The sequence below is a fragment of the Falco biarmicus genome, chromosome 11 (genome assembly GCF_023638135.1).
Source record: "Falco biarmicus isolate bFalBia1 chromosome 11, bFalBia1.pri, whole genome shotgun sequence".
Lineage (NCBI taxonomy): Eukaryota > Metazoa > Chordata > Aves > Falconiformes > Falconidae > Falco > Falco biarmicus.
The window spans coordinates 19,541,374-19,657,906 of record NC_079298.1 but is presented as its reverse complement, the minus strand read 5'-3'; the positions used below and the strand labels follow the sequence as shown (position 1 = coordinate 19,657,906).

General features: G+C 43.0%; 1 protein-coding gene and 2 long non-coding RNA genes across 6 annotated transcripts in view; 1 reads left to right on the top strand and 2 right to left on the bottom strand.

Annotated features, from left to right (window-relative positions):
* LOC130156777 (uncharacterized) overlaps nt 1-7,129 on the top strand; it is a 520,457-nt gene extending 513,328 nt beyond the window's left edge. For all 4 annotated transcript variants that reach the window (XR_008824606.1, XR_008824605.1, XR_008824603.1 and 1 more), the window contains 4 exons: nt 1,295-1,377; nt 4,418-4,571; nt 6,760-6,863; nt 6,998-7,129. This is a non-coding gene — a long non-coding RNA (uncharacterized LOC130156777). The remainder of the gene's footprint in view (nt 1-1,294; nt 1,378-4,417; nt 4,572-6,759; nt 6,864-6,997) is intronic.
* Nucleotides 7,130-8,144: 1,015 nt separating this feature from the next.
* Nucleotides 8,145-24,589, bottom strand: LMO4 (LIM domain only 4). The gene is made up of 6 exons (XM_056355558.1): nt 24,410-24,589; nt 23,038-23,191; nt 20,536-20,774; nt 13,569-13,665; nt 13,057-13,212; nt 8,145-8,911 (listed from the first exon to the last, which is right to left on the bottom strand). The coding sequence occupies exons 3-6, from the start codon at nt 20,769-20,771 to the stop codon at nt 8,903-8,905; spliced, it is 498 nt and encodes a 165-aa protein (XP_056211533.1). The 5' UTR covers nt 20,772-20,774; nt 23,038-23,191; nt 24,410-24,589; the 3' UTR covers nt 8,145-8,902.
* Nucleotides 24,590-42,917: 18,328 nt separating this feature from the next.
* LOC130156778 (uncharacterized) lies at nt 42,918-116,029 on the bottom strand. Its single transcript, XR_008824607.1, has 15 exons — nt 115,495-116,029; nt 113,023-113,150; nt 105,839-105,940; nt 105,072-105,162; nt 104,710-104,990; nt 100,597-100,796; nt 96,113-96,154; nt 94,872-94,927; nt 93,380-93,546; nt 91,554-91,701; nt 89,868-89,987; nt 88,734-88,974; nt 82,546-82,703; nt 50,461-50,596; nt 42,918-49,698 (listed from the first exon to the last, which is right to left on the bottom strand). It is a non-coding gene; the product is annotated as an uncharacterized LOC130156778 (long non-coding RNA).
* Nucleotides 116,030-116,533: the final 504 nt, after the last annotated feature.

The following is a 116,533-nucleotide window of genomic DNA, read 5'->3' as shown; positions in this document are numbered from 1 at the left end:
AGCACCAACACTGCCTAGCTTTTAAGTTCACAAAATCCAGCCAGAATCTCCCCTAGCACATTATAACACATTTTACTAGCTTGAGCAAGGTAAAACACAGCCGGCTCCTCAAATGGATGGCTGCTGAGCTCCAGCAGCCTCTGCGCGAGGACGGGCGCACCATCTGCGTGCCTCCCAACGTCCGAAGCCCGTTCACAACTGCCAGCCCTTTGAAAAGCCAGCCTGTTTCTCTGATTGATTCACTTTTTAATGAACTGGGAAAGCCTGTGAACTTAAACCCTGACACCTCCACCTCCCTCCCTCCCTAGCCATCCCTGCAGCAATATACTGATTATATTTCAAGTTATTATGGGATTAATACAGCTGCCCTCAGTGCCTCTTTCCCCTGAACTTCATCAATAAAAGTTGTGTACTACTCTTACTCCAGCTAGTTCAGTTTCTCCCTGAATCTCTCCATGTAACCTGTGACGTATCAGCAAGGCTGTATCAGCCCTTCAAAGCTGCCAACACTGCTAGCGTTTAAAACCTACTTGTGTCACAGCCTTGCATAAGCTTTGTGTATTTAAGAGGACATCTTGAGCTTTGCTATGCACTGCATCAGCTCTCTAAGTGGGTAGCACATACTTAGCACTATTGAAAATAATGAAATAAGATAATCCACCAAAAAAAAATTAAAAGATTGTGCCAGTGTCATCTTTCTTTGAATTCACAGTAGAGCTATAAAAAAAAAAATACTCTACACAGGCAAGTTCAGTAGAAGGAAAAAAAGATGGTGGGGGGAGCAAAAGAGCTAGGCCCAGCACAATTCAGTTTTTCACGCATGGCATTTCTTTATACAGTACAGGCTTTAGGTTTACTTTTTTTGTTAGTGTTGTAGGGTCCATCCGTCCCCTCCAAGAATGCTATTTTCTAAAAAACATCATTAAAAATCTAATTAACTGGCTTATTCTTTGGAAAGTCTGCAATTGTTTACAAAAGAATTGCCACACAAGCTGCCACCTTTGACTGTGTTGAAGCGGGAAGTTATGCTCTTGTTTACAACTGTGCATCAATTCCTCAATATATTTAGTTTTGGTACAAGTTACATATAAAATTCTTACTGAGCTTAATGTTGCAGCAAATAACACATATAGTAAGCGAGTAGGATTTATCACTGGCTGTAATGTCATAGTACATATTCTAAATATATACGGTGAATGATATATACACACTCGTATGCAAACAAAATGGAAATATATTTAGTTTAAGAAGTGATGAATTGTGTTTTCTTTCATTATTCTCATTTTGTACGTAGGAGAACAGAGATCAAGCACATCCACGAAAAGGGTAGCTGGTTGGAGTTGCATCCGTGAAGCAAAGGCGCTCACCAGTGAGCAGGTTAGAGAAAAAATAGCACTTTGCTACCCACGGCATGGGGCAGGATGGGGGGCGTCCCAGTGTGGTTGTTGGGATACAAACAAATCCCATGGAGTCCCAAGATACTCCCAGAAAGCATAAAACATCTATCCAGCTAAAACATCTCCCCCAAGATGTAAGGAAGTGGCAATTTTCCCCTTTAAATTTTTTCTTACAAACTCACCACCACCCCGCCCCTTTGGTCTCTTTCGTAAACACAGAGGCCAGAAGGCTATGCTTAAATAATTCATCTACAAATTTGCAATATCTTTTTGAACTATAGCAATTAAACGGAAAATAGAAAAATCAGCTCAGCATCCTGTTTGGATGTAATTAAAGGTATAATCTGTTCCATTTGAATACTTCAGTGCTTACCCTTCTTAAAACAACAAATAAGAATAGTAGCTCATTTGCAATATGGTTTTTTTTTTTCAAGGCAGCTAAAAAGACTAACTGATGAAGCAAGAATAATAATTTTTAAATGTGGTGTAAGCACAAAAATATCAACTACAGTTTCGGAATGATTGCTGCAGATCCCGAGTCTGATGATGAGTGTGCAGTAACTAGGGATATAAGCTTTATGGCAAAACACTGAAGTCTTCCACTATTTGGTATCAGCATCTTGATATGGCTGATATAATTACCTATCAAATACATCAGTAGAATGAATATGAGAGGATATCCAAAAATATGTACGTGGGATGCATATCAGCTCAGTCTTTTAGGGGCTGTTTGATCTTAAGGGTTTTTTTTCTAAGAATAAAAGACAAATACTGCATTCATTGCCCCTTTGTTTTCTATAAGCAGCTGATGATTTTACAGTACAATAAAATTAGCCTGTTAATGGCTGGCTTATGAGTTTTAGCTGGATTGGTTTTCCTCCTACTGGACATTTCTCCACTGCTCAAGAAATTGAAGTCAGGTGTAAAGTTAATATCTGCCTTGTTCATTTATTCATATTGTAAGCAATCAAGATTTCCCCAAATCACAGGGCAATCTCTTGCCTTTCGAGAATTAATATAGGCCCTGTTCTTTCAATTTAGTTTAACAAAACAACTGGCATAAGTTCAATGGAACCGATGATTATTCCGAGAGGTTATGGCGAACCACAGAAGTTGTTAGCGAAAAGCTTGCTTGTAAGATCCCCTAAGAGGAAAAGTATATGGATATTTCAAAATGTAATTAACAGCATATTCCAACAATGCGAGAAAGAACCATCAGCTGGTTTAGCTGCAGAGGAACCTGGCTGCGCACGGAAAGCTTCAGCTTGCCCAACAGCCATCACTCCCTTAAGAGCAAAGGACGCAATGAGCACCAGAGGGGAGAAAGGCACCGGGGCAGGCGGTGTCTGCGCGGGCTGCTTTCATGCTGCCAACCTCGCACAGCTCCCTCCTCGTGGGCATGTTCACTGGGTCTGGGACCCAACCAGAAGGAGTAAGTCTTTTCAGAATGTCCATTTTCTCTCCGTTATAGCTCTCTTGCACCAAAAAAATAAAATCCTTTGGGGCAAGAATGTCTAAAGCTTAGTTTTGGGCTTAATGCTATTGTTTGTAGGGCTGTTTCAACAAGAATTATTGAGATTTTTTGTTTTGGTTTGGGTTTTTTGAAGCTAAATACATAGCAGTGAATAAAAGATCCTAAAAAGCAAAATATTTTTTTTAAAACATTTCTAATAATTATAAAACCCCTTACTTTCATGCTCAGTGTTCGTAAGCTGAGGTGAACATCCAATGTAGCCAGGAACCGACTTAAATAGATAAAATGATTACAAAAATGTGAGAGTGATGTTACACATGCGAAGAAAATGGCACAATGGTCTATGAGACCTGTATTAGAATGGTGAATATGAAAGAAGTTTAAGCTCAAATTTTTCAAAAGTTACTCAGCACCTATTAACATTTCCAGCCTTCCTGCATACGAGTGCTTCACTGTTGGAAAGCCCAGGACTTTTCAGGACTGGTCTTTCAGGGGCCTGAGCCCCCGCATAGCTTTCCTAAAGCATCACCCTGTTACAGGGACAGCTCTTGTTTCAGCCACTGGACTTTATATCTTTTCTGACCCGGCTAAACACTTCACGCTATGGCCTGCACATGCCTTTCCAGTCACTAAAATGCTGCAATTTATTACTTTTAATACAGTAGCACTGAGAGGCCTTGTTAAAAAAAAAAAGACCACCACAGCTCCAGCCTTTGTGGTGCCAAGCCCTTGCTTGCCCTTCAGTGGACAAGCAGGAGGTGAGCAGGGGCAGAAAGACAACGTGAGCCACCGGGCAGGACGGAGGCAGGCGTACATCACTGGCTGCCGTCTTAGAGCCTATCGTCTCCCCCTTGAACTGTGTAGCCTCCTGCATGCCAAAAACTGTGAACTTAATGCTAGAACTACTGCTGAAGGAAGAAACACAACAGACCCTGACTTGTTAAGGAATATCCGCAGAGGAGGGGAAAAAAAAACCCAAAATCCTCAACACAGTCACGTCTGTCTCCAGTAAACAGGACTTTTTTCAGGCCTTGGGTGCAGACATATGACCAGTCCCCGCCAGTGAATGAATTACTGGCTGTCAGCGGGGCCGTTTGCACGACGGGTTCAGGGCCGGCGGGTCACCCGCTCCTCGCCGGGGCACAGGGCCCACACTCACTGGCACCTACGGCCACCCCTGGCACCCATCTGCCATCTGACACAGCGGTTTGCTCGGCGGCACTCAGCCATGCCGGTGGGTCACACTGCAGGACTAGGACCGAAGCCATCTCCCCCCCCAGGAACATCTCCAAGAGGCAGGAAGCCGTTCCTAAATGAAGCAACACTTATCTCATGCATGCCACAGGTGTGATGTCATCCCCTCTGGCGAAGGAATGAGGATGTCTACAGCCTCGGCTGTGCAAAAATGCAGGAACTACAGTCAACATGTCTCAGACTTTGTCAAAATATGGCGATAATTAAGAAATATAATTACCACTACAAAGTTAATTCCTCTTTGAATTCTTACAAACAAGTTTTTAATTTGCACCAAAAATTTACATTTCAGATTTCAAGTCAACCACGAATGGCTACAAGCTTGGCAGGGGGCTCAAGGCAGAAGCTGGCGGGTGCTGCTGGCTTTGGGGGCAGGAGCACCGTGGCTTCCCAAGAACTTCACGGTCACGGGCCAGTGGTTGCCAGCAAAGCCCGGGCACGCACAGGTAAGCCAGCTCGATTGCTTTAAAATGGTTCATCTGTTCCACGAGTGTGAAAATAATAGCCATGTCAGATGAACTTCTGCTTTTTATTAAAAATACCACAACCAACAACTTACAAGGTAATTGATTGCTTCTTCTAGTCTTTTATTAGTTGTGATTAAAGAGATATAGTAGCCCTGTTTACATAGCTCTAACAAGTCAGGACCTGCAGTACGTTATTGGCTTGCAGCCCACAACTTGCAGCCCATTCTCAACAGAATCAATCTGAAGTTGAAAACATCCCCTGTAGGAAGCGTGTACATCCCTGCTCACACAGGAACAGAAAACAGTAATAACTTCAGGTCCTGTAAGTTGCAAGTTCAACTTACAGAGATCAGCCCTGACTTGTCATTGCTCTCAGCGTGTTCGTGATGAGATCAGAGTGCTTTACGGAGGACTCATACTTTCAACTTGACAAGGGACATAGGTGAGCATGTTACACTTCACTGTTACTCGCAGCTCAGACTGCAAAAAGAAATGGAGAGCTCCTCACTGTTTAACATGCAGTCAAAGCGCTGCCAATCTAAAATGGCTGATCAGTAATACTTTAATTGCAGTTTCATAGAAACAAATTGCTATTTAATTGCAGTAAGCTCTTCTGTGGCTTAACTGGACTGACAATAGGCATACACCTGGTACTGAAAGTAACAAGCAGCAACAATGGTGACCTGGTACTTCGTGTACAGGAGGCTCAAGCCGTGAAATCAGACTTGGAACACGTAATTTCACACTGAAGAAATATATTTAAAATACATATATATACACATATATGCTCCAATCTCAATTTTGTTATTTTAATAGAGCTGTTCAGAATGTAGATCCTTGCAAAAAGCCTCACACTTGACATGTAACTACCAGCCAAAGAATTTGATTTAAAAAAAAAATAAATAATAAAATGATCTTTTGAAATTCTTGACGGTACCTGATAGCAAGTCATACTATGACCATATGTGATTTTTAAATTTTTTAAGTATTTACCCTAAAATTAGATTATGCAAATTTTATCGGTGTTAACTAACAGGGCAAAAGGGAGAGAAACTCAGTATGGTTAATATTCTAAGGACGTGACTTAATTTCATAGGCTTCATTTTGGTAAGACATTCTTATTTTATATTTCATAAGATACTGCATAACCTGTTAAAATATTTAAAGATAAATCATGTAGGACTGAAAAGACAGTATCTTGTTGCAAACAGAATTTGGTTTGGAAACGCTTAATGTCCCACTGCCTGCCAGGATGCGTAAATCTCATAACTAGACAGCTGGATAGGTAAAAACATTAAACCCATTTAGAGGGCAATCTTTTTACAAAATTGTTTCATTAATAAGAGTGACAATTTATATGATTGAGACGTTTAGATGCAGTATAGACAGAGCATTTTATCCAGGTTCATGGGGATGATTTCAGATTAGTAATATTTCCTTTGATTTTTTTTTAACAGCATTCATTTTTGAAAGTGAGGGAAGCTTTTACTGAATGATTATTTGTATGACTTTTCAGTGGCGCTAAATGCAGAGGGTGTATTTCAGCCACAGTGTAGCAAATGCATGTGATAAAAGGTGAACAAATACATGTTTTTCTTTACTGATCTCCTAAAAAAATGATTTTCACATAAGGAAGTGTTTCCAGTAGCCTTCTATCCACACCTACCGTCCCCATTAAAGCCTGTTTTATTGTCTGAAACGCCTCTGGTTTCAAGGAAGTGTTTTACCTAAAGCAAGAATACTACTTAAATATGTTCTATTGTATATTCATAGCTCCATTAGTCCTCCTCCAATTTAGCACATCAAAGCAAAGGCTTCATCACTTGCATGTGGATTATGCTAACATGAGTGACATTTGTAATCTTATAGGTCTGCAACTTTAAGAAATGCTTTTAAAGTAAGCTATTAAATAGGTAGCAGTGCTTTACAAACGAGTCATATAATAGTTTATTTAAAGCCGTTAATGAACTTCAACCTCTACATCACTAAATGCTATACTACATTACTTACTAGAAGTTATTAGCTATCTTCTTAGCACTTCTAGGTTATATTGGACAACCAAAGATCTGTACATGTTAGATTTAAACGCTGTACCTTGAATGCTTATACTGAAAGAATATAAAAAGATGCCTACAGTCTCACTAATACTTGAATTCTGTATTCATAGGACTTCAAGTCTTTGCAAAGATATTGAAGCAGCACAATTTGCACAACTCTACCTAAAGACTTTAATGCCAGATCAAAAAGCTTAGAAACTTACTTAAAAAACAGGTAAGTGCATTTAATTAAAAAATCATGTATAGCTTCAGTAATTTTATTGCTTTATGTTATGCAAGTATTCTTTTGTCTTTACTGTACATTTGTCCGATACTGTACATTACGACGTTTTCTTTTCTCTGCAACAGTCCTATTTTTCCTCAAGCATTGAAGTGTTAAGAGAAGAAATTCAGCAGACCTCCAATATACTAGAGGTCACGAAGTAGAATCTGAAGGAAAAAAAATCTGCTTTTGGTTGTTTAGACAGACAAATCTATAAATCAGCTTTTTGTGTATCGGCATCACAACAAAAGTCAGTCAAGCTCATTCCATAACTGAGCACGCTGAACAGTGAACACCTTTTCAAAAACAGAATTAAAAAAGAAAACGTAATCATCATGTATTTCAGATGTATTACTCTCCAACAGAGTAGTTAATATTGATTTGTTATTAATTGCAGCAGAGGCACATTCTAGGTGCTTGCAGTTTCCTGACGGAAGGCATAGCATAGCCACGCAAAGCCACAGATTTGAGTTAGTATTCTTGCTGCAAACAAGAAAAGTCAGAATTTTTTCTTGAAATTATTCTGCACAGCTCTACCACTGAGCAGCTGATGGGAAAAACCCACTAAATGAAGTTGCTCCCTTCTTCCAGAGAACAGATCATATTTGAGATCAGTTAGTTCTTGGAAATAGCCCGGGAAACGCATTTTTCTTTCCCTAGGATTATCAGCATTGAAAAGTTAGTCTCTTACCACAGCAAACACAACTTTATGCTGGAATAGCTTTTGTGTTCCTTTTTACGAATACTCAATTCTAGTGCTCAGCATGGGGTACAGACTTTTTTTTATTTTATTATTCTTTGACCTTTCATGGTATATACATACACTCTCATGCTTGCACACTCACAGACACATGCACACCCTTAACACAGATGATTCTGCAGAAAGGAACTGGATAGAAAAAGACCACGATACCTACACGCGTACCATAATTCACTGCAATATGAATTATAATGTACTTGCTGTTACCAGAATTAAGATTCTCAATGAAAAATAAAGATCATTTTGAAGTAGTGCTCTGTATCCTTGCCAAAAGTAGCATGGTTAAGTAGTTTAACAGATTCTTTACTGGCGTAAGAAAAAAAACCTGTCCAAACCAAAAAGCTACTTCTAAAGGTAATTGACAATTAAGGTAATGACTGCATAAGTTACAGTTTCAGAATAATGTTTTGAACGTAGGGTTTTAAAAAAAAATAATAAAAGCAAAGCTTCTAAAACCCATACTCAGTTCAGAGTTGTTTGTTTTACTTTTTTATTATTTAAATACACCATACTAGAGCAAATGTCTCTGAAAATATCACAAATAAAAGATTTTTCTTCATTCAGCAAATTAGAAGTAGGTGAAAATTTCTACACAGTAGCTGCTATGAGCCTGACTTTTTTTTTTCCTTTTTCTTTTTTTTTTTTTGCCATGGGAAGTAGCAACATTAGGACAAAAACACTTACATGCATACATACATTGTATTTTACAGAGATACAATAAAAGTGTTTGTGATAGAATATCACAAAAGCCACATCTTTATCTCATGTTCAGTTTGATTGAAACACATTTCCTTACAACACTTAAATATACAAAGAGCAAATAGAATGTTGTTAAGGTAAAACACAGGGTACAAACTGGCCAGTGCCCTGCTAATTGTTAATGAGGGTAGAAAGCAGATTTCAATGCTTCTTTTAATTAGCTTCATTAGTCATCTTCCCCCCCCCACCCCCCACCCTCCCGCCCCCCCCCAGATGTCCTCCGGTGGATCTTTTTTCATTTTCTCTACAGTCTCCCATTAGCCCAGGTTCATGGAGTCCTTAATGTTCATATTCAGTCATTTTAATACACCAATAAATGTGGGAAGGGCAATCAAGAATAAAGAAGGTGCAATGGTATGGAGCTGGCATTGATGCTAGCTACAAAGGTGACTTGTCTACTTGGAGACATGGGATCCATCTGTGATGAACAAAATTTGAGATGAAGGCACGCATTCTGCATTACTCTGACCTTTTAGCAGACCTGTAAGAAATAAAAATGGGTATCTTAGCTAGAATACTAAATTTGAGATAGGAAACTACAACATGACTGCTTTTGTCTTTTCCTTATTCACTAATCTCTTTTTTATTAGATTACTTTCCAACTGTGACTTGATTAAGGCATTCTACACTATCCATTCACACTGCTAATGTTTCAACTTCAAATAGCAAAAAGCAAACATTTTCCGTGGTTTCACTACTAAAAGGGGCGGGGGGGGTGGGGGTGGGGGGGGTGGGGAGAGACGACGACGACAACAATAAGTAAGTGTACTTTCTGGTAACAAATTGTACAGTGAATAAGGTGGTTTTTCTGGGCCCCTTTTAAAAGGGAAGAAACATTATGCCATGCCTTTGAAGAAGCCAGTAATATGATCTTATAATTGGAAGAAATAGTGTGTAAAGCAAATAAGAAGTACAGCCAATATCCTCCCAAGGCAACTTTGGTTAATATGCTGCATTGCACAAGAGCTAAATATAGATATTTCAGGATTCCCCCCCTCCCCATTTAAAATTCCTCATCTGGTGTGTTAGTTAATGTTACATAAACATTTTAATATATGAAGTCAAACGTGCTTTCACACTGGTGTTAATGAATTGTGATAATTAAAAGTGTCTAACTCAATAAAAATCTAAACCTTCACGGATAAAATAGAAGTGATCATCCAAAGTCTTCAAATACAATCTGTTTGCAATTACCAAAATGAAATAATATATATTAGATTTTTATGGGTTTTAAATGACATTTTGTGCTTCCCAGGAAGTTCTTTTTTCACCCTTTCTCTAAGTTACTAAAAGCCTGAGGTCTATTAGTAACTGCAACCCCCCACTTTCAAGCTAATTAAAGTAGTAGAAGCTTGGAGGTTTAATTCCCCAGAGCTGAAGCTCAGTGTGAGAAAGGTAATTTGTCTGTCCAGAACAAAGATTAGGGAGCAGCCAGCAAGCATATTTAATAAATGAGCATCAAATATCTTCTACTATGGACACAGACAACACCAATTATGTAACTACAAGGGAATTGTTGAGTGATATGTAAACTAGAAGATTTTTCAGATCTTCTCTGAGATACGTAATCTAACTCATACTTTATTTAAAAGTATAGAAGCTGAAGACAACTGTTTGCTACAAACATTGCCAACTGGTGGAAAATTGAATTTTAGTAGGTGGTAATACCATTGCAAATAAGAAATACTACAGGAATACTACCGCTACCAAAAAAGCATAGAGAATTCTCGACAATACAGCCCCTCCAAATGAAACAGCACACAGGACGTCACAAACTAAGAGTTTGCGTTCTGCAGGCAAGCAGTACCAAGCTTGGAGAAAACGGGGTTTTTTTAAACTACACAGCAAGCCATGGGAAGTTACAATTGACATGCATTAATTGCCTCAGGGAAGCAAAAGGCAGGAATAGCCAATGTCACTGCATTTGCTTCCTTAAAAAGAAAAGCAAGTTTTTAAACAAAGTTAGGTCATGCAACCCTTTCTGCCTGCACCGATCACCCATAGGTATTAACCTGTGAACCATATTAAGACAATAGTGAGTTCGTAACTGCCACCTTCACATACACAACAAAAATGTGTTTTAATGCTGGCAGTATGTCTCAATCTCTTCAGTTTAATAAAAAACCCTGTGAATGTTCTACGTCTATGATCTCCAGTAGCAGAATAACCTGGAGACTGATTATCTTTAACATTTAACAAAAAGTATCTGTTACAGCCAACTCTGTCATAGTGGAAGAACATTTTTAATTAGCGGCCCTAAAATACACAGCTTTCTGGAAAACATCTCTGATGTAAACATCTTTAGACTACTAAAAAGCCAACATCAAAACCCCGACTCGTTTGGCAATTGCCCCTGTAGCTTCTAAAACTCCAGAAACCTGACAAATCTATGAATTATGAACTTGTCTCCTCAATTACATTCCAGTTTTCTGGGGTTCAGGTGGGGTTCTCCTCTCAGTAGGAAAGCTTACACCATTTCCTAGAGAGATTACGTTACAAAAAAAAAACCACAAAAAAAATTCTCCCCCCAGCCATCTCCCTAATTAATACCTCTTCAATGCCTCATCATGGACTGTAGCAATGCATTTAATAGTCGGTGACAGGAACTAATAAAAGCCTGTTCTCACCATTTTCTCTGCATTTAGCTTCTACCAGGTGTCTACAGTTGTGAGCTCTGCAAGCCTGGTCCAATTTTACTTCTCTTTTCCATGTTCTATGTTCCTCATCATGTCTACTGCTTTTATTGCAACTAAATCATTTTTATGTTTTGCTAAGGCATAGTAAGAAACTGATAAAACTAAATGACAATTTAGACACCTATTTGAAGTTACATTAAACTTTACATTCGTAGAAGACAAGTGGATAAACCACTCTCTCAGAATGGTAAACCTTTTACTGCAGTGTATAAAGATGAATGGTTTTACCTATATTTTGAAATGGGATACCTATAAATATTCATTTAACAGATTCACTGCTAGCTAGTCTATATTACAGATTTGTTTCATTAAAATTCACAACAGCATAAATCTATGAATCTTTAACTGTATTTGTACTTCCTTGAGAAGAAGCTGCACATTCTCCTCCAATCTTAATTATCTTTGTTCTGCCTAACTATATAGGACTTTTGTACTCAACTCCCTCATCACCTCGATTGACAAATTAAGTAAATAAAAAAGGTCCATGCTTTATTTTGATGTAATTACATTCACTGTATAAGACCTGAAATAATACTTAAAATTAATCAGCAAATTTATGCAGAGAAAAAAAAAGCAAACACAGATATTGAAATGTAGCAACACAACAAAAAAATCATGGAAATGAAAAAAACAGGTTGTGTTTTCTTGGACGTATTTCTCTGCTAACTAAAAGCACTAAAAAATACTCTGTACATTACAGAATAGATCAGCCTAGCATTTTGTCCCAGATTTTTTTAATCTTCCGAATTCCTATTTGCAGATAAATGTTATTTTTTGTGATCCTTACAGACATTAATGAAGTTCCTATTGTAAATCTATAAAGAATTACCAACTGAAGTGTGCACTTTTTGTTTCATTGCAATAACTCAGTGCTGTGTGATTGCCTGGGTTAATGATGAAAAAGTCAAATATACTATCAGAGCTGATGGAAAAATCTATCACCAATCTGAAATTAAAATTCATCTGTGGTCAATAAGATTTAATATCCATGCAAGTGGCGCTGTAAAGAGTAAATGAATCAATGTCATCAATACATAATCAGTATGAAATATGATGTGAATAAAATTATGTGCAAGAGTCATACATTCACTCTTTTCTGGACCAGGGTGGAATGAACAGTCTCTTAACTCAAGGTTGACAGTAATTGTTACAAATTAGGCACAGCAGTTATCAAAATGCACTCACTTGCATAGCTTTAGGACTTATTAAGGAGATTAAAATAGATCTAAAACTATCTAGTTTCAGAGTTACAGGACAACTGTTGATCTGAATTTTTTTCCCCTCCTTTTTCTCTATATGATTTGTACAGTCATTATTTACTCATTTAGCTAGAAACCAAGAGCTATCAACCACAGAGATACACAATCTCTAGTTGAGCTATTAGTGTTATGGAGCGATAAGAAAATAGCACTTTTGGTTTTTAAATCTGAGTTATGACATACAAAACAGACAAGAAAATACTTCTGAAAGAGTACCCCAGCATGCCTCCTCAACTAAAACCTTAATATTAAAGTGAAATGCATTGGTTTAGTTCAGGAACCTTCTCTTCACAAGACATTTATTTCCATATTAAAGGATCTAATTTTTCTCCCACAGAAACCTGCTCTCTTGGAGCCCTTAATTTCAAGATTATGAAATAAAATACTTCTCTTTGTTAAGAGTTTATATTAACGCATGCTCTCCATTTCGCTTTGTACATAAGGAGTTCAACAGCTTTACAGATACACATGCCCAAACCAAAATAAACTGACCCACCCTATATGTCGTATTTAAGGGGTTAATATTTTCTCCCCATGCCTAAGTTATGTAGGGTAAGTTCAGTTACTTAAGGGTCTCCTTGCAGGGGTGGGGAATGTCCGCTATTAGAACGAAAAGAAATTGATCTTCATTTAGCTCTAATAAAGCTTATTAGTAATTGTTGAGTATTCACCTTCTGGTCTGGCAGTAGTGGATTACTCTGAAGTGAATTCAAATGGCCATTGATGAGAGCTGTAGGTCTATCATGTTCACAAAATAAACTGCCATTGATGTAGTGAAACCGATCTCCGGGGACCAGGCGATTCCGGCAGGTAGAGCATGTAAAACACTGAAAAAGGAAAGAGACAGCAAGTGAAACTACAGCACAAATTAAGTATGCTGCAGGTTTGAAAATTACACTTCAGAGACTGCAAGTACAGTTGAGATATGGAGCTGCTTGGTTTCTAGCATCTCCAAATATGGCATTAGTCTTACCTGTTGGGACTATGCAGTACATAACTCAAGTATAGTTTTACCGATTACGAGGGAACAAAGCTACACACTGAGGGAAGCTTTATAATATATACTCATATTTCTAGTTATTGCTTTGCATTTCATTCATAAGCAAATGCAGATTTTTATACTAAAGAAGCACGGCAGTACTAATCGGCTACTAAAAAGAAATACACAGGAAAACCCCCTCACCTTAAGATGATAGACGTTGCCCTGTGCTCTCATGACCAGCTCACTAGCAGGAATGGACTGTCCACAGGCACTGCAAGCACCACTATTTCCAAATAACCTGAAACAGAGGTGATGATCATGAATAATTTAATACACAGGAGGCTCTGAGCATTTTTGCGCATCACTGCAATGGTTTATTACACAACTATTTCAGACTTCTGACCCCTGTCTTCCAACTTGCTTACGTGTCATAATATGAAAAAGTATGGTTTTGTGTAACAACTGGTGCCTTCACCCTACCTTGGATGTGGCTACACAGGATTTAATCAGAAATATTGACTTACACCTCTAGAAACACAAACAATTCTGTACTACACACATTTTATCAGATTACTGGGTTCATCATAAAAAAAAAAAGATACAATTCATGACTGGAGTTTAAATGCATTGTGTCCTTGAAATTATATGAAGAACTCTTTTGTACTTTAATCATATCTTGAGATATGAGTCATCAAAAGGGTTAAGAGGATTTGATTGTATATCTAAGAAGACATCATGCTCAGTGTATTGAAACTCCAGTAAACCTCCATCAGCGCAGAGTTTCCATTAGAAACTCTCTGCTATCCAGGTTGATATATAATGTGTATGGGTTAACCTTTTCAATCATGGTGTCAACACTTTAGATTTGCCTCTGCTCATCTCTTTCATCCTAACCTTCTCTCTCTCTTGATAATGAAATGCTTGCTCCAACTTCCCCCTATCTGCTCCTGAGTCCACAATTTAGATTACTTCATCTCTGCTAGCAACAAACTGAATGAAATTTCGATTTGAGCAGAAAGTAATTTACCGGGATCTGGACCCATTTGTCATCATATCTCTCTGGGTGTTTGCTGTATCACTGCAGTTTTCCTATGCAATCAAATGAGACCACAACATCTGCCATTGGGGGGGCACACGCAGTGGGGGGAGGGGGGAAATAGGCAGAAGAGTGGTGAAGAAAAATATATACATAATTCTTCAAATCCATTTAAAGGCACAACGCATCGATTCAAAATATAATACAATAATGATTATTGAGTTCTACTTTTACAGGCTGCGTTAGCTAGAATTAGAAAACCTTTATTTGCTTTTGCGCGTGTCTCTAATATACACAAATATTTATAAAGACTACTACAATCATTTTGCAGCAAAAAAGGAAACTGAACTAGCTGGCAGGGTCACAGACCCACTTTTCTGCACGATGTAAAACATAGTAATAGGATTTACAAATTAGCGTATTGGTGTCATAATAAATATTAATATTTGCATCTCCTTCCTGTCCAAATAAAGTCATAAAATTCTGTTTGTGTCAACCTAGGAGACGCATTACAACAGAATACCCGTAATCTGAATGATTGCAGCGTGCCTCTGTATAAAAATAATTGCTTTGAATTTTCAGAATCTGAGCTTGCAGAGGAGGCTTGTCATGTTCAAAGTACTAATTTGCTGTCGCCACTTTATTGAAAATAGCCTGTAAGTTGTTATTAAATGTATCGACTGAACGACAAAGAGAGTAGTAAAACTGCCCCTTAAGATGGCTTTTAATAGGAAGCTGAGAAACAAATTTTGCAGCAGCATCGATTTGAAGAGTTCAATCAAAACTCCATTTCAAAACTAATTAGTCTGAGATCCACGACACATTGACACGTTCTTGCAGAATCACAGTGGTTACAAAGGGAAAGCTGAACTAATACATTGTCAGGACCTCCAGCCAAAGGGACTAAACTGTCTGGAAACTATGGGTCCATTATTAGGGCATCTTCTAAATCAGGACCAGTTCCGAGTAGTTACGTGATGTATTGAGGTTACTTCCAAAGCTTTACGATACGCATTTTTCTTCCTCCATTGTTACTAGCAATGAAGTTGGCACACAGAAAAGGTGCACAGGAAGCACTGCAAGAGGAGGCAGCAAGGCACTGTTACATTTCTAGAGCAAAGATCCGAAAACCTAGGGCAAGGGGGTAGCTTCAAGGGTATTGCTGGGTAGGGTGGAGGAAGGAAGGAAAAGACGAACAGACACTGTCACTTGTCCAGGAGAATCTGAACGTAGCGAGTGGTTTCTTTTCCTGCAATCCCCATACAATTGCACCACCCAATTGAAAGCACAGCTTTCAGAACAGTGATCTCATTGCACTACTTGTCTTCATCAAGCATTCATTTGTTATACAATTCTCTCTGATGAGAAGTGGTCGTGCACCCTGAATGACTGTGAATCCTAATAAATGAAGTCAAACTCATCCAGAGGCTTTCCACACATCTTAGGTTTTCCCTAAGCATGTTCCCAGAACAATTCTGGTTTGGAAAGTCACTTCAGCCGAATCTTCTGCTAAAATTCCTAAAAGTTACATGCCAAGTCAGAACACGTTTCCACAGCTTTCTATTATGTACCAGGAAAATGAAGCTTATTCTTCCTTCTCTAGTTTTACGGCTTTGTTCTGTAAAAACCTTTTTCCTGTTAATGGTCTATCTTTTAAAAAAATGTTATTCCTCCTTACCAGTAAAGGAAGTCTTCCACAGTAACTATTCGTTACTGAAAAAGTTGTTTCACATGGTTTCTGAGAGGCTGGAGAGCTAATTATCTAACCGGGGGGACTGTCCAGGACAGTATTTGATTTAAAAGGCTTGAGGCTTTAGGTGCTCAATTAAGTAGCTATCGGTCTCAGACTGGACTTTAATGGGCTCTTTTCTCTTTAACTGCAGCAATGGGTAGAGATACCCCAGGTCAGGCTAATTAAAGCCAGGGGACTCTTTAATTGTGATGACAGAATTGGTTTTAGTTTCCTCTTTGGGTCCTCAGTCCAAGAAGGTCATTAATATTTCAACATTTGGGCAATGCAATCAATCACAAACATCAAGAGGTTCCCTATACGGACAAGGCAGCTCTTCTACACTCAGCAGCATTTTACTGAGCCACCTTAAATTAACTACTGTGTGGTTCCAACACAGCATTCCCCACACCCCCAAACACTCCTGGTGTTTTGGTTTGGGGGTTTTTTGTTTGTTTTTGGTTTGGGGTTTTTTGTTTTTTAGAACTTCCACAAGAGTGGGAACGAAGGCAGCAAGAAATCTTTTCAGCCCAATTTCTCATCTTGCTGCTCAAAATTCAGTATCGGTAGAAACACATCTCTAGCAACTTACAGAAACAAAATAAGGTTCCAGTTGTTTCCAAAATTGTGGAGACAGATTTAAGTGCTCTGATTCTTTCACAACAGGGTGCACATTTGTGCCCACATATATATGTAACTCCAAGCCCTAGCAAAGAGAAATGCACATCCAGACCTACTGATCCAGAAGCGATTGGTGTTTCTGTACATTCCCTATATTGAATCTAAATTCTGCACCAGCTATATTAAATGTAACAAAGAAAGGCAACACAGAAATTATGCCTGGAGCCAAGTCCATTAAAGGTACTTCAGAATAACTAGAGACCAAGCACCTTAAAAGCACCAGAAGCTATTGATACTTAAAAGGGGGGCTGTGCATAATGGCAAGTGCTGCATTAGAGAAGGGGAAGGAGAAAAAAAAAAAAAAAAAAAAAAACAGCCAAATTACGCTTGGTTAATTCAGAGTAACAGATCTGCCCCCAAGTGAATTGGAGGCCTTGAATTAATTCTGTTATGACAAATCAAGATAAACGTTCCCCCTAAATTGCATGCGATTTAATTAATTTTTGAGATCCTGGTTTTTTTTTTTTTCCTAGCTAATAGTTCACATGCTCCTGTGCTGTCATTGTGCTTGAGTGGGCAGACTTCAAAGTGATATTAAATAACCAACTATTAGATTTACCTAGCACGTCCTATTGGAAAAGTGCCATTTAATTACCTAGCCTGTTCAATTAAAGGGACAGCATTCCCTGAATATAGCAGCTTGCCGCTGATTACCAGGGAAATGAACTCGCAGCCCGGCGGCCCCCTCCCCGGCGCGGCGCGGCCCCTCTGCGGCTGCGGGCGGGCGGCCGGGGCGCCCCGCCGCCGGGTCCGGCTCCCCCCGCCCACGGGGCCGGCCGGGCTGCGCCCCCGCCGCTGCCAGGAGCGGGCGCCTGGGGAGGGGCCGGGCCGCGGGCGCTGCCCCTTTAAGACGCGCCTGGGCAGCCTCCCCCCTTCCCCTTCCCCACCACTCCCTGCTCGCTCTTAGAGGCCAATTTTGTTAATTAAATGTTTTGTTTGCGACGCGGCTCTCATTCATTTCGGACACGTCATTCCGAGCAGATCTAAGCCAGGGACCAGATCTCATTAGATAAAACCTATCAGAACTAAGAGAAAATGGAGGAGACACTAATTAAAGCTTTTAATTGTGCGGATTCGCTGCCACGCTGCTGCTTTATCTGGCATCTTAAGGTTGGGAGGGCTGCGCTCCGCTCCCCTCCCTGCAAGCGCTGCTCGCCGTGGGGAGGGAGGGGAAGGGACCGGGGTTTTCGCCTCCCTCTCTTTTCCCAGGAACCTTGGCTTTCAACGAAAGCTGCGGCCGTAGCTACACGGCTAATTTGTTGCCGGGGGGGTGGGGAAGGGAAGGGGAGTGTTGTGTTGTTTAAACAACAACCAAAAAACCCCATGTACAACCTCAGGCGGCTAAAAAGCTCATTAATAAATAGCCCCGTGGTCCTGGCCCGAAGCAGGCAGGTCCCTTTCACCTGGCGCCTGCCGGGCCCATCAATCCCCTTTCTCATTTTGTTGGCAGAGTCTCACCTGCCCCCCCCCCCCCCCCATTAAGAGCCGTGCCCGTGGCTCTGGCCTGGGGAGGGGAATGTGCCACCCCAGAAGCCCTACAGGAAATTAAGAGGGGGGAGGATGGCGGAGGGGAACTGGAGAGTCAATGCCAAAGGGGTGGCATCGCCTCCACAACCAAACAGGCCATTAAACACAAGAGAAGGGCAGGGGCCTCGCTCATGCCACCAGGACCCACGTGGAAACCTGCGAAGTCCATTTCTAGCAGGAAAGCTCCAAGTTAGCTCGGCCCTGGCAGGGCCAGGCCGTCCTACCCCATCTTGAGTGTACGGTGTCCAGTTCAAGTTTCAGCAAGCATCTGTCAGAGTTATTTTTGCAAGTCAAATTACACAGATCTAAAGAGAAGTCAGGCGATAGAACAAGGAGATCAATTCAAAACCCTCATCTGATAAAGCATCCTATTCATAATCGCCTACATTAAAATAAACGAGTATTAATTTTTGGCAACACAAAACCAGAGGACTGTGATAAGCTTGCCTGAACTTGCCTCTGGGATACAGTGGACGTATCTTCTCTTTTTAATTAGTAGTAATCAGACATGAGGGTTTGTTTGATGGTGTTGGTCGAGTGATGAATCTGTACTATTCAGTGCATCTTAACAGTAGTGTCAATTTTTCCACTTCAAACGAGACTTTCCCTAACACCGTTCTGCTCTATTTAATTACAATTCTGCCAGGCTTAGGCTTGTTGCTTAGGATGATGACCGAAAAGCGCCATTAAACAACCCCCACCCCCACCCCACCATGTGCTGATTTTCTAGCATTTCTCTCTAAAAATATCTCTCAAACTAGCAAAGCTAAGGTTCTCATTCCTCAAAGATAGTGAGGGCTGTCTTTGATCTATTTAACTGACTGGAGATGCAGCCACGTACCAGGACAGAGGCTGCACTATCAGAGTAATCAAGCCTTAACTCTGTCCTTTTAGACCAAGGAGGTCTCCAAACATACGCACACATCAGTACAGTCACAGATCTGTGAAACAGAAGTTTTACAACATAAGCAAACTTGTAACCTTTGATGGCTGATTTTTCTTTTTTCCCCCAGAAAGAAGTGGAACTTGTTTGCCATCAAGGAGAAGGAAAAACCTGGGTCAAACTCTTGACATTTACTGTAAATGAGAAGCCAGAAGCATTTAAACAAAACACAATTTGTTTTAACTGTTTTGGTTATGCTGGGAAGGTATGGGGCTTTTTTGTTGTTTTTTTTAATTACCGAATGTTGAAATAAAACACCTCCTTGAAGCATTCATGTGCATCAGTCTATCAAACCATTTACTCAAATTAAATGTGTAATCCTTCAAAATGCCTCCTTTTAAATTAATGAGTTTAAGTAGCTTGAGTTCACCTGAAAAGATCGTACGGGCACCTGACCTCATGAATTCTTTCTATTAATTATATTGGAAACTTGTTGGAAGGGATACTCTGCATAATCTCACTGTACCCCAACAGATGCGAGATTAATAAGGCCTAGTTCCCCTTACCCAAATCTGTGGCATTTAAAGCAAACAGCTTCAAAAAAGAAAGAGGTAAGAAATAGAGGGCAAAAGTGTAACCCTCCTATCCTCTCCTCTGCATTTTCTGTTCTGGAAGTTAAGAAGAACGTCAGTTCAAAGGCTCGCTGTAACAATGCGAGGACACACGTTATACTACTGGTTTTGGCTATAAGAATCGGTGGCCCTCCAACTGACGGTTAATCAGCTCTTTCACAAGGAGAACAGAGAATGAGTCATTCTGTTTCCACTCAAAGGAGTTTAAAGGTGCTTATGTAAATATCATAATTAATCAGATACTAAAGGCAGGCATTTCATTATTTAGCACCTCTGCCACAGCCTTATTTAAGCCCTACTATTTTAACATTTACCGTTCAGATATGCACACTTCTCCTTCAACACTACAACAAAGCAGATTAATTTAGCCTCTCTGATTGCTGTTTATTTTTAGTTAGGACTTGTTTTGTGCTGACAAACCACTTTAAAGTTACAAGTCGTGGTTCCACACACACACACCCCCCCCCCTCAACTCTTCCCTCCACTTGGCAGTCGCAACTGCGCCCTGGGCTAGGCGCTAACATCCGCACCCGCACGTCTCTCCGCTCCTAATGAAGGCGCGATCCTGAGCCAGCCCACCCCACCGCCAGAAATAAAGGGGGGCAACAAGGGGGGAAAGGCAGGGTGCAGGGGGGAAGTAGCCCCTCGAGGCTGGCCGCTGCGCGCCGCTGGCGCCTCACCTGATGTAGTCGTTTCTGCAGAGGATCATGCCGCTCTTGGTGTAGCAGGAGGTGCCGATGTCCCCCAGCTGCGCCTGGCAGCAGGAGCACTTGAGGCAGCGGCTGTGCCAGTAGCTGTCCATGGCGTACAGCAGGAAGCGGTCGGCGATCTTCCCCCCGCAGCCGGCGCACCTCTTCCACGAGAGGGAGCCCGCCGTCACCGGGGGCGGCTGCGAGCTGCCGCCGGGGTTCACCATGGCCTGCGCGGAGAGAGGGGCGGAGGCGGGTCAGCCACGGCCGGCGGCGACCCCGCACCCCGCGGGGGCCCCGCCGCGCCGGGGGACACGGGGCAGGCCCGCGGCCGCGCAGCTGGCGGGGCACCGGCGGGCGTGGGGGGCACAGCGCGCCCCGCCGCCCCCCCGCTCCGGGCTTGTGCAGCTGCAGCTCACAAGTCAGGAACAGTCCCGGGGTTTGTTTTGCTTATAAAAAAAAAAAAAAAAAAAAAGTGTGTGAAGAGTGAAAAAAAAAAAAAAAAGTAAAGTTGTGAAACTGGTTTTTCAGTCTAGGAGAGACTCTGCAGGCTCGGGGCGGTAACGAGGGGCTCGGGACCGGCCGTCCCGACATCGGGATTTTATATTTTTGGTGGTTTGTTGTTTCATTTTGGAGACTTCAAAACACCAAGAGAAAACACTCCAGACTGAGGACACTGGCCTGAATAATAGATCATTGAACTTTAGGACGCCTGTTAACTTCCTACACAAACATACTCAACTTTTGTCTCCCTAATCTGCCCTTGATCAGCAGTTTAAATGCTAAAGCTTTGTTATCCCAAAAAAAAAAAAAAAGTTTACCGACCATAGGAAAGCAGCAGAATAATGAAGTGCACCGCTCCGGCTGGAGTTACTCTGGCCGCCCCAAAACTGCTACTAAGGGCATTTTTCACTTTCTAATAAATGCTTTATGCAAGCAGGACAACCGAGAGATAATATAGGAATCAATTCATAAAGCTTACTCTAAACCGATTAATTTGTTGCCTTCAATCCAGAGTCCAATAAACTCCCGGTGTTCCTCCAGTCACTTATACTATAAAAAGATCAAGTTATTTACTGCCAATTAAGCAGCATGTTTTGTCTTTGTCCTTTGTAAGCCGTATGTGCTCATGCCGAGGCATCTGGCTATCTGCTAAGGACCTTCAGACCGATACCTCCAGAGCAGCGAGGACGAACTTTTCCTGCCACTGGCCCAACTCGGCTGCAGCAGCAAGAGAACTGAGACCGATTTTAAACACACATTTCCTCAGAAAGAGTACCTGGAGGTAAGTCCAGTGACCGCACAATAAACCAGAACTGCACCAATTAAGCTGTAACAAAAACCCCGAGACTTTGGAAAGAAAACCACTCTAAAAGCCATTAGCATTGCATTTATCCGAACGCATCATATACCTTTATGTAAATTGATTTCTGATGCATTTGTTCAAGGAATTGCCTTTTGTTACAGTTTCCAGCTACAGCCTAAATGAATCTGCATTTCCTGCTTCGAGTCTTTAAACCGTTTCCCTACGCTTTAAATCACTCCGGATTTCTTAGAAGAAAGACTCCATGCCACCACCTTAGCCCGTCTTTGTCGAAGGCAAATATATATAAATATAAACCGGGAAACGTTACACTGAGAAAACCATCCAGTAACCCCATTAAGCTAAAGCTCTTAAGGACAAGCAATACCTTAATGCTGATTAAATCTAAAAAGATGAATCAAGAGGACTGACCAGAAAGTGACTCCCTTGATAACTAAGGACGGGCCCTCATCAAGTTTCATTTAGAGTTGGGGGGGGAAAAGCTTTTAAGTTAAATAGGCTTACTCTAGTAATTACACAGCCAAGCAATTTAGGTCCTGGGATAGGAATCAGTGAAATAGAAAGCAGAGCTGGAAGCTAAAGGCAAAATACCGCCCCCCCCCCCCCCCCCCCTTTTAACAGCGTCTCTGGTGTTTTTTTAATGGAGACCAAGGGAGGGACAAGCGGAGAGCTGGCAATTTGTAGTGCAAAAATGGATGCTTAATTCATGTCTTGGTTTTAATTAGGTGATTCACCGGATTTCTCCTGGATTGAAACAAAAGACCGTGTGGGGGGCAGGAAGGGAATTGGAGAGAAGAGAAATAGAGAGCTCACTTTGATCTTTTCTGCCACTGTTTCAGAATAGTGTTTACTACGGGGGAAGCGGGTGCCCCAGCCCCCCCGCCCGGCCCCCCCCCCGGCCCCTCCATTCACAGCCGAGGCGGGCAGAGCCCTTTCCCGGCGGCAGCTGGAAGGGGGGAAGGAAAGCCGCCCTGAGCGGCGGCCGCCGCCAGGCTTTGTACGCGGGGGCCGCGACAATGCCCGGGGCCCGAGGCTCCCCCGGCGCCCGGGGCGCCCCGCTCGGCCCCTCCGCCGCGGCGGCAGCGCGGGACGGCGGCGGGCAGGGGGCGCGGGCATGCGACCGCGCACACGTACGGGGGAGATAAGGGGTAATTACCGGCACTTCTTACCTGCTTCCCCTCTATATTGCAAAAGGCCGGGGAGCAACGTCGCTCGGGGTGCCTGAGGAGGTCTCCTTGCAAAGAAACAAACACAGCGCTCGCCCTCTCTCTGGCTTTCGGGAGCGCTGGAGGGAGCCCCCCGCCCGGTAAGGGGCAGCCCAGGCTGGAAAAATATAGATATTTCTATGAGAGGCGTCTGCCTGGGTCCTTCCTCCAGCTCCCGCTTCCCGGGAGGGGAGCTGCAGAGCTCAGTCCCTGCCGCTGAGCTGCACACGCAGGGCGCCGCCGCCGCTCGCTGCTGCAATCGCCGGGTAAGTTTGGCAATGTGGCTTCACTTTGTACCGCTTCCCCCCCCGCCCCCCCCCACCACCTCCGCCCCCTTCTCTGGGCTGTGGCGGCTGCCGAGCCTCCCGCGGCGCGGAGCCGGCCGGCCGCGGCCCGCCGAGGCGCCTCAGAGGAGAGGGCGAGAGCCGGCGAGTTTGAGAAGGGCCAGGCGGGAGCTGCTGCCGGGGATCCTGCGGCGGCGGCGCGGGCAGGACGCGGGAGGCGGCCCCTCCGCCCGCCCGAGCGCGTGTGAGGGAGCGAGGGAGTGAGTGCGTGTGTCCCTGCGCGCGCCCGCGCGCGTGTGCGTGTGTGTGTGCGCGTGTGTCCGTGTGCGTGTGCTCCCGCTGCCCCTCACACATGTGTTACTGACAGAGCAGAATCCCAACTACACTCCGGCTCGGCTCCGCCGTCAGCCCGCCGCAGCCAATCCGCCCCCGGCTTGTTCAGGCGGAATAATAAAACCTGCCAATCCCCGAGAAGACAAAGGAATGAGTGAAAGGGGAGGGGAAAAAAAAAAAAAAGGGGGGGGGGAGAGAAAGGGAGGGGGCGAGGAGGAGGAGGAGGGGAATGGAGAGGAAGGACGGAGTCAGGTGGGCAGCGGTGGCCGCGCCGCCCGCCCGCCCGCCCGCCCGGGCGCTGAGGAGAGGCGCGCGCGCGGCCGTTGGGGCGCCGCCGGGGCCCCGCCCGCCCCGCCCCGCTCCGCGCCGCTCCCGGCCACCAGTTGAGAAACTTGGCGGCGCGGGGCCGTCCCGGCCGCCCCGGGGCTCGGCCGCCGCCGGGGGCAGGCCCACTCCGCCCGGGCGGCGTCGTCCGCCGGAGCTCTGCCCGCGGGCTGGGCGCTCCCCCCGCGGCGGGGCCGGGGGCGCTGAGGGGAGGTGCGGCCCGCGCCGCCCTGCCGGTGCCCCCCGGTGCTGCGGCCGCGTCCTGCCCCCGGGGCCGCGCAGCCCCGTTCGGGGCGGGCTGGCAGCGGGTCCCGCGGCGGGGCGCGGAGGAGGCCGTGAGGGACGTGCCCGGCGCGCCCCGCGGGTGGCGGCGGCCGTGTCGGGCACCGGCTTACAGAAATCCCCCGGTGAAACCGACGGGGCGCTTCGCTGAGGAAGCCGCGTCCGGATCAGGCCCGCTATCATTAGCGCCCTGTAAAGGTTTAGAAGGGTTAAACTGCCGCAATTGGCCGGCAGCGGCGCGGCTCGTCACTTGGGAAGACCGCTGCGCTCCTGAGGCAGAGGCCCGGGGCTGACAGCCGGTCAGAGGCAGTAACGCTCAGCAGGGCACTTAGAACTGCAAAACCCCACGTACCGATCGCACGGCTTTGAGGCCTAAGGCAGCACGCCTGATAAGCGGAAGTACGGCAGTACCGTGCGGCTAAGAAAGACCCTCGAAATGATAAAAATACCCGTAAATGCAACACAAGTAGCGGGCGTTACCCCCGCGGGCAGCTCCTCCCTGGGCGCTGTCGGGAGGGCTCGCGGCTGGCGCGGGGCACGCGCGCCCCTGCCGCACCGCGCGCCCCCCGGGGCGGGCAGAGCACGCGCCGCCCGCAGCTGTGCAACAACAGCGAAACTTCCCCGGGCAGTTCGGCGGCTCCAGCCCGCTGACGTCAGCAGCGGCCACCGCAGCGCGCGCGGGGGGGGGGGGCGCCGCGGTGCTGCAGCGGCCCGGACCGCGCAGAGGCCGGCGCTGACCGCGGCGCGGCGGGGGCAGGGCACCCCGGCACCGCGCGGGGCCGCCGCTGCACGGCTGCTGTCAAATACGCGGTGATGGCAGCGTGGCTGAAGCACGAGTTCGCCGGCTCCCCCTTGTCCGAGCCAACCAAGTACTGCAAACCCGCTCCCGCCGGCGGCTCGCACAGGGCGGTGCACCCGCGGCGGCGGACGGCACCCCGGCCGGCAGCGCTTATTTACAAATACGCGCTGGCACGAGCGCGCGGAGCGGCTTCCCTCTGACGGGCCGGCTGGTAACTCGGGTCTGGGAAGCACGGCCCAGGTGTACGTTAACCACATCGCCACCTGTGGGCCTCCTCCGCTTCTGCATCCCTGGCCTCGGCTGGACCACGGAGGCGGGCGCCCAGTAACCATTTAATCCTTAAGGAAAAAAATGCCTAGCTAGGAAAAACGCACTTGGGGAAAACATAGGATACCGTAGATGTGTTTTGTTTCCAATTATATAGCAAGTAAAACGCTGACATTTGAATGGCAGCACAGGTACGATTGAAATGCAGGAGAAAAGTCTGTTTCTGTCTCTCTCTGCAGCCCCCATGCATAAAGCGGGCTGGGAGCTCGCGGACAGCTTCCACGAGGTAAGGCAGAAGAGCACTGGTGGTGTGGTTAAAAATAATACAATTTTTTTTTAGCATAGGTCTATGAAATATATCATCTGGATGTAATCTCCATGTACGTATTACATTTAAACATACTCAGCAGTTTTACATTTGTTATTTAGGATCTGGTACAATTTGAAATATATAAAGTAACAAGCCATGCTACAGATAATCAACAGTCACTGTTATTCTAGCTCTCTGACAGCTAAGAGCACAAGAATAGAGCAAATGCCAAGCTATAATAAAATCTAAGTTGTCTAATTATCTAAGCCTGTAATGGCTGGAAGCTACCAAACTCAGACTCTGGAAGAGCCATCAGGACCTCTCCTTGCTGGAAAAGATATTCTACCAAGAAACTCTGCCATAGGTACTAAAATGTTTACTAGTCTTAAAACTGATAGTGATACGAAAAATGGGAATTACCTTCTCAAGGAGCAGAGTTTTAAATGGCTTAATGACGTCTTCCAAATACCATTACAATGTTCATATCTTTTTCTGAAATTTGATCTTCACTAATTTTTGTGATTAATTTTAACAGAGGAAACCTTAACTGAGAGCATTTTGCAGAGCAATATTTTTCTAATTTTTCTTTTGTGCAGCATCTGCTGTTGCTGTGCTGTCATCTTCGTTATGTTTTTCATTGTCTATGTGCCATAATGTAATTAGTTAGTTCAACATCATCTGTGCTATTAGATGAGATGTTTCTATGGTAAGTTAACATAGTTCTGTATAATTGGTAGATTTCAGCAGTAGGCATGAATGTATCCATCAACTTTAGGTCGATTTGAGTCCGCAAGATTTAAATTCACTTGGCATACGTTTTCCTCAAAGACTGTTAATTTTGGCTGAATGGATAAAAAACACAATGCATAAGAAAATCTGGCTGCTTATATCGCGGTACCGTTGGAGTCAGGGAACGGAAAGCATAAAATTGCTGGCTTAGTAGTTGCAATCTGAATGTCTGGAAAATGTTACAGCCTGTGATCCAAATCATTCTTAAACCTAGACATGCCCCTAAGATAGCAGGTAGTCCAGTATTCATCAGGGTTATCTCTCCATTCATGAAAGGAGTCTTGATTCTCTCCCCAAATACTGCATTCCTATGGGTCCTTGACTGTCCTCTTTTCTCATTAGAGAGAAATGTTGAGGCTGCTGCTTTGTCTTGAGATCTTCCATGCTGCACTTTGCTGGTCCTGGTGTCTTGCAAGCTACACATATTGAACCAACAGTTAGGCTTTTAAAACAAACCCTCTGATCCCAGTCTCTTTGGAAATGGTGATGGAAAATCAACAGCCGTTTGTTACTTTAAAGTGATGCATCCTTGTACTCGCATAGGATCTTCTGGTTTAGGGCTTCAAACAGTTTAAAAATGTGACTGGGTTAAGTATTTAGTGTTTAAATTGGATATCCAGTGAAACAGGAGAGTACGTGTCCTTGCAGGAGCTGGGAAGAATCCTGGATGGCTTTAATCTCAGTGTTCTTTTCCAAGCAGTAGACTGTACTGTTTGCCCCAAAGAGCAAGATAATTCACTTTTGGAAATATGTGTACAGATTTTGACTTGCTTATAAATACATGAGTAACTTTATTTACAGGAACCCAGAAACATGGAAGGTAATCAGTAAGCATGGTTCGCTTAGGTAAGGGCTTGCAAGACCCTTTTATGATCACTGCATCTGTAACTTAGGACAGGAGCCAAATAATATAAATGTCAGTAATTATAGATATATATTTATATTAACAATGAAGTCCACTTTAGGAAGAGCTAAGGCTATATTTGTGATGACCTCATATGGCTAAAATTACATTCACTAATTTGTCCTGTACACATTCCTGTTGGGAGGACTGATATATTGCCACAAGCCAGCAGCAGCAGAAAGTCCTGGAAGTGAGTTCTGTGACTGAAGTCAAAGACATCGGAGTTTGAAATGATATGTAATTTATGTTTTAAATTAAAAGTCTATAGAGGCCACTAGAATATGCATATGTAATAATAAGTTCACTACATAAAACAATCTTACAATTGGAAATGCTATATGAATTTTGAAAGGGGGATTTACATTCCACAGTCTAATAAAATAAGGCACTTTTTAAGCAAATCAATTATTTTGATATTCTTAAATATATACTGACTGAGTTGATTTTTGTGATGTCATATCTGTAGAGCGATATTTTGTCACAAATACAAACATGAATATTTTTACCATTCAGATGTCGCCATCTTTAAAAAGAAAAAAAAAAACCCTTTGATAAAAAATTAGAACTTACCCTTTCAAGTAAAAAAATGTTTTCTTCACTGACACTTTTATAGAATTTGCATTAACATGTTGCCCCTCTTCACCAGTCACCATAACAAATGGTCAGATCAGAGGATGGAGCAGCACAAAATGGGACAGGCCCAAGTTACAGATAAAAGTAGCCACTGAGCTACTTTATGTTTACAGAACAAGAAAGATCAACTGGAAAGGATTTAAAAAAAAAACCCACCTACTAATTTAACTGACCAAAATGCTCTTACCTAATGTAGAGGTACATGTTTATAACACCATCATTTGTGCTTCTGAACATCAGATTTTATAACAGTATGTTTTTGTTAAATTGCTGCCACTTCTTTTCGGTCAGAATTAACTTCAAAAAATTTCGGCAGAGAAAGTAAACTTGTCTTCTTTTCCCTCTGAGATAGGAAATCATTGAAACATTTAATGTTTTCTACTTAGAGCTGTGTATTTTTTTTCTTGTAGCCATTTTTAAAATTTCCTTTGTCAAAGGAACATTTTTTGAAGACTGTAACTGCAGTTTGGTATGATTGCTGAAAACAGTCCTGAATTCAGTAAAAACAATGTTCTGAAATAATGTGTTACAATGGAACATGAATACTGAACTCTTGCCTGTATTATTTAATTAATTAGCCAAGCAAATTTAAATATGCAGAATAAATCAGTATTAGGCCTGAGTGAATAAACAGCATGTTTAATATTTTTTGATGGTGTTGTCCACACATAATACCTTTATAATTGCACTGAAATTATTTTCAAAGATGTGTGTCCAGTAGCAAATCCTATGTCCTTAGAATGTCTGCCTGTTATGAGTGTATCCAGGAAATTAGTTATTTACTGTAACGTGTCATTGTGGAGCAGTAGGGCCGATATTCTTGTGAAGTTCCCGTAGCCTCTGAACGATGCTGGAATTTACAGAAAGGTCCAGACTACTCTTTTCCACCTATTTTGCAGCTATCCAGAGAAGACCCATGTGATAACTGACTTGAGCTATAGTAAAGCAATGGAGAAACATTTGCTCAAGCTGTTTTCTTTGTAGGTCTTCAGGGGAAGTCCACGACCTAGAGTTTCAGAGGATTTTGTTGTATGATACATCATCGATGGGAAGGCACAGTTTTAGCTAATACATCTAGACATTTGTGGTGTTTAGCTAATACATTGAGATGTTTGTGGTGACTGTTTCTGATGGAAAACTGACATTAGCCGTTGTTTCAAAGAGCTGAGAGAAAGCAAGGTACAGACAGAACTGAAACACAAGCGTTACAGGAATCCCCTGCTGAAGTTGTCTTTTTAATTTAAAGGCTACCAGCACAGTATGAGAAAATGGAGGGTTACAAAAATAAAGAGCAAGAGCAGCCTGGTGACTTGTGTCTGGCAGAAATGCCTCTATCGTGTTTGATTTGAATTTTACATAGATGCTAGTAGTTATGACACGACTGTCACTCTTAAGTTCACTTAACTGGACATGAAACAATAATGACAAACACTCAGAACGACAGTTCTCCTTCTATTCTGCAGTGAGGTTCTTCATATCTCAATTTTGCAACATTCCTTCTGTTCACTCCGCCAGACAAATGTGCTTCTGTTATTATGATTTCTCTGTTTGACTGGGCGCTTTCAAGAAGAGTTTCTAAGCTTTCTATTCAGTATTTTAGTCATACCATTTATCAAAGCAAAAGTTTCTTAGTAACAGTTTTTAACATTAACTCTTTAATACTTTAATAGTTAGCTGATGTAATCCATTATTTAAAAACATACCCTTGCATGAGAATATTACATTATTTTTCATATAAAAAATATAGCCCTCTACTTTTCTTAAGTTGTTTTTCAGAACTGAAGCGACTGCTATACTCCATGACCATAACTCTTTTTATCATTCCAGTATGATTCAGTAGCTTTTGCCGTCTTATAAACAATCTTACAATTAAGAGCTAATGTTAATGGAATAGATTGTTGTCATAGGATAATGGTTTCCTGCTGCTAGATAAATGCTGTGGCAATGCTAGGACATTTATTGAAAGTAATAGTGAAGACAAAGCTAAGAGATTTATTTTTAAAGCAGGTGCCACAGATCCAGTGACACCATTCTGTTACAATTGTTTTATTTCTATTTCACTAAAAGACTGATGAAGACGGAAGCATTTTGCCTGATGTATGCAAGTGCAGCAAAGTGACAGTGGCTCATTTCACTGTAACTGAATAAGCTACATTGCACTTGGCTCAGGAAGAGATTTATTGTGTGGCTCATCCAATCAGAAAACAGTTTATCCATTAACTACAGCTTTAAAATATGTTGTATTTCTATGAGCAAGATGGGGCTTGACACTTTCTTTCACAGAAGCAGTTAGTTCACAGAAAAGGAGGAAAACGAGGCCCTACAGTGCTTGTTCCACCGGTCCATCCAGAAGCCCCCCTTCCCTTTGTGCCACTGGGACGGCAGGCTGGGGAGGGTGAACCTGTCCACAGCGTGTTCCCCTCCCCCCAAATCAATGGTTCCTTGTCTCCCTTCTTCTGCACTGGAGGGTGTTGCCTCAGCATTAGCAGAGCAGAAATGTCAGCATTGTTCTTACCAGCACTGCTGTGCAGGGGGCGGAGAGGAAAGGTTTTGGCTAGTTTAGTGTTTCCTCTGTCTTTGGGTTCACAGGATCTTGACGTTTTGGGAAACATGCCTTCTTCCTTTTCTATAGCTTTTGAAATTGCTTACCCATGAACCCTCCAACAGAGATCTGTGAAAAGCAGGGCTTGTACAGCTTCCTAGGTTCTCTGTCTGCTGTCGTGGAATTGCAATAAAACACCTTGATTACCCCAGGTTTCCAGCTCCTGCAAAATTTGAGCTGATTGTCAGGAAGCGCATGGGAGCCGTTCAATTCAAGAAGCGTTCTCCGGACAGGTATGCCCCCGTTGCCTGCCTTAGACCTCAACAGATCTTTTGTCTTCTCTTTTGAACTGTAGAGCAGCTATTCCAAGTGGCAGTGTTATAGCTATGACAGCTTAAGGATATCCCACAAATAATAAAAAATATGATCCCTTCCCAGAAACTCTGATCATTCCAAAGCATCTTTAAAGTTATGTTGTAAAACAGCATAATGACTTTATATGACCATAAAGGCCTTGCTAGGATTTCCTTAAGAAACAAGCTCATTTCTTTATTAAGGCCCAAGGACCTTGACATCAAACCCGCAGTTCACTGTTACAAGGACTTACTCTTCTGTAGCTGCTCACAGCAAAGCTCTGAATTAACTTCTAAGACCAGAGCTTGAAGGCAGTAAACAACTTTAACCTTCTCTTGACCCCAGACACATCTCACAAACAGGAGTTACAGGAGTTCAGTAAATGCATAAATTTCACTTTAACCCATGTGCAGACATTCTAAAAACTAATTCATTCTTCATTTTATGAGTTTCAAGAAAATCTTTATACTAATAAACGGGCAAGTATTGCAGCACTTGTGCCAAAGAGCCATTGGATAAGGTCAGTCCTCTGCTGAGCCCAGCTCTTTATGAAAGGCGAGCACCAGAGAGAGCATCATAGAGAAAAGTAGAAATGGGAGAGACCTGTAATCCTGACAGAATGAATCCTGGCAGCTCCGAGGTTCATCAGGTCATTTGAAGAGCGCACTAGCTACAGAGCTCCAGCAAATACATACTCTTCCAACTAGATCTCCGTAGCGGCAGTGTATCAGACTTGGTCTTCTAATGCTTGTGCCTTCCAATATCAGTCTCCTATCTGAAGTTTAGGATTCACAAGAAAGTTCTAGGAAATGGAGAATTTCCACGTTTTTAAAACATTGGAGTCACTTACCTAAGTACCTTTAAAGATGTGACTGTAAGTAAATTTTATCCCGTCATTTTATCAAAATATTTGGTGTATTGCTTTAAAGTCTCAACTCTGGAATCATGGTCTTTATACAAATCTGCTTTCAACATTTTTGATAGGAATTTTGAGTCTTCTTTGTTAGGTAAAAATATTAATTCTTAAAGATCAACCAGGAACAAAAATAATTTCTTCCCATTTAGTATTTTATTTTAAAAATTACTTTTCATTTTAGCTAATAAATAGTGAGGAATCATGAGTTCTGAATTTTTGGGATTGCCGGTACAGTAACCAAATGTCCTATCACCATATATCAAATCTGCTCAGAGTCCTCCTCAATTCAAGGAATTACTAAACCCATTTTGTCAATAGGCTTCTCCGGATCACATAGGACTGCACGCAATCAATATTTAACTTCCATACCGCATATTGCTCCCACAGAGGGCCAGAATTCCCCATGTCAGTTGTCCTATCTTAGAGCAAATCCCCAGACTCTTGCAGCTGTTTTGACTAAGGTGGCTATGTATATCCCACCTGGATCCAGCCCAGATGCTTTATTTCTATTGCATGAGATGATTAATTATGTGGTTTCTTTCTGTTTGTCTGATAGACACTGAGGTAAGAGAGTGATGGTTGCTTAGTGCACTGTTATTAAAAAGCTGCTTTTGATAGCCCTGAACAGGCTTGAGTTGTGTGCTACAGCTAATCATAAAGCTGCTTACTTGGAAATGTAATTCTTGCTAATACTATACTGTACTTTTATAAGTAAACTCCTTTTTGATTGGCTAGTATTTAACTATAATCAGTAATTAAGGGTCAGCCATCCAGTAAACTCATTAGTTTACACCAATTACATTTGGTATAGTAACTAATGATTTCCAGGATCAAGCCATTTATTTCTAAGCTTTCAAAGTATAATTATTGTGTAAATCAGATAAAGTGTAAATCTTTTCCATACGTTTTGGTTGGTAATTGAGAAATAAAATGGTTTCCAAATGTATTCTCTGTCCAGTTTTTGTTCTGCAGTAGATGTCTCTGGGGACTCTTTAAAGTATATGGAAAAGGTGATGTCAACAGAAGTGTACGCTGGGCAAACTGAGACAGGATTAATTAATAGAGATGAAAGAGAAAAGCCAGCCCTTGCAAGTCATGGTCTCGGCCACAACGTGGACATCACACCTTCAATGACAGTTTACAATCCTAAGCATGAGTCACGCAGATTGACAAGTATTCAAAATAGAAGAGAATTTAAAATCCTTTATGTTTAATGTATAAAGGCCTTTCCAATATGCAGTCTTTAAGATGGTGTAATCTCTGGAGCATTTTGCTTTGAAGTTTAATATGTAGTTCCTCACATCCACATAACATTTTCAACACGTTAAACAAATTAGTCTCTGGTTACAGAAGTTTTTAGACATTTACAAGTTGCCGTTTAACTAAATTTAATATGTGCCAGCGAAGTTGCTCATGCACTTGTTCATTTAGAAAAATGCACTTTTGGAATGATTAATAAATAAACCAGCCTTTCCTATCCCTTCAACTTTGGTGTTTATTTGAAAGCAATCTACTTTAAAAGGACATTAATATCCCTAGAATTATTATTAGAATAATTGCTTTTACTCTTCTTGGAACACACATTTTTTCTCATTTCCCTTCAGCACAGACAGCTTTCGACTCAGATATAAAATTCCTATTATTATTCCCCACTCCCCACCCCAAAAATGAAGAATAGGAATTATATACTTTTCACTAAGGAATAATTAATTTGTCTCAAGTATTAGAACAGAGAATTGTAGAATGACTTTGAATGGTAGTCTCTAAGGAGTAGCATTGTTTGTTCTCTTCGGTCTTTAATGAGCTTTAGTAAATGGCCAGGAAAAATTACCTTCTTTCTGTAATATGAGAGAAGCGAAGAATGAAGGAAGCTATAGAATCCCTAGGAGAAAAGGGAGCAGCCACACACACACACACACACACACGCAGAGCCCCTCGTACCACATCGCTTCCAATGGCTAGTGTTCTCGTTTGGAACCCAGAACTACAGCTCTAGTTTTTCCATTACACTTAAAATATATAATGTCTCTAATATTGTTGTAGGAGAGAAAATTACTGGATGTCTCCCACATACTGACAGTGTCTGGCTTATGTTGGGGGACAACTGCCTATAGCCGAGCTCTGGAAGTCATTCTGGCTTCCTCTGCTTTGGCATTGATTTTTGTCTTTTAAGATTATTTTTGTTGTATTTCCACCTTTAAAAGCAATCTCCCTTATAGTGCCCCAGCCTGCTGCCCTGTCTTTTAACAGGCTTCTTTGTCCTCCACTGCAAATCCATTGTCACCCCTGTCCAGAATGGTAACCGAGGCAGCTGTGGCAGGTGCCTGTTTCAGCTGTGGGTACAGACCTGTTGCCATGGATAACAGAGGATGTTCAGGAGCACCTTTTCCTTCTCTTCCCTCCCCTCCGGCCTCCACATATGCTGTCACTACCCAGCCCCATCACGCGCCAGTGGTGGTGAGGCAGCTGCCATCGCTGCTCTGGGGAATGAGGGGAGCTGACCCACAGCAGCCAAGTGAGAACAGCACAGACTAAAAAGATCTTGTGGAACAGGGTCTCTCTCCAATCCATCCCGTTGGAGTTGTTCCAGTTTGTATGGAATAATTAAATATTAACTGGATTGCCATATGTGCTTGCTCTCAAAGCATTACTGAGAGCAAGAAACCTGCATTCTGTTACCCTCTTCCAGGGAATACTTACATACTTTGTATTAAGTATTTACGGGGGCAGGCCCTGGCAGATGTGGTTTCCCCACCCAGGTGAGTGTCTCCACTACAAGGCCGACAAGCCAAGCACAAGTTTTCCCACTCGAAGAAAGGACGTGGGTCACGCTCCTTACAAAACAGCTGATAATCTCTTGGGTAGGGTGCTAATTCAGGGGGCCAGAGATTCAAGTTCAAATTGCCTCGGGCAGAGGCTAAATACAAGTCTCCTGTATCTTGGCTAAATTGCAGCAGCCAGGAGACTGAACCACAGAAGCTTGGGAGAGGAAGGGCACAGGAGTGAGGAGGAGAGATGTGCAGAAGGCTGCAGTGCTATCTGTCATTATTCTGCGAGAAAAACCTGGTGCTGGTGTCCAGTTCCTAGAAAGTGGCAGAGCAAGCACGGTAAGTAGGTAAAGTACCGCACAGTGTTACGACACCTTGGGCTGATGGTGGCTCTGTATCATGGGAGGTGCTCTCATGGCAGACAACAGATTGCTGACTGGAGTTCAGGGTCATGAGGTATGTGAGAGAGATGATGAAAGTGGGGAGAGCTGCCTGGACCCATCCAAGACATTTAGGGAAAAGATAAAAGTTAAAAGCTCCTGCCAAAGTAAAAATCATTTCCTTCTATCATGGGCCCTTCTCAGTGCAATTGTTAGAGAAGAATAAATGGAGAAAGATGGCTGAAAGACAGATAGGAGACAGTGAGAACAGGACGAGTGAGCAAGGGAGGAATGTTAGGAAGAAGACAAAGGGGAAGGAACCTAAGAAAGCAACAGGAGGATTGGAAAAAGAAAAAGGAAAAACCATGACTGACCAAGACACTTCACCTCTCATTGCCTCAGTCTTCTGGCAATAAAATAATAACCGTAAGAGAATCACAGAGCATTTCAGTGACTCTCAAGTCCATAAATATCTAGGAGGCATTGAAGTGTCCTGTTGATCGGGATTGTGTTAAAAAGAAAGCAGAAACAATTAAGAGAATGTTCTGACCAGTCTGAAGCACTGTTATCAGGAACAAAAAAGGAAGAGGACTTATATGCTTAATTTCATATGTGTAACTGAGCATTAAAATCCACACCCAAGCGCACTTAACGCTTTTTAATACTAGAAAAGGTTGGGCCTATTTCAGACCAGTAAGAACACATGGTTTAAGGCATGCAGCCGCTCTTTCTTCAGTAACAACCTACTGTGACTCCTATAATTTATTCCTCCCAAGATTCATTTGAACATCTGCAGTATCATTATTTGAGTTTGTTATACTATTAGCTTTAAAATTTTATAAGCCATACAGTAGGATAGGTGACAAGTTGAAAAGTTAAGGAGGGTTAATTTAGAAGTTTAAAAGCAAAGCTATTTTTGAGTTATACAAGTGCAAAAAAGCATCTGAATCCAAACCTCCATGGTTACATTTAAATAACTCAGAAACTGCTGAAAGGATTTTCTTCAAACTTCACTCAAGACAAATCCCTCTGGGCTAAGACCAAGCATGAGAATTTAACTCAAAAGGTGATTGTTGTCTGAAGGGAGTTTTCTTTTTTCCTGGTGTTTTTTTCTTTCCACTCCCTCCTTTTGCTTGTTTTGTTTTCAATGTTTTGAAAAAAAAATAAATAGCACTGAAAAATAAGGGTCTGGAGTGTAACTGTTCCATATCCATTTTATCATTATAATAAGAAAAATGGTGTTCATAAACTATGTTTTTATTAAAACCAGACCCCCTGCTTTGCCTTTAGCTGTTACCAGCAGTCTCAGTACCCGCATCTAGCAGGCATTTGATAATGCTGTAACTGGGTGGCTCAACAGAGAAGTATCAAGCTGTACTCTCAGCCCCATCTGCAGCTTCCTTGCATGCCTCCGCAGCTCAGTGCGGCTATAATACTACCCTAAATGGACAACTGAGGATTCCCCTTAACGGGAAGCCTTTGGAGAGCAGGCAATCAGCAGCTCTGCAGCACTCTTTCCTTGGCTTCCCATCACCGGTTCATGGGAGGTGAAGCATACTCTATACCTGTAGGCTGACCTAAACTACGTTTTGATTTCTCACTGATCCAGGATTTGGAAAGCAGAAAGGTAGCTGGTAGTCCTGCTTTTTTCAGCTCACTGACTATTAACTCAGTGCATCTGGCAACCACATTTATTCTTCCCCCTTACAGCTGAGACTGAGGGGGACTCACCTACTCATGTAGCTGTAGGAATCCCTGTAAAGGAAGAACCTGAATAATAGAAGTGGGAATTTCTATTTTCTTTCTTGAAGTCCTTGAAACCCGTCCTGTTTAATAGCACCATCATGAGTTCTGGTAGCCTGATTGTCTGCATTGAGAGGGAGAGAGAGAGACAGAGACAGAATTTTTTTCATTCCCTGTTAATTTAAACTCTCTCCTACATTTTGTTTTCTACAAATTGTCCCAGTGCGGACAACAGCCTTTCCCTCCTCCTTCTATCCAGGCTTGTTTCTGATTCTCTGGCAGCACCTCCCACAGTTACTCACTCATTTGTTTGTTTGTTTTTCCATTTGCAACTTTTGCCCCCTCCAAAGAGCTGGCTTGCCCAGGAAAATTACAGAAACTTATTTCATTTCAAATGTATTCAGAAAGGCATTTTAATTGTTCCTTTTCATTTAGAGCAGCATCCAAATTTGGAACTTGTGAAAAATTGAAGGGGAAGGTTTGGAATATATTTGCTGAAATAATTCACCACATTTAACCCAGGCAACTCAGATATATGCGGAAGCAGCTTCCCTTGCCTATCTTCCATATACATGACCTGGATTAAAAGCTGCTTTGGGCAAGGGCCAACTCATTGTTTGTGGCCCTAACACAATGTGGCTTGCAAGCTGTGGCAGTACTCTAATACCTAGGGATTTGTTTCAGAAGACCCTGATTTTGGAAACAAAATACATGTTTCCTGATGACTGCTAACACTGAACAGTTGGGAAGTATAGCTGAAATGGGCATAGAGAGGAGCATCAGGAATCCAAAGTCTTGGGTTCAGTTCTTACTGTTTTAATTTTGGGCAAGTTACTGTGGCAAAACAGAGAGGCCTTGAAGTTGGTGTCAAGATGTGGTAGCTCACAAAGACATAAGCAGCTCCTGGAAGCTCCCTACAGGAGCAGGCAAATTCTGGCAAGCATTGAAAAAATTGGGAAAATTAAAAAAAAATATATCACAATATTTAAATAATGAGAAAGCTTTTCCATTCATAAATGTCCCATCTGCTCTCCACCACCAAACTTCTGGGGTATCATTTTTCAGTCAGCACTTGGCACTCAGCGCTTTAAGCTGTCTGCTGCTATCTCATTCATACAGCTTTTTCATTGCAGGTCAATATTATCTGACTAGGTTCAGATTAAATCTTAATACACCGCTCATCTGGAAAACCCCAACTCCAAGCACATTGAAAAACTGCAAACATAAACAGTGCAGTTACCATGGATGATGACGTATTAAAATGTATCCCAAAGGGAAGAGTAGCAGGAAAAAGAAGATCGTGCAGTTGCAATCACAGGAGAGAATGCCCTTTTTCAGCTGAGATTTTATGTAAGAGTGAGAATGAATACAGCAAAGAGAAGAAATACCTGTCTCCTCACTGCTGGTTCCGTAGCAAAGACAAATTTCACATCAGCCATAGTAAAATTAGGCAGAGAAATACCAAATCCGAATATTGTACAGGAAGATGTGAAACGAGGAAGAGTTCAGTGCAGTTCAAGGATGGCAGAGTATAAGGAAGGCAAATGGAAAAGTAAGAGCTGAAGCTGGAAGAGATGCACTGAAGAAACTTAATATGAAGACAGAAGTTTAATTAATAAAGACAGGCTAAGCAAGCTGAACTGAGAACACTCACTTAAAACGTCAAAATATATGTTTAGTTGTGGCCACTAAAGTAAAAAATAATGGCAAAGTATGCAGAAAAAGCATGAAAGCTGACAGGTGCAAGACTGGGTTCAAGGATAGGAGCGCTGAGAAAACCTGAGACTGCAGAGAAGCTCTTCTGGGAAGATGACAACACTGTCTTGCTGTTTCTTTCCAAGCACACAACATACTGCTCCATTAGCAAAAGGGATCGCAAATTAACTCCTAATCTGTTTAAGCTAAGTCAGCCAGATTCATTTCACCTGGTGATGAACATGGATATGAGCTAACCAGGCTGGCTTTACTTGTAGTGTGTTGGGGAGTGCTTGATTGGTTTCTTCTGATGGCAGAGCTATGGGGAAGGACCAGGGGCAAGAAGCAAAATGTGATGTTGTTTTTATCTAGTAAATGGTGGCTAGGTACTGGGGAGGAAATGTGTTTGGTCTAGGAGAGCACATGAACATTTAAGACTGGAACCAATCCAGACATATGGAAAGATGCAAATTTCTTAAGTTTGAGAAAGACTCATAGAAAAAGTTATCATCAGCAATATAGAGTGCAAGAAAAGTTCATCTCTCTACATCTCACTGATGTGAGTAAGGAACATTTTTAATATCTTTGTTACTGGTGCAAGGATAATCTCTGCAGAGGTGTATCTATGTGCTTGGGAGAAATAACAGTTCCTGGTTGGTTAGTAACTAGCAGGAACCATAACAGAAAAGACTCATGATTTTACTGTCTCTGGTCCAATGGAAAACTCTAATCTATGCTACTTAAGCTTCATATACTCAGCATTTGCAAATGCCAAGTAATCAAAAATTTTACCAACATAAAAGTGAGTGAAGTTGAAGAGCAACTGCACACAAGTGAACACTAGGACAATATACAGTGGCTTTCACTTCAGGGTAATAGCTTAATACCCATGTTCCTTTAGGGACCTGCATCAAGCGAATTGGTACAGTTAGGAAGCACATCAAAAACTGAGCTTGCATACCATTAATTTACTTCTATTATCCAGAGTGGTTCTGTTCTCCAAGGTAGGTAGATCATGGGAAGTTTGTTTTGCTTCAGCTATTGCTATAACAATTCAAAGAGAGTAAACAAGAATTTTGGTTCTAAAAGTGGATAAATCTTAAAAACATTAAAATAACACCTTAAACGTGGAGATATTCTTGGTAACCCCCTTTGTGGTGCTCCCTGTAATTATAGCTGGGAATATTCACGAATCAACTTTTTGTAAGAGAGAGGCCACGCCTTCTGCGTTTTTAGAGGGACTACAGCTCTAAAACCTTTGCAATTACTTTTATATCTACCTTCTATGTTATCATTTAGATTGAGGCTTTTAATAGCTGACTCAGTAGGCCTTATGTTGTTTAGTTCTCCACTTTATCTCCTTATTTTGGGTGCCTGTCATTCACATTTCTGCAAAGTTCAGCTGAAACCAGTAGTGCCCTGTTCATGTTACTGGTACTTTGCATTGCAAATATTGAGAAGTAGAATTCGCAATCCAAGTCATTCACAGAACATACTTATACAGCACATAATTTGCCAACAGCTAAATTAATCTTGCTTCACAATGTGAGGCTGTGTACATGTGGTTTCTGATACAAAAGGCTCCAGCGAAATCAATGGTATAGGCATCATATTAACTCAGACCCAGCTTTTTCAGGTCCATGAAGCTTAGTCATGTGCCTGCTAATTTAGAACTCAGATGTAAGCAAGAATCTCAGCTCTCCTTTTTAAACAGTGTGAAGTTTCAATCCAATTTACCTTGCATAGATGAAAACATAAATCAGTAGCTGGTCTCCACTGCACATACTAATTTAATGAGTGGGGGATTTGACCACATGTGTATATACACTCTGGGAACCTGAAGACCTTTCCCTCTATTCTGCATTAGGTTTGGATGCATGCCAAAGAACTATCTACAAGCTAAAGGGAGGAAGGAAGGGCAGTCTGGCCCACCAGTTAGCACCAGGGTCTAGAACAAGGGTGTGAGACACAGGTCAGGGGTCAAGGGCCATCCATACCCTCCAACTGATGATCAGTCAAAGAAATGCATGTGCTGCTGCAAGCAGCATCACAGCCCAGACAGCAGCCCCAAAAAAATGCCTCAGGACAATGTCTGGGGTCACCACTGCTCAGCTGGAAGGGACTTTTGCACCCCTTCCCTCAGGAGGGAATCCAGTACAACACAGATGATCTGGAAGAAAGCTCCAAGAAGGTGGTGACATAAAAGCTTCCTCAGACTTATGTTTTGGCTCATTGCCTGGTGTACTATAAAACAAAGCACATTTGGGGGGGTTGTCTAGTAGGTCTTCAAAGAAGGTGTGTAATGATAAGTCTGTCAGAATGCAAAATTAAGTTGATAATAAAAAGACAGAGGATAAATATTCATGCACAATCATCAAGTGTGCTTTGGCACCAGTCACGTTGTATGACTTTTGTTGACCTGACAAGACTGTGACCTGAAATAACAGACTCCGAAACAGCAGTGTCTCCTCAACTTCTGTCTCCTCTTTGCCTTGTCCCAAAGACCATTGACCCAGAGGGTTGAAGCCTTGAACTTAACATTCTCAGTCCCCCGTGCGTCTCAGTCCATTCATAAACAGCTCCCTTCCGCTGAACTGGCCCAAACCAATTCTCTTCATGCATCTGTCCAGGCAACAGCACACCACATCCCAAGTTGTTGTTGTTGTTTCAGTTGTGAGAAACAGTGAAAACAGACTTCTTCTTTGGGCAGATGTTCCTAAACAGGTGATCTCACAATCATGACTGCTAATGCCATGTGTCTTTGGCTTCACAGAGGGGGTTGAAGTAAAGCTGGGAAAAAGAAGAATAAAGCTAACAAATAGGGGTAGGGTATAGAAAAACAAAGTGCTTCTGGAATATTAATTCATCATTCACTACAAAAGCAGAGACTGCAAGACACATTCAGATAGCACTACTACTGGTCACCTCCGGTTAGACTACTCCCTCTCTACTACCAGAAGAATTAAGTCTAGGCCACATTTTGCTTCAGTGCCAAAGGAAAAAGGAAATAATATTAACCATCTCTGTGAATCTGAATAGAATTAAAGATCTTTACACTTGAAATTTATTTTAGAAGCGTGTTTAGCTTAGCTTATCAGATCAAGCCACTTCTGGATATTGATGACTGTCTCTTTTGATATAGCTATTATTGCTTTTTTAACAGATAGAGAGATCAGCTTTCTGGAATGACTAAGAGACTTTCCTAAGGTCAAACAGTAAGTCAGGGGCAAAGGCAGAAACAGTCCAGCTCTCCCCAATTTTATTCTCAGTCTCTTCATTAACAGATCGTACAGCCGTGAAAAACAACGATCTCTTCCCTGTGAAAAGGTAGGCTTTGCAGGGAGAATAACAAGTTCCACCTGTTTCTCCAGCTGATATTAGCAATAGCGAAAATTTCCTTCTGCAGAAAAACTGCCAATGCAGCACTTGTAAAAAACCTCCAAATTCATGTGCACATCAGAAATTGCCGGAGCGCTTTCAACAGCTGCAACTGCCTCACACTTCCAGAGTCATTTGAACTCATCAGATCTGACTCTGGTGTAGCCGGCCAAGCCCAGATGGCCGGGTTGTACGTACAGACCTGATGCCTCACAACACGAGGTGCCCACAGGCTGATGCAGGCCCTGGGCTGAGATGGGGCACAGCAGTGCCGCGGCCACCCCGGCCCTCTGCAGGGCCCGTACACGGGGGATGCTAATAGGATGTACGCACGTGCAAGCGTTTAGCACGTTGTTGGGGTCTACAGGAAAGCCTACAATAGACATTTTGCCTTGGGATGTTTGTTCTACTCTGTTGCAAAAAACCAATAAAAATATGTGCTGCTTCCAGGTTTTTTTCTCTGCTTAACCAGCCCCTTTACTATTACCCAGCTTCTCCCAAAACGCACCCTTCCTGGCACCAGGCCTGTATGGCTCCCAGGGGCCAGGCTCAGGCCCCAGGCAGGTTGGTTTCGCTGCCCTCGGTACTGGTCATGGCGGGATGGGTTTGAGGGTGCCCACCCACCGCAGGCCGGGGTGCAGCTGCTCCCTGGGCTGCGGGGGTGGCCCCTGCACACACCGGCTGCCCGGGGGTGCCAGCCACACCATGGCCACTGGCAGCCCCACGGCACAGCCCGTGCGCTGGGCAAAAGGGTTTTCAGGAGCGCTGGCCCGTCTGCCTCCCCAGCAGAAACCAGCCGGAGGGCGCTCGGAAAGCCCGTCCTTTTTATTCTCCAGAATTAAGACTTTGATTAGCTGCTGGCGCAAGACCAAAACTCCATCTGAAACGCCTCAGACAACCCATCTGCGCTCGGTTCGGGAGCCTGAGGGGCGCACGCTGCGGGCCCCCCCTCAGCGCGCCGGGCGAGCCCAGGGGGCGGGCGCGGGACAAGGCGCGGGGCGGGCGCGCTCCCGGGCCCGCGTTCGCAGGAGGCGCGCGCTCACTCCCCTCCGCGCCCACGCCCTCACACGGACGCCTCACACGGGGCCTCAGGCCGCCCCAGACCCGCCCGCCCGCCGTCCCGTCCCGTCCCGTCCCGTCGGTCACCGGCCGCCCGGGGTCGCAGGCTGGGTCCTGGCAGCTCCTGCGCCGGGGCTGGCGCCTGGGCTCCGCTCCTCGGGCGGCCGCTGGGGCAGGGCCTGCGCCCGGTGCCGCCCCGAACCCCCGCGGTCCTTCGTGAGTCCCCGCACCTCGTGATAAATTCCCTAATTATTCAGCCCTTACTACCAACACCGAAATTCATCACTCAAAGCAAATTAGCCGAGATTCATTAGAATAAGACATCTAGTAGGCACATGTACTTTATTAGCCTCTTACACCAATAGTTTTAATTAGGTACATATTTCACAGCTCTAGAGCTACTCGAGTGAAGGGCTGCTTTTATCTCTTTTATTTACAGTAACAAGCTATCAAACAAATACCACTATAATTAAACTCAGATGCAAAAAAAAAAAGAAAAAAAATCCGAATCTTTATTAATGGCGACCTGCTCACACCTCAGGTACGGTACAGGGGAGATGGCAGCGCTGCGCGCAACGCCGCAGCCGGGCAGGGGCAGGCGCAGCCGCTCACCCCGCAGGCCCCGGCCCCGGCGCTTCCCCTGTGTCACCTTCAGGCAGGGGAGGAGAGCGCTGCCGCGGGCGGGGGCCGCCGTGATGAGAAAAGTGATTAAAATCCAGAACATTTCTAAATTATTAATGAGGAATTTAAATGATGTTATAAAAGAGGGAAATACAGGCGAAAATGTTACACATTCATGGAATTTTTACTCATGCATAATAATAAGTTGAAAACACTCTAGTTATAATGCTTCCTAAATTAAAGGGGGGGGGCACGCCATGCGTTTCTCGGGCCCGCCCGCCCGCCCGCCACTCGGCGATCAAGGGCGCCACCTGCCGGGCGCTGCGGCGCACCGCGCCCACCGACGCCGCCTGGCTCAGGGCGAGCGGGGCCGCTGCCCGCCCGGCCGCGCCAGCCCTGCCGGGACCGGGGGCGCCGCCCGAGCCCGAGCGGCCGTGCGTCGCCGTCGCTTGGGAACAGCGGAGGCAGCTGCCGCACTCCCACTACAGGGCGGTGCTGCCCCGGCTGCCCCGCGCGGCGTTACTTGCTTCCTCAAGCACGGCGCAGCGACAGGTTTCTAACTTTACAGGCGCTAACAAAGCCTGCTTGCTTGGCGCGAGCGGCTTGTCTGCATGCATTTAACCGCCGTATCAGCCTGCTGGGGCTAGTACTGCTCTATGCTGTATACTCTTTTAAAAAAAACTACAGTATTTCAGGGAATATGCACGAGAAGAGCCCCTCCTTGCCCCCGCAGGCGCCGTGCCCAGCCCGCTGCCCGCACAGCAGAGCTGCCGCCGCCGGTGCTGGTGCTCCCCGAAGCCCACCGAGCCGCCTGGTGCTGCATCCTTATGAGTAACAGGGGCGGCTGCTACCAGGAGCACCAAAGGTTTCCCCAGGTCAAAGCCGCAAGTGGCATGCACCTCACTTAACTACATTTTTGCCTAAATGTCTCTGCAGACTTTTCTGTAAAGACTTCCCAGGCCATCTCTCCAGACTCTCCATACCCAAGTCCTGTTTGGGTGATCCACAGCATCACACAACACTTAAGGGCCTCATCTTTAAAGACCTATTTAAGGGTTTACACAATCAGGCAGTCAGTTGTATCATCTACTGCAAATTCCACTCATCGTTTTCTTCTCCTATGGCAGGGGAAGAAACCTGCAAGCCCACAACAGTAGTGGTCACTGGAGCCACAAAGTCTCTCGGACCTGCGTGTCCCTCTGGCTGAATTCCTTGGGGACATCCTGTACTTCCAGGTGCCTTTCAGTCCAATAAATCTGGTTTTGGTAGTTTTGCAAAGCAGAGAGCCACCGGCTGATTATACTGACAGCAAATGAGGCAAGAACAATCCCAGGCCATTCTGGACTGCAAGGTCTATACAAATGCTGCAAGTCCTCCTGAATGCTAACTGGCAGCTAGCACCAATTACTGAGTAACGGGCTCTCCACGTGCCCTTTTACTTAATAAGTAGACACGGTCTGCACTCACTTTTGGAGCTCAGTTGCCTCTGGTTGTAACCCCAGCTGAATGCTTTGCAGCGGGCTAGCCTCACAGCGACTAAAGTTCAGATCGTTATAACGAAGTCTCAACCAAAAGAAACTGCCACACTCTTCCCAATTGGAGCAGAGGAAATAAAGGCTTTTGGACACAGTTCCTACTTAGGAGCCTGCCAGAGCCTAATAACTGCAACACGCTGTGATTCTAAACCAAATGGGTCATGGAGAGATACCCAGGCTAATTCCGAGGGAAGTAACTTTGCCTGGACGGAACTCTTCATTAGAGCTCAGTGTTATTTCTTGCACTGCTTCTGCTCCCTTTCGCCATGCCACTGCACAGAGACCATTTGCTATCATGAGCCGTGGATGGCAGCCATGATCCCTCTGGACAATGCAGTGACATTCAGATCAGAAACAAAAATTTGTGCTTTTTGTCCTCCTTTGCTTCCTGTGAAATCTTCACTGATCATATTCTCACTATTCCTTTGCCTGAACAGCACTACCTAAAACTTTCGCTGAAGTTTGGGAACTACGGGTTCCTCCACATTTTCTGTCATAGGGGAACTCATTGCCGGTCTTTAGGCAGATGGAGATGCAAACAGGGTTTCACTGAATGCTCTTGAGTTCCACATTTTCTCCCTGGGTCTTCAAAGGAATATACTGAACAGAAGATAACAGAGAAGATCCCTGTGAAATCATGGTGCAAAAAGTGGTTACTGCCAAATAATCCCAAAGCATCTGAGATAGTTTCCACAAAGAAAGCAGCAGGGACTCCTAAAACCCACTTCCCATACATCCTTATTAGGAATGTGACACCATTACTTTCACAGCTAACACTATGAAAGGCTGCTGAAATGTTCAAAGGAACTTTGGTAGGTTTATTTTTCTCTTTGGACAACAAAAGTTATCACTAAAGGCCTTATAAAATGTAAGAAACTTTCACAACCTTGAGCCTCTACGGGTAGCAATTGCATGCAAAATGTGGTGCCCAGTTTATATAGTTAGCTGTTTTACATTTCTGGCACTGGGAGAAGGGCATTTGCAGCCAGGTAGTTAGCATCAGGTTGCTGTTTAATGCAGCCATTCACATGATTGCAATGCTGTGACTGAGACTTTCATATGCATGCAAGCCAGTGGATTCAAAGTCATGGTTTCTGCAGCAGCCATGGTTTGCACCCCATGTATGATGCACTATCTGACAATACCATAGACAAGTAGCCATCTCTGTGTGTGCCAGAAGTGAGAAACCAGCCACTGCACTGAAGGCCAACTGAAGTTTTAGGTGCCCCAAAAGGCACATTAAATTCAAGTTTCATGGATTTATTACCATACACTAAACTGATGGGCCATCTTTACGTGGAGTTAGTTTCTTCCTGATTTTCTATATACATGTGCAATACAGTGAAGTAATGATGGCTGTTCCATACTCCTTCCCCATCACGTATTTTGGTTCTATGACTTGACATCCTGTTAAATGTAGTTACCAGGATGGAATTTCCTTCGGTGTTAGTTCTAAAGTGTGTGTCGGAGGTGGAAAGAGAACCCACTGACAGCGCTAGTTCATTGTGTGAACCAGGCAGTAAATACAGATGTGGAACTCCATATTCATGCCTCAGCATGGGTATCTCTTCAGTGTCGCACCTGCAGCTATTTATATGATCACACACTGAAATAAATGCAGCGTGTGGGGGTGTGTAGAGCTGCACCTGTACATATAATGAGATATTCAAAGAAATACACTAAGTTTTGTTGCAAAACTACTTCACAGCGCTCTTGTACATTTTGTCCTGCATGTTCAGTAACCTTACGCCTGCTGCTGAATCTTCCTCTGGACTGGGTTGGAGTGCCCAATGTACCCATATCCCTCCCTCATCCCAGAAGAAAAAACCCTCCTACTTTGTCACTTCCTCACTGCTTACATTCTAAAGACCAAATCCTGTGAACCATCTGCCTGCTCTGCTGAGCTTGAAGTTGCTGGAACTGAAACTGGGCATAGAAGGCAATTTGCACACCCTTTGGGTGCGCTTATTTGCCTGCTTCATAAAGATCATATGGGCTTTCCCTATAAGGCAGCTGGCACAGAAATAATATACATCCCGGGATTGGTTTTGAGAGCCCTCTTTCAGCGAGTGAACGGACACAAACCTAAAACCTCGTAGACTATGTGCAGTGTAGAGCCTAGTACTTAGTATATTAAAAATACTATCACATCAGTCAAAATGCACAAGGAACACAGGCATTGTTCTCCCCATTTGTCAGAGGAGGAAACTGAGCCAAGGTATCCAAGTAAACTCCCCAAGTAAGCATTAAACATTAGGCTAAATTTCAGAACATGCCTACCGACCTGGAATTTCAAGTTGTGAAGTAATTTAAAGCTCCTTAAGAGTGAACAATTGCCTGCCAGGATGGGTAGGCATCTCATCATCGATGGTAACGTCGAGTACAAGAGAAAACAGAGAAAATGAAACCATTCTTGCTATGCAGAAGTGCTGTAACCACTTGACTAAGAAATATTTGGACTTTGTGTTGTAATTCAGCCCCACCATAAAAACATGAAGTCTGTGTATCTGTACACATTTTAAGGAAACAGGAATAATAAGAAATGTAAATGACTCTTTCACACTTTACAAACAGACTTGGCATTTCCTAATGGCAACTGTAGAAGAAGAAGGTACTGCCTAGTCTTTAGGCTAGGGAACTGTGAGCAGAGAAACAAATTCCATTCTGATTTTCTCTTAACTGACTAAATCAATCATTCCATGCCTTAGTTAACACATTTATACCACAGATGTTATAATATCTCAAAATATTTCCTTCTACCAAAAAAGAGGTCCCCGCTTTGCCTAGCTACGGATTCTGTTTCCCCTTCCCTTCTGACAGATGCTTTGGTGAAAGAGAGATTTGTTTTATGACATTTGCTGCATTTGTTGTGCTGACATCACAGAGTCAACGAGAGCAAGTATTTATACTTCTATTATGCCTTCATTGAACTGAACAAGGTGTTCAACAGGACATTTTAATTATAATCCCACTTCTAACAGCGTGAGTAAAGGTGTTTAAAAAACACAATCAAGCATGAAATAGAACAGTAAACATGCCATTTCAATTACAAAATTATGTATAAGCACATCCTTGCACAGCATAGCATTTGAAGACTGCAAGAAAAGCTAAAATCCTGTCTGAAACCCTGAGAGGTTTTGTGCATGAAGTTGAAGGAGCCAAATGCTCTCTCCTCACACTCTTTTGTGCACTCACGCTGAATTTTTGACTCCAGAGGAAAACTCATGAAGTCCCAAACTGACAATTTTTGCACAGATTTCCATGGAGAAAAAGTAGCCATGAGCTTTGTTTTTTGCATTGCAGTGTCGTGTCAGATGTCTGCTCTGCTTGGGGATCTCTTTTTTACTTCCCAGTCCAACGGTGCTGAAATTGGAAAGCAAATGCACTGCTAGATCCTTGCATTGTTATCCACCACCATCTACCTGTACCAGTACAAAGTCTCTCTACCAGGAATGCAATGGAACAAATACTCTGTGTGACCCACCAGAAACTCCTGGACAACTGTGGACCCTCTGGGGCACAGCAGGATACTGGGCTGCCCTGCATAGTGCTGTATATCCCCCAGGCTGCCAGGAGGGAGGATTTCATCCCTCGCTCAACACCACTATACTGTGGACTTGATGAAGTCCCTAGTTCAGGGAAGTGATGCAATACATTGTTTTACAGCAGACGCTCAGGGGGCTGTACTGAACTCCAAAGCTGCACCCTCAGAACAGCAGGGGAGCTGCCTTCCCATTGCAGAGACACTCCAGGAGCTTCTGAGAAAGTAAATGATGCCCCATTTTGGCAAAGTGCACCCTCTCTCCGGTGAATCAACATATGTTGCTTAGAATAATACAAGAAGGTTGTCACAGAAGCCTAACAGTTGACAGGCTGCTGTAACTCACGGCGCTGTGACACTGGAAGCATAAAGGAACATTGGTGTGCTGGGGACAGGACAGTGTGGCCTGTTCTCTCCAAGTGTGCAGGGAAAGGGCAGCTGAGATGGGAAGCTGATGGTCACGGGCAGACTCATCAGCTTTCTGCAGCCAGATGGGAATATGGACACTGCTAGGTGGGACTTTCCCCAGTCCTTCAGGTAAACTCCTCCCTCCAAAGCAGCAGGACAATGCCCAGTCTGCTTCTCCAGCACTCTGGATACACAGATGAAGCAAGCGGTGAGGCCACAGTCACTTTGCTGCCCTAAATAATTGCCTGCTTGGCCAATTTGGAGAGCCAGCTCTGATGGCACGTATCAGAAAGACCTGGGCACAGCGTTGTCCCACTAAGCAAAGATGAAACCTTTCCTTTCCTGCATGTGACACCACTGGGCACTCTGGGAGCAGCTGGCAATGTGGTGAATATTCTTACCAAAGCATGGCCAAACTCCCCTGGTCTGTCCTCTGCAGTCCTTGGGGAGACAGTTTCTTCACACAGTCCCAGAAAGGAGAAAATTGGAACAAATTACATTTCTGCCATGCAGATTAGACTTGAACCAATGCTGGATGCATTAAGTTCCCAAAGACATCTGGAGATCATAATGTAAAATCTGGTGCTATCTCGTGACCTGGACTATTATCTTTCCCACAAACCGTACTGTTCTGTTTAATAGACTATGCAATTGTTGTGGTATTGAGTGGTCTTCCAGAAAATTTGACCTGGAAATGACTCTGTTGTTGTAATTTGAAATTAATAACTTTCTCAAGAATTTTATCGTCACTTAGATGAACCTGTAAATACAGCAGATAATTAGGTGAAGTATATAAGAATCAGTATTTAATAATCTGCCAAACATACATGTAAAAGCATTTAATTGACAAGAAACTATACTGGCATCTGTAGGTATTTAATAGCACAGACAGAACTAAAAGTTTGACTGCTAACCCTTTTTTGAAATACAATTTGCTACTCTTTCACTAGCCTTTTAGAGCTGAAGGAAAAACCCGGCATATTTTTTCCGTTTCTGGAAGAACCTGTCTTTCTCAAAATGCCAGAGCACCTCATTAGTGGAAGCCTTGGTTAGTTTGTAGAAAGCTGGCAGAGATGTTTTGTTGTGCTTGTTTCCACTTCGTTTTCCCCTGCTATTATGAGTAAGTAGAAGTAAAAGCATAGTTTTCATTGCCTTTAATGGGAGCAGAACCTGCTTTTACTTCATAGCTATTTTCCATTCTTCTCGTGGCACAACATAAAAATGCACGTGAGGTGAGACATGGCAGTGAGGTGACTTGGTGGTGAGGGTTCCAAAAGCCAACACTAAATGCAGATAACATACTTTTGACTCGTTATGCACATTTACAGGCCCTGACAGAAATTTAAGAGAAGCACTATATGGAGAAGTCATTAACTGAGATTTAAATTTGGGAAATACAGAAAATATGGGGAAACCTAAAATTTAAGGCCCACATTTAACATTTCTCTACTTAAAGCAGATCAGCAAATGGGGCAAGGCTGTGCAGTTCATTTATACTAGAAGAGATGAACATGAGACCTACCTGATTCCTGCATCTTCTCCTTGAACTATCACTTTTGTCAGAGGAAAGCCGTGCTGCTTTTGCTGTCTTTCAGAACTGCTGGAGCCAGTTCAGGTCCTCCCCAGCTTCTGGACAGATCAGGTTCCAACCTCTACAACTGAACAGATCCACAGGAAGTTCTCCATGGGTTTCTCACCACCAGATATAACTCAGGGCATAACTGGAAATTTGGATCATAACTAGTTAGTCCAGAATAGATATGGGAGGTAATAATGCATGGGAAAGAAACATCTAATCCAGGGAAAAGAACATCATTTTCAGGGTCAGTTTTAGAAAGCCATATGTTTTTATCTGTACATTCAACACAGAAGTAAGCATGGAGCTTGGCATTTGAAAGGTCAGATTTTAAATTGAAGCCATTGTTCAAACATCTTCCTTCGCAACGAGAAGCAGAAACAGCCTAGGTGAAGACAACATTAGCCCGACTCTCAGCTCCCTGCCTGGCTCCCCTGTGCACCTCGAGCAGTCTCAGGGCTGGTCTGCTTGTGCCTGCTCCAGCAGGTGTGTGTGTGATCCCTTCCCAGGCATGGGCATGCCCGGGGGATGAAGCCTGTGCAGGAGGGCTTCCCGGCCACAGCTGCTGGGCATTGCTGAGCCTCGGAGCTCGCACCGTGGCCTCTGCAGCCACCAGTCATGCATGGGCACCTGGAACACCAGCCAAGCTTACAGATGGAGAGGGAGCAGAGAGCAGCGGCAGCAGCTCATCAGCAGGCCCAGCAGTTGTCAAGACCTTGAAGTAACGAAGGCAAAGGAGAGTGCAAAGGAGGTAGCTTTGCAGAGTTCAGCCACAACGGGAGCTGTAATCACAGAGAAAACAGAGTGTCTGTCTGAAACACTATTTCTGCTTTATTGTGTAAAAACAGGAACTATGACTTCACGTCTCACACTTCAAGAGACATACTTGCAGGCTTGTTTTCTTCCATATCAGAGGTCTAAGAAATCCAAAATGTGTCTCTCTATTTCAGTTCTAGCTCGAGGTTAATCTCTAGAAACAAGCAATGTAACATTTCCATCTATCTTTTCTGCTCTTCTGGCAGTTTTAATTATACTAATATGCTATGACAATTTAAACAAGACACATCACAGCTTCTGGCCTGCTCTGTAATGGTTCAGCTGCTACATGTGCTCCAGCATATTTTGCTCAGACAGGCTGCTGCTGGAGGCAGGAGGGAGGCAGAATAGTGCCCTTCTGTCTTGAGAGGTTTCATTGCACTGATCATTGTATGTTTGACAGATTCTTTGTCAATGTCAAGCGTCTTTTGTGGTTAAGCCCAGTAAGGCTAAAACAAAAGGTCTCCTAGATATTAGATATATAGTGACATTACTGAATTCACTTGGAGGCAGTAATTTTTTGTCAGCCTATGGAAAGAAAAATGGAGCTAATGGGAAAACAAAAGGAAGATACTGGCGTGCCTTTTTAGCTATTTTTGTTTATGTCAGACATTGTGATTGACATCTGGCCCAGAACACCCCTTCAACCATTGAGGCTGGTGTCATGAAACAGAACAAAGAGAAATTGCCAGCCAAGAAAACACCGCTGGCTCAGAAAGGACTGCTTTTTGTTTATTTTCTTTTAAGTGTTTCATTTTCAGTAATCAGTATTACTACACAAAAGTAGTTTGCTCACATGCACTCTCCACTTACTAATTGGACTTCCAAGTTTCCTTCATGTTTGCTTTCTTCCTGCCTGCTTGAATGGCAATGGAGTGCTGGTTTGGTTGGATGACAGTCTGTCATAACAGTGATGTTTGAGGTTAGTGAAAACTGACATGAAAAATACAATACACTGGCCTTTAACTGAAATCGCAGATCTGGTTTTTGTGGAGTTGGCAGGCAGCATTTTTAAACGCCTTTCACGGTGAAGGCAGTTACAACATGTTTTTCTCTGTATCAGGCAGTTCCATCATGAAGTACATTATCTAAGTCTGTTGTCATATCAGGATATTGCCTTTGAAGAACAGTTTGCTGTTTCTTGTGTGGGCATTTCTCTTGTTGAAGTGGCTTAAAAGGGTTAAGGGAATTTTGTGGTCATTCTCCAGGGCCAGGCCAATTACAAAGCTTTAAAATTTGTTTAAGAGTGATTTTTTGGAAATACCGGTCACCAGAGTAGGTCCCGCAGACACATAGCACCAAAGAGTCTTTGTCACCAGTGTACTGCAGTGCTGTAGCCTTTCAGAGACTTGGTCAAAATTGTGTATCAGCAGGAGGAAATTATTACTTAAATGTCTAACTTCATCTTGAAAGTATGATGCTGAACATAACAAAAGAAGACTTTTCTCAAGACAAGAGCAAGACAGTCCATCAGCCACTTCCCTCCGTACCGTTATATGCTGAAATCATATCAGAACTTTTACCTTACCAAAAAAGAACTTAATCACATTAAAAAAAATCTAAGGAATTTGGCCCTTGAATGCATCACACGTGCTGGAGCTAAACATGCTTGCACCTTTTTAATAGGGTACTTTTCAGTATTGAACACTGGAGTGTATTTTCCTACAGAAGGAGACACTTAACTTCCCTCAGCATTAATAGCAGATATGCCCACACATTGAGTGGGGAATTTCTCTCTGTCTCTTTGCACAGTGCTTTAAAAAGAACTTTGAAGAAATTGAGAAAAAACAGAGAGCAGTATATTAATTTTAAGGAGATGAAAGCAGTACGTGTCATTCCTAAATTTCATGGAAAATGTACTGTTAGTAACAAAGATGAGTAGAAAATTTCAAAATAATTTTGAGTAGCATTAAAATCAGTCTTCCCTGATTTTCTGTTTTCCTCTTCTTTTCAAAGCACATACATTAAACTCATTTTATGTTTATAATGTATATAATGGTTCTAGACAACATAAGAAGGACACTGGGATTCTTCCTATTTCAACGTATAAAGTGGCAAGCCAATTTATGCAGCTTAAACCATTGCTAAAGAAGATGTATCAAAAATTGCCTGTGATCATTACAAATAACAGCCTGAAATGTTCACAAGAAGCTGTTTGCTTATCATATTTTCATTAAAACATCTTTTCACCTGCTTTGCTTTTCCCATGCCTGTAACCTGCATTGTAATCAGTCTTATTAACTGAGAACATAAATATGATTTATTATGGTCTGATAATGGAAGCTGCATGGACCAAGAGAAGGGATATATTGTCCTTTGATAAAATGGCTCTTTTCTCTCAAATAGAGCTCTATCATGAGAGCATGCAGAATGTAGTGAGTGATTATTTCCTGAGGGTGAATGATGGCAGAACCCTACAGAAAATCTTCTTGTTGGCCATGACAGCCTTCGAGTGTCCCCAAATCTCACGGAGTTTGACAACCTGCAGACACTTTTGATGAACTGTATTCTTCTGTCAGAGACAGCCTGTCTGGGAGGAGAAAAGGGAACCTTTATCGTCTGATCTGCTATTATTGTCTTGATCTTTTATAAGCAATCTCTAATGCACATGAATATAATATCCTTTCACACAAGTGCCAAACATAATAGAAATGTAGTTAAAGGACCCTTTTCCCGGTTATGTAAATGTCCTAATACCATAATTAGAAAAGATGGTTTGTGAATGATAGCAGTAAGGAAAGGGTAATCAAAATGTTTTAACATTCTCTCTCTGTTTTAAAGACAAAAATCTGTGATAAACAGCATTTATGGTAGATATAGGGAACCAGCTTGTGCTAAAGCTTTTACCTACAGAAGAATAGTTTTGAGTGTAAAACTGGTGTTATATTTTCATAACATAAGAAATGGCAGCTGGTCTTAAGCCAGGAATGATTACTGGCAGATATGACTTAAAGAAAATGAGTATTCCACTCAAAATCCCTCCATGGCTGTTATAGAAAGAACAAAGCGTTATTATTAAGTAGTGTATTTGGACAAAAGGGTGTTCAAGACCAACTAAAGTTCGCCAACAAATCTCTCTTTCATCTATGTCCAGAAGAACAAGCATAACAATTTTTTTTTTTCAATTAACAGCTGTACACATTAGCAAAACACCCGTCTTTCTCAGCTTAAGCAGTCTGGCTTATTTATCACAAAAAACGAAATGTTTTTGGGGAAGGTTTCCAAGTTGCCCAGCAAAAGCAAGATACTTGATTTTTCATTAACCTTTTGACATCTGGAGCTGGGATGTCCCAATATTAACTACTAATGGTCTTTTCCATTACCAGTTGGTGTTGAGAGAAGTCCCATTTGTCAGAGTCAAAAGGTTAATCAGCAATTTCACACCGGTATGTGGTCAGAGTTCACATGTTACTGCCTGAACAGGAGGAAGGCAAAAATAAAGTCATTAGCAGAAAACTACATCCCAACATTACTAAATCCCTCTTGCATTTTTTTGTTAGAAAATATTTCATTATCTATTTACTAAATAATCTGACTTTTTAGAGGACTTCTTTAGAGGATAAAACTTTGCTGAGAAGTCCAGGTCCAAATATGTGACCAACTTGTTTGGTTTACTCTGCTTTTTGCAAGAGAAAAAGAAAACTGAAAACCACTTGCCCACTGTGTGCTTAGCCCAGGCCAGTGTGAGGGAAAAGTTTTCCAGGTCTGTTACCCATGGAGCTTTTAAAAAAACCCACCCAGCTGGGGCTAATTTAGCCTGAGAGTTCTCTCCTGTCTCCTGGAGGTGAAGACACCTGGATGCCCATTCATTCAGGGTGAATTTCATAGTGCAGATGCCCTATCATGGATGAAATCCATCCAATACCAAAAACCTGAGTGTAGATTTTTCCCTCCAGCCCCCTTCTGTCTTGATTGTAGAAAGTAAGTCATCAGCGGCATTCCCTTAACAAATATGGACAGCAGTATTATTTAATGTGAAAGTACTCACATAAACAGCCATGCCAGTACCTCAGCTGGTATCATTTGACCAGAAAGATCCATAGTATACTTTGACCCGTGGCCCAAGAGATCTCCTAGCCATAGCAAAACCAGATTTATTTTCCAAAAGTAAATGTAAAATATTTGTGAAAACATTACAGCTTGGCTTTTGCTACCAATAGCAATGTTCACACAAAATGACTTCTCATTTGCCCTGGCAGTATCTGAAATTGTTAACCATTGTTTATGTTGTGTTTAGCCCTGATCAAAAGCCTTCTGATGTCACCATATGGATCAGGCCAGTTGTTCTGTGCTTTTAATTCATTCTATCTTTTTCCAATGGTGAAGACAAATAAGTAGTGAATTTTGCCCAAACCAAGATCCTTTATTCTGAATATTTTCTGCGTCGCATAGTTCCTCTCATGTCTTTCTCCAGTTCCAGCAAAATCTATGACTAAAATCTTTCCTCTCTTGATTGCTTCAGTTTTAACGGGGACAGGATTTTACCCTGAAATGTTCTGAAAAAAATTATCACTTTTTCCAAGTGCCCTATTACTTAGTCCACCAATTAGCTGACTGTGGAGCCTGAGTGTCCTTGTACATCTTCCCAGTCCCCATCTGTATACTTGGCTGCATATGTTTATGCAATTAGAAATGGCGAAAATCTAATAAAATTAGGACAAACCTGAGTGAGCCATAATTCTGTTTAATCTCTCAAACTGGATTGTTGAAAGCTTGCTGAATTCCCCAAACCTCTCTCAGGTGCCAATGAATGAGTCATTACCATACCAAAGATCTCACAGCTTAGCAGACGTAAATTGTACTTCCAGAATTTCATACACACCCTCATATAATGAATCTAACATCTCTAAAGTAATGTCAGGGGAAAAAAAGTTTCCTCTGGTTACCAGCATCATACTTGGTGGCCCAGAGTAGAAAAAAGGAGAATACACGGCAGGTTTGCATGGGGAAGGAGCGGTCACTTTAAAGTCCTGTGCCCTCCTATGGCAGTACTGGAGCCATCCAGGCATCCTGCCTTCAGCGGGGGACCATCACACTGCACTTTGCTAGATCCCCTTGGAAAACCCTGCAAAACTCAACAAGAAGGGAGAATGAAGCTTGCTTTCATCTCAATGTGATCCCTCTCCAGACTTCTCTTTCAAAAGCCTGTTTTACACTTTGTTTTGGGCTGCAATGGTAACTGGTGCTTTGCATAGAAATAATCATCAGTCTGGAATAATCCCAGACCACTTCATACCTGTGTCCTCTCGTCACTCACCATTTGAGACAAGCCAGGAAAGGAAGCGAGGAATGATTTTGGCTGAAATTAGGGGGAATTTTCTTTGAAAGGGAGAATAGAATTATCTGGAGTTAAAGCGCCGTAGAGCAATTAATCACTCTGTTCTTGGAAGAAATACCCCAGGATCTTTTATCTCAAGTTGTGAGGGATTTGGATTCATATCTAAGCCAAACTGTGTATTGCAGATTGGGGCTCCTCCCTATGAGGAGGAAAATGTAAGTGTTGTGGCATTGGGTCCATAACTCTGTAGAAACTGTTGTCTGCCAATCAACCGGTTCTTTTTCTTTTTTTCCCCCTGTGTGTTTATCTTCCTCATGGATATAATCTCCAGGTACGTGCCTTGTTTACTCTGTGAGATCTTACAGAATTTCAGCAAGGAGATGACCGGGCCAGAAGCAGGTTTCCCATACCCAGCTGAGGTACTGCTCCCACTCATACACTTCGGGGCTCTGAGGTCATAGAAAATAGGCCTGGAAAGGATCGTCCAATACCTGACAGTAGTCCCCAGATTTTTGACTGCTCTGTCATAGAAATCCTCCAGTGACGGCAACTTCATCACCGCTCCAGTCAATTATCCCAACAGATAACTGTCCTTTCCTAAGTGACAAATACAGTCTAACAGTGAGAGAAACTGATTGCTTTCTTAGACATACGTTTTGCTCAAATACAACCTAAATGTATTTATGCCTTTCACTTTGTTTCTTCTCCATTTATTTCTGTCTGTTACCTCTCCTTCACCATTTTTTTTACTTCATATCTCTCTCTTACTGCCTTACCATTGCTACATTAAGCCACTCCCTTTCTTTTTTGCCTTTTGTTCTATGTGCTCTTCAGCACCCCTGTATTTCTTCTCTCCTTTGTGTCTTTCCAAACACATGAAAAACATACTCACATGTGCCAGTGGCCTCGCTACAGAGACCTGTCTCTTGTCATCTCCCCAGAGGGGAGCCAAAATGCCACATTTTCATTCATTGCAACAAAACCACTTTTCTTAAACAATGAGAAATTATACAGATATATTCATACTCAGTTCTAAAGGTGATGCTCTTGAGGTGTGACTGAAGAACATAGCTAGCTATGGAAAGGACATGATCTGGTCTGAACACGTGTATGCAAGGTGGGCATTACATAGCTTCTAAAAAAGGAAATTCAAACTCCAGATGCCTGCTCTCTGCTGACTGTTAGGGTATTTCATGTACAAAATTAGTTACAACACAGGTTTGGACCTACAGGTTAAAGAACACCAGATTAAGTGACTTTGTCTTTAATTTGCGCCAGGGCAAGTGCCATCAAAAAGAGTTAAGGTGGAACATCACCATAGGCAGAGTTGTTTTACTTTTGTCCCCTCAGGTCAGGCCCGTTGCATTACTTTAGTGTACATATAATATTTAAGTACAGAAGTGTTCCTGTGCACTACAGGCTGCTTGGCTGAACAGGTATTTGGGATGTCAAGATAATCTCCAAAACTCAGTGCAGCTCAAACACCAGTGTTTCTTAAAAAACAACTGTTCCAATTTACTCTGTCAATTTTTGACAGAAACTTATCAGAGGTGACCCCCCCCGCCACAGCATGAAGCAGTACGATAAATAAAGGGGAGGGCTAAGGAAAGCTTACTCCACACTTAAGAGTAGAACACAAGTTTGTTTTCCAGCACAGCTGTTTCATGGCACGTTGCTGCTGCAGTATACATTTTTTTGAACTGCAGTATTTCCTATCTGCTTTGACCAGGGTCTGTGCTTGAAAGGCCTGAGTGCAGTGGTCTGAAGCAAGACTATTGCAGGCATCTGATAAAGGAGCCATTTGCATTAGCACTGAGGATCCACAGCAACGAGGTCTCAGACTGTGTCTTTCCATAGAAGGTCCAAATATAAAGCAGGGAAACTAATCTTGGTCTTGGGAGACAGAGGTTCTTTGTCCCCTGCATGATCTCAGGCACCGTATTTCCTCTCTTCAAGCCTCAATTTTTCCCTGAAATAGGGACTGACAGCTTCCTGTCTTCTCTCTCTGGACTTAAGGCTTTTTTGGCTAGTGGCTGTTCCTGATTATGGGTAGGTCTGATGACTGTGAGTCTGACCTCCAGGAGGCCTCTGGACACTTCTATATTATATTTGATAATGAAGCCTCCTGTCTTATCCAATCAAGACAAAAAAAGTAAGTCAGAGGAAACTGGCTCAGCACAAAATGGCAGCCTCAGTAGAGTAAAGTCAGAGCCATTAGCTATTGACTACTATAGAAATACTGAAACTGCATCAAGGATTTATTTTTTAATTGCTATTTAGGGATTTAAATGAGATTTTTAAAAAGAAAGAAAGACAGAATGTTTAGTCTACAATCACTCTTTGCTGCCAATACAGGCTATCATATAAATTACTTAGACACTTTTAAAAATACATTATTTACTCAATAACCCATAATGGGTCCAGAGCTCCTTTTACACGCTATTATAGAAGTACATAATTGCTGAATTTTCAAATGGATATTTCTTCTAGGCAATAGTCTGTAATGGCTCCTTCAAAGCTCTTAGGCTTTTATCGTATGAAGGCCTAAGTAGAAAATGTTTAGTTCACTGATCATTGACCTAATAGAGAGCAACAGCTGCTCTGGAACAACTATTGTCTGCTAGGGCAGATGATGTATGAATGACATTTTAAAAAATTCTTGGAAGTATGTGCTAGGGAAAAATTACTGTTCATGTACAAAGCAAATACTGCTGATGAGATCCACAGAGTTCTTTTGTTTGGTTCTGCTTGGTTTAGTTTTTTAGTTTCTGCATGAGCCCAAGAACCAAAAGAAACAGTGGGGTTTGGGTATGAAATGAAAACTCAGTCTAGGACCCATTCGGGTCAATGAGAGACATTTCCATGTTCTCAGAGGTCATACAGCTCGATTAAAAGCTGTCTTAAATGAAAATGCAGGTATTTGGTACACATCACAACATATGAAACTGAGTTCTGAAATCAGAGAAGTAACGGATGCTGCAGTGGGGCAAATCACATTTCTTAAAGTCATACCGAAGAGAGAAAACCCCACAGGCCTATCCTGAACTTGATCCAGAAAGGAAATAGGCAGCTTGACATGTTTTCAGCACTATTGCTATGAATCTCACAATTACTGAGCTGCTGTTCTCTACTTACATTTATCTTTGAAGTCTGCTGCTTCCATTTCAGACACAAAGAAAGGTTCAGGTTCCTAAAAGCCTGGTGTAAGAAAACACATTTTCTCTCCCGGCAAACTTTGTGCAGTAAAGCCCAAGGAGGCACTACTGGCAAATAAATGTCAACCGGGTCTAAGCGAAGGACCAGAGAGTGTGGATGTGAGCTGGGGACAGTCAGGCAGAGAGCTTCCAAAAGGCTGAAGGACACCACCAGCTAGGAGCCTGATAGGCCAGGGGAGAGGACCTTGCTGTGTGGCACAGCTCCCTCATGGGCTCAGCGCTGGTGGCAACGGGAGGTGCAGCTCACCAAAGGAGGCTACTGAAGAGCCAGCTCAGGAGCTGGATGTGATCCTAACATGTTGTGCCATCAAAGCAGACCAACTATCCCCAGCACAGCGATGGTTTGTATGTGACCTGACATGAGAAGCTCTCCCATGCCTTTTATCAGTGGACTTCTCCAGTCTAGTAAAGCTCCCTGGGACTTCTAGTATTCTGGCATGATTAACAGGAAAAAATACTGTTTCTGGCAATTCTAATAGTTCCTTCTGTTTGATGCATCTGATCGAAGAGAAACCGAAATCACAGACCAATATGCAACCAGGCTGTACCAGTTAGCCTCATCATGCAAATAAGGCACACTTGCAGGTGAACTTATTAGACATCAAATAGTTTTAGGCACTGTGGATAATGAAGGCAGAACGCTTATGTTGCAACAGTCAGAGCTGAAATTTAATCATGTTGTTGATACCTATTGCAGCAGTGAACAAACACAGAAACAGCCACAAAAATTAAACTGTTAGAATGAAAGAAAGGTATACACCAGACAATAATAATAATAAAGGACACAAACCAAGAAACATAGTGGTTTCAAGAAGGCATAATCTTGCAAGTTAGATCTGGAAAGATTTTGAGCCCTGCTTCTTTTGGCTGAGCAGCTGCAAAAGTGGGGGTTGCAAGGAGAAGTTGATGGGGTGTCACTGCCTGTTCCAAGAGAAATGGCTCCTATGTAGCTGTGGGGGTGGCCCTGCAAGGGGAGAGGGGAATGCCCTGTAGGATGATGCTTGGAAATTCAGCGCGAGGTGAAACATAGCCCATGCTGGGAAGCAGCATCTCCTAGGAAAGAATTCAGAAAGAAACAGAGGAACAGCCTCCTGGGGTGGAAGTTACAACAGAAGTTACACAACTGACAGGCTGGGTTAGCAATCTGGTAGACATTAAGAATAAATAGTCTGCAGAAGCATTAGCCCCTTCTGTCTCAATAAACCCCTCACACGCTCCCACCAACCTTTACACAAACACCTGGGGAGACCCCGAGCAGACCCACAAAGGTTTGCTTGTTTTAAGAAGCAAAGATGAGATCCAGCAGGTGAAAGCTGCAAAATGGAAACATTTGGATTCCTTTTGGCAGACAGAAATGGCTAAAAATACCGTTTGGCATTTCTTCTAATACCAGTTGGTAGTAGAAGAGCTCCAAAGATGTCAACAGGAAGCCCTAGAGGTTAGAGGGAATGATGTAACTGCATGTGACATAATGCTTAGTGTAGAGATTTCCTGGAATTGATTAGTGCCATTCATGATAACAGCAGCCAGCGAGAGTGTGAGGACTGGGTGACGGCCCAGGCAGCATTCAGGCATTGGATATTTTTCTTTCTCTTCTAATGCGATGTCTGGTCTCATTGTTTCAGATGCATAACACAGTGACGGCGTGATATTCCCATGCAGCTTTGCTGGGAAGGCTTCGAAGCAGTGCACTCCCCAGCAATGCGCAGCTACTCCCACGCTAAGGGTCACAGAGAGACAACTGCAGAGGTGGAAGGACAATGAAGACTCCTGGGTCCTCCTTTCTCTAGACTATCCTCCCCTCCATTCCTCTCTTATTCCTTGAAGTATAAGATGCAGTCAGGTCATCCTCATCAGTATATTGTGTTATGCCTAGTCTATATAAAAAAGCTATGAACTGCCATCTATATTTAACAGGAGGCTCTGATCTATGTGAGTGGGTGGAAACTGATAGTGACAATGGATGCTGACAATGGCACACAAACTTCACGGCACACTTAAAACTTTTAATTGCATTTTAAAGTAATGTAACAAGGCAATGTTTAATGAGTACTTTGTTGAAGAAATTCTGACTTTATAAGCTAATTAAAGAGAAGGAAGGGTTACTGCACTAGGGCAACAAACCCAGGCTGCTGAATGTCTATACTACGGCAACGTGTAGTACAGATTCAATTGGCAGCCTTGCAAATCTCCAGCTAGCCAGCATGAATGATTACTTTTTTTTTGACTGGCAAATAAATTATCATTATCATCATGATTATGTTAATAGAAAGAAGTAAAGGATAGGCAAGTAGGTTTTTTTGCCAGGGCTGGTAAATTTTCATGACACTTTTTGCAGAGCTGTCATATGGCTGGGTTAGATGAAACTGGAAGGCTTTATGTGCATAGCATTTAACTTTAAACATTCTTCATGGAAACTTACATGGCATATAATTTACATATTCAATACCAGTGACAATTTACTTCTCCCATCTGAGCAGGGCTTTCAACTATGCCACTTGAACTAAATTAATAAACAGTAATTAGAGAATGTTGTGCGAGCGAGCTGTTGATGTTGAGAAGATTCTAATCAACACCTTCTTTTAAGGGCCAATTAAAGCTGAATGTATGCAATATAAACATCTTCTTGTATTTAGACATGAACTGGCGAACAAGGTAAAAAATAAAAGTCAGAACAATTACAGCAGGTTAGAGATGATCCAATGGAATGATGAATCTTCATTAATCATAAAAGCAGCAGTAATTTCTAAAAACCACTGGCCACCTTCCATGGTGAAGCACTAACAACTTGTGCAAGGTAATTCTGACTAGGATAAACCCTTCATGCTTCCATTGACAGGCTTTTATCTGAAAGCAGCTCTGCATCTGCCTCCAATTTCCACTGCAGTATTCACCTGTCTGTAAGACAACCCTGCATCTAAAGTGAGTCCAGAGCTGCAGTAGAACGAAGGCGTCCCTGGGGGGGGAGGCAGTAAAGGCGAATGTACTCGTGCCATTAACACTGCCTCGTAGCAGAGCTGGAGGCTCCCCAGCAGGTGATCTGGGGAAGGATTTGCACAGCACAGCCCCCACCAGCACCACTGGTGGGAATACAAATGCAAGGATGAGCCTGAGCAAGATGTAAAGCTGCCCCAAATTGTCTCACATCTATTACTGGGGAAGAGCAGCACAGGGGCAGTTATGCCAGAGCAGCTAATGAACTCGTACCTGTTGCCTGTGTGTACTCCTTCAGTCCACTGGTAACAGAAGTGGTTTATTCCTGAAAGGTGGATTTAAGACAACCCTTGTTTCCCAAATTCCTGAAGGACAGAGGAAAGGCCATCTTTGATTTAAACAGACATGATACTTAGTGTACCAAAGGGAGCCTGCAGTAGCAACACAGACTTGTGTATCACTATTATGAACTGTCAGCAAGTTAAAAATAAGTGTAACTTCATCCAAACCACAGCTCACTGCTTCCTAAAGCACATCCAAAAAAAAAAAAAAAAAAAAAAAGTCATCTAAGCTGGTGCAATGAGGCACATGCAAAATTTGTCCTCCAAGTTAGAAGATACAACAGGCTAATAAAGGTAAGGGAAACATCTGTTCCAATACTGCACCAGTATCATTTGGAGAAAATGACTGCATCACTTACGGCCGTTTGGTATCCAGAAATACTACTACAGTAATAAGATGTTGTCAACTCAGCCTCTACTGAAATCTACAGGAATTTTACTTGTTTAAGAATTACAGGATTAGGCACATGATCAGTGTTTCTTCCCTTTGAAAATAAACATTTCCACTTACTATTTCTACAGCGGTGCAAGATCATTATCTTGTGACAGTATTTGGTTCCACTGGCATTATCTCCTAATTAGCTATTTAAAAATATATGTAAGAGGGTGGAGGTGGTGAGTGGACTTGCAAACTTGACAGGTCTGATATGTTCTTACAAGCTCTGCTAATCCCAACCATTGAAAATATATTAGTAAGGCACAGCTAGCACTTTAAAGAACCACACAGCAAAAGCCTCATGTCTTGAACTCCGGGAGCTCAGCATGCTGCAAAGGGTTCTTGCTCCTGGAACAAAGCCTTTGGGCAGGGGAAGGGAGCAGGAGCAGGGGGGAGTGGGAAGCAGGACATTAAATAGGAAACCAGCCCTGGGAAGGGGGCACCATTGAAAGGCTGATGACCTCTACAGTGCTGCAGCCCTACATTAGAGTAATATCATCATCTAAGGTGCTTGGTGTAGGACTTCGGGGGACTTCTGAAAAGCCAAGCACAGAGAAGTTTACTAGGGATGAGAAGATGCAACTAATACAAAGGGAAAAGATCTAACAGACTAACTATTTGATAACCCCTGCATTGTCTCTATAACCTGAGAAATTACTGCATTTATAGGCACAAAACGATAAAAGCTTTCTCCAAGATGCTTTGTAATATATGAGCAGGTCTGGGATTTCAGTCTGTGGCATGATAAGAATTAGGAAGATGGGTATTCTTGTGTGCTGGACTTTGTTTTTTCTCCCAAGAAGTAGGTTTAATTCCTAACAAACTCTCTTTATAAAAAAGAAACTAGGACACATGTATACACAACAGGTCATTTTGATGGTACTCAGATGCACACAGCAAGCACCCCCTCAGCAACAGTATTCTTCTAACCTTCAGCAGAGCTAAGAACTATGATTTGTTTGTGTTTCTGAGTTGCTTTTAAACCTCAATTCAGTAAATGTGTCGGTGATTTTCAGGGTGTTCCGAACAGTGGAAGGCAGCAAAGTAAATGTCTGAAGAATACTGATAATATGAGACAGGCTTTAAACTGCCATTTACTCCAATATCTGCAGTTCGATTCAATATGCAGCAGGCAATATGATTTTTATTCTGATCAGATGGAATTTCTAGGCCGGAATCCGCTTGCAATAACCATGGTCCATCAGTAACTTCACAGCAAACAGGGAGGTGCGGAGGAAAAAACTGATGTAAGCAGGAAGGGAATGAGTCTACATTAATGTCCTCTATAGATTTTTGTTTTCCATTGAACGTTTTCTCTTGCCTGAAGTCACTTCTGTCTTTTTTTCACACCTCTTCAAGTCACTTGGTGAATAAATTAAATGAAATTCCTCGCTTGCTCTTAATACTTTTTAAATGCAAGCCAAGCCTCTTGGCTTTTCATACCTGGACATCTACTTTTTTTTTTTTTTTTTTTTTTTAATGCTATTGGATAATTTCTCTCTCTTTCATAGGCTGGTGCTTTGGCCCATATGCACCCTGTGCGCTCTGTAAGGCTCATGCATAACTGCAATGGACGATTAGTCCAACTAAGTCTCCAGCAATTTCAATGGCTTATGCAAGAGTAGATGGGGCACAATATGTAATTTCAGCTTTTTTTGTGAGGGTTTTCAATCCTTCCATGAACTAAATAATTTTATCAGTTTCTCTCTCTTTCTTTCTTTCTTCCTTTTTTTTTTAAATTTGTCCCATTAAACTACAGAACTGGAACATATTCATGAATAGTTTCTTTCTGCTTTAACTCAAGGAGTTCCTGACATAACAAAAACCGGTAATTAACTGGCTTGAAGACTTTTACAATAGCCTCTTTAAATAAGTCCTAGTATGCGGTACTTGCAGCACTGACTCCACCACTGCAATGCACCCTCTATTAAACAAGGTTTGCTAGTCTGCCTCAGCATTCTTGGCTGTTTTCTCCACTGCTCTCCTGCTCAGAAACACCAAAGTCCTCCCACGTTTCTTTGTGTGGCAAAAGCTAACCAGCTCTTCCACGATGGGTCCCTGCTCTCAATCCACTTGGCTTTGTGCCACTTCCTTAAATGCTCCAGCATCAGAGGGCCACTTGCCACCAGCATTAGGACGGAGTGGCAGGTCTCCAGCAGCTGCGCATGGCTCAGCCTCTCCTCCTAGCCAGTGTCACAGGCTGCTCCATCTTTCAGCGCAGATGCATTTTGGCACACTTTGGTAGTCCCCACTACCTGCCCTCTGCTCCGCACCTACTCAGAGCAGGGAGGGGCTCTTCCTGGTGGAAGAATCAGGCTTCGATTTTTCAGATTTTACTCAGCAGTGTGTGATTTATAGCTGGTGCATGTTGGCTCCAAGCATAGTTGGTTTTGCCTACCCGTGCTTATCTCCCCCGGTTACAAGACATTCTGTTTCTGATGAAAATATTACTCTGATGAGTATTTCTCTGGCTCCACCATACCTTTATGCTTCCTGCTAACTAGCGCAAACCTTATTGTTGCTGTTCCTAATATTTTGCATCATTTTTAGATCTAGCAATTTAGTTTGTAAATAGCATGAAAGAAAGTATTAACACATCTCTTCCCCCAGTGCTCCAGACAGATTGGTTCACTGTGGAACAATTGCATACATATGTGCTAGTCTATATTTCTTGTAAAATCAAATCATGTAAGGATGCCTCAGCCAGAACAAGCCATAAAGCTAGGCAAGGCATGGAAAAAAAATTCCCAAATATGTACTGCTAAAGTTACAAAACTATAAAAAAATAATGCAGAATTGAAAAGGGCAAAGGAGACAAAACGTAAACACAAGCTTTTATACGCTCTGTGTAATATAGAGTGAACGTCATTTTGACATGCTGGTATCATGAGCTGCCAATGTAGTTCAGAAAAGAAAGGGATATCTCCAGAATTATGGCAATGCTGCTCTCTTGCATCAAAGCCAGTTACAAGATCTATGTCTGTGGCTGCCAGGTCTAACTGCCTACTTGGAAACTAAAAGCAGGAGAAATAATTTCCTAAATAATTGTATTTAAAGTGTCCAGAAAGATCATGGATCTTCAGAAGCCGCTTTGGAAACACAGCCCATTTTAGTGGGGGCTCACATGCACCCCCCTCAGTGCAATGAGTGCCTCGCTGCGGCTGAAAGCCCCCAAATCTGCTGCACTCAGGCCTTCTGTAGGACATCAATGAGGCAATTGTAACACACGGCTAAGTTGATTTTGCGCCTTTGAAAAATCTCCTCCTTAACAGAAATACTTCATCACTGTCAGCTGAACACGTTTAACTTTTGAATTAATGTTATTTTCAAGAGGTCAGACATGTGACAGTAACAACAGTCTTTTGCCAAGCCATGTATTTCAGGTCTGCATCTGGATTTCCCCAGAGCCTGGTATTGTTTAAATACAAGTAACTGACTCTCGCTCATCACTAATGCAAAACTTCTGTTCTCCGGACTCCTTCAGGGCCCTGCTCATGGCCTCCTTCCCCACGCAGGCATGGGGAGGCAGATCCACTCGGTGCCTTCTCCCACGGTACACACTGCTTAGCAGGTCAGAGGGACCTAACAGCCAGCAGCTGGGAATAATGGCAGTCATTTTCCCTCCCATTTTGTCCCCATCCCAAAGACCACCAGGTGTTTCAGCAAAAGTTTAGATGATAGCCACATGGTTTGCGAAAATTCACGCCTCCACCAAGGGCCACAGCTGCCAGGCTGCCCCAGTTGCAGGGACGGGAGCCCTTCCAGCACAGCTGCCAGTCTGTCTGGCACTCGCAGGGTGGTGGAAAGGAGCGAAAGCCTCTGGGAAGAGGGATGGTGGCTGCCTGCTCTCATGGCTGGGCTCTCACAGAGGAAGAGGAAGCCGGTCTCCACTCTAAGGGTGGTCTGTTTTATATGACATTGCATTTGTATGAAATACCAAATCAGTGCTCTGTACAGTGTCTTTTGGTGGTTATACAGACCTAGGACATTCAGAAGTATTTCAGGAAGAGCTATTTGTGGAGGCACATGTAGCTGGAAGGTGCCTGGGTTCTAGCTTTGGTGGAAACAAGTAATGTGTCTGCCCCACGGCACCAACCCCTGCGACTCCAGAAGCCATCGGCTAGTCATAGCGGGCTTTGGGACAGGTCTGGTGTGTGCGTGGTGCTGCAGCCCAGTCCCCATAAGTGAAGTCGCAGTTTTCTGCAGTACAGTTGCACAGTGAGCCTGCTCTCACTGAATTAACTATTAACAATACCAAGTAATACTGCATAAACACTGACATTAGTTTTCCCCACACAGTAATGTTATAAAACCCGCTCTGCTGCTGTGAGCTGCTGAGAGGATTTTGGGAGGCACAGCCCCCCTCTCCAGACCTATCTCCAGGGAGCTGTACACGGCCAGTTCTTGGGACTCCTTTTCTCTCTGCCTCTCAGCATGGGGTGTGTGGGGGGGTGTCCAGATCTTCTATCAGTTAAATTTTGTTTTCCAGCCTGCTTTGTAATTCAGATAGTGTTTTTGTTCACTTGGCTGGCACAGAGTATTTTCACCACACCCTTGTCTCTTCAGACAAACAACCTCTTTTCTAACCTCTGGCAGGGCTAAACCTAGTGAGTAAGAAGAAACAGTAGTTAAGGCATATTAATAAATAAAGCCACCCTGAAGAAATACCTGCACAAAGCAAGATGAATGGGCATCATCTACCTGGACAGTGTTTCTGCTAAACATGGGAGGAATAAATCAGACATGTCAGGTACCCTAGGACACCTGACAAACAGGGAACAACGTTTCTTGAAACCGTAGTTTTATCTCTGCTTGTTTGGATCAAACACTTGTAATAGTTGTGGATTAATTTCCTTCCCATAGTCAAAACAATAAAAGCCAGGCACCATTTTATTAATTTCCAAACCAGTGTCAGATAAGCAGAATTGCATTTAAAAAAGTAAACACCCTGCTGTAGAATTGGAGGATATGTAAGCGTTTGGGGCTTTTTTTCCTGTGTCTATAAAAGGGGGAGGCGTTTAGCATTATGAATAGATTTCATTTTGTAAGTTGTGCTACAAAGCACTGATAAGGCAACGGGAAAGCAGCAGAGAATGAGGCAGAGCAGGAAGAAATACCACCCATATTAGGACACAGCCACTTATTTAGTCGCTCCCATTTGAATAAAGATGCCATTGTTCAGCCAGAAGAATGTACATATTCACAGGCCGGGCACAGAATAGCTCAGTGTATCTAGAACTCCAGAAGTGTCCAAATTACAGCCCCAGGGCCAAAACTGCCCTTGAGTCTTTCTGAAGAATGACCCTCTGCTTAATTAATCAGTGCTTTAACTGTGAGTGATCCCAGGACACACTTTTCTCAGGCCTTTTTCTTAGCCCTGCTTGTTCAGAACAAACCTTTAAATGTTCTCTGGCTGATTTTTGACCATTTTTTTCCCCTTTCAAGATTATTATTTCCTGTTTTCCTGTGAAAGCTCATTAGAAATGAAGACCAGCATCTAGATGATCTCAGTTCAGTTTACTTGGATAGGAATGATTGACTTGGGATGGAGAGACACTGGCTCCTTTTCAAGGCCTACCAAAAAAGATTAAGTCTACAGACTCCCGGAATATTGCTACTGCAATTTTCCTTCCATATACTAAGGAAGAATTATAGCAGGGCTGATGAGTTTGTACATGCCATTCTGTTAGTCATATTTGATCCCATCGCCATAACTCCAGCTGTTGTGCATGGGATCCTTACCAAGATCTCTTTCCCATTTACCCTGCATAAGACAAGTTTGAATTTACAGCACTGAGAACTCCTTCTTGCTGTCACAGTCCAGGTTGTCTGAATTCTCATAAAGCTTTTTTCCTGCCTGGAACTGAACTGAGTTTCAACGGCAATAGAAATGCATCAAGACAATGAAAAACATTGTGCAAAATTTCTCTCCAAATTGGACTCCACCTTTTCTAGCCAGCTTTGACGATAAAATTCATCCTATTCTAATTGAAGTTAAACAGGGAATGTCAAAGGTTTTGCTTAAAAGGAAAACAGCAGTGTCTTTTTTTTTTTTAATAGTGATCTTTAGAGTGAAAACCAAATGAATTTTGACCATCCTTACAAACTTGTAACAAAATATACAAACTAAAAAATGTCAAGGTTTTTAAAAAGTCAGCATGAATGTTTTGAAAGGCTATAATGATAATATAATCTGCAGCTGGGGAAGCTGGAGCCATACTGTTTGATAGGCCCTATCTTATGATATCCAATATTAAGCTAAGTAAAATGATATGACCGGATGGCCTAACTAAATTTAGTAGTCTGGTGAATTGCCACTCTACTAAATTTAGTCAGCCCGTAATGGGCATTAGATATCTACAGTCCAAACGATAAAATCTGTCTTGCTTTTTTAGACTCCCAGCGAATGCACAATATACTATGTTGCACTATTAAGAAATAAGCAAATCTGCAGGGGAAACCAGGGGAAGGGAGGAACCAGGACTTTAAGGTATGCAGAAGGAGTCAGAGTATGCAAATCCACAGCCTCATGCTCAATGCTACTCCAGCAGCAGGCAAAGGTGCATGGGTGCTCCCCAGATAGGTGACCCAAAGGGGGCAGAAGAGAAGGGCTCTGTAGGTGCAGTAATGCTCCCCACTATAAAGCTGCCACTCCAAATGTAGTTTTGTGTTAGAGCCATGGGAAGAAGAGTGGTTACAAGTGGGAGCTGGGCTTTCTGAGCCTTGATGCTCTTACAAAACATACGCTGGCTGCATTTTCATACCATTCCTTCTACATTTTCTAATTCTGGGCTTTGTAATCTTGATGGTAAACAGGGCAGTATTATTTCTATGTAGATTTCCATGCACCTGTGAGACAGCTTTACAGCTACGAAAACTGCTAAGTTACTTTTATCAAAACCATATCTGAAGTGTTACTTGCATAGTTCCTGCTGTTTAAGGGGATTTCTGCTTCTCAGTCCAAGCGTGCTGTGACCTCTCTACTGATGTGAAACCATACAGGCCACCATCTATCTTTTTCAAATGTGAAATCTAATAGGGTCAAAAGCTTTTAAAAATTGTGATATTAATGAGCAGAGAAGAACAGTAATTGAACATGAAAAGCAAGCCCCATAATATCATTCTCATGTCCTTAAAAAGAGTTGCATCTTTCTGTCGTATAAGCAGCTACTGGATGCCCCATGTAACCCAGTGATAACTGATTACAGACAAGAAATAGTGCCCTTGTCCTCACTTCAGTTCCTAGTACAGCAATGGAGACATAGCCTTGATATTCAGCAGGTTCTGCAGAGCTAGCTTTATACTGAAGGCTGACTATCACAAACCACAAGTTAGCATTGATCCCATCCCTACAACAGGCACATTTAACCTGTCTGAAGTTCTGTATGCACATTCTCTGCAAGAAGCAATTTTATTGATCATAGCTGGGTGTACATGTTCGACAGTCAAACTCAGAACAGTGGTTTTAAAAAATAATATGTCTCAAAATGATCAGTATAGAAACTCCCCATTTCCTTAATCCTTTACACTAAAAGGGAACAAATAGCTCTTTTTGGCAGGGGGTAGGGGTGGGGGAGGGGAAGCTTCTAAAACAGTAGCTAAGAAAAAAGTATGAAAATAAGATCAGTATGGCTATTATCTGTATGCAGTCCCTCCACGTAGGCAGTGTTTTGGAAACAAGAGACAGGAGAGGGACAGCTTCAAAGTTCAGAGCATTTTGTTCATTTTTGACATTCCAATTTTCACTCTGAATTTACCCTTTTGCGAGATTTTAAAATCTGTGTTCTCAATAAATGGATGTGGAAATTGTGATCACCCTCTTTGAGTCCTCTCCTTGTAACTTTTGGAAGGGTTGGCCATTTTGACCCCAGTTGCATTTGGAGGTTGTGTAGGTCTCAAACACACAGGGCTATCACAGATATCACAAAGCGCACCCCTACCAATGTCCCTGCAGAGATGCCAGACCCACCCCCACCTCAGAGGGGCTGTCACAGGAAAATCCTACTAGACACCAGAGAATCCAACTACAGCATCTCAACACACTAGGAACCAGGGTGCCCTAGTTCTGCTGCTCACACAGTAACTTGTTTTTCTTTTTATAATTATGTCTTAATCATTCTTTATACTGAAATAATCATAACATATTTACAACCAGACTCTATTTTAATTTTTGTCTTCAGATCACTTTCTGTGTGGCCTCATACTGCCATTTCCAGCCCAAATGACACCCTTCCTATCAAAGCCGATTTGGATTTCTTTTTTCAGACACAAGTTTGCAAGGTATTTTTGTCAAATGATTTACTCAAGTTCAGATGTTACAAATAGACCTGATGGTGTAATGAGGCACAGCAGCAACTCTGGATCTGACCCAACATGTATTTGGTGTCTCCCTGCTGTATTTTCTAACTCTGTAACAAAACCTTATTTGTGTTGCACGGCTTCATAACCCAACAGACATGATGCTTGCCTGCTCACTCTAGTTGTGCTTCTTACTTTTAGTACAGATGAATATTACTGGCCAGTAACCACTAGCATCATTTTTCCAACATCATTAGCATTTTTTTGTGGCTGTTGTTGCTTTTTCTTTTCTGATATGACTTTTCCCCATCTGCCATGTTTTTTCCAAACTGCTTGTAAATATTTGGAAAAAAGCATTAGTTTTGCATTGGTCTTAAGGCAAGCTTCATCTAGATTTCCTCACTTACATACATTAATGTTTTACAAGTTTTCTCCCCCTTGCTTTTTAATCAAACACCTGTTTTCACAAGGCCTTCACTTCTTTCTAATTGTCAGTCCTTATTTTTGTTAAAAAACTTTTTTCTTTTTAAAAAAGTAGTTCTATTGCTCACCCATTTAAAAATCATAATTAACTTCATCTCCTTCCTCATTTGCTAATGTGTCTATTTTCTCTCCAGTATTTCCTTTTCCCCTGATGCACTCATGAAGTCTCTCTTGTTTCTTTTATCCCCTTTGGCTAGCTTTAACTCGTTCTGCCTTAAGCTGGGGAAAAGGAGACCTTCAAAACACAGTGCCTAGAACTTCCATGATGTTTTATATTTTTAAAGTCTTTTGCAGACTCATTAACTTTCATAACAGGCCAGTGAGGCAGAGAAGTATTATCAACAGCTTTATTTTGATGAGGAAAGTGAAGGGGTGGTCCTTAATAATTGATGCTGACTGCAGAGGGAATGCTCCAAGGGCCAAAACTCCTGTCCATGTGCTCAGGCAGGTAGACAGCTGAGCTTGCTAGTGGGCACAAAGCAGCAGCAGTGAAGTTGGAAAGCTGAGCTCAGGGAAGTGAGTGCAAAATCTCTCTTTCAGCTGCCTTTTTTTCAGTTTATTTTTCAGGTGAAGACTCTACAGAGGTTACCCACCCAGCTCTGTTCAGCTCTGCCAGTCAGATGTTCCTTCATAATATTGGTACACCTGGTTAAAAATGCTATGGGACAAAGCAGTGCAATTGTTTGTCTAGAGGATATTTAAAAAAAACCCTGTCATTACTTTATCCAAGTGCCTGACAAACACCTTTACTCTTCAATAGCCATCAGTCTTAGGAAAACAATTTCAAAACCATATGCTCAAGGTGCTTGAACTAAGATTTAACTACCCCCATTTACACAGGGGCATAGCAAGGATGTATATGCTCATGCAAATATGCCAGCCTGGGCTTCCTGCAATTTTCTTCAGTTTTGTTGTACCCAGACATCACTATACAGAATTATCACAGTTTCTTAGTTTGCGGTCCGTGGACCACTAGTGGGCCACAAGACATCAGGAAGTGGAGGATGAAACAACTGCACATTTTCCAAGGAAGACGGAAAGTCTAAGCCATACAAGCATGTTCCAGCGAGCAAACAAAGAGAAGGGAGTGGAATCAAATTACCAAATGAACAATCAAAGCTTATCTTAAGTTTTGGTTGGTTTGCAAATGAAAAGCTTTGTGGTTAGATGTGCAACACAGCCTGGGGATATTTTTTTCATGATGCTAAACAGTGGTTAAACACTACTTTGCTTGTCTGGAAGTCTAAAAGGTTAAATGATATTCATGAGACTCTTTTCTTCTAAGCTGGTGTCAGCAACATCTTCATCACCCTCGCTTGAACTATGGTGCATCACAACACTGCTCTCTAGCATGGAAGGCCTAGAGCTTGTTGTATCCTGCCCCTTATGCTAGCTGACCAAGAGGATCCTTACTGACCCCTCTGAGGAGTCCTCTCCCCTTCCCCTTCTGTCCATGCTGCCCTCCATGCCCCCCACGCCTCTCCCACAGGCACAGACAGGATGTGCTCCCCTGCAGCCAGGGGCTTCCAGAGGGTGAACGAAATCTGGTGCCATGCTGCAATTTATGAGGCTGGCAGCCAGATGAGATCTAAAGCTGCAATTTTCCTTTCTCCTAGGGGACTTCCCAGGGGTGGAAAGTGAGATGTGATGGTCTGGTTCCTCCACCTCCAGCACCTTTTCCAGCAAGAAGTCCAGGTTAGTTTCTTGATCTTCATTTGTGCATGCGTGTGTACAGAGGGGAAAGCAGGGGAAGTATCCAGCCCCTAAAAACCACTTGGTTAAGTTCTGCTGAGCAGGAGAGGCTCAGCACCTAGCCTGCTTAGCACTCCCAAACTGCTTAGCACTCCCAAACTGTGCCGGCCAAGTACCCAGTTCAGATGTTTATGGAGGTTTCTTTCTGAGGGCTGAAAGCTTGCATCTGTGCTTCCAGTTCAAGTTCTCTCACAAATTTGAACAAAAAGCTTGTAAAGTTCAGCATCCTCCAAATTGCCCCATATAAGTCGCTACTGAAACCATATCCAAATGGCTCCCCCCCTGCCATACCTTCCACAGAAATGACCTAAACTTTGTCAGGTTCACACGTCCCTAGAGATGATCTCATTTCACTGCTTCAAAAGAGCTTTGGTCTGCACAGCCTGTAGCAGCAAATTTACACTTCAAAAAGCAGACAGCTTTTTCCACATCTTATTCACTTAATGGGTGAGAATGTAAAATTAGTTCCGTTGCTGATGAGGACCTTGAGCCAAATGAAAAGTGTTCATTTGTCAGCACAGACTTACAGCCTGAAACATGATTATATAGCTAATCCAATAATGGGTTTTGATGCTGAGCATTTATTTATATACAGTATGTCTGTTATCTGTTGATAATCAGGCTCTACAATTTACTCCCTTTTGTGTCATTAGACTTAGCAACATCTTCCAGACATATTACATTTGCGTGTCAACATACAAACACACAAAACCTTTCTGACCAAAATACTCTCTTTGCCTATTTGCCTTGAAACAATGTTTGAATTTGAGCTTTTTGCAGTTTAAAATATTAGTAGGAAATTAATCATTTTAGACTGAGAACCTCTCTGCATCTTAAAACCTTAACAGATTAGAATTTGAAACATAAATTTTGTTTCCTTATCTATAACATCATATGAACTGATTTATTCTTTTTTTGCCTGATGTGCATACCAATATCTAATTATCCCAGGTATAAATTTGTATACATTAAATGGTCCCTGTCCTAAAATATTCCATGTCCTAACATCAGACAGTATCTTAGACTTTGTTAACTATGCAAACACCACTATTTGATGACTGCACAGATTCACCTTTTATAGAACAGAAAGTGAGTATAACTTGTTAATGTTAAAATCAGGTGTGGTTCTTACCTCAAGTACATTAAAATCAAACAGAAAACAAGAAAGTTGTTTGCTTTTACTTTTTCAACTTTTTACTAATTTCTATTGCTACCTAATATGCCTGCAGTTGTATGGATGACTGTAAATATCTAACACTGAATTACTGGGACAGTTTACTGCTCATTTAAATATAGAATACATAAAATTCAAATATTTAAAATGGGGAGGCATTTTCATGGCTATGCTATAGTATGATACATTGTAACATTCACCAGATAAAAAAAACCAAAAAAAGTCCATGGGAAAGTAAAATCACTCCAGTATTAAACTGGGAGTTAATTGCAAATATGGGGCACACCTGCAAACTCTGCAAACAATCCTGCTACACTACACAAGGCAATTTCTGTGCTAAAGGATAGTTCTGCCTGCAGAAACACCCAGGAACACCTCTGAAGATTGGGTGAAGCCTCTAAATTTGGCAGTTGGGAACTTTTCAGAAGTAAAGCTATTAAGTAAAATTTACCTCAAAGCATACTGCAAATCAAGGGTGCAGGTGAGATGCAAATGGTGTATGAGCCAAAGTCGAGGTTCGCCACTGCCTCACCTAAGAGCAGGATCAGGCCTCCCTGTGTGCTTTTGTTTAGCTGAAATTTACTCTACAATAAATACTTATGTATTGCTGCAACATGATGTTTTATTGGGCTGCACTAGTTTACTAAAAACAGCAGGCTGGTAATAGCAGTGCTTGTGGTTTTGCCTGTAATTCATTTGTGCATGGTAATGCACAGGGAGAGATATGATACCAGATAATAAGGCAAATTAAAAAAACGACTAAACTCAGTACTTGTAATATACAGTATATTAGGACCATGTTCAGACAGGCTGATTCTTTGGATATTTTTATTTTTTGTTTTACCTCGGCAAGGTAATTCATTAGGTATTCGCTTGGGTAAAGAATAAATGAATATAGCATACATTACATCCTCACTTTAGTTGCAGAAACAAATCTTTCCTGTACCCGCCAATGTAATCTTCAGACTTTTCGTTATATAAAACACCTCAAGAAAAATGCACCTCGGTAAGATTTACACTTTATTACTCTAATGATTCTACAAACACTGCCACAATGTGATGAAAGGCAAAGCAGTCCTGATCTGATTGAGAGCTAATAAAAATCAGTACTGAAAACTGAAAATAGCACCCTTATCATCTTTCTTTCATTTAGACCTGATTACTAGGGGATTATAATGCAATCACAGCTATGTGTGAGAGGTAGCTATGGGAACCAGTTTTAACTGTTTATCTAGCCAAAGATCTTAATTTAAGTTTGAACACTCTGATTCATTTATATGTAAGACACCAAGGAGACAAAATGCAGAAGAAACAGATGCTCACTTGTTCTTTCCATTTAACTTCATAAGCTACCAGCCAATTTGTCTTTCAGGGACAAAATTAATTTCTGATGACAATGTGAGCAAGTAATAAACTAGGAGTTCCTGTCCTGGGAAACTTGTTAAGGCCATGTAATGTTCTGGAGTTATTTAGAAAAAAACAATTTGCTCATAGACTTGCAGGGACATCTGTAACAGAGTTTTCTTTGTCCCTGTGCTGTTACTCATTTCTGGGGGCTTTATGACACCTTTTCCAGAGGTTGATTTGAAAAAGTTCAAAAGGAAACATATTGCCCATTATTTATTTCCTGTGGGGGTATTTTTTTTGACTACTTTTTTTTTTTTTCCTCCCCCCTTCCTATTCACAAATCATGCAAACCTCAACCCAATTGCTTTGCTGCTTCCACACAGCCAGAGAAAGTAACTACCAGCCAGGAGGCCTAAGAAAATTAATCAAAAATTATCTGAGGAAAACAGTTTGTTGGAAATCTTGAGCCAAATACATACCTGAAAACATCTGACAGAGCACTGTAAAAAAGTCTGTTGCACATTTAGATGGAAGGAGCTTTGCCCATTAATGCTGTTAACTCTGTTAAGCTACCATCAGCAGCAGGGGAAAAAAATGCCAAAGTAAGGGGGGAGAGAGAAAAAGAGATGGAGATTGGTACAGGGTGTTTGTACATACTCCTGCATCAGTTATTTAACCGAAATGTTCTCTATCTTTCATTATCTTTGGCTGATGCTATTTCCCCATTTCAGTATTTGTTTCGCATGTACAGCTCTTTACTCTGGTAACACTTTTCTATCATTTGGTTCATTCGCTGGGGTTTTATCCCTTCCTCTCAGTCCCTCCACATCCAAGGTTTTCTCTTAGGTAAATTTCTACAGTCTAATGTCTGTCCATTAGCACATTTAAAATCACTGTCTGCTACGCTTAACATTCGTTTACAGCTTACGTGCTTCACATGAACGTTCCTTTTCCAGAAGTTCTTTTGAAGGAAGTTTAAAGTAAGTTGCAAAATGTTTCTTTTTCATCTAAACAGGGAAATGAATTTAAGAAAGGAAGAGAAGAGCCTGAAGGTTTAGCTCTTTCAAATTTTAAACAGAATTCAAAACACTGTTGGAACACATCTGTCAGAGAAAGCATGAGAGCACCTGCATTTTAAGAGTGGATCTCTTCCCTAACTCCTTCCTTGATAATAGCTTGCACGAACAGCACCTTTAAACCACATCAATCCCAGACGCTTTCCATCCATCCAGTTATTATTTCCCTTGGCACTGAAGTGCAACTACCTCTAGACTGAAGCTTCTCAGTGATGTGCAGCCCACTGTACAGCACCACAGCTCACAACAAGAAGTGATTAAAACTATTCAGCCAAGATTTTAAAACAAGGGGAATTTTAAACAGGTAGTTCAAACCAGAGCTTGGCCTTGATACTGCACAGAGCAATACTAACTCTTGACTTAAAGGCCAGATGGTTTCAAATACGAATGATAAGAATTAAGTTTGGAGAGGAAGAACTAAGAATTAAATGAAAATTACAAACTTTACTGTGGTTCTGTTTGTATTTATGTAGTGGGACCTCACCAGCACACTGCCCAAGCGCACAGTATGTGGCCTGACTCTGTATCTGTAGGGAAGGGTGCACCATGGTTCAGCTGATTTCTAGTGTTCTCCTTCTATCAGTGAGTTTTCAGTAATCAAAGTAGTGCTTCAAGACACGTCCACCTAAGTGTGGTGGCTTGGCCATTAGCTGAGCACCAATAAGGGTGTGACTGGCAAGGACCACTGCTAACTTCTTATCAATGGGACTCACAGAAAATTTAAGTTCATTGCCTTAGCGGTGATGTGTTCTCATACCATCCCTGCCACACAGCTTTGAAGGCTTGTGTGCAAAGGCAGAATACATACCGCAGCTATTCAGATGAAAACAGAGCATTAATTCATGTTTCAAGAACACGGAATAAGGAAAGTTCACACATTTTAGAAAAAAACCCACAACATTTTGCAAATTAAATTATTGCTTGGGAAAGAAGAAATCAGCCAGTGCTCTGACATCCCCTTGCACAGGCAAGCGAGAGCTGCAGCAGGGACATGACAGCAGTGCTCCTCTAAGGTGCAGCTGATGAAATTTCCCACCTAAGACACTCCACAGGTTTGGGACATGTTGATTACTGAGGCAAATTTAATAAAAAAGAATGTAAGGATAGAAAAGAAAGACCCCGTCAGAAAAGTTTGGGTGGGGGAGGTTTGACTGGCTATTTGTGGAGCTCTATGACATGTCTGAAAATTTGTGTTGGCCTGCTGGGAAGCACAGCAGTCACCTTGGGAATAAAGAAAACAGGTTTTTTGGGCTTCAGGTATGGGAGAGAGGTGGCTGGGATAGGACTATTATACAGTTTGTATAATATCAATCCTCCATAAAGCAAAATGTTAATTAGCATGCAATTAAGGTGGAAAGTATCCTTACTTCAGATTAAAAAAAAGCCTAAACCAATAATGTAGCTTTTAAAAACTTGCAGATCAGGAAGACATTAGTAGAATAATGAAAAAGTTGGATCTGAATAACTCTATAATGTATTTCCAAAACCAAACAGATATTTTCCACTTTTCTGCAAAACTCTATATAGTATAATATATTACACATTTCTATGCAGAAAGTCTTACATAACCTGTCTCCATTTCAATGAAGCTGTAAATTTTGGGGTTGGATATCTGAAAAGCAATTTTGATTAAGTTAAGAAGTGGGAATACCACAGCTGGGCTGGAGTCAGATGAGTCTGAGAAAAGAGGAGGAGTCCGCAGGCCTCTCTAGATAGCCCGCAACACAAAACGAACCTGTAACAGTGCCTTTGTGGTACTGAGACCAACAGCCCAGAGGATGACAAACTTGCTTAGGGCGGGAGATATTGGAGCAGGATGCTCGTGCCCTGGCCTAGTTTAGCATTTTACAGACTGTAACCACCATATTCCCGATACAACAGAAGCAACATGAGCTCCCTCAGCAGTACATTAGGGTGCAAATTGACATAAAACAAGGAAACATTTAATTTAGCTTCAAAAATCAGTGCAAAAAGCATACATAAACTATATGAGAGCTGTGTCACTAATACCTCAGTCTTCAGTGAGATAATCCCAGACTGGTTCACCTCTGGTTTTGGAGGGCATCAATCTTTGGAAGACCAAAGAGTCAGCAGATGCTCATCCTTTCTACAATGCCTCAGTAGAAACCAGATCTTTGTTTCATGGTGCGTAAAAGCTGTGAAATCCATGAAGCTCAGAAATCTCAAGGACTACAAAATAAATCCACTCCTGTGTAGTGCTAATACAGGAAATTCCAGTGTGAGGGAATGCAGCCTTTTTCCAACATACCACAACCAGTAGAAGAATGTGGCTTCAGAGGAAAAAACTTTTAACTGGTTCCTAGTGGGCTTGTCCATAAGTCAACTTTGCATTACAGTAACAAGCCTATTGATCTATTCAGTTACAGTTGTATTTCTGCTGGCCTTGCCACGAGAGCAGCAGAGCTGCCGTGGACAGCCTGCTGGGCATCCCACGTGGGCACGCCACCCTGCTCCTGTGAGACCAGGCACACGCAAAACAGAGGTTGATTTTATTTCCTGATGAGGTCTCAGGGACACAGGCAGTACTGTGAAAGTCTCTCCCTTTGAAAGAAATTAGTAAAAACTACCCTGAGGCTACTCGCTTCTCCTCCTCCTCATGAAGTCAGTAAAAAACATCACCACCAAACATATTAATTTAACTAAGCAGCAAATATAAATTGAAGTTTAACATGTATCATGAAAAATGCTTTTCAGTGTCTTCTGCAGCTAGCAAGACTACCAGTTGGCACACTGTCTGTACCTGTCTAATAGGAACCTTACTACTGAGACCTGAGACTGAAAGCATGCAGACCATACGTGGCCTTCAGAGATGAGTATTCTGGAAACATCAGAGAAGAAAAAAGGAAAAGATGAGAACCAGAACCTGGACCTGGTAAAGGTCCAATAACGGCATCTTACAGCCTACCACTCTCATCCTTCCTCTGAGAAACAGGTGGCAACAGAAAGCAAAAGATGGGCCTCTGAAGGGATCCGAGCACAGCAGTGCCATGCCCAGGGGCATCGCAAGGGTGGTGGCAGAGCGTGTGGTGGGGTGCAGGTCACAGCATCTGCCCCTTCCTTCTGTTCCAGCTCTACCTCTCTCTGTGGTGTGGACAGCATGGACATGCTGTGTGCTTTGAATTTCTGACCCAGGACTGTGCCTTACAGCGATGTGCCAACTCAGCTGTAGTAAATCTATGGTTTTAGGTTTAACCACATTATAAACGTTAGCCAGTAATCACAAAAGCAAACACTCCCCACACCCTCTTTTTTACGGAAGGGCTCTCTCTGTCACCCAGGTGAAAGCTAACAACCTGAGACTGACTGTTACTGAGAAATGAAAGCTTGGTTGTTCCAGCTAGATGAAAGGCACCAAACCTGAGACAAATATTTTGTCAGCCCTCATGGGGAATCTTGTAAAGCCATCTCCCATCCTGTAACCGCTCTGTGGTTAAATAATAGCTTCAGTTCTCTGATGTTGCAATCCAGCACCTTTCACAGGCATTAAATTCCCTCTAAATTAATTCTAAGAAAAAAAATGCATTCTGCTCAGAGTTATTTCTATTGCCCAGTTATTTTATATGAATCTGATAACTAGTTTCCTGCTACAGAGATTACATCTTGAATACTTAATGCCAATTTGGAAATATTTTAGACAAAACAAAAACAGATCTAAAATACAACACACAGTTTAGCTAAGTGTAGAACATTAATGCAAGGCATGATTGGAAAAACAGCAAGTAAATTGGAGGAGGAGAGCAGATTCAATGGATATCTCTCAGGGTTAGTACATGCTGTAACTGGTCATTCAGGCATTTCTGGTTCTGAAAGTACATTTTTCTTAGCATAAAAATCTCAGAGTTCAACAATTCAAAAAAATAGTTAGAAGGAAGGATAGAGTGCAGCCAAAGGATAGCCTTTAACAACCATTTCAAAATGAAATCTAAATATGCTTACATATTAGATAAATGTTGGCTTCCAGGGAAGCTTTACAACACTTTAATTCCATCCTGGACTGGGATATATGGAAATGTTTTGAATTTCTGTAAGTGTCCAGAGCTCTCTGCTAAGCTAACAAGCTGGTATTTCTATTCATATAATGGAAGCTATTTTTTCCCTGAAAGTAACTCACCAGGCTCTCTTTGGTGACTTTTCCTTTTTTTTCTTTTGAGCTGCAGTACAATTTCATTAATAGGACTACACAATAATTACTTTTCTCATATTCTCATCAGCTACTGATAACTCAACTGCCCTATTTTTTGCCACATGGATTCTAGGATGTACATTTTTGTAAAAAATGTCAGAGGTTTTTTTTCCCTTTTCATTACTTAAAACTCAGCAAAGCTAGTGGATTGCATATAGGTAGTACATCTCCTCACTGGCCGCTCTTTCTCCTTCCCCCAGCCCACCCCACAGCAGACTTAAGTTCTTTGGAAGTTTTTCTTATCCTTCATAGCCAGTAGTGGCCAATCCATGGCTCATGGTCCATCACACCCACACCACATGCACACACCACCTGTAGAACAGACAAATTAAGGCTGGCCTTAACTTTCCCTAGCTCAAGATACTGTAAGGTGAGCAAGCAGACCCAGTGAGCTGTCTGAATGCTGCAACAATCCAGGAAAAGTGTGGGCAATTGTACTGCCCACAACAGATGCAAAAAATACAACCTTGAATCAAAAAGATCAGCTCTAGCTGAGGTTTGTAGACACCTGAGAAGAGCAGATTGGTACCTGTTCCTGAGACATGCTAGACATCCCTCCATCTGCATTTTGTCCATATTAACATGGAAGATAAGTAAAAAAGCCCTGTAACTAGCTAAATCAATCAATGATTCTTAACAAGAAACAATATATCAAGAAATGCCTCTAGACACTGTACCTTCGGGCTGGTGCAGGCAGCCTATTTTTCACTGCATGCCCTGCTGACGCTGTGGCAGGCTCCAGCTCATGCAGAGCCCAGCCAGCCACCATGGCAGCTCTCATGCAGCAGCTGGCAGTGCCCCGTCCTCCTGTGATGTCCCAGAGCTCCTCAGAGACCTGAAAACACAGTGGCACTGGTTCCTCCCTGGGCAGGACTGCTCAGTCACTGCTTTCATAGGTACAGCACCAGCAGTTTAATACACAAATCCCTCTTGAGGAAAGTACAGACGCAAAATCCTTAGGCTTGTGGGTGCAGCCTGCAGTGACCACAGGCACTGGTGATGACAACCTATTTACCCACACAGACGTACAGTATTAATTTGCAAGCAACAGACAGAAGCAGGGCTGTCTGCCAACCAGTAATATTTTGTAGAGCTGATGCCATATGTCATATATTAAAGGTCTTACTTCAGCAAAACACATGGTTTAATACTAAACCCAAGGGTGTCCCAGTGAAGCCAGTTGCACCTCTCATGGTCTTCAAGACAGCTACCCAAAGAGCTGCATAAATGGGGTTTTAGTTATTTCACTATAACTTTTCCTTTATATTTGCATCCTTTTTGAGTCTCTGTGTTTCAAGTTGAAGGAAATTACATGAAAAAGCAGAAGATAATTGAAGTAGGAATCATAGCAAAGAAAGCAGGTACTTTGATTTTTAACTGTACTTAAAATCAGGGAGGAACTTGAAGGCCAAAGAAAACGTCCCACAGTGCTCAACAATTTTTGTAACTTGTCATTGCTCACGATGCCTTTAAGCAAGTCCATCTGAAGGCTGTACTCTGTCACTGAACTCGAAACCCTATAAAATGTTTTTGTCTGGTCTAGCTTCCCATGGCTAGTGTATCTCAAGACAGAAGGGAGATCTTATCAGAACAGGAGAGATTAGGAACAGCAAGCAAACCTGGTCAGCAAGCAGATACAAATCTGTAGGGACACCCTCTCCTGACAAAAGCACAGCCTGCAGATACCGGTTAAAATGGGTGAGCTGACTATTTCAAAAAGATGAAAAACCATTTGGCTTCCACAGACTGAAAGGTGATTCCACACTGTAACTGCTCATCAAGCAGGGGCACATGCAAACCCTTCAATACAGCTGCCCAAGCAGTAGCCCAGGAAGAGCAGCTTCCACAGTTTGGCAGGTGGATGTGGAGATAATTGTGTGGATACAGGCACTGACCTCTCTGCTAGAACAGATAATAGAACAAAAAAAAAAAAAAAAAAAAAAAAAGAGGAAGATGCCAAGGAGATACCTGATTTCTTTGGGTAATTGTGACTTGCAATTTATTATCACATTCAAGTGGAACGTCAACGGGTTTTGGTTTTTTTGTGGATTTTTAGGGAAAATTGATAACATCGACAGTCAACTATCTCCTATTGCCACTGTCTTGGTTCCTAACACAACTAACGATTCAGACCTGATAGGCTCCTTACGAACACTAAGAGTCAAGGTCTGGGGTAACGGAAAATGATTGCAAAAGGCAGCAACTGAGTGGAGGCTGTCCTAGGCCACAGCACTAACATTTTGTACAACTCAAAACCCATGTTACAGATATGTGTTGGCTTTTGTATTCCCTCCACTGCCAAGGCCCTTGACTACCCTGGTCAGGTGGCCCGTTCCCTGGATGCAGGAACCTGCTCATATCAGTCTTTGCTTTCTCTCCAGCGTCAGGGTGAGGTTCCTCCACCTTTGAAGGACTGAAGTGGATACCTCATTAGGCCTTGATTATCCTCAAGCAATTGCTTAGATTTCTGCCCTATTACTGATCTGCCTTTTTTAGCAGAGGTCGTGGAATGGGCAGTGGCTGTCTTGTCTTCGTTATAATGCATCATTTGAAACTTTTCAATTAAGCTTCAGATCAGGCCACAGTACTGAGACTGCTTTAACGAGGGTGAGTAATGACCTTGTGCTGCACGTGCTTTCTGGCACACCATCAGTTTTAATTCTTCTTCATCTTACTGTAACCCTTTGATACTTTGGATCAAGGGTTCTCTTGAAATGCTTTAAGCACATCGTAGGACTTTCAGGGACTATTCTGACATGGTTTCTATCCTTCTTGTCTCAACATAGCCAGACTGTCACCTGTAAGTTTTCCATATAAATTCAAATTGCCAAAGATTAAAAGGGAGCTGAAAATCTGGCCTGTGCATAGAACTGGGGAAGTCTGGCGTGGGTCCCTTGAGTGAGCAAACCTAAGGAAGATTCTGCTACGAGAGCAAGGTAACACCTTTGATGTGCCATGCCCAAGTACAGCAGTGCTATGATTAGAACAGAAAGCTACATTATGCTGGAGTAGTGAATTTAATAAGAATTACTGAGAGAGAGAGACTTCTAGAAATTCAGACTTCCAAGTTAATACCCATCTTTACATATAGGTCAAACTAAAACTCTGGTTTAGAACACAGTGTAGACCCTTACCCAGTTAAGCCAGTGACAGAAACCACATTGACATCAGCAGGATAAAGATCTTGCCTTTAAATTACGGGATATTTGGACCCACATCCAAACCCAAGCCTTGTAGGTGGAACCAATTGCTAAACAGGCTGTGTGTGGATGAAGCAGATCAACCAACCTTGGTATTTTCAAGGTGATTTCCTAGATCCTGGAGTCTTATAAACCTGGATTTCCTTCTCTGGTGAGAAGGAACAGCATCTAAGTATAAAATTTCTCTCAGTAAGAGTTTCCCAGAAGCCCCTTGACTTCTCCCAAGGTTTGTGGGCTCCTGACAGCTGACACAAGACTTCCATGAGCATAAGGCACTGAAACAGATACAGATTTAGCCATAAAAACTCATATAATGCTTCCATAGCTTTTAGCTATGAATATTTCACGTCTGGACGCACAAATCCTCAAAACACAGAGTCCTTTTCAACAGGAACGATTGATTCCTATTAACTGCACAAGACCAAGCACCAGTTGCGCTGAGGGGTCAGAGTCAGCATCCACAAGGGAGAGAAGCAGCTACAAGCCTCCACGCCAAACCATGTACCAGCAATACCACCAACGTAGCTATCAAGGAGACAGGCAGTGAGAATGGGATGGCAGCCTACGCCTTGCAGGCAGGTATGGGGGAGCCGTTGCTGTTTGGCCCATGGCCCTGGTCTGCCCCGTTGAGCTACCAAGCACAGGGACTACACGTGCTGAGCTTGCCAGAGAGGTGTGAATTTTCAGGTGGCTGTTCTAGTCTGAAATCTCCCCTCTTGGCATCCCAAAAGCTCCTCTCCTGGCTCACAGGGCACATCTTGGGCTGTTACCTTCAAGTAGGCTGATTTACATCAGACTGCTGACAAAGTCTGAGCCTGCCTACCAACAGAGCAAACAAGATGTTTAACAGTTCCCCTCCTGCTATAGTTTAGATATTGTCACCCTTAAAAGCAATGGACTGAGCTACTTAAAAGTAATAACTCCCTGTACCTTTTTTTTATTCTTCAAGCTCTTACATGCAGCATGAGGGAGGTTTATCTGCAAGGGTAGCAGAGAAATCCATGTGTTTTATTGTAGTTGGGTGGCACTACCAGGGAACTGAAAAAGCTTTCAAACTTGCTATCAATCACTTGATATATGCAGGAGGTGATCTTTATTGATATGCCTCTAGTCACCAGCTGAAATGGTTTGTCTTTCATTATACCCTTTATAGAAGCCTTTTTCACTGCACTTGCCTGGTGGCTTCTGCAGACCTGGTAACAGTGTACAAAACTCATTTCCCAAACCAAGCTTATTGGACAGAATATACATTTTTTTCCTGGGATGTAGCAGGCAGAAAGCACTGTCATCTGACACTTTCTTGACTGCAAGGAGAGCAGATCAGCAGTACATTAGTGTCCTACAATAGCAGGCACAGAAAAGAGGTGAGGGAACTCAATGGATTTCACTCTAGACAAGATTATCATCACCAAGTCAGGACTGACTTCTTGGTTAACCCAACGCTGTCACACCTATTTGCATGAAAAAAGGCAGGGGTCATTTAGCACAACCCTATTTACTGTGCACTGGAACACACCTTCTAGCTCCTGCAAGTCTTAAAAAGCTGCAAAGAGCAAACTGCAGTAGCATGCTGTATCCCCATCTCAGGTCCTCTAGGCAGCAATTATAAAAAATGGTTGTGTTATCGCCACATTTCAAAGTTAGAGTATGGCCACACTTGATGTGTGGCTCTAAACCTAGCAGCACTTGATCTATTAAACACATAAAGGGGTCTGTGTGTCAAAGGAGTCTGACCTAATCATGGGACAGAAACCACAGACTTCCAAACTCAAAACCCAGGTTTCTTCAGCTATTGACCAACACTTCAGAGCACATCCATACAATTTAAGTTTCATACTCTAATAGGAATACATAGCAATGCTCCTTTCAGAGGTGTTGCATTGATTAATAAGCTTGTCACAGAGGATGGAAATTGCTACATAAGTGTTAAGTGCTGTTAACTAATGAAAGACAATTCCATACATTCTGGTGGAATCCAGAGAACTTGAGCAAAATTTATTAGTTTCATTTGCATACATACTCTGCCTGACAACAGTGATCAAGCTGGTGAAAGTTATTTCAAATGTTTGTTATGCTCCATGACTACAGAAAAAAATTAGAGTGAAAATTCTGGCTCACAAGGCACAATTGTGCCTACCGAAAAAATCTTTAATTTCTGAAATATATAGAGAGCATAAACAAATATTTCTCTCATCAAATTTGCACATGCCTCAGTGATATTTAGCTTAATAACTGTGCAAAGAAGGAACAGTATTGATGAAGTACAGAACAACATTCTGCAGGAAAACTGCTAATGCTTTCCATTTCAGCCATATGTCCTCACTATGGGTTCAGGCTCTTTGGCAAACTAAAGAACATCTGTTTTAGGTACTTCCAGCTCAGTTTTTCTGTGATTCACCTTTGATGCCACATTACCAATATGAAACACTATGGACCACCTGAAACCTTCCTGGCACAGTGCTACAGGCACTCATTTTGGATTCTCAGAGGTCAAACTATGGTTTTCCTCAAATAAAACAATTTGGTGAGTTGCTGTATTTCTACATCGTATCATCCTTTTTGTAAAGACTTCCTACAGCAGAGTTTGGGATTAGAAACTAGGTCCTTAAACTCCCATTTCTATGCCTTTGCCAGAAAACCATGGTTTCTCTTGATTTCTGTAAACAGAAAAAAACCCGAACAGTTGACCAAGACTTGGAGGCTTCTGCCTCCAGGACTTCCAGAGAAGAGGCCCACTGTGTTTGTAAGCTAGCAGCTGGGAGCTGCAAGAGTCTCAAGGATATAGGATACTTCTCTGACACTGGTCCACTCTGTGCAGAAGCAAATCATTTTACCCTCAGATCTTTGCCTTTTTGTTTTTCTGGGCCAAGGCTGTCTCTTAATTTATGTTGGTGCTGCATCCTCCAGCACAATGGGGTTTTGATGGCTCCATGTGCTGCTGGAGTATGGCTTTCTCTGTCTCTTTTATTCTAACCAACCATTTGGAGATGGAGGGAGATTTCTACCTCTTCCCATTACATTGCTATGGAAAGAAAAAAATTTTTAAAAGCCCCAACAGGCATAATTTCTTGACATATTTGTACACACCCATTTTGCTAAGGGATGTGTTGTGCATCTACTGTGAATTGCTGAAAATGTAAGGTAGCTATGAAACAGAATATTCTTGTGTTTACCAAGAACCACTAGCCCTTTGCCTTTAACAGAAGATCTGTAGCCTAAAGAGGCAGCTTTAAGACCTCTCCTGACTCAGTTGCAATCAAGATACCATCTACTTAAATAAGCATTTGTACTCCCAGTGATTTTAGGAGATGAATTACTGATCTTATTACCATAGTAAATACCCTCGAGGCAATGCACAGGCCAACAGAATATTGCTTTCTGCTGGTACAGTACCCATTTCCAGAAGAACTCTAGGAATATTTCTAGCCATATGGTAATAATAAAAGATTTGCTTAGTCTGTATTTGCCAGAAAGTCCCATTTCCAGAAGTGGCTTTTAAATCTTTGACACTGTTCATGGGAAACAGCTTGTCAGCTATGAAAATATTCCTACCAGCTCCTGTATATCAGCCTTACCGGTGGGGTAAAAAGACTTGCAGGTGGCATAGCTCAGTACCAAGCAGAGAAAGTTTTCAGCTGACTTGATAACTGGCAGAGTAACGTTACCTGGATAGGCAAAGGCTGTTCTTGCCTGCCAGCAGCAGTGCAGCCTGTGGTGACCTTTGAGGACAGGCCCCTTTCCTCACACAGCAATGCATTCAAGCAGGCAGCAGAAGCCAGAGAAGGGTAGGGAGTGACGGCATGTGGGAGACTTCCAGCTCAAGCATACTCCATTCGTTTATCACTGAGCCATCATCTGGTCAACAGGAAAAGTTGATAAAACTGTTGCCTCCGAGGCTCCGTTCTCCTTGGGAATAACAAAAAGTGAAGCTGGTTAAGGTCAGCGCACAGGAGGCCCTATTGAAGGTGGGAGCAGGTTGGCCATGAATTACTGAGCATCATCTGGCATCACAGATAAGCAGAATGGGTAAGAGACTAGGCAGGCTTTACAATAAGGGATGGATTTAATTAACAATTGCACAGAGGGAGCAGACCGTAGCATTTTGGCACGAGGACATCCTACATCTGACAGTTACTTAAAGAGACAGGGAGCACCCTATTATAAAAAAATATATTACTCCTCAATGTATTTTAAAAATTACATGAGAAACAATAACATATTGTATTACTTGTTCTCTCCAGAGCTGCCTGGTTACACCGGCACTGAGCAGCACAGGCTCTCTGCAGATATTCTGCACCGGGGCCTATTTAAAAACATTGGTCCAAACTTGGTTACAAAAGTACAACTCTGCTGAAGTCAGGGGGCTGTGCAGATGTAACTAAAGGCAGATGTTGATCCATATTAACTAAACTATTAAGTACATCAATCTTACCCAACCATCTGACACCTTGTCCCATTTCCCCATATTTTATTTCTCAAAAGTTTATTCAAATTCAGCCAGCTGACAATTTGCAAGCTTCTGGGTAATCCCTGTTTTGTAATTTCTTGCTTGCTGCTTGGGTTTGCTTCCCCCACCCCCACCCTCTTAAAGTTATTATTTCAGTGCTAAGTGAATCTTTTAATAATTTTGAAAGTCAAAGATGATCATCATTGCACAGTTCTAGCTGTTGCTCTCTTCAGTCTGAAAAAACAACAGCAACAAAACACCCAAGGAAAGAAGCTGAAATAAACTAGTTCAATTCTTATTTCTTTTCACATATGTGTTAGCAAAACAATTAATTAATTCACTAGCTCCTTACCTCATGGGTCTGTGTTCAAAGAAGAGCAGACAAGTGACTTTAATGATCCCAGCCTCAGTCCCAGCAGATGCTTAACTACATCCCACATATCAGTGCAGCTTCAGTGGATGGACCCTCCTCCTGGGGAGCCAAGCATGGGACACACCATTGCTAAAACAGGCACATATGGAAAATAGGAAAGTATATCCCTGAACACACCTGCCCAAGTAAATAATCTCTGCTCTTCATTCCTCTGAGTAAAGCACTGCCCAGTCACTGGAAACAATCAATGAGGGGGGAAAATTAGGTACTAATCAATCTATAGGAAAAAGGGTTCACAGTTCACAGTTCAGAGCTTCCCTACTAGTAATGCTCTGATTTCTATGTTATTACACTAGCTTTGAGGTCACACAATACAACTGACTTCAGGCATTTTCATTGATAACAAACAAGACTCACCACTGTACTGTTGTCCTTTTCTAAACACATCTGTTTACTAGAGCCCATCCTGTAGAGGTAAATTGCGTTTTCGGAATCATATTTAAAAATCAGAGCTGTAAATTGTACTCTTAAAAAAAAAAAGCCCATAGAAAAAGTGTGACCTGAATGCATAAGAATTTTTTGAATGAATAGAGCCCTTAATATTTAGTTTTGCCTAATGAAGTAAGGCATGAATGTAAAAGGATTACTATTCCCGTAACGTTCAATTCACATACACAAAGTGTAATTCATGGAACCTGGCTCTAATTTTTTTCATATAAATAATTAATGCTGCATTTAAAGCATGTTAAAATGTTTTATTTCTTAATCAGCTAATTTGACTGAGAAACAAAGATGCCTTTATTTTCATTTTCTTTGACTAGAGTTACTGTAGTAAAAGGTCCCCTCTAGCTTTGGCCTTCACTCTCTAGTTTGCTGCTGCCAATTAGTTTTCTAAAGTCACTATTTTACAAAATGTTTCTCACTTTTTAAAAAATGTAATTGAATGTCTGTACATCACAGAGTTTCTTGTGTTCAGACACGGGGTGTTAAACATTCTTTGGGTTGACTTGGGTCAGCTTTAAAAAATCTCAGACACTGAAACTTGAGAAGCAGTCGTGTGCTATAGTGTTTTCTCCACATCCTGTTAAGTATTAAGTGGTTATTTAAAATAGAGTGGTTATACTCAGCAACTGACTTAAAGTGCTCGATATAGTTTACAAGACGATTAATTAAATGAGAGCATTGCATTTGATGCACATGTATTTCCATAATCATTCACATTGGCCTATAGTTGCCCTTTAATTTTCATACTAATTAAAGTAACACATTGAACTGCAAATTGTAAATGGCTGCATTTCTCAGTAGATGTTAACACTGATGTAAGCTGAATGGCAAATAAAAAACCCCAAGAATTAAGCAGAGTGTTTTTTGACTCTGATCCATTCAAGTTTCTCTACTTATTCCATTACTGGACCATGTCCATATTTTAACAAGACTACATTTTTTTCTGTGTTTTCAGCCCCATATTTTTCTGAGGTACAATATGCTTATTTTTTTGTATTGTGGTGTCTGCTTAGTTGGTTTCCATCTGATACAATAGAGCAGTTATACAGGGTTCGCAGTTACAGATTAGTTTTTTTAAGTGGTGGTGGGACTGAGGTTTGTAATCTGATGGGCAGAATGAAAGAAAACCAAAATGTGCAGCTATTTCACCAGTAGTTTTACCTCTTAATTACATCTGACTCATTGTCCTCCTTGATTCTTGTTCAAATCTTGACATGGCTGACGTAGAACCCGAAACACAAACTGGAGGGCTGTACTTTCAGGTTGCATCAAGGAAGGGGGAAGTTACTCCCTAGAACATTTACTGGGACTTGGAAAAAAGAAGAAGCAGATAAGAACAATTATCCTGTGGCTCACACAGCTGCTGGCATTTCGACTTGGCACACGCTCTGATGGGGACCACTGCATCTACCTCAAGCAGTCTCTAGCATGTAATGGACATATGGTAATTGCTATTGAATAAGAAGTAACCTTGGACTATAGGCATATGAAAAACACCTTTAAAAAAAAAAAATCCTTGACAAAAAAACCCTCTGTCAGGGCCAACAGCTCAAAAATTAACAACTAATCACTCCTTTCAATGTGTCCTCCATCTAATTGCTTCCATGATGAGGTGAGGTTTTTTTTTTCCTTTCAGAAATGAGCATTATAAAAGATTTCTTTTTAATTTAAAATGAAAAATTCCTCCACTCCCAGGTGACCTATCCAAGAGAAATAATAATAAGCACTCGATTGCTCAGAGAGCATCAGCTCTCACACATATTACAAGGCTGAGCGTTCATGCTCTCTTACACCCCCCACCCCGCTCCCTTCCCACAGCGTGTCCTATCTCCAGATCCTAACTTGGCTCGGTCCAAGATGTTATTTGTTAAAATTAACTTTCAGATCAGGCTGGAGTCAGTGTACTTGGCAAGGAGGAGAGGAACCAAGACTGCAAGGGAGGGAACAGCTTCGGGAGGCAGAGAGAGAAGCTGCAGCCTGAGCAGGGGTTTTTGGGAAGGGGAGCGGGCCACAGCAGCACTGCAGCAGGACACAGCCCCAAAGCCTGGTTTGCTCCCAAGTTTGTCAAAGTTGCCTTGAGTGCTTCCCCTACATCTGCCCTCAGTCCCCTGGGCTGCAGCCAGGCAGGGCTAAGTCCCTGCTCCCGCCTTGGTGGGGGCACCCCAACGTGACTGTTCCCATTATATGCTTTATTCTAGCAAAAGTCTTCTGAAGTTCAGTCATGGCAATGCTGAACAGCCACACATTGCAAAATGAATGGAGTCACGCTGAGGGAAGACTGATGGACTATGGTAATAATGCAAGACCCTTTTTTCCCCTCATAAACCAAATTTCCCTTACATTTCTGGAAGATTAAATTAGATTTAGGGAGGTTTTGAGTGAGGTACTGGAAAAAAGATTCTAAATGCAAGGCTGGTTTTTACCTGACCTTAACTACTACATCAGCTACCACTGCTCCAGTACATTTATATATGGAAATGTATACGCACTTCAGCTTAATTACCTAAGGACTCCACAAAAAGAAAGCCTTTAAAATGTTTTAATTGCAAATTTCGTCTTTCCAAGAACTACACAACAGTGGTATTACCCATTGACTAATTAACCATATATTTGAGCAAAAAAAATAAAATAACTCTCAGCTACATGGACACAGTCCTTCTTGCCTTAAGTAGATGATGCATGTAAACATGCACATACAGAATTAAGTAGTAATTTGAGTTTGCTGGATTTTGTTTTTCCTTTGAGACTGGTTGCTGTAACATTAGACTTATTTTCAAGTTTACCCTCAAACCCTGTTGTAAAAAAGGGGTTATAAAGGAAAAAAAAAATCCTAAAAATAAAAAGCTCTTGAAGCTTTCTGACTCCCTTGACACAAAAGGACTTGGTGCTTGCTATATTTCCAAGTGGGAGGTCCAGCTGACTCTTCCACTTGGACACAAATCTCTCCTCCCCCTCTTTTGCTCTCCTAACTTTCTTTTTGCACTCACCTACTAAATACAACATGGACTTTCTCTTTCTCTGCTGTAGCCTGCAGAGATTGTCTCAGATGGAATTTGGCTGGTGAGGCAGTCAGGCAATTTCAGTTGCTGACAGGGCAGTTTGCTTTGCAGAGTTCCAGGCTGGTGCTACAGCCCCAGTGGGACCACGGAGCAACCTGGAATAAAAGTAGGGCCGAAGAGTGCTGTTTCAGCTCAGCAGGGTGCTGGGCATCCAGGAAGGGTGTTTACACAAAAGCCAAGGGCCTGGGAAGTCTTTCACCTTTCTAAAATCAAACCCTTTTTACACAGCTTCATGACAGCTGGTTATGATGAGCAAATTACAACTAATTTCAAAGCCACTCTTGGGCACAATTGTCAGGCTTTCATTCAGGAAACTCTCTAAACAAGCACTTAACTTTAAGCAGGTGCCTAAATCCCATTGAACACAGTAGGATTTATACACCTGTTTTAGTGCTTTCCTGGGCAGGGATGGCCCTCAGCAAGTGGTATGCCACATCCCAGGAGTCCCCAAAGTCCAGGTGGCTTATTCTTATCCAGGTTTAATTGCCACTGCCCAGCCAGAACTGGGATCACACCACCACTAACCAGATTTTTATTTTAATGCACATCCTGCTGTACTGCAAACCTACTGCAGCCCTGCAGGCAGCATTCCTGCTAACGAGCTGCAGCACAGAAATCTGAGCATGAGAGCCATCTAAGAAGGTTCAGTCACAAACTGCCGCTGTGGATAGCAATGCTGTTTCAATCCACGAATAGCACATTAGAACCGTTCCTTGAAGTTGCAGCTGGGGCTTTTTTTTCCTTTTTTATTTTTCTGAAGACTGTCATCACGGTCCTGGCACAGCTGGGATAGCATCAGGAGCCCTAGCACCAGAACTCCTCTCCTACTGCAGAAGCAGAAAGTGGAGAGGGTGCACATTTGTGGTAATCTCCCTTTTACAAGATACAGATGAGCCTGCTCAGTGGCAAAATTAGCATGCTGAGAAAAGCTCTTCTCACCCTAGAGCAGCAACCTGCAGAGCTGGTGGGGGGAGAAGGGAAAGAAGAGGTTAGCAATATGATAAGTAGGGTGAAGTACTTTTTTTGAGCATTAACACTGACCTAGGCAAGACACAGAGTTGAAAAGTAGCAAGCATTTTCAATGAAAACCCCTCCATGTTTCATAAACTTCCAGTCATTCTTGTTACTTAATTGGAAAGCAAACCCATAGTTTTTATTTGTCTTCTTCTTTCTGTGCTGGCAAGAGGAGAATGGGAAAGGAAACAGAGAGAGAAAGGGTCATGACTAAGCTTTCTAAGGTCTTTTCTTTTTGATACTGTGCCTTGCTTTGGTTATTTTTTCATTACTTATTTTCACTTAAATAAAAGGTTTCAGAAAAGCATTTGTTTTGGTTAAAACCAAAATAAATCTTATCTATCATGGAGGGGGGAAAAAAACAACTGGCTTTAAGGAAGACAACCTCTTGTATCAGTGTGCTTACGTATTAAAGAGGGCATGTGAGTCAAAAATGCACAGCTGGACCAGCATAGGTCAGATCTGTGGGAAAAAAAAAAAAAGGATTTTTAACAATCTTTCAGCCCTCTCTTTATTAGACCTTAATTAAATCAATGGGTCAAAGCAACAGAGGGAAAAAAATGGTTCAGCTAGGGGACACTAATCAACTCCTTTCAGTGGATTGAAAGATATCTCTTAAGCAAGAACTAAGCTTTAAACCAACATCTGCCTCAAGTAACACATAGGTATTATTCCTTAAGAAAAAAGTATTTGCAGGACTACTTTTTCTTGAAAACAAAAAACTATTTATAAAAGAAAATATTGCTAATAATCACAAAGTAAGTCAGTGAGCATGCTTGAATGAGGACAACCAGTCAAAACTTTTGGGTTTTGGTTGACCACCATCCTTACATGTGAATTTGACAGAACCCAGTGCTGAAGTACCATCTCTTGAGCCCGTTGGTGGTGTTGGATTCAGATGATGACACAGCTGTGCTGACCATTAGACTTGTGAGTAGTATTTTAACCATTTACCTAGGTTAATCAAAAGTCTGGATTTGCTTATTTTTGTCCCCACAGATTTTGGCTAGAAAGCCGAACACTCCCTAAGATCCCACCATTATGCATGACAGAAAGGACAAATTCAGTTACATCAGTGCAACCTCAGTAGCATCAGGGAAGTTGAAAGGCTTCCTCCCTGTGACAAAAGGTGACACTTGAAGCACAGCAGACAACATGACTGACAGAGTGAGTGCTGGCAATACTCAGCAAGAGCCTGGCCCCAAAACTAGCATGCAACTCCCCTGCAAGGGTTGTATTGCAAACACAGACAGTACAGAGAGAACATACTGAAAGAAAATGGTTAAGATGAGAATCCCACCTTGGAGACACCAATGATTACTTGTGAGGATATTCAAACACAAAACCACCATCCTTGTTCTTCACAGGATACATACAGCAAGCTTGCCCTGCAGGAGCCAAGCCAAGCAGGGAGGCTGAGCTGGCATGCAGCGTGGTTGTGTGCCGTTGTCCCAGCATGAGCCCAGGGGAAGGAAACATAACTCAGAGCTGGAGTTTTCTCCCCTGCACACTCGTAGCCGTGGGAGAAGTCAACTTCCCCTGTGCCTGGGTCATGGCTGGGGACAAAGAGCACCTCCCTGGTTCTTGTCCCTTTGCTAGGTTTTGTGCAGATCAAGGTCATTTTGAATATATTTGTCTGATTCTTACCCTAAATGCAGACCCAGGATCCAGGAAGCTCCTGTTACAGCCCTACAAAAGAAAAGACAGATTTATTGCCTTCTTGATCTATGCTGCATAAAGAGACAATCTTACGTCTTAAAGATGAAATAGTAGATTTTAACTAAAGCATAACAGTCAGCAATGAAAAAAGTCTGATTCCCAATATTTATCTATTAAATTACATATAATACCTCAGATTAGCTTACAATTGAAAACCTGCTTGTTCAGGTACTGTTAGTCATGGCTGGTTCTGTAACATTACTAAGGGAACTACTCTCTCTCTCTTACCTGAAGAGCATTTGGAGCAGCATTACATGAGACATTTAGCCAAAGAAAGCAGTGGTCTTTCCAAACCCCCAAATGACTCTGTGCAGTTTTCATGACAGGATGCATGCAGGAAATATCACCAAGTTGCCATACAATATCCCTGCCTTATTATAATAATAATAATAATTTGTCTCTACTGCTTAAACCACTGTTGCATAAGAAAGTTAATATTTCCAGGGCACTGGGTGGGATACTTTTCTGGAAAACATGCTCTCAACAGGAAACCCAAACACAGTGCTAGAGAGTTATCTTAAGTAGATTTAAATAATTAAATCCAAAATTCTCAAACCACTTGCTGTTTTAAATTTATTTCTTTAATAACAAGCTGTTTCAGCAACACACTGGATTAGGGTTTCATTTATTCAAAATTTAAGGTCTGTCCCACTCTGAGTGTTATTTTAAGTATTTAGGGGAAATTTTGTGCTTGTGAAAACGAAGAGATTGTTGCATTATAAATTCATTTCCTCTGTTATTGCACAGGCCATGCACAGTGCAGCTGTGAAAGCGCCATAAGAGCCCCAGCAGTGTCCTCAAGCTCAACCTAGACGGGCGAGCCTTTGTTTTTGCACAAAGAGGAGCTGGCCCTTTCTTAGGTCTTCAGCTACAAGTACTTCCTAAACAGCGATGCCAACACCACTCAGTCATGCCAAACAAAGAGGGGGCGTTTAATGACAGCGATGACTGTCCGCTGGGGAGGCAGCCCAGGTGCCAACAGACATTTTTGTGCAGGACTTCCAAGCAGGGTTGAGCCCGGTGCCTGCAGCACTGCACCAAGTGGCGTAAGCAGCTCCTCCAGCAGGTGTTACCTCGTAAGGAAGGCCTTAGCGGCGCTTGCCATCCGCACAAGCTATTTTACAAACAAGCGAGTTTCTTATACGTTCTTCATCACCTCCAGGCATTCATATTCTTTTTAAGTACAGGAACATTAATTAGATTTTGACCACAGACCCCGGATTTGACTTACCCTGACAGGGTTTCCATTAGTGTAATCTGTAGGGGAATTCACTGTTTTAACATCTGTGCGCCTAAGGCCTATCTCACATTTACTGCCGTAGCCTGAAAAGCCTCCCTTGTACGGCTGTGTGTTTCTTCATGCTCCCAATTTCACAGAAGTCATTTCAGCACCAAACAGTAATTAGCAAAGGGATGGGCCTCGGCTGACATGAATGCAATTTATTGTTTTCCACAAGGCCCTGAACCGAGCAAACAAAGAACACAGTCTTGCTGTCTGGCATTTTATTAACTTGTATTGTGCGACATACCTTACTGATGGGAGATCTCTGAGTAAATGCAGCCACTAGTATGCAGTAACATGTGTGCTTTTGAAGAATATTAATTTCAGTTCAATTAGGCAAGTTTTGCGGGACCTCAGCCTCTAAAATAGGACAGCCACTTTTATAATTATCTTCTGTATTAACTTTATCACCACCCGACTTTTTACATAAATGCAACCTTTCATCTTTAAAATGCCACCACTTCTTCAATTTTGGCAACCGTACAGCATTGCTAATTATTTGCTCATTATGTGTGGTTAACTGATGAATCATTAATAAATGAATGAATGGCTAATATATTTTTATGGTAATTGGAGATATAACTGATTGCAGACTTCCTTTGCTTCTCAAAACTGCCCTGAATGAGCAGTAGCTGCTTAATTGTTTACAGATGATATTTATGCCACTGACAAGCTCTTCCCATCACTGTGGTTTATCAGAGGTGAGCCCTCCCTGTGCCAGTCGCCGTGGGCATGGAGGGGTGATGCTCTCCCTTCCCTGCAGCCTTGGAGCAGACAGGCATGTGCACACATTTCAGACGGGTTTCCCACCAGCTCCCCATGATGGCTGGGAGCAGAAGTACTGACACCATTGCATTTATTGTTGGCATTTCCAAGTAATACCATACCATGACATGGAAATGATACCTTTCTGCAAGTCTTCTCCTGCAGCCTGGGTGTCTGCAGTGAGTACCACCGATAGGGCAGAGAAATCAGGCTCCGGTGACATTTTGTTTTAACTCCATACTGTGCATTACAGTAAATGGCTTATATAACCTCTTGCTGCCAGTGCGCAGTTAATGAATTCAGAGGTAATTGCTGGGTTGATTTCTTCCTTTCTTTCTTTCTTTCTTTCTTTTTTTTTTTTTTTTAATAACCTATCTTTCCATAAATCATTCTTAGGGTATACAGTTCCAAAACACAGCATTTAAATCTGCTTGACAATTCAAATCAAAAGACATGACAGTAAGATGGCCAAACAAGGCTCCTTTAGCTATGAACACACGTCCTGAAGATCAAGTTAAAAATGCAAAGGAGATTACCAGTTCTTAATTATAATTATTTAACCAGGTGGGTAGTTTCTCTAATGAACATTTCTATGAAAACAGAATAACTAATGATGGTCTTAAAGAAGTCTTTGTCTTCCCATGTACTAATGATCACATTTATAAATATGCAGGAAGGCCCCCATGTACATTGCTAATGATAAGTAATTAAGCACCAGGCGTCAAAAGCTATAGAAAAGGGTCAGGGTAATGCAAGAGAAAATTAAAAATGCAATAAAATAAGTTGTGGAGCAAGATTAAATTTCTGGCTTCTGCAGGCCTGGCTACAAAGAAATCTTTTCCCCCTTCAGTATAAACCAGGGCTGCTGTGGGGTATCAAAACAAAATCTTCTAAGCACTTTCATTAGATTTTACTTGCCTCTGTGCTTGTACTCATATTAAAAACAAGTGAACCACCAGCCATTTAAAACAGACGCTATATTCAGTAAAGCTGCAGTTTCTCTCAATGTTTATGAGAAATCACTGTGGTTGAGATTATGACTATCACTAACCTCCTCAGCAGCATTTCAAAACTTCTGATGAAAGAAAACAGGGACGCATTAAAATTGAAACCTGATTTTGTTATTATTTTTTTTATTCCGGAGGTCCGTGCATGAAGGGCCTGTGATTTGATCCCTGGCAGGGTCCCCACCAAGGAGACTCAGACCCGAGACGCGCAGAGGGCTGGCTGGAGCCCACAGCTTTACTTCGGCCGCTGAACCCACACCACAAACCATCACGAAGCATTAAAGGCACTGCTCAAATTATAAAGAAACAGGTTGTCTTTGGTAGCAAAGACGTGTTTGTCTCTCTAAATGTAAAGCTGTTAAAATCAGGTAATGCTGACACTCCCCTGGGAGTTTGGCAGAGCCAGAGAGCCGCGGTCCCTGTGCTGCTGCTGCCTGCCGCAGTGCCTGGCAGCCATGGGCCCTCGCCACAGCTAGTCCCCCTGCACCCGAACCCAGCTGCTACTGCAGTTCAGGGTCCCAACAAGATGACAGTCTGGGTCTAAAGGAAATAGCGTACTATTGTTATTTCTCACTGAAAGTAGAATTCAACATGTTTTTTAAAATCATGGTGAGGAAACAGTAAAGAGTAGAGGGAGGGAGAGGCGGAGCGAGAAGGACACAAACAAGTGCTGTCCCTTTGCTGTGCACCTTACAAAATGGTGCCTCTGTAGCTGCTGCAGCCTGGCCGTGTCACAGGCCCACGGCCTCCCTCAGCATGCTCCCCCATGGGCAGCAACTTCACAAGATTTCTTGGCCTGATCTCAAATTTAACCAATTGGTTAGTTTAAAACACACACAGTCCTCATTTTTAGAGCTTGTGGACACTGGCATTAATTGCAAGTAATGCTGTGGCATTTCTTTCAGGTAAAACAAGTGACTCCCTGGCAATTCCATCCTTCCAGGACTTCATTTTGAAATTAATATTTGACTTCCAAGCTGACCTTTCATTGCCTCACACCGGGTATTTCTAGCACTGCCTTTAGCCCAGCCACGGCTAAAGCTCTCGCACGAAGCACCACAACCAGCAGAGTGTGCAAGCCCTTGCCGGGCAGCGCCATGCGCACTGACGAGTCAGCTTGGTTTTCGCTTTTATGGGCTATGCAGGCCAGCCTGCCTGTTTGAGCTGTTTCATTTTGCCTGCAGCCAAAAATCAAATAACCTGAAATAAAGCTTTGACGGTGAGCCACCGCGGTACAAGCGAGCGCGCTTGGCCCTGAGAGCGGAGCGCGTGCCGCTGAGGCGCGGCACACGGCCAAGCTGCACCTGGGGCTGAGGCCCAAACCCACCCTTTGCCGGCACCCACCCCCGGCAAAACACCTGAAGGGACATCCCTGAAGAGGACATCCTCGGGGAGTTCATGATCTCCTGCTGATGTCATCTTATTCCCTTGGGACGATGAGCCCGTGCAGGCCCCAGGCGGCCCCAGATGAGGGACAGCCTGCACCGCCACAGTCCTGCTGCCACGGCCGGGGGCTGCAGGGAGGCGGGACGAGTGTCTGCGTTGCTGCTTGCAACCGCTAAAATACAAGAAGGATAGGAAAAGCAGGTATTGAATTACAGTTATCTTCAATTAAAAAAATGTTTATCTTTGAAAATACATATCTGTTACTGACAAGCTCTGAAAACCACTGCTCCAAGCCTGTCAGTAAAACCAAATGTTAAATGGAAAATATTTGCCAGGATTTAAAATTAGACCTACACATTACTTACAGATGTTTCAATGAAAAACACTTGAAACTCAACCACACAGAGTAATAAACCCCACAATGGTGTATTTTTTTTATACTTCAAGTTAATTTTTATTATATAAGTAGCCATACGAAGAAGCCATTGCATACTGCTTAAATTAAATGTGGAGGAATGAAATCAGCAGTATCCCTTTACAGCATATGGTCCAGCAAATCAAATTATAAAGCTTTCCACATCTCATTAACTGCAATGAGTACAGTGAGATTTCTAATAAGTCACTTCTTTTTCATGTGAGAGGTGAGCAGTGACTTATTGTAAGTATTCTCACAGGATGACCCTTGTGCTGAAATTAAGAACTAATCTAAAATGGGAAAGGTCATTTGGTCAAGTCTGATCATAACATTTCCTCGTTATTGTTTTAGTTGGCATTGAAGCACATGCTTTCCCGGTGCACCAGCTGAAAAATGCCTTTGATAATTTCACTGACAGCGAGTAACCCACACACTGCCATTTAATGAGTTTGGGCTGGATTAGCTGACAATAAAGAATACAGTATAAATGCTTTTATAGAATGGATTTTTCAGCAGGAAAATTTCATACAGGCGTACTTAACTAATTTATTTGCATTTACCACTGAGATGTCAGTCCAAGTACTGCTCTGGTGCAAACTTCTGGTCCCCAATTAGACAGCAGCCTCCCAAATTTCAGCCTCCCCTTGAAGGGAACCTGCTCCCTGCTCCCCACTCATGGCCCACCTGTAGCTGTGGCTTTGGTTGCAGCAGGCACGCCAGGGAGATAACTGCATTGAAACTCTCACTTCCTCCTCTGCACAGAAAATCAAATCATTGTACAATTGCTCATCATGTGGCTTTGCTTTATGTGGATTCCTGATTTAGTGGCAGATCTGGTCCAGGAACTGAGGCATTCCTGGCTCCCCATCCCGGGCTCAAATCTCTAACCTGAATCCAATCTCCTTCCGCCATCAGCCTGAAATTGTTTGCTATAGGATATGTTGACCATAAAAATACGGCACAGTGCACAATGAGAGAAACATCTCAAGACAGTGGAAAAGAGAAAGCTCAGCCAGGCCAGCTGAAACACTTGGGAGGAAAATCAACAGGCTGTTTTTAGCAATTACAAAGTTGTTGGCTGATCTGATGTAGCTGGGCAGGAAATTCCATAGTGTTTGGAAACCATTGACAAAAATGTTCTGGCACTTGTATTCTCCATTTTGTACTTCAAGAAGAGTTAATGCGCTGTGCCCAAGAAATTCAGCATGTGAAGGAAAATGGGAGAAAGCTTTTCAAATAAATATGGAGACGCATAGACTTCCACAGTAGAAGAAAAGTACTGCGACTTACTTGAAACCTCCTGACACAGCACTCTAATGACTGGGCAGTAGCGGGAACGTGATTGTTCCCGCCAGGACGTTTCGCTTGGTTATTAACCTAATGGAAAATTCTGGAGGACTTGTAAACCAATCCTCAAAGGATGGATTTCTTATTTGGTCTAAAAACACTGCCTTACTTTCATGCAGCCACTACTGAGAAGTCTGAAACCAAGCTACTGTTTAGGTTAATTTAATTCCCCCTTAATGTTCATTAAATACTAAGTTGTTATTTTAGGGCACGTCAAGATGAGTTGCTAGAGCTAATTTTTGGAAAAAGCAGTGTTTGAGTGCAAAACGCAGCGTGCAGGGCATGTTCATGTCATTTCCTTTCAGCTATTTTAAGCAGCTAGCATCAAACCTGTTCAGAAGTCCTGAGGTCCTCAGGTCCATTAGTGGGGACCGGCAGGCACCTGTGCCCACCCCAGGCCCTGGGAAGAGGGGGACATGGGCTCAAAGCACCTCCATCAGATGGCAGGCAGCCATGGGCTTGCTCTGAGCAGAGGCTGAGCCCTGGCAATCAGTGGCAGCAAGGAAGAGAACAGAAGGAAAGGGAGGACGGGCACCATGAGTCTCTGGTTCCACTGACCCACAGCCACCCCTGTGGGGCACCAGCTCCACTGTCAGCTTGTGCTTCCCACCTCCCCTCTGCAACAGCTAAGCCTGCTTTCACCCTGCTTTCCAAAACATTCGGTGGGTTGGGTGGTGTTCTTTTTAAGTTGCATCTGAAAATTCAGCGGGTGGGCAAACCTTAAAAACATGAGTTGGAATGGTGACACTCAGACTGCAGAATGCCTGAAATAACAATTTTTTTTGGCAGACATGGACAACTCTCACATCTCACTAGAATTAACTTTCGACCTCCAGACCTCAGAGAGTTGGAGTTTCAAAAAATGCAGCCTTGCATGATGCGCACTGAACTACTGCAGTTCTCATGTGCATACAATCTGGCAGCTATGTATGCAAAAGTTTAAATTAATTAAGGCCAGAACAGACAATGTACTTTAAAACAACCTGAGTTGTTTTGCAGCAGTTAAGCTGAATGCATCAAACAAAAGCTCTGCCTCTTCCATTGTGCAAGGATTATGTTGTTCAGAGTACAGTCCTTCCACACTCCCAGTTATATGCCTTTAGCATCTGCTGAAGATCCTGCAGAAGGGCAGCATGTGACGGCACAGTTGCAGGGCCTCCAGTGAAAAAGGATCTCATTTAAGAAGGCGTTTGCCCCTCTCCACCGAATTCATCTGATGCTCTTGATTGCGCCTTGTTACTACATTTATCTAACTACATATTGACATTCTGGGCATATGGGAAAAAACTGGAAAAAGCCGAAGTGATGATATACTTGAACACAGCACCCTGCAGCTGTTCTGGAGGGACTGATTTCCAATACGCAGGGAGTCCTTAGTGAACTTGTAGCTCCTACTTTGAGAGCTTGGCCAGCTCGGTCTGCATGAAGGTTCAGGGTGTATGGCATGGGCATGAGGTCACACTCCCAGGCTCATCAGAGCCACAACTGAGCAAAGCTATTGCTTTCCAAACACCAAATGTAGGCAATTGCTATTAGCATTTCCATGCATGTTTTACTTTAAATAGTTGCTGGTTGCTCATCCTTCCCGTAGCTGAAAATTACCTACATACCTAAATGCATACAGTTGTTATGTGCCTGCATACATTTGTTTTAAAATAGCTTATGCATATATAACACAGACACAAAAGTTCTCCGATGCTTGTTCCTGGAGGGGTAATAACACAGAAATATTTAAGATGATTCAACAGTGGACGGCTCAGCAGATGTCTCCAGCATGGTGCAAGACATTAACGTCTGCTGACTCATCATCGGAGTTAATTCCTGCCTGGCTCATGTTCCCGTCATCTCAGCAGCAATTTAGTACTTGGTGAATTTTCTCTCATCAGGAGTAAATGTTATCACAGACTTGTGATTATGTGCTATTTGAAACTGGTAGAGCTAAAGCCATGTGTGATAATAAAAGGTAATTGTTTACCTTTGAAGTTGATATCTACGGCCTTCGCTGCACTCTGCAGGAAATTGGGCCAGTCCAGGACTGCTTGGGCAGCCGGGCTGTGTCTGACACCCCTTGCCAGGGTGTGAAAATGAGGTGGGTGCACGTGCAGAAGTTGAAACAAGCTAGCGGCACTTTTATAGACTTGTTTTCCCCTACTGAGTGAAGCTGAACACAATAAAAAATTCAGCAAGGAAAGAGTTCCCCTTCTATTTAATGTAATGACATTGCTGGCTAGCGTGGAGTAATCAAATTTTCTGCCGGTGGGAGGATGAGTGATACAATACCATCTACAGCTATGCAATACCATCTGCGTACCCATAGTCATACCTGAGCATAGATGCAAGTGTCACAGTCATGACGGAAGGTACAGGAGTGTGTCAGCATCAGGGTGCCCAGTGGCTTAAGCCCAACCCTCAGCCAGCAGCGCTGCTGTCTTCGTGGGGTCCTGCCACACTTTGGATGCGAGTGGTATCCAAACACCTGAGGCTGCAGTTTCCCATGTGTACAGCCACCATGTCCTGGGACACAGCACAGCCATCATCACCTCCACATCTGGGACAGGTCACTCCAGCATCCCCACAGCCAATGTGTGCCAGCTGATGGACGCCCTGCAGGAGACAGCATTCTGGGTGCTCCGAGGGCAATTTTTCTTTCAGTAGGCAGAAGCTGGGGTGCAGTTTCATACCGACCTTAGGAAGCGGAGCCATCAGTGTCCAAACCTGGCTTTCCAGCAACCAGCCTGGCCACAGGCAGCCACAGGCTCCAGCTACCATGAATTCCCTAATTTAAGAAACAGGAAAGGTGTAAATCAGAATACCAGTTGAAGGGATTTAGTGTTTGCAACATACGCTATTAACATGACGTTAGCTTTCACAACTAATTTTCAGCAGATTATTACTATTCCTAACAGAAATGGCCAGGGAGATGAGAGTTCTCAACATTTTTGCCTGCTTTTCCTTATTCTGCCTTATCCTCCCAAACAATCCACACTGGAATTCATAAATAAAGACATATGCACATTTGGAGAGTGTTCACATCAATTATCCCACTTTTTTTTTTTGGAGCTGGGAAGAAGGTATATTGCCTAAACGCTAATGCCTATGGATCTTTAATATTAATGTGATGCTCAAGAGATAATTACTTCTCATGAACTGGAATAAGTCTGGCCAAAAAGGTTGAACACATCCAAAATTCAGCTGATTTCAGCGCAGCTAATTCTGGTTGAGGTTTTTTTCTCCCCCCCTGGACACACTGCCAGATGTAATAGAAATAAGCCCCATTGAAACTGGCTGAGGATACGTATCATATTCTGATTGGTAACAGATTTGCAGATTATTGGAGAGGGGAGGAGAATTTACTAAAAAACAAAAGTCAGTTAAAATACCATTATGGTTCAGGCATAACCCCCCATGAAATAAGAGTCTTTCCCAGGGAGGATCCTCAGATGGAAACATACCTCCTGCCCTGGCACAGGATCCCAGAAAGAAGCGAGAGGAAACCGTCTACTGTAACCCTGCCCATGCCTGAATGCAAGAAAACTCTGGCGCCAATGGGACTTCTGGAAAAAGAAGAAAAGATTAGGTTTGGATTGAACTAAAACCTAGGATCGTCAGACCTGTGGCAGTGTGCTTTGTGGGTAATCTATAGGGAACGGCAAGGTTCAAAGCCAGAGTGAATAAAAGCTGCCTCTATCACTTTACAGAGGGAGAAGCATCTTGGTCTTTTGCATCAAGGCATGGGAAGGGGATAGCCCTTGCGTGCCTGCCCTGCAAAGCAACATTGAGCCCAGCTGCCATGAGCACGGTGAGTTAATTTCTGCAGCGTGGAAAACAGCACCTCACTGTGCGACTGCTTTCCAGAAAGCTGCCCAAAGCAGGGTTGGGAAGTGAGGAAAGGAGCTCCTGGGCGGCCCAGCTCTGCCCTGGCTCCTCCATCCTGCTGCGGATGAATCATGTACAGAGCCAGAAAGGAAATAAATGCAAACACATGGTAGTCAAAATGGCTTTCATAGAAAAGAAAACATTGGGCTGGAGCTGCTATAGGTGTGCAGCACAGCGTCGGTCCTGTGTGGGATGGGCATCTCTCAGTGCGCAGCTTTGCGCAGCCGTCTGCCCTGGCACGGGGAGTTATGAACATTTCCTGACTTGCTAAAGCTGTTTGACAAGGTCAGGCTAAATACCTCATTTCTTCATAGCTGAGTTTAAAATGTTTAATTTACATGGTCCTGTTTGACATGAGAAAGGCTGGAAGAGGGAAAAAGAGGCAGCAGAGCAAAGGAAAAAGACAGCAACCCTGGATACAACAGGAGTGAAGGGAGGTAAAGAGGAAAAATCTAGCTGGAAAGAATATGGCTGTCTACTTCTAGCACTAAATGCACATATACACTTAAACATATAGGTTACAAATTCAAATCTGGAAACATCATATACTTAACCCATGCCACTTTTATTTCACTTCCTTATATGAGGACTGTTTGACGTTTTCTAATTGCACTTCCATACCCTCAGCTTTCCATAGCACCTCCCTGCAAAGGAAGGTGGTAGCTGTGAGGTTAACTGTGGTGTAACAGAACCCTGCTGCATGACCCCCATTTCCTTTGCTTTGGAAGAAGGCTTTCAGCCAGGCGTGGTCTTGCTTCTCCTCAAGAAGTACCCCTGCAGCTGCTTTTGCTGAGCTTTCTGCTCTGATGGGAGTGTAAAAGCACCCATAGAACATGCCCATAATACTTATTTTGGCGGTCTGACAGCATCTTCCCCATGAATTAAAGGGGAAATACAACTATATTTTCAAGAAAAGCTCTCAAAATTTGATGGAACAATGGGCAAAACAAAACTTACTCTCCTGGCAGACCTTCTGTACTCCCCCTCTGAAACAATGTGACCTTTTACAAACTGTGCCGGTACTGCAGCTTCCTAAAAAGTCATAATGGCTTTTCTCTAAGCATGGTCAACATAATGATTTTCACCACACTCTTCCATCAGTGCAGCCTGGAGCTTGCTATGTGTTCTTGGGCCTTGCTCCTTTTACTATCTGGGCAGACCTTTCCATAACAAAAGAAGATGCCCCATTTTAATAACACAATGTGTCTTTCCAAAGTCAAAGAAAATACTCATGATTAAGGATACTCACAGAGCAGGGCCGTGACTTTTTAAATGGCTGATAAAATATTTCAACCATTAATATTAGCACTTCAAAACTGAGAGGAATTCAGTAGTTATTCGCACAAATACTTTTCATATGTATAGCATGGATCTCAGGTTCTTATTTTGTGATGAACATACTCATACATCTCCAGTGTAAAGGTGTAAGAGAACAGCCAGCCACGGTGTGTTTTGTTAGCATTGAGGCAAGATGCTCTGCTCAGCTTTTGCATAACAATTCAGCCATGATTTTAAGTATTCAATTCTACTTGTATGACTTCTTAAAATTCCCTGCAATATAATTATACTGATGGGAATGCAGAAAGATAATTGCTTTTAGAGAAAAGTTTCTCTTTTGTTTCACATTCATCTGGCTTCCATAAATAGAACAGGAGACCTTGAACAGCAGCAATATGCATCCATGTGTCTCTAGCTATTTATTTACAAAGCTAGACCTTGACAAATGTAATTTGTTCAATAAAATTAAAAAGGATGCACAATAATTCATTTAGACAAAAAGGCTTGAAAAGGAACGTCACTGGGAGCGTGCCTCATCACTGGAAGTGATCAGCTGATTCTTGAAGAACTGGCAGGTGCTCTCCTTTTGGAAAGCAGCAGTGAGGTAGCACTTAGGAGAGGAGAAAAGTGAACTAAGAATCAGAGCAATTCTTTATTCAGGCAATAATTATACAAATTAGATCCATGAAAGCCAGAGAATGACTATGCCTTGAACCCTGTCTGTGTGCATAGAACAATGGAGAAATTAATAATTAAATCTATTACATATGCTCATAACTCAGCACAAAAGATACTTCACCAGCTCAAACAATTCTGCATTTTCATTTGAATAAAGCTTTCACACATTTTTTTCTCATTATATATGTATTATATTTTAAATTTAACAGCTTATTTTGTTGCCTTTATGTCTTGAATTAATAAGGCCACACTTTAATGCACTAATGTTGAATAGCATTAGCATGCTTTACAGTCATTACTTGGAGGGAGGAGGAAAATCCCTAGTTTCCCAGTGGTGAAATCAATTTGCCCATAACTTCCTGTCTCTCATAACCTCTGCTAGCATAGCTTGAAACTTTGTGCTGCTTTTCTTACCAAAAGACTTGTTCATACGTTCTGGCTGCAGACAGGAAAGGATCTGAAGGTAATGCTGTTCTGTTAAGTTTGCACGAACAGTTCAAGAACAGACTGAAATCTTTTCAGCCAGTTAAAGCAATTAGCAGCCAGATACACCGAGCTGATGCTATTTCCCTTGCAAGAAACAATTTAGCCTCAGAAACACAGACAGCTCAGTGAGTTCTGACCCAAAATCATTTTTCTTTGGCTGGGTGGGGGGATGCAGGCACCTGTGGGGCTGGTGGGGGTGTGGAGGAGGGCAGGGGCTGGACAACCAGCCAACTTCATCCCTTCCCAGCTGGGGAGAAGGACCGGCTGCAGCATCCGAACGCCGAGGGTGGAGGGAAGAGTAGACAGGGGAGAAAAAACACTGAAAGACTTCAGATGTAAAAATTACTGAGAGTTCCTCCCAAGTCCTGCTTCCTAGATGGAGGCTGACTCCAGGCCCTCGCAGCCTGCAGCCCACGCAGGCCCTCCGAAAGCTGCCAAGTCAAATAACGCTAATTGCATTACAGATTGCGAGCAGAATTCGCTGTTCTTTTCAACTAAACTGAAGACTTTCCATTTCCATTTTGTTTGGGGAATTCAAGTGGTGTGCATATTCCTGCTGCCGGCCAGGATATGGGGTTAGAAAAGGGGTGGCAATTTCTCACTCAGAGACCAAAAGAAGATCTGCAAACTTGAGAAACCAGAGAGGGTAACGGAAGGAGCACGCTACAGACTGACAGCTGTGGCAACAGCTGCCTTGGTGGAGGCTCGCTGCCCCTCACATGTGTTGGGTAGTACAGCCTGATGGGGGTGGCTGGACCCCAGCCCAGCATGGCGAGCAGGGATGCTGCTGCAGCTCGCCCATGGCAGGTGCCTGCAAAGCTTCGGCTCCCTGACATGGGGCACCCACATCTGTGCTCCCTGGGTCCCCACGGGAGGCACTGGTGGGGACAGCCTGCACGGGTCACTGAGCCACCACACAGCCCTCACCCACCCCCCAAAAATGGGAAGCCAGGGAGCAGTGCTGAGGCTGCTCCCCGGGCACCGGTGGGGGAAACACCCCACCTCAGGGGGCACAGCCGTGGCTAGCGGTGCTTCCCGTAATGGCACGCAGAGGAGTGATTTTCAGCTGTTGTCAGCATCATGGCACAAAATCCACTCCCACTCCCCAATACCTCTTGGAGAAAATGCTAAAAGGTTTAAAAACTTCAGTAGGAAAGCCAGATGCCCACATTTAACTTAGAAACTTTACATCATCCTATTATTTCCTCCGTAATCTATAACACAGGAACACACGTGTATGTGCCGTCTCTTTTTGCTTAGTTGCACATGTCACATTCAAAATCCTTAACAGTACCCAGTTTTGAAGTACTTTGCAATTATTAGGATGGCTCCTGTTATCTGGCAGCTCCAAGGAGAAATGAACTCCGATTTTTGGAGTGAACAGAAATTCTGACAAGCCCTCCCATCCTTCATTCGATATGGGAAGGCTCTAGTCCTCTTGAAAAGCTCTTCAGGACTGCTAACCTCACTCCATCAGCTGCAATGTAATATACATTTCGCACTGCAGCATCCCTTTCATCCGTGTTTCAGCTGAATGGAGATGTTATACTGTCACGCTTATTTAAGCAGAAGGGTTATCACTGTTCCTTCATACAATGCTGTATAGCTCAAAGGTGCAATAAGAAGCCAAGAACTATGCCAAAAAGGTTTGGGAACATAAACAACGTCAATTTGCTCCTTTAAGTATCATCATGACAAATTTACCGGGCGGCTGGTGAGATAAAATGCAGCACTTTAAATATCTAAACTAATCAATAGAGAGAACCGAGCGTGCAATCCATTTTCTGAGAAGGGCAACCTTTTAAGGTTAATTCTTCATTCATATAAATACAATGCAAGGGTCATTATTTAACTTAAAGCAGCCCTTCATTATGGTATAATAATTAGGCTCAGTTTAGCACTAAAATTAGCCACCAAAGAAGCCACCTTGCTTCAAATAAGGGCTAAGCCCGGGAAAGAAAAACCAACGGCCCTATTGATCCCGGAGGGAGCTCCCGCCCCCCCCGCTGCGCGCACCGCGCACCCCCGTGGCCGCGGCGGGCCGGCGGGCGGGGCCGGGCGGGCGGGGCGGGGGCGGCCGCGCCGCGCCGCTCCTCGGGCACCATCTAGTGACGGCGGGCGGCTCCGCAGCGGCGGCCCCGAGGCCCCGGCCCCGCTAACCCGCGGCGGTTCCGCCCCCGCCGTTGCCGTACCGGAGCCCCGAAAGGAAACGAAGCGGTTACGGTCAGGGCGCCCGCTCCCTTACCGCGTCGGTGGGCGCTCGGTAGCCAGCGGCGGGCAGGGGCAGGGGCGCGGGGCGGGCGCGGTGTTCGCCCCGCCGAGCTCGCCCGGCCCCGCCGCTCCTCCGCCAGCTGCTCGGGGGCCGATGCAGGCTGAACTCCGCGGCTCAGGGCTTATCTTTCGCCAGGCTCAGCTCTGAGCGCCATCAGATCAAAGATCGGGCCCTTTGGCAACGGCGAGAGTGATCTCCGCGATTACCGGTCACGTCACTGTCCCTGGACAATTGCCACCTCCTAACAAGGGGAGGGGGGCGGGCGAGCAGCATGCACGCCACCCCCGGGGCAGGCGGCACCCCGGGTGCCCCCCCCCCCCCCCCCGCCGGGGGTCCTGGCGCTGCCCCTGCCCTTGGCCAGCCGCGGGGGACCCGGCAAAGCGCGGGTGGGAGCGGGCCCCGTCCCCCTGGGCCGCCACGCTCCCGCGGCTCTCCGGCAGCACTTAGTTGTTGGCCAGATCACTCGTATGTTAGTGCCAACAAAAAAAATTTCCTGTGTGCCCTTGGGGATGCCGCTGGATCTTGCCGTGCCTCCATTTTCCTCTATAAAACAGAGCTAAGTACTTCTTTTTTTAAAACTATATAACAGCACTGTAAAAATCCAGTCGTTATCCAGTGCTGTTTCCATTATCCTCATCTTTGAATATCCCTCCTTTTCTAACACATTACCTGTCCCCTGATGGGCCCAACCGCTACTCGATCCCCATTCACATATTGCGCAGAGAAAAAAAACCCCAAATTTCTGTGATTAAATAAACAAAGAAGCTTTTCACAAATCTTTCCCTGGAACGTTCTCCACTGTGTCCTAAATGGCACTGGGGAGCACTGGCATCACTGTTTGCTGAGGTACAGCACCCAGATGGGGACAAATACAAGCTATCTGCCAAGCCCTGGGACAGACGGAGCCCCCCCCCAGCCGCTGGCCTGCCACACCGTCGGTATTCATGCACATTCAGCTTCACAAGGAAAAGGATTAGCAGCATGCCTGGTCAAAGCAAAGGAGATGATAGCAGGAGTTTAAAACAGCTTTCCCGTGGCCGCGCAGGAAATCTGCAGCAAGATGAAGGCTATGACCAGAGACTTGTGACTGTGGCTCACACTGCGAGCAGCAAGGGGCCACCCCTCCAGCAGTGCCGGAAAGACGCACGCACACGCTTCCGAGATAGGCATACGGAGCGAGCCTGATGCCTTTCCTCGGCATAACCTATCAGCAATGTGGTTGCAATTGGCCTAAAAGGTGAATTAAGTGAACTCCCTCTTAGCATTTGCATTGGATTTCTTTGCTTTTGACTTTCTCATAAGCAGAGCATTACTTAAATCTAGTGAACTCAACTTTAAAAAGAAAATTCTTGTATCTATTCATTAGGGGACACACGGACACACACACACTAAACAGGTCTTTTGCCTTCCATGAGAGTTGCCTGCAACACGCAGCCATGGAGAGTCTGTCCCTTTGTGTGCTGAGCACTGGTAGCGGCCAGCAGCAGTTCCGGGCAGAAACTGATTCCACTGAGTTTCCGAAGGTAAACGCATTAGGACAGATCTCTGCCCGAGTAGACCAAGATGTCACAGCAAACACAGGAGACACATGACATCTTCGACAGGGAGGCCAAAGGAGGTGGCAGAGCCATGGGGCACTGCTGGGCTGGCAGGGAGAGGATTGCTTGGGTGGGGGCAACAGCAGCCTGCTCCTGGTGAGCACCACAGATATATCTATGTCTGTGCCCCAGACATAAAAATGGAAAAAGCTTCTTTTGAAAGGGTGGGGTGGGTGTTAAAGAGATGTAGAAATGCCTGGGTTCAAACAAAGTTTTATAGGAAGGTGGGAGTGCACTCAGCCTGTAAAACAGCCGAACGGTAGTGACAGGCCACCACGTGATATGCTGCCTGGGCAAAGGGATCTCACGGTAGTGTATAATCAGGATATGCTGCAAGTTTTATGAGAGGGATACCACTGTCAACAGCTGATTGAATAGCTTTTCACGTAAGCAGCAAGTGATGGACCTTGCCAGGGATCAGCAAGGGGAAAGAGAGACAGCCGTTTACCTTGACATGTTTCTTCCACACAAGCCAAACTTAATTGCACACGTCAAAAGGAAAAGGCAACGCATGGCTTTTGTCCGCTCCCGATAAGGATCAGATAGGGCTCTTCCTGTCTTCTCCAGCAGCCCTTCCTCCAGCGTAGCATGCAGAGGAGGAAGAAAATACAGCTTTGAAGGTCAGGTAATGGCCTAATTAAAGCAGAATTCCAACTCCAACGCTTGTGGCCCTGCCCTCTTAAAGCACAGTGCTGGGTCAGGCTGTCAGTTGTGGTTTAGTGCACTGGTGCTGTTAGCACACCCCTAGTAATATGCTCTTTGGCTTCACGTGGGTCAATTGACATGCAGGTTTCTAAATAATTGCAGCAAGCGCTGAGACACGTGTTAATCTTAAAGCAGTTATTGCCCTGCGAAGGGCACCCACCCACAGCCCCTCTGGAGATGGGCAGAGCTGTCAGAGGCTGAGAGCAAGTCTCCCATTCAAAAAACAAACCGCAGTGTGGGTGCTCAGAGACAGGGAGGACAGTACAATGGCCTTTGCAGCAATGGTTGGGCAGAGGTTAAATGTGTTGCTGGCCCAGCGCCCCAAAAAGTGTGCACTGGTCCTGCAGGCAATGAAAGCTCTGGGGGAATTGCTCTCTAAAGTAGATGTGATGCTACAGCCCTCAGCTTACACAGGCACATTTTTATGGCCCAACAGTATTTCTTTAGAGTGTAGGGGAAGGTAATATTCCTTTTGAGAGCATTACAGCATGGCAAGGGCACAGGTGCTCTTGGGCATGTTTTTAGTTAACCATAGGCCCGAATGTACAGAAGAAAATTAAAGTGGTTTTTTTTGGCATGATCTCAGTCCAATGTACTTGTGCTTTCGTTTTGTATGACTAGTCCTTGCTGGGGCAGGGGAATATGCTTGCTTTCTTTTTCAAAATGAAGCGAAAAACCTGTCTTTACCCTGTTAAACATTAGTAAAGTCTGGGCTGTTGGTCTGGGAACACAAGTGGGTCAGTTCTATATAATACAATGTTATTTGTGCCTCCCCAGTTCTCCCCTGCAACTGATCACTTCACCACAGGGCTATCTGAAGCATTCGCGAGACAGGACTCTGAAATGCCACTGTCCTCAATGGCTACAGATGTCTAAAAGAATCAGATCGCCTTTTCCGATCTTTTTCTCCTTAATTTTTAAAGCGGTTAATATAGTGGACAAATGAAGAAGGTAATCATGTCATTCCTTTTCTCCAATCACACAAAACCTCAGAAGCAAGAATTGGACTTAGGAGGACAAAAGCAGGTGGAATTGCTGCACTCTAATCCCGTCACACTGCCAGCACAGACAGCTGTTCCTGTTCTGACCCTTTTCCAAATGAGTCAAAAGAGTTAGTTTAAACTTTCAGAAAGTTGCTCTGTGTTGCTTTATTTCCCACTCCAGGGGCTAGAATTGATTTTGGAGTCTCAAAGAACAGTATCTTGCACCCTGATATGGCTTCAGCCAACAACAGCAAGTTTGAGGGATTCATAACTCATGGCCAGTACTGCAAATACAGCGATCTCCAGACCCTCACACCTGTTCTTTGACCCTTTCTAGTGCCTGAAACATGACAGGCAAGTAGAAAAATTAAATTCCATATTAAGACATAAAGAATTTTTTAATTACATTAAAATGCTAGAGGATAGCATGCATTAATTAGGAGTATTAGTCATGCCAAGGCAGAAAGTTATATAGGAAGACTAGCGAAGAGACATAGGAGGAGCTCTTGCAGGGGCTCAGGAGGTCTCAGCTGAATTCCTGGCTCCTCCACAACATTCTTGCGTAGCTGTAAGCCATTCACCTATACCAACATCTCTGCTGTATTTGCAGGCACCGCACTCCTGGCTTAGGAGTGCAATGAAAACCCCAGTCTTGTTGTTATCTCAGCGCAAATCAATATCAAAGCACCTCAGCAGGCAGACCCACCAAGGCAAGACCTCGTTCCTAAAAACTGTTCCTGTTTGCTGTACCCAACAGCTGGCAGCAATGTTCTCGCTGCCAGCAGAAATGGGAATGCAGCTGGGCCGTTCCCTCCCCTGCACGGGGCATCCCTGCGGAAGCACCAGCGGGCCCACGCTGCAGCTGGGCAAGGGGTGAGCCTGCATGGAGGCAGCAGGAAGGATCAGGAGATGCAGTTTCTCAGGACAGACAAATCCCACCTGTGTTTCAGTGCCTTACATCTGATACAGAATAACGGTACCAGATTTTCTAATGAAAACATTGCAAAGGGTAAGAGGACTGTATTCAATACTATCTGGTAATAATCAGATATTATGGCAGCCACATGCCAATACTGCTTACCAACACAGGCTTCCTTTTGATCTGCAGCACTATTGGTTTATGTGCCAATAAAAATATTTACGTGCAATAATACTAACGCAGCTCTTACACCAAGTTATCTACAAAGAACAAGCACCTATAGTGCTCCCAAGTAGGAAAAGAAAGCTCTTACCTGATGGAAAGACTTTTCTCTGTTGGATAGATAATGACGATAGAAGCCAGCAAAATGCAGGAATTCTCCTCCTCCATCTATGCTAGTCTACTTGCTTTACATGTGCAGGGTAAAACATCTGTCTCTGATGAGTAACTGTGGGGAAGTTACTTAAACTTCTCAGTTACGCTGTATGTCATCTGACAGACTGGAAAGTTATCGTTCCTAGAACCAGACACCAATATTCCACAACTAACCTTCCTACTGCCATTCAAGGCAGCCAGACAAGTGTTCAGCCAGCAGCCATTTTTGCCTATCACCTGCATATTCTTCACAGGAATTTGAAACATGAACAAATGTTGCTAATAAATCTTATTATTTGATGCATTTATAGACAGCTGGTGTATTGGCAGTTGGAGCCTAGAAACCAATCCACAGAACACTAAGAAACACTCCTAATGTGAAGGGACATTCGGTGAGTGGAATCCCTTCAGTTTTTGAAGTTATGTGGGTGGGGTTTTGCCCCAGCCTTGGGCAGGTGGGGAATTTGGGTTTGCTTTTCATTTATGTTGCTTAAACATTGTTTCTCAAAAATCTTCTAAGATTTTTTTTGATGGCGCTTTTTTTTTTTTATAGCAGCAGCATCACATGAAAAACAGCTATTTATTCCTTGAGGGTTCCCCCTGCCCCCACCTGATTTGGGAAGAACAGTAGTATGGGGGTTTTTTTTTTGATTTATATGGAAAGAGGAAACCACCCTGGGCAAAAAGTCTACAGTCAGCAGAAGCAGCGCTTTGTCTTCAAAGACTTAAGACACAAGACTCTCAAATGATTAATGTTCCTAACTCACATTTTTCTTGCAGATGTGATTACGGAAGAGAATATGAAGACGAAACAATTTTTAAAAAAATTGTTAGAAATGTATTTTCATAACAAGAAACAACAGAAAACAATTTTCTAGGTGGCTTTAAAAGAATAAAGTCAACAATTACAAACTCAGGTGCCAAACTGTTGATGGATGTGAATACTTTGGCACCAAAACTAGATATTCTGCTTTCCT

What these genes read in the sequence shown, in the direction of transcription:
- LMO4 (XM_056355558.1), bottom strand. Translation starts at nt 20,771, where the DNA reads ATGGTGAACCCCGGCGGCAGCTCGCAGCCGCCCCCGGTGACGGCGGGC. An exon ending in TGCAGAAACGACTACATCAG is followed by an intron (nt 13,666 to 20,535) that starts GTGAGGCGCCAG and finishes CCTCTGTTTCAG; the next exon opens with GTTATTTGGAAATAGTGGTG. An exon ending in GCAACGTCTATCATCTTAAG is followed by an intron (nt 13,213 to 13,568) that starts GTGAGGGGGTTT and finishes TTCCTTTTTCAG; the next exon opens with TGTTTTACATGCTCTACCTG.